The sequence below is a fragment of the Gymnoscopelus braueri genome (assembly GCF_963280865.1).
Source record: "Gymnoscopelus braueri genome assembly, chromosome: 5".
Lineage (NCBI taxonomy): Eukaryota > Metazoa > Chordata > Actinopteri > Myctophiformes > Myctophidae > Gymnoscopelus > Gymnoscopelus braueri.
This window is the reverse complement of record NC_137606.1, coordinates 30,926,699-31,055,552: the sequence shown is the minus strand read 5'-3', so window position 1 is coordinate 31,055,552 and position 128,854 is coordinate 30,926,699. Positions and strand designations below refer to the sequence as shown.

The 128,854-nt window shown below is 40.8% G+C and overlaps 6 protein-coding genes and 1 long non-coding RNA gene across 16 annotated transcripts; 1 reads left to right on the top strand and 6 right to left on the bottom strand.

The window, feature by feature from the left end:
- Nucleotides 1-9,744: 9,744 nt before the first annotated feature.
- LOC308084933 (uncharacterized protein) lies at nucleotides 9,745-13,353 on the bottom strand. Its single transcript, XM_080427922.1, has 7 exons — nucleotides 13,310-13,353; nucleotides 13,131-13,214; nucleotides 11,803-12,136; nucleotides 11,366-11,661; nucleotides 11,096-11,186; nucleotides 10,143-10,406; nucleotides 9,745-10,024 (listed from the first exon to the last, which is right to left on the bottom strand). The coding sequence occupies exons 4-7, from the start codon at nucleotides 11,514-11,516 to the stop codon at nucleotides 10,000-10,002; spliced, it is 531 nt and encodes a 176-aa protein (XP_080284048.1). The 5' UTR covers nucleotides 11,517-11,661; nucleotides 11,803-12,136; nucleotides 13,131-13,214; nucleotides 13,310-13,353; the 3' UTR covers nucleotides 9,745-9,999.
- Nucleotides 13,354-16,833: 3,480 nt separating this feature from the next.
- hdac12 (histone deacetylase 12) lies at nucleotides 16,834-19,944 on the top strand. 3 transcript variants are annotated; one of them, XM_080428051.1, is made up of 8 exons: nucleotides 16,834-17,077; nucleotides 17,735-17,878; nucleotides 17,970-18,129; nucleotides 18,237-18,433; nucleotides 18,742-18,892; nucleotides 19,080-19,196; nucleotides 19,303-19,445; nucleotides 19,565-19,944. In XM_080428051.1, exons 1-8 carry the CDS (start codon nucleotides 16,979-16,981, stop codon nucleotides 19,586-19,588), a joined length of 1,035 nt encoding a protein of 344 aa, XP_080284177.1. In that variant the 5' UTR covers nucleotides 16,834-16,978; the 3' UTR covers nucleotides 19,589-19,944. The 3 variants fall into 3 exon arrangements, with proteins under 3 accessions (XP_080284177.1, XP_080284178.1, XP_080284179.1); XM_080428052.1 differs by lacking the exon at nucleotides 18,742-18,892 and having other exon boundaries at nucleotides 19,052-19,196; XM_080428053.1 differs by lacking the exon at nucleotides 19,565-19,944 and having other exon boundaries at nucleotides 19,080-19,210; nucleotides 19,303-19,427.
- A 1,219-nt stretch (nucleotides 19,945-21,163) lies between these two features.
- Nucleotides 21,164-26,903, bottom strand: trmt9b (tRNA methyltransferase 9B). Of its 2 annotated transcripts, none has more exons than XM_080428049.1 (4): nucleotides 26,687-26,903; nucleotides 23,389-23,595; nucleotides 23,014-23,187; nucleotides 21,164-22,479 (listed from the first exon to the last, which is right to left on the bottom strand). In XM_080428049.1, the coding sequence occupies exons 2-4, from the start codon at nucleotides 23,549-23,551 to the stop codon at nucleotides 21,515-21,517; spliced, it is 1,302 nt and encodes a 433-aa protein (XP_080284175.1). In that variant the 5' UTR covers nucleotides 23,552-23,595; nucleotides 26,687-26,903; the 3' UTR covers nucleotides 21,164-21,514. The 2 variants fall into 2 exon arrangements, with proteins under 2 accessions (XP_080284175.1, XP_080284176.1); XM_080428050.1 differs by lacking the exon at nucleotides 26,687-26,903 and adding an exon at nucleotides 25,487-25,519.
- A 4,387-nt stretch (nucleotides 26,904-31,290) lies between these two features.
- n4bp2l2 (NEDD4 binding protein 2-like 2) lies at nucleotides 31,291-38,077 on the bottom strand. Of its 5 annotated transcripts, none has more exons than XM_080428508.1 (7): nucleotides 37,974-38,077; nucleotides 34,757-35,994; nucleotides 33,868-34,702; nucleotides 33,325-33,449; nucleotides 31,969-32,057; nucleotides 31,779-31,855; nucleotides 31,291-31,648 (listed from the first exon to the last, which is right to left on the bottom strand). In XM_080428508.1, exons 1-7 carry the CDS (start codon nucleotides 38,051-38,053, stop codon nucleotides 31,456-31,458), a joined length of 2,637 nt encoding a protein of 878 aa, XP_080284634.1. In that variant the 5' UTR covers nucleotides 38,054-38,077; the 3' UTR covers nucleotides 31,291-31,455. The 5 variants fall into 5 exon arrangements, with proteins under 5 accessions (XP_080284634.1, XP_080284635.1, XP_080284636.1 ...); XM_080428509.1 differs by having other exon boundaries at nucleotides 33,868-35,737; nucleotides 35,792-35,994; XM_080428510.1 differs by having other exon boundaries at nucleotides 33,868-35,737; nucleotides 35,846-35,994.
- A 478-nt stretch (nucleotides 38,078-38,555) lies between these two features.
- Nucleotides 38,556-52,350, bottom strand: brca2 (BRCA2 DNA repair associated). The gene is made up of 23 exons (XM_080428865.1): nucleotides 52,293-52,350; nucleotides 52,168-52,196; nucleotides 51,931-52,042; nucleotides 51,764-51,813; nucleotides 51,350-51,440; nucleotides 49,874-50,503; nucleotides 45,069-49,703; nucleotides 44,827-44,931; nucleotides 44,664-44,733; nucleotides 44,019-44,563; nucleotides 43,740-43,930; nucleotides 43,182-43,369; nucleotides 42,838-43,008; nucleotides 42,189-42,561; nucleotides 41,943-42,098; nucleotides 41,703-41,850; nucleotides 41,508-41,626; nucleotides 41,223-41,424; nucleotides 40,724-40,890; nucleotides 40,496-40,634; nucleotides 40,140-40,396; nucleotides 39,349-39,468; nucleotides 38,556-39,111 (listed from the first exon to the last, which is right to left on the bottom strand). Exons 3-23 carry the CDS (start codon nucleotides 51,950-51,952, stop codon nucleotides 38,743-38,745), a joined length of 8,748 nt encoding a protein of 2,915 aa, XP_080284991.1. The 5' UTR covers nucleotides 51,953-52,042; nucleotides 52,168-52,196; nucleotides 52,293-52,350; the 3' UTR covers nucleotides 38,556-38,742.
- A 1,129-nt stretch (nucleotides 52,351-53,479) lies between these two features.
- On the bottom strand, nucleotides 53,480-55,650 carry LOC308085637. Its single transcript, XR_013933199.1, has 3 exons — nucleotides 55,532-55,650; nucleotides 53,757-53,876; nucleotides 53,480-53,610 (listed from the first exon to the last, which is right to left on the bottom strand). It is a non-coding gene; the product is annotated as an uncharacterized lncRNA (long non-coding RNA).
- A 1,171-nt stretch (nucleotides 55,651-56,821) lies between these two features.
- frya (furry homolog a) lies at nucleotides 56,822-127,331 on the bottom strand. 3 transcript variants are annotated; one of them, XM_080429637.1, is made up of 61 exons: nucleotides 126,993-127,331; nucleotides 112,459-112,658; nucleotides 101,456-101,509; nucleotides 99,714-99,853; nucleotides 99,388-99,478; nucleotides 99,135-99,214; nucleotides 98,958-99,038; nucleotides 97,614-97,782; nucleotides 97,084-97,176; nucleotides 96,850-96,948; nucleotides 96,149-96,250; nucleotides 95,098-95,201; nucleotides 94,209-94,317; nucleotides 93,955-94,041; nucleotides 93,630-93,801; nucleotides 93,263-93,395; nucleotides 92,983-93,090; nucleotides 91,088-91,343; nucleotides 90,789-90,971; nucleotides 90,571-90,657; nucleotides 90,082-90,341; nucleotides 89,644-89,833; nucleotides 89,233-89,357; nucleotides 88,304-88,361; nucleotides 88,037-88,128; nucleotides 87,569-87,741; nucleotides 85,309-85,469; nucleotides 84,569-84,679; nucleotides 83,782-83,936; nucleotides 83,283-83,382; nucleotides 82,878-83,049; nucleotides 82,081-82,337; nucleotides 81,798-81,944; nucleotides 81,505-81,676; nucleotides 80,912-81,002; nucleotides 80,742-80,824; nucleotides 78,357-78,507; nucleotides 77,298-77,401; nucleotides 76,777-76,962; nucleotides 75,511-75,715; nucleotides 74,744-74,865; nucleotides 74,062-74,249; nucleotides 73,554-73,648; nucleotides 72,861-73,453; nucleotides 72,641-72,738; nucleotides 72,384-72,554; nucleotides 72,109-72,249; nucleotides 71,255-71,434; nucleotides 70,188-70,352; nucleotides 69,792-69,866; nucleotides 69,513-69,683; nucleotides 67,304-67,504; nucleotides 66,524-66,667; nucleotides 65,553-65,716; nucleotides 64,890-65,097; nucleotides 63,268-63,417; nucleotides 63,072-63,170; nucleotides 62,827-62,910; nucleotides 60,746-60,856; nucleotides 59,437-59,642; nucleotides 56,822-59,115 (listed from the first exon to the last, which is right to left on the bottom strand). In XM_080429637.1, the coding sequence occupies exons 1-61, from the start codon at nucleotides 127,207-127,209 to the stop codon at nucleotides 58,857-58,859; spliced, it is 9,183 nt and encodes a 3,060-aa protein (XP_080285763.1). In that variant the 5' UTR covers nucleotides 127,210-127,331; the 3' UTR covers nucleotides 56,822-58,856. The 3 variants fall into 3 exon arrangements, with proteins under 3 accessions (XP_080285763.1, XP_080285764.1, XP_080285765.1); XM_080429638.1 differs by lacking the exon at nucleotides 126,993-127,331 and adding an exon at nucleotides 120,532-120,753; XM_080429639.1 differs by lacking the exon at nucleotides 126,993-127,331 and adding an exon at nucleotides 115,073-115,317.
- Nucleotides 127,332-128,854: the final 1,523 nt, after the last annotated feature.

Sequence of the window (128,854 nt, the reverse complement as noted above, 5' to 3'; positions counted from 1 at the left end):
AAATCAAGAAATGACATGACATTCCTGAAATGCTGAAGCAGTTGTTATGACAAAGCACAAACCTCACTTTTGATGTTTCAACAACATCTGACGAAAGCCTAAATAAAGAGATAAGTACTAAGGTTATCCAGGCAATAGACCAAAAAACCTGAATACATTTTACATAAGCTCTAAGTGGCAGTATATAGGGGAAAGTATAGGATGGAAAATAATCTCATTGTTTATCACACTTTATTTGTGTAAATAAATGTAATCTGGTTTGTCCTCCAAATATTGTGGCATTATTTCTATGTGGTTGTCAGAAGGAAACCCAGACTCCTTTAACTAAGAAACCAGGTTGACAGCAGATCTTTCATTGCTCTGCATGACATAAATTGCATTGCAGTAGATGGGAGTGAAAGTGAATGCTGAGCATGAACAGTAAACACACTCATGCATGAGAGGGGCATGTCGGAGTTGTTGCATGCTCATTGGCTGAAGTCTTGTTGTTTACGTTTGGTAGCAGGTTCTCCGATAGGATTGTTGCACAAGGAACACTTTAAGTTCACACTCTGTAAATTGTCCTTGAGTTCACACCACAGAAGGATACGTTCAGTCATTTGTTCATCCATCCATTCATAAAGCCTAAACACCCCTCCTCACTGCCATGGAAGCCATTGCTACAAATCAAACACTTGGACTTTGTTTGACCTTTAGCCAGGGGGGTGGAAATGAACAGGTTACCCTAATTCACAAAGTACTTTGAAATCTGCCCATGGCCATCTATCTGTCAACAGTGGGTAAAGGACACTTCTTTTTACAACATTTCTTTATCCACCACCCTTCCATTTCAAATATATATAAAGATTTTGCCAGCTGTTGTCCTATGGTGGGACCTATTTTATAATGCCCATTTATTAGACAGTTACGCACACCCAAAAAGCAACCAGATTGATATAATAACAGTGCTAGAGCATATAAATCAATGTCAAATTTTTCCGAAAACATGTAGAAAATAAAATGCCATTTTTACAACCATGCCCAGCATATGAACTTGAGAATAATTCTGTGCTTGACACAGTAGCTATAATAAACAGCAAGAATGCCACTGTTTGAAATAGATAAGGTGAATGTGTACATTAGGTTGCATGGTTTTAATGCTTCCTCAACCTTTTGTTCAAAACGAATGACCTTCCTGATGACCTTGATATCTGTGTTTGTGCTGCCCTTGTTGTCTGTAAGAGGGTTTACACAAAGCAGACAGACTTTTCAAATGTCACATCCCAATGAGCCAAGCATGACTACTTGATAAAAATATTATTGAAAACAACTCATAAAGTAATATGGCTAAGGAAATGTTATTAACATGCAACACTGGCTACTTCTGTTGACAGAACAGACACATGATGAAATACAAAGCCATGGTTCTATTGACACTGTCTGGGAGAGTGTAGTATGCAGGAAATTGAGAGGGAGGTGTGTGTGTGTGTGTGTGTGTGTGTGTGTGTGTGTGTGTGTGTGTGTGTGTGTGTGTGTGTGTGTGTGTGTGTGTGTGTGTGTGTGTGTGTGTGTGTGTGTGTGTGTGTGTGGTGGGGGTGGGGGGGTGGGGGTAACGCACATGGGCTACAAACAAACAAGGACACTCCTCACTACCACCAGGGTTAAAAGAGAAAGGTCCATCGGGGCATGTTCAACAAAAGTTATGGCAATCAAAATCTATGTCATTGTCTTCATGAAATTGGCCAAAAACAACAACACGTCTTATCATAATTGCCAGTGAACATCAGTTTACATAATAACAGCGAGATAGAGCTGTTTTGAGTTAGACTGGGACTGCTGGGGATTTCTGAGCAATGTGGAGCAACTTCCCACAAGCAGTGCCTGCTATGACAGCTATGTCAAGACTGGGCTGGGGGTACTTGGAGCGAATGCCAAAGCAAACTGCCAGAGATGGCAAGCATACCAACTCCTGGATGGAGAACATCAGCAGAAAGAGTTATTTAATGTTGATCATGTTACAGAATAGCAAACATAAACCTACTGGTTCTGGCTGATTTACTGAACGATAGGACGGACAAACCCTTTTGTTGGAGCAAGTTTAGGCTCTCTAATTCTATAATGTTTAAAGAATTTTATTTGAACTGTACTCAGTGTATCAACAATATCATCTCATCAATATCAGGTGGAACCTTGTATGACCAAAACTGTTACTTCAAAAGCTCTTTAAAATACTATTCATTGGTTACATATTACATAGACAGACTAAACTACTTTCAACGCGGTGTCCCTATTCTGGGCATGTCATTATAGGTGAAAATGTTTCATAATTCTAATATTTAAAAAAATAAATAGCTAAAATAGCAGATCTACAAGCTCAAAACGCTTTGCATTACCATCCGCTGTGAGCTTGCAAATTTGCTATTTATGCTACTTTTGCACGAAAGAAAATGGGGGAAAAGGAAATTTCAGCCCGACAGTGTCAATATAGTGCATGAGGAAAACACCCAGACTGCACTGTCATTTCCCCACCTCCTTTCCCTCCTTTTCCTTGTCTTATCAGTGGTATCTGCATAGCTGTCAGGACAGGAGAGAGGTTTTAAGTGCCTGTGGTCTATGGCACAGTGAGATTAAAGTGAGGGGAAGAGAAAGAAGCCAGCTGTGTTGCTGAAACATGTGGCTGTATGGTTGAGGGCTTGCCTGTCAGCAGCAAAACATGTTATTGCTTCACACAGCGTTGAGTCTGTTGAGCGAGGCAAGACTGACAATGTTAAACCTTATCTGGGCACTGGTGAAGAGATAAGAGATTACCTCTCACATATAGTATTGAAAATGCTCAAATCTCATCTGTGTCTGTGACATAGTGCTATATATACTTTCTATAATATGTACGATTTAATTATATGGCCATAGTGTGAAAACAACATTCTGCAAATGATAGTTATGTCCAAATATGACACTTATGTAACACGAATAGTGTTTACCCAACCAGCGAACACAGATACTAAGTACAATACAAAACCTAAAGATCGTTAGTAAACATTCCAGCAATACCTCCGTCTGACTCAATATCCCCAATGCTCTTCAACTCTCCTGCAGATTCCCAACATTCCACAGACCATGGGCAGATGTTCTGCATTATCTCTTCTGTCTGGTCTTTTTTATGTCTGTACCCTGTAACCTGACGAATCACTCACTGTAGAAATATCACGTATAGGGATAAAGTCCCATATACTAGTAGTTCAACTTCAGTTACATGCATATTTTATCAACACAATGGTATAACATGAACTTACTATGAAATATCTTAGTAAAAGGTTGTACTAATAGTATAAGGGTGGTCATAGTACAACCACATAGGCCATTTGACCTAAACTGTACTCATTTAAAGTAATTACACATTACCAAATATAAATAATTACTTGGTAGTTGGTACAGTCTCCAAATAATTAATATGCCACTTCTTTCCAGAAGAAAATATAGTGCAGAATGCCGTTATCTCCATTAACTACTTAAATGCATCTGTATTGTAAATTTGTGAACCAAGGACCTCTAACAACAAATTTGAAGGCTGTGCATAAATAACCTGACAAAAATTGGATTTGGAATACAGTGCCATTAGACGTGCATTCTTAAGTCCAATTATCACAATTACTTGGTCCTGTTCTCTTTTTTTATATTGGTACAGCAATCCAACATATAACAAATTATTGGATCCCTGTTCCTAAAATTGAGGAACAAACAAGCAGGCTGTCAAAATAGAAATGTAACTTGTGTCAAAATGTCTTGAGGGTTACGCAATATTTGAAAGAGGTATCGTTTTTCCTCATTCCTATTTATCAAGTGTATATCAGTGGCTCGTGACACTTTCGCCACGAGAATGTTCTTTGAACCAACCAACCGACCAACCAACTAACCAACCGACCAACCAAAAGAAAACAAAAGCAAATGCTAAAACCTGATATTTGTCCCACACCAGCAGCCTCACGTGAAGTCACAGCACATTAGGTAATAGCTTCCGAGGCATAGCTTCCCAAAAATGTGTGACGCCTAAGAGAGGAAATGTGTCCATTCCACTGAACACAGGAGAAGAGATGTAAACATTGACTAAAATGATAGGAAATTATACTACTGGCCTGTCATTCCAGGGCCCCTCTCCCCTGCTTACCTGTGATTACAGTGAGATGGTAACAGGCGTGTGGCTGAGCAGCTGGGCTTTTCATGCAACCCAGAGACTGCCTCGAAGGGATAAAGAGAGCTAGTGGGCCATGAGACATTACATCCAGTGCAACTGCAAATTAATTCACCCCAACAACAAGCCCTATCCTCACCTGCTGCGACACGCTCTGCCAGCACTTGGAATAAGACAGAAAATTCCTTCCGCTCTTTAGTTTTGAGGTGGAGGGTGAGAGGGAGTCAGTCGTTGGGTGCTTCTGGGTGTTGTGATTGTGGTGTAATTGACAGGTAAGTTTGAATGTGATGTCAAACATAACCCCACACTCCTCTTCACAGGTCGGACAACAAACACGTTCACTTCCAGGAATGTGGAGCAATACACGCCAAGATGACTCAGAGATGACAGGCTATTCATTTGGTTAAATACTGTACACAGTGTTTTGCTGTTAACATAAAATTGATTCCATTGATTTTTGAACCGGAAGTGTGCCACATGTATGGCCCAACATGCACCGAAGCTCTTGGTGGCTTCCCCCCCCCCCTTTTTTTACTTATTAGCCTAAAATGAGACTGCAGCTCTGTCCTCAGTCACAAACGTTTGTTTGAAGCCATGAAATCAGAAATAAAAAATCGGCCTGCTGGTGGCGCTATAACAGGCCGATGTGATTTTTTTTGCCAACTGGTTCTGCTCTGGCCTCCAGGGAGTATGCATGCAGTTTTACGGCGATCGGTCCAAAGGTTCCGGAGATTAGATGTCCACAGACGGACGGACGAACTCACGCACACACACGGACGAACAGGGGTGAATACATGGTCTCTGCCATGCCTTCGGCCTGGAGGAGAAAATTTATTGGGCCGGTACTCATCAGCATAAAGTACCCAGTTCTGTTTTGCCCACCTGAGCACCTTTATTACTTATAACTTTGCCACTTACTGGTAAATTATTTTGATACGATTTGTCATCATATTTCCACGAACATAGTGACATTCATCATTTATTTTATCATCTGATTAATATGGTTGCATGGGAAAGGTGGGAATGTATTACACTCACGTGACTTGTTGCGGCTTGCCCTTCGTCACAAACTTTGACTTTGATTTCAACCTTGATTAGCTTAATTCAAATTTGAACTATTTCTATTGCTTGATGGACATTAACCACTTACCCCTGGCGTCCCTATTTTGGGGATTGTGTCATTATTGGCAAAATGTAAAATAATGTTTTAAATAGCGAAAAAAGCAGATTTACAAGCTAAAAACGTGTCCCATTGCGAGGCCTATAGATCAGCTACTTTCATATTCAACGTACAACGATGTCTTGCAATAATAACAACAATAATAACTAGAAAGTACTGTTCCTGAAGAAACAGTGTGGGATCGCTAAGAATGTTGATGGTATTGAGTATTGATAGTTTTATAAGTGTTAAAGTAGTGTTAAGATGAAATGAAATTTGTCCCTGAGCAAGACTCTTAACCTCTAATTGCTCACAGGCCCTCATTGGAAACAAGCCCGCAAGGACTTTCATGAACGTCCTGTTAAAAAAAAAAAAAATGAGAAAAAAAGAGAAAGGTTTTTAAGGTTTAAGGTTCTAAAGGTTTTCAAAGGTTTGAAAGGTTTGAAAGGTTTAAGGTTCTAAAGGTTTGAAATGTTTGAAAGGTTTGAAAGGTTTAAGGTTTGAAAGGTTTGAAAGGTTCTAAAGGTTTGAAAGGTTCTAAAGGTTTTAAAGGTTTTAAAGGTTCTAAAGGTTCTAAAGGTTTGAAAGGTTTAAGGTTCTAATTAGGTTTTAAACATTCTAGTTTGTTAAGTACTCTTAAGCTAAATAAAAAAAGATATATGAGCAAAATACTTTAAAAAATAAATCAATTGAAAGGTATTTTCCCTGTAGAATTTCTTTTTATAAAAGGCATACATAAATAAACTTATTTTTAAATGACATTTTGCTCTTTTTCCATTTAGAAAAGGGAGGCCCTCCTCCTACTGTGAAATTCTCATTAGGATCAATGAATTCCGTAATTGATTTTCTTTCTCTAATCTCCACTCTGTTATTAAACAATTGCTCTGCTGCACCTGGGACCATGCTTTTGCCCGTTTTCTTATCTTCTCCCAAACCTGCCCCCCCATCGGACACACACACACACACACACACACACACGCGCACACACACGCGCACACACACACACACACACACACACACACACACACACACACACACCTACCTCATGGGAGAACCTCACGGGCCACACACAGTAAACCAGACTGTGACCTTGACCTGCCTGCCAGCAATGCAAAGAAGAGGAGGCAGATGGGAAGGCAGTATCACAAATAGAAAAATACCGTAGGTAAACAATGGCCACATGGGTTCAATTAATGGTATTCAAATGCAAATAAACATTTTGAGATCGCCCTGTCTGTTATGAAGGCAGTAAAAATGTAAATAAAAACTAATAAAATTAACACAACCACAGTACAACGCGAACAGTGCTCAAATATTTCTAGAATAGCATCAGTGGCTATCTCTCTCACACACACACACACACACACACACACAACTTACCCTTTGATAGTATCCCTTGTCAGTTTAACATTGACGTCTGTGGAGGTAGTAAATCTTTCAGCCTCTTAGTTAGATGTGATTTAAGTGTGACATCAGAATGAAGCTCTGCCACTGTCCCGTCAACAGTGAACTGGGACCACCTCTTTCAATCAGCAACCAAACCCGTCTGCTTAATAGACGGGGTGTTGACTGGAACGGCTGGAGAGGACTGGGGAGGAGTAAATGGAGATGGTGAGAGAGTAGACAAATGGCACTGGAAACCTTCCAAAGACGACTGAGATAAGGAAGTGGTCTATTTGTTTTTCAAACAATATCCAATGTTAACGCATTGGAAAGGTCACTCCTACTGCTATAAATGCGTTGCACAGCAACCGTCTGTGCAGTTGCTTAAATTACAAAATATAACATGGTGGCCTCTCTGGGTCAAAATTAAATTTGAAATTTGCTAATCATGGGGCAAGGAATTGGAGGGGGGAGAGAAAAATAAATAAATAAAAGAGGTTTTAGTGTTCCAGGACAGACAGCTTTATTTCATTCTCATGAGGCCCCACTATCCCTTCTTTGTTCTTGAACAGCAAGGACACGGCTAAATGCATCATTATTCTTATGCCTAATTAATACCCCATTGTGCCACGAAGTACATATCAAGCAATAGTGATTGTGGGCACCACCAGTATGATAAGACACTTATATTAGATGATTTAATAAATACTGATATAAAAATGATACGTTTGACCTCAGTCTAACCAAGCTAGTAAGGGAAATACCTACCTACCTAAGTTGTGAAGGACGCACAATTTATTCATACTTATGGACTGAAAAGGGGTAGGCTCCTACTATTTAAAAAGGTCTATTCCAAAACTCTATACAGTAGGCTACATTGATTTTGTGGGAATGTTTATCATGGAATCAAAGGAATTAATTGAGCAAACAACACCAGCGTATTTGTCAAAAACATCTGTTAAAATGAACATGACATCTGCTCTCATGTTATCAACTATTTGTTTAGACTAGCCAGTCTGAAAAATGACCCATATACGGTACTTCTCTTGGTTGGTCCAGTTAGCTTGTAGATTTGTTCCTTTTGACAAGCGACATGCGGAGTAAGCATACATTCTTACAATCTTACCAGTGCAAAATAAAGGACATTAGACACATTTGAATTGGCTACAATACATTGATTCACTCATATTAGGCCTAACCGTATTCCATGTTTCGATGGCATAGCCTAATTCAGTGGTTCTCAACCTGTGATGATTTTGGGGGGTCCCAAGATGACAGTGAAGTGACAATTTAAGACATTTTTAATAGCAGAAAAAAAGAGAGAAAGACCAGTATCAAGAGTAATCAACAAACACCATAAAAACTGGTCAAACATTGGCCAAGTTGTCAGATAATATAAGAGGCAATTTTTTTTTTGAGCAGATCTACAAGCTCACAACGCCTCGCAACATGAGGCGTTTATCTGTGTAACAGAGTCAAACAAAATGTAATGCCTCAACTCCTACAATTCCAAGTGCTTATCAGGGTGGGGGGGTCCCCAGTTCCCAGGTCGCGGCCTGAAAAGGTTGAGAACCACTGGCCTAATTGATTCCCTTTCTGAACTACAATGAAATGGTCAGAAGATAAGTTCACAAAACACCAACAGTTTGATTTTCCGGGGACAGAACTATTTCACGTGGTTGAGTTGAAGGGTGTATCCTACCCATTTAAATGGACCTTTCTCTCAGAGTTATGGGGGTCCATAATGGATACCAAACTGGAGGGTCATTGAAATTAAAGTGACAACATTTATCAGTTCAGTCAGACAACTCTTAGATTGGATTAGAATATATATTTATTAGCAAGCTTGAGCATGGAATAGAAAGCATGAGGAAGCATGGTTTGGCGTCAGGCCTCTGAATCCATTCATCCCCTGTAAGGATAACATTTTAATGAATGTTACATGCCAAATAGCATTTACAGGGAATGAATTAAACCCCCATGGGGATCTAGAAACAGAGCCTACAGGTGGATGCCGGGGAGGCGGGTGGGATGACTTTCATGGGCAGCAGCAGTAAGCAGCGAGCAGCAGCAGGTAAGCAGCGAGCAGCGGTAGCAGATCTCAGCAAGCAGCAGCAGTAACGACACACGTCGGCTCAGCAAGACAGGGCAGCCAGAGTGAGCAGGTAACAGCACAGTACCTATAACCACCCGATCAGGAGGAAAGAGCATGTGACCTAGTCACCTGATCGGTTGCCCCAATCCCTTGAGTTGCCTGGCCTGAACTAGCTCCATAAACTGCGCCTCATTCAGAGAAATGTCGCTGGTGCACAGTTGACAATCAGGCGACTGTGACGTGTGGAAAGTAAAGAATGAAAACCTTGACCGAGGGTTTTTATTATACTTGTTATTCTTTGTTAGTAATAGCCTACTGTTTTGAAGTTTTTATTTATTTTGATTGCAGTGGTAATTTCCACAATGCTTAAACATAACTAAATATAGCTAAATAAATAAATACCTTATAACCCTCAAATAAGCATCTTTATTCAGACAAATACAGAACAGTTTTTCTCACAAAACTGTATTCAATGATGTTTATTTTCACATTTATCATGTAACACGTTGAGCACTACATTCAGAGATAACAGTATGTGCAGAAATAGAATGTGTACAGATCCAATGTAAAATAACCAAGTCTATGAACCCAATCCTGTGGCACTGGCTGATGGAAAGATGAATTCACCAACATGGGAGTCTCACCTCATGTCATTCATTTATTTGTAATTACACATTTGTTTTGTATAAGAGGTCCACAATTGAAATAAGCCCTGGACTTTATTGTGTTATTATAAACTAGATGTCTATGATTTAGATGTCTAAGATTTAAGTAAGTAGGTTGGAGAGGCTTATTGTCGGTATCAGCCAAGAACGCAGGAGTCTATCCCTGTTTCCTCCTCTATCCATCTCCTCTATCCCTGAGGAGATGGATTGCTGAGGTGGAGCACAACACCTACCATCAGCTCCCAGTACTTACCGCACGTTTTGCAGCCCCAAAGCCGTGCTAGCTACTCATGCGCTGAGTTGGCGGTGGCCGGGAATCCAGAAGCTTGTGGTCCAAAGGAGAGTGCTCTACCAACTGAGCTACCCAGACACACATACACACAAAAAAAATCTGAATGCAAACATTTAAATAAATTAAAAAGGGGGACCAGAGCTGTTGTTCATGTTGGTCTGAACTTAAGGATAGCTTTCTCCTTCAGAACTGTCCAGCGACTGTAGTGCATGGAAACCCCTACCCACTCCATGCTGTTTAACAACAGTCTTCATTCGATAACCTACAAAAGGAATTATACTGTAGTCATTCGCTCATTCTAATTACAGCATAGGTGCATAGTCATAGATGGATACGTGAACATAACAATGATGAAAATATTTCATGTATATGTAAAGTACCTGTCCTCTCCGTCCTCGCCATCTGTGGAGGAACTCTCCTGTATCTGGACATGTTCCTGAGATGGTGGTGAAATGGGAGGTAAGAGTCCAAGCATTGTTGGATCGTGAGACCTGATTGGTCTTCTTCGTGATAGTCCTTTTCCAGACTGCAGCCGCCGCGTAACGATGGCTTTTTGAAGGCAAGGGATGTAAGCATAGTCCTTTTTTGTCTTCGCGGAGGAACGGCTCCACTGCTGTGCCTTCTTGTTCCACTTCTTGCAGTGGCTAACAGATGTTGCAATACAGTACATTGTTTTTATTCACATGAAGCTTCCAAGCTAATAACACAATAGAGCCCGACCGATGACAGATTTTTGGGTCCGATGTTAACTTTCTTTTGTGTATTTTTTTTAAGTTTCTATTCAAACAAGTAAATACAAAAATTAAGTATATGCCGTATATAAGACTTCAATAAATGAAATAAAATGTAACTTCAATTATACGATGAACCAGAAAACAAGTACATATAAAACATATATATATATATACAACATAATATTGTTTTTAAAATTGCAGATCTACAAGCTCACAATGCGTCACACCCCAACACATTGAGAAGATTGTAATCTCTGCTACTTTTTAACATTTTTGCCTATGCCCGAAGTAGGGACACCAGGTTGAAAGCAGTAAAAAATAGAAAAAAAATAAAAGCAATGATCATGAGCTTGTAGATCAGCTATTTAGAATTTTCTTTTTTGGGACAATTTTTGCCTATAATTACATGTCCAAAATAGGGAGGTCAGGTTGAAATTGGTTTAAAAAAAAACGGGACTCATCGGCTGCATAATTATCAACGGCGATTATGTCAAATAATGGCCCAAATATGGGCCAAATAGATATATTGGTCGGGCTCTAAAATACAGAAAATGTGTATGATACACAAGATCGTCTGGTAATGAATATGGTTTACTTGCATCATCTTCCCCTTCTTGTTGAGCCTGAGAGGTCTGTTGTCGTGGTAGATATTGTCGAGGGCAGCCAACAAAGTCCTTACTTCATCATGCCCTACAAAGAGTACAGTTTAGTTTAGTTTATTTGAAAAGTAAGTCATAACACAAGTTAAAACAATTCGAGAATATAACACAATAAAGTCCAGGGCTTATTTCCACTGTGGACCTCTTACACAATACAAATGTGTAATTACAAATAAATGAATAACACGAGGTGAGACTCCCATCCCCTACCTGGTGAATCCATCTTTCCATCAGCCAGTGCCACAGGATGGCTTTCAGTGATTTTTCTCCTCTCCTCATGCCAGAAAGATTTGATCGTGTCAACACAGTACTCATCCTGTATGCGGTAGAACGTGCTCTCGTCCACAATCTGCATGTTCATGAACTTGAACAGGAGTGCAATCTGGGGTGTAATTGTTACCAGACAGTAGTATATTTGTGGCCATCAGGAAATCTCCAGCCTGCATACCAAATTTGAATGTAGGCTGCGAGTTCCACTTCCACAGTAGGTGTCCATGGGAACAATTCTATAGCGAACAGAAGGGAATGGGGTTAGTCTGTTGATTATACTGAAAGAGTGGCAAGCATAGACATTTGTGAACAACGAATAGGGAAAAGAAACATCTGTAGTAATGGGATGTCACAAGGACACAGTATAATAGTCTTACCCATTCCAAAACATGTCCTGTGCCCCTTTTCTTTATGCTGACCTCTAGTGGTACACCATCACATTGCACACCCAACCTAGCGTCGCTCCAAGTGCACCTGGTAACGGGAAGTTGTATGGTCCTTACAAGCTGCATCAAGCTTACTTCAAACACAATGAATGCACTCTGACCGACAATATCATCTTCGCTCTGGACCTGGAGGTGTTCAGGGAAGGGCATCTCATCTCTGCCATCAGGTTCAAAGATGTCAGGTGGAGCACCATGCACAGTGTCCTCAGGTGCAGTGACAGGGAGGCTCTCAATGTCAACTTCTGTCTTCAGTGACGCATTGTTCCTGTGTTGTACAATAGTTTGGCGTGAAAGGCAGTATGAACTTATCTTTTAGAAGAAGCAAGTAGGTACAGTCCACTGAAATGGTAAATAACTACCTCTGTGTTTTCCCCATCAACTGTATTTGTACTCCTGGTCAAACTAACTAAGGAAGTGTTTGCCACAATATAGTTGCTGTGTTTTAGTATTCAAAACGCACAATATGGACAAGGTCAGTGTAAAATAAATGTTAAACAAAAAAATTAATACATGTAAATGAATTCACGTACAGTATACTACTGTACATGCACTCTGCAAGTTTGGGTTGGAAGGAGCTTGGATATGTGCAAAGGTGACGAGCATTGGAGTGTGGGTGCTCATTAATCAGATAGCACCATATGCAGCATTTGCTTGTGAGTCTTATGAAACAGAACACTGTATAGGATAAACAAAAGCCGACTACATACTTCCAACCGAAGTTCGGAAGTTTGTTCGGACAGGGTAGGCAAGAACTACAAAAGGTCAGTCAAGCCATTCAGAACTTCAACAGTGCCTCTCAGAACTTTGTGCAGCTGTTTTTGAACCTCTGAGATGTTCTGAAAGTTCAGACAGTGTGAATGATCAGAAGTTCGTCAGACATTCAAGGTGGCCGTGATATAATTAGTTTTGTTTCCACATTCTGCCCAAGGCTTCATTCTGCCAGCAGTGAAAGCAGCGATAGTTTTGATGAGGCAACCTCCAGGAGGGACTAACACCTCTGTAATCCCTCTCTGTGACCATGCATAAACACAACCTGTTCTTGACAAAAATCTTGACAAAACCTCTATATCAAATTTCCCACAGAGATTCCAGTGCCGGGCCGGCTATACACTGCTTCAGTGGCTTGAGCGGACAAACCTAGCGAGCCACAGTGTTGCTGGACAGATTCATTGAGCCATATGAGCATATTACCAGAACTGTTCAGAACTCAAAGTATGTAGCTGACTTAACAGGCTGACTAATTACATAGGAAATCATACCGTATGCAAACACTGGAGACATAATCATCTTCTGAGCTATCATCAGCAGTAAACCGGTACTCAAGATCTTGGATGTCATCAGTTCTGTTAAACCAGAAATAGTAGTCATTTCAGTATATCATGTTGGCAACTAGTTGGCACATGAAAATACCCCCTTGAAAAGTCAAGTTTCCACACACTTGTCCATAAGATCATTCGCTTCATCCTCACTGTCTTTGTCCCTAAATGAGAATAATCAAACATTATTTACAAAATGTGACTGTTTAACACAATAAAACAATGTTCTGATAAATACAGCAACTATTCTATACAAGTCAAATCTTTACCTTTTCTCCATGACATCCACATCTTCCAGTTCCACTTCCACTTCATCGTTTCCTTCCTGTAGACACAAAAGAGCTGTTTTTGCAGACTTGCAATACAAAGTTCAATATTAGTAGTTCAATATTTCAAAGCTGTACAGGCTAGATTGACACATTATACCCAATTGTGCGCACACACACACACACACACACACACACACACACACACACACACACACACACACACACACACACACACACACACACACACACACACACACACACACACACACACACACACACACACACACACAATAACAGTGTAAACGATGTAAACAATGTAAAGAAGACCGCAAGGTCCGTCCAAAGGTGCGTCCAAAAAAGACCGCAAGGACTTTTTGGGATGGACCTTTTAGACAAAGTATTATAAATGTAATTGTGATGTTTAAATTTTGTGCCTAATAAAATATTCAATCAATCAATCAAGTGCCCTTGTGTTTGAGACATACAGTTCTATTATGTTTCCCAACTAGTACCTTTCAGATTTGACAAGCACCCGTTCCCCCTTGGCTGGGGGTGAAGAAGCAGGACCGTTGTACAGGGATAAACGGTCGTAGCTGGAAAAAAATAGAAATTAGAATAGAAATAACAGTTTAGGCATTTAGCACACTCCTATCCAGAGCGACTTCCAAGTGTGAAATTTGGAAATAAGCAGAGTAAGCATGGGCTTGCTCTACTCGATAAACAAGGTAAATATTTACATCAATAGATTGCAGCAGCAGAGAGATCAATGTAGTGCCTTGAAGAAACTTGGATACCAGGTAAGCAATGAACCTAGTATCTGTCTGAACAACATGCCATCTGTCTAAACAACATGCTATCTAAACATGTGATTTACTATCATGCTATCTAGTAGTACATCACATTGATTCTTAACATTTTGTGATCAAGCAAAAATAAATCTAAGAAACAAAAACATGAGAACAAGTAACCAAGATATCTGCATTCTGCACAGTAACGTAGCATCAATAAGGGATACAAGGAGAGTGAAGTGCAAAGAAGGGGGTGAGGTGGAGTCTGAAGAGGTGAATCTTCAGACTATGGCGGAAAATTGGGGGTGAGTGTACAGTTCTGACTGCAATGTGCAATGGGGGGGATTTGTAAATTTGTAAATCATAAGAATCAATCTAATCTGTTGTGTGGGAAGCCGGGCAGGGAGGGTGATATTTGTTATTGCACGTACTCCTACGGGCTGAGGCAGCACCTGTCAGTGGGGAGTATTGGGGAGGGAGGAGTAGGACGAAGGCTCTACGTCCTCCTGGTGGGGGCTCCTCACTGGCAGGTGAGTCAGTAGGATACGACAGCAGTGACTTCACAGAATGTGTGTGTGGAGGAATCAATTGGCATAGTGACTAAATTGGGGAGAAAAAGGGTATTGGCTACTCTAAATTTCAGGGGGAAAAAATAAGTGGTCCTCTTCTAGTGAGCATGTCGGGAGGCCACTAGCCGCAAGCAACTCTAGATCCTATTTTTAATATCTGGAATCTAGAGTTGCGACAGCAACCCTTGACAGCCCATTTATCCAAACAGAAAGGTCCTATGATCTGATTGTATGAAACGACGTTAAACTCACCAACATTGCAGCTGTACGGAAAGCTTGAATTATCCTCTATCTGCAAATATATATATAAAAATCCACCGTAGACAAGTTATGAGTGACTTTCTGTCAAGACATTTCATGCAGGTGATTGTGTTGGAGTTTGGAAGCACTTTTTTTCAATAACACAACTTCCTGCTGCCTCCTGCATTATGTGCTATTTTGAAACAGGTGGTATTGAGTGATTGAGTGATTGCACAGAATTTCTTGACAGAAAGAAGCTCATAACATGTCTACGGTGGATTTTTATGTAACAGAAACTTGACAGATACAAAGAGGGTAATCCAAGCTTTCCATACAGCTGCACTCTGGGTGAGTTTAACTTGGTTTAATACAATCAGATAGGACTTTTCTGTTTGGATGAATGGGCTGTCAAGGGTTGGTATTGCAACTCTAGATTATATTACAGATTTTAAGAGTTGCTTGCGGCTAGGATGCCACCACATATCTCTAGATTATTGTCGTCATGATTGCATAGATGCACGTTTGTAATGGGGTTACAGCTGCATATTATAATTTAGAGATCAATGTTTCAAACTAGCCCCTTTCGGAACTCTTTTTTTGTATTTGGGAATCGGGATGACAGTATCCAAATACAAAAAAAGTTTACAGAGATCCGAAAGGGCCTGTGTTTCTAACGAGCCACACACTAAACAACCTTGTGAAAAGGTATGATGATGCAAAGTTACGTTTCATCCAACACGTTTAAACCCAGTGGACCAGTGTTGCCATGTCCGCTTAATATAAGCGACTTATTTGGGCTTGTTTTTATAGTCGCCTGTAAATATTGGTAGTTGCGTTTTTTTGGGCTTGTTTCTTCAGCATAGTTGATTATTTGGGCTTTTTTCCTAATGTTGATTAAACCAGTGGTTGTCAAACATGTTCATGTCATGGACCCCCAAATTAATATGTATTTGTCCACAGAGTCAGACCCCCCCATCTGAAAATATTTTGTGCCAAAATAAAATATTGAAAAAATGTTCCAAAATTACCGCTTTTTCTCTTCAAGATAATGTGTTGTCTTTTTTTTTTAAATAGCAGATCTACAAGACATTTTCAAATGGCCGTAGCCTATAGTCGCTTCTTTTGGGCTTGTTTTCATATACCTGGTTGCTTATTTCTCTCGCAGAATTGGGCAACACTGGTCTGGACTGTGTGCAGATCAATGATGGAAAAAGTACTCAAATGTTTTACTTAAGTAAATATAGAAATACTCTGTTACAAGTAAAAGTCCAGAATTCCAAATTTACTTGAGTAAAAGTACAAAAGTATTGGCATCAACAAATACTTAAAGTACCAAAAGTAAAAGTAGCCTACTAAAATATTTGAAAATAGTAGATCGGTTGCGATGCGAGCCGTTGTGAGCTTGTAGATCTGCTATTTTCAAATAGCCCTTGTATAAAATAGGGCTAAAGTGGTTAATAATGTATGTTTTATAATATAAAAATGTATATCTGAAAAGTAACTAGTAACTAAAGTTTTCAAATAATTGTAGTGGAGTAAAAGTACAATATTTGCCTCTGAGATGTAGTGGAGTAGAAGTAAAAGTATTGGAAATACTCATGCAAGTAAGTACAAATACCTCAACATTTGACTTAAGTAAATGTACTTAGTTACTTCCATAGAGTTAAAAATAAGGAATACTTCTCACCACTGTGTGGTTATTCACACTCCATGACAGGTGGTGGCAGTATAGTTCTTCAGAGAAGACAGAAGATAGAACACACAACACACCAGGAGCAGACTCGTCGGCAGACGTGTGTTATGCGTACTCCATAACTACCTTGAATAATAACTATAATTATATAACTTATGATCTTATGATGGACATGACAGCCAATCTCCTCTCATGTTAGACTGTCTACACCAGCGACTAGCCTATCTGAAAGATGGCCCATTTTAACCATCTATTGTCTCGACCTCTGGTGAATGTAGGGGTCTTGGCTGGTCCACCTCTAACATTCTACAGATGTTTCCGCGCTGGAAAAGTAAGATCAGTGGAAATTGTCTTAATTGTCTTAGAACAGAATATATTTTGCAGCAGAAGACAGGCTTTGCTGCTACTGTAAGTAGCATTGTTGTGCTTTGCATTGTTCCGACTGATAACAGCCTCACAGCCTATAGGCTACGTCACTGTTTCATAACGTGGGGTCCGGGGACCCCCAGCCCAGCCAGCAGGGATCATTAGGGGATTCTACTGCATTGGTTCTCGAACTTTTACAGCTGAGACCCGACATTTGGCGTCTCCCCGGCTGGGACCCAGATTTATTATTAATTTACCATAATTGAAAATGTCCATCTAAGTTTTGAGCTTGTCTGAAATTGTTGGATAAAAAAAAACAAAACAATACAACATATATTTTTGAAAATCTTTTGAAATAATATAAAAAAGAAAAAGGAGGAAATGCAAAAAAGGGAATATTTACTAGTGACCCATAAAAATGGGTCACTTGAAACACTGTTCTAGTGGGTCCCCAACCAAATTATTGATAGACCCAAATGGACCACATGTTTGTGATTCTCAGGGACACTGAGTACTTTACAGTCCCAGAGATAACAATCAAATGCAGCTTATGCAGGTCTGTGGCTTAATGCCTAATATGAAACTGGGGATCCTTGAAATGACTGGTCTACATGTTTCACAGATATGTGAAGAATCCACAGCAGTTCCAATAGTTCACCATAGCAAGTATGTGTGTGACCTCCCAGCCAACCACCGGTTTCCTATGGGCAAGTTTCCCCGTGTGCTAGATATTCTACTCAAGGATCAAGTTATTACTGATAAACAGGTGTGTTATTCATAACTATAATAAACAATCCGTATTATTATTATTATTAAAGTCACTTGCACATTTTCCTGAGTGTGTCTTTTTGTCCTAGGTGTGGGTCCCTGAAATTGCCTCTCAAAAATTACTGAGCTGTGTGCACACCCATGAATACTTGAACAACTTCATAAATGGAAAAGTCAATGAAAAAGAACAAAGGAGAACAGGTTTCCAATGGAGTGAAGGCATAGTGAGACGCTGTCGATATGAAACGGGTGAAAACTATTTCCGCCGTCTGCATAATGTAGGCCTACATGTATTGACGTCTGGATGTTCTGAGACACAGCTCTACATAAACTGATCATTGCCTTGTTGTGCACAGGTGGGACAGTCCTGGCTGCAGAAATTGCCATACAGAGGGGACTCGCTTGTAGTACTGCTGGGGGAACCCATCATGCTTTTCCAAGCTATGGTTCAGGGTTTTGTCTTCTCAATGACCTAGCAGTTGCAGCCAAATACCTGATGGATAGCTCTGTGTCCAGGAGAAAGGTTCTCATTGTGGATCTAGATGTGCATCAGGTATGTTTACACTGCCTTTTGTTTTGCTGTATTAAGTAGAGGCTTTTGTGTTGTGTGGAACATTGCATTGATGCAAATGCTACATCTTGCAGGGTCATAATCAGAGAATACCTTTTGGTCATAGGTGCAAGGAAACGCAAGTGGACAACATAATGTATTGTCATATAGGCATTAGGCAAGTCAGAGAGCTACAGTAGTATGAGCATACAATATGTACAAGATCGATGGCTGATTAATGGTAATAGAGTTGTAATAATATACACAATATTGTATTGTGGCCTAAATTTGTACTTGTGTGGGTCTAACAGGGGGATGGCACTGCTTTCATTTTTGAAGAGGAACCGAATGTTTTCACGTTCTCCTTGCATTGCGGGAAAAACTTCCCCCTCCGTAAACAACAGAGTGACTTAGATGTCAGTGTTGAGGATGGAATGGAAGATAAAGACTACCTTTCAACAGGTAAGTCCTCAATCCCACAAAGAAACTTGTGGTGTAAAAACCTGAAATGCATCCAATGAAATGGTAGAAATAACAATGTTCATAGAAGTATGCTAATGTTAAATAACGTGCCATTTTATGAAATCTTGTTTTTTACCATGCATGCATGATTATAAAAAGGCGACTGGTTTTATGGATGTTGGAACAGTTGAGGCCCACCTTCCTTGGCTGTTGGATACCTTTCGGCCAGATCTGGTGCTGTATGATGCTGGCGTAGACCCTCACTGGGAGGATGAACTGGGGAGACTCCGTCTCACTGACCAGGGTGAGTAACGAGATGTGAGCTCAACAATCAGAATGTGTAGTTGATTAGTGATTTTTGAAATGGAATGTGAACATTAAAATGCAAGAATGACTCTTATGTTCCCCAGGGCTGTATCAGAGAGATTTGTATGTGATGAAGACCGTGGTGGCCAGAGGCATTCCTCTAGCCTCAGTAATAGGAGGAGGCTATTCCAGAGACATCGATAAGCTGGCCCTCAGGCATTCCATTGTCCACAGAGCAGCAACACAGGTACATGGATTTAATAGGATTAGATTCTGATTCCTGAATGTTTTGTTTTTATTTGTTCAATGCAACATTATATGCTAGATAGATCTTGCAAATGACAATAATCAGCTGATATGTTCCAGGTATGGAATGAATGCAGAACGTAGCTCTCCATCCTGGCTCAAGACAATCCCGAGGAACATAACACATTACTTGGGAGAAAAAAAACACTGTTTTGTTCGTCTGAGAGTAAGATGTTGTGGGTACATCAGGCACTTTGACCAATTACCTCAATCAATCAATACTGCAGACACATTCATAAGCTAACCATGGTACTACAGGTATGAACAATAAATACCTAACTATTTAACTATTGGTTTGTCATTGATTATTCATCTAATTACTAGACCAACAGAGTTCATATCACTATGAATTAAACAAACAACCAACTTAGTAAAAATATTTAATAAGGAAAACCAAATGCAACAAACTCCAAATAGTTACATAGATTCACATGAAACATTAAGCCTATTTTACACTTTGCACTGTCACTTCACTTGTCAAAGCATAAATTAGTCTTTGAGGTACAACTTTCACTGAAGAACAACAAACACAATTGGTCCAAACATGCTGTACTGATAGTGTGGGCGTATGCACCTTCCTTGGCACAATGTGTACAGATAAATGGTACATTTCAAGTTTTGTGTATTTAATGTCATTCACTGACATCAAGTAGCAAGCAGCAACATAGCTGCGGTACAGTGCAACATTTATTCACAGTTTGAGGCAGTCGATTAGCTAAAACATACTACTGGTTCAGCTAAATATTTTTTAAAACACAAACAAAGCACAACAATCACAAATATCAACATCAAGCAGAATATTAGCAACACCTTCTTTGAAACACCTGGGTAGAATGTAGCACAGCAACCAAGTTGTACAAATGTATTGCAAGATGAAAAGGGAACAGTGTCTACCTCCCCTTTTCCATAAATTCAGCACAGGTGGTTCATAGCAAGTCCTACCAAGAATTACATAACTGATAATTGCTGCAATGTTGGATCCTTATGTTTAGTGTTGTGGAATATGTGCAATCTTAAGCCTGAGTTATAATTGATTGTGCATCGTGTCGTACACAAAAAATAGCTCATCTACAAATTCCCAATGCATCACGCGTTGTGAGCTTGTACATAGCTAGTAGTTTCTGTGCACTACAACAGCGCACAACTAAGTATAAATCAGGCTTTATAACAGGCAGACACCAATAATAAGACAATTTTCCACCACGATCAGAGCTTCGACAATGAATGTTACATAGAATTGTAATTTTATCCTCTGATAAATGTTTGTGTGAGAATTAACATTAAAATAATAAAAACTGATGAATAATAAAATAAAAAAAAATGCATCACTCCTTGGCTTTCATTGTTTATAAATAGTTAAAAGTCATTAGTAGCAGCAGTGTAACTCCACATGTAACCTAGAGGGGAACACTCACAGTATGGATACTGCTTGTTAATTGCTTTAAATAGTATCAATAAAAACATCACAGCATACAGTTATAGCCATAAGGGCTTATCACGCGTAACCGCTTGGATCCACAGGGTCGCACTGCACTCCTCATGAATAGATGCATTTCTATTCAGCGCATAGAAAAAAGATGAATCACAATTCACTCTTGACATGAGCAGGCGTGTGCGTTAGACGAACATTAACGCAACAATTTCACGGATTCGGGCCCCCTAACTAAACGCTCTCATTGAAAAAAAGAATTACTAGGCGTGTCCGTTGCACCCGTCCTCATACTGTACTAATGCAGTGGCTACTGTGATGGTTCTTTCTAAAATAATATTGAGTAGACATTGATGGGCATATTTTAACACAAACTTTCTGTGTCTCCCATAACTGGTTATGAAGCCATTTTAGTATCTTGCGACTGCTGACTCCAATTTATTACTTTTGGAGTATTTCACAAAAATTGGTGGATGTTTTAAATGGTTTGTGTACTGTAGAGTTAAAAACAAAATAGTGTTGTTCAAAGTTAAAACTTGAGGAGGAAACGGTAAAACCAAAACGTGTTAAGATAATTTACGTCATATTTTCCAAACCTGAATTTTCTCTGCCACCACACACCAGTTGGCGTGGTCAAAGTAAGTGTGTGTGACATGAAGCTCCTCAACATGATTCTCTATCAGCTCTGCCAGTTCTCCTTCCCTAAAGACATGATAATACCTCAGGCAGGAACCTGCCACCTGTTCCTCATTCTCCTGGGGACTCTTTGTGCTTTCCTGTTGCTCTTGCCATTTCCCCAGGGGGCTTCTGTCATCCTTCTGGTCTCCAGACTGTTTGAGAAGTTCCCTCTGGTATGGGACGAGATCTGGAAGGGCTAGAGAACCACATCCTTGGACAACGGCTGCAGTAGTGCTCTGATTTTCCCCGGGGTTGGCGGCTTTGTTGTCTAAGGAGCCCTTCTGTCCCGTGTGCAAGTCCAGGACTGAGTCAAATATATCCTCCTCTGAACTGATCGTGGATGAAGGGGAAAAGAAGCTGTAAACCTGCTTGATCAGGCCCTGTCCTCTCCAACGGTGGCGGTCCTTGTTCCCCTCATCTTGCCCTGTGGGCGAGGATAAAGTGCTCAGGTCTCGGGAGGATGATCTGGAGACGGCTAGACTTCCAAAGTCGAATACAGAGTCCAGGGACCTAGAGAAGATCCACAACCTCTGGGTTCTCCGTGGTGTGGTGCAGGCGATGTCTTCTTTGTCGTCCATGGAGGATGTGCTTTTCACCTTCCTGTGCTTGTCTGTGTTACCTGTATCTGTGGCTTCGCTCACACTTTGTGCTACGGCCCTTCTCCTAGGCCTGACATGATCCTCGTTGAAGCTGGAGGGTGAGTGAGGGTTAGGGTTCCAGGGGACGAAGATGTCCTGCTTCTCAAATTTGCGGCGCTTCTGTTCCATGGCCCACACGTAGATCATGATGCGTCCCCCTACACGCAGAGTTCGTGCCATCTCCTTTATTGCTCGAATACGCCTCTCTTTGGTGGACAAATGATGGATGACTACGAGAAAACATACATTGGTTACGTATTAAATAAACGTATTAACTTGGTATTATCTTCAAGTTGATGTAGCACTTTCCAAGACAACTGTCACAAAGTGCTTCACAAGAAAACAAAAATTAAGGAAATAAAAACAGAAACATGCAAAATCACAGCAGGAATGGTGGGTCACTACAGACTCACAACATTCAATATTACAAATGGCACAGAAGAGTAAATAACTACAATGGGTGATTACTTTGGGCACAAAATTAAACACTGTTTGGATTGAACCACAAATGACATCCCAAATGCATAACCACTTTTACCTAGCTACCATGACGATCAATGGAGCTTTTTTTAGGGCCCATCTATTATTACTTGGTTAATTGATCTTTATCGTCACCTTTCATCATTAATCAACAATTTTCTCATTTTCTCCAACAGTTTGCTAATTTTGAATTAAGTGACAGACTTGGAATTGAGATGTATGTATATACACACAGAGGGAGGCAGTTCAAATGTGACAGTGAGAGAGATGCATGTATCTGTTACCTGCAATAGAGAGCACAGCATCAAAGCAGCCATCTCTGTAAGGCAGTTGCAGCCCATCGCACACCTGGACCTCATGTCCTTGGCTCCAGGCAAATTCCACCAGGGGGCGACAAACATCACACCCCAGCTTGAACACCTCCTTGTTGATGTGAAGGTACTTGCCATTACCACAGCCTGCAACAGAAGTGATAGTAACACATGATACAATATTAGCAGTTTATTCTTCTTTCAGGGGGTCCATATATAAGAATCTACAATAAACAACACATTGCAGATTATGTGTGTATTTTTTACAGCAAACAAACGGTTAATATAGGTTAGATGGGTTATATCAAACAGGGTAGGTAGGTAAGCAGGACAAAGAATGCTTCCTACCAATGTCAGCAATGATGCTTCCTGGCTGTTGTTCCAGTAGAAACTGCCGTACATTGGGCCAGGCTTTGTAACGGCTATCGTTGAAATATGGAGCAATCTTCTCATAGACATTATGCACATGGTCTCTCTCCAGCTGGCAGGCAGCCTCCTCCATCACGGTCATCCAGGGAAGGCTGCCTCATAAAGCAGGGCCACACATCACCAGGCCTGCAGAGATAAACAAGATAGTCCATCACTGACACCATTAACAACTGAGGAAAATATCAATAAGGTCTTGAAACTGAGAAGGACAGAGAAACGGCATCACTGTCAACATGCCACTGAAGGTCAAACAAGGTCAATGGAAAATCCTCTCATGATCAACCAACACGCTGATTGCTCTCTCTCAAACAGATGGTGATTCAACACCTAGTGCCTACGCAATCCAATCATGATAAATCAAGCTTAATTTTTACTCCATATCATGACGTGTCACTTGCTGACAAGAACTGATTTGCGACGCATCAGTAGCTTGCAACACTGTCATACTACAAATTAGGCTTCAGCCTCACCTGTTCCAGTCTCATCTAGTCTGCAGTCCTTTCACAAGGACAGAGCATGTCAGGAATTACTATCACCTACTCGAGCTGTGCATGTTTAATATGCTTTATGTTGTAGCTGTGGCATAAAACAATGATATATTTTTTTGAAACTTAAGTCCAATTGGACAATCGTCTTTGTTGGAAAAACAAACCTAAATCCAGTGATGTAGCTAATTAAATGCTAGCTGTTAGACCCTGTAGTGGTAAACAGATTGATATCCATGTTGAGTTGCAAATAAGAATGAAATTGAAAAAGGTTGACCAAAGAAAAAGTTAATAACTGGAATACATCTAAAGCACAACACCACAGTCACTGCAATTGTTAGTTTAACAAGACACGTTCTAATAACGGCGTAGCTTGATATCTGACATGATACTAATATGTCAGTCTTGACCAAATATGGACAAGTACTAGCACAGGATTTAGAGGTACTTGAGAAGTACTGTACAAATACAATTACTGTTTTTTATGGATGGCTCGATCTGCAAGAGGCTAGCCATCTTTGAGAGGGTCAATCTATGTTTATGTCTGTCTGGAACTAATCTCGCAAACAACTGGACCAAAATCAATCTCAACCTGGGCGGTTACATAATGGTGGTTTTCACATTCTGTGCCCTCAGCCTACACTCTCCATCCATCCCTTACTGCAGCCAGAGGCACCGTTTATTAGAATGCATGCCACTACCTTTCACAGTGTAGTGCAGCAGCTCCCCAACAGCCCCATTTTGTAACCTTGTTCTGATCTGCCCAATGATACAATAGGCTAGTTTAATATCATACATTAGGTGAAATTATATGCAAAGCCATTAAAGGACGACTTTGCACATTTTCAACCCATCTTCATATACCGTAATTGGTCCTTACTAATGCGCATGATAAAATGGTAATTTTTTTGATGAGCATTAGTGAGGGCAAAATATATGGTTTAAAATGGGTGAAGTCGCCCTTTAAGCTACGAGCAAATCAGTTTTACCTTGGTGTTATCTTTCATTGCAGACAATATTAAGGACTAATGCATTTGACTCCCAAAAACATATTGTGTCTGAACAATTTCTTTGCAGGACACGTTGCCCTCAAGGACAACGTATTATTATGCAAAGAGAGCACAAATTGCACATGATCACAAAAGTGGGGAGTGGAAAATGTAATGTACTACTTTTAATACAGCTCTAGCAGCTACTGTGCAAACAAACTTATGTTGCACATTAATAAATCAATATCCTCAGTCTTGTGTAGCTGTATTGTGATATACGTTTCAAAAATAAATATGAATTAACTGTGTCCATATACAGCATTTGTGGATGGGTAGGTTGGGTGATACGTTTGATGTAATGGTCAGGAGCGAAAGCCACATTTTCACCTCACATTCTAAAGTAAACACTTGAATTCTATTACCCAGTGACTGTTTCCATACCATATAAAAACAACTGTTTATGGATTTGGAATTAATGTAAGTTACAAAATGGCATTAACTAATGAATGAGGATAACCAGAAGGCATATACAGGCATACATACTGTCTGCCATTCTCTCTAGTCTCTAGCCTTCACTGTCCTTGAGTAGAACTGCCGCGTTATGTCAGCTGGCTGCACCAGTATCCATAGTGAACATTACACCTGGGGAAAAAACAAATACCATAGGTTCTTGTTAAAGGGCAATCTGGGAACCCAGCGCCAAATGAAAAGGAAAAACAGAGCAGAATCTGTTCTTGAGAGATTAGTTAAAGGGTGACAACAGCAAGCCAAGATGAGATATCTATCTATCTATCTATCTATCTATCTATCTATAGTAACAACACAGGCCCATGTTGTCTGGTTTTCTATTGAGGATTGTGTATAACTGAATACTGATTGAGAACTATTGTTTAACACCTCCCCAGCAAAGAGGAAAACATTGCTTATGTAACAACACAACACCTATATTTAGCTTGATGCAGTGGGACTATTGTCTGTGGTCAATTTCCAGTTTCCCCACATTCACTTAACTGTAACACTCAACACCATTATGTAACCACTAGCTGTCACAGAGAGGGCACAGCAAGCTCCTGGCTGAGAATGGGGACTCAAATTGAATCACAGATGTTGCGACTGACAAACTGGGATTTCTGTGTTCTGTCAAATAGGATAGGAATGTCCCCCTCAGAGAATGACATAGACACCATCTGTGGCTAGATCTATATTTTTTTTATACATTGTCTCAATATCAGTGTACTTGGGAGCTACAACAAAATGTGTAGGCATGTATAATAAAGAAGACTATTGATTCAAGAAGAAGTCTAAATGCGATATTATGATGAACACTAAATTAGACCACAAGTTCTACTACCTCATCATTATAAAGATATAGCATAACTATCAATAACATGTTTGTTGTAGCCTATATACACACCATTATAAGTATCGAGGCAGCCACAGCACAGAGAACATGTTTATCTATCATGCATGCCAATTTAACATCAAGTGTGGTTTAAAGGTGATCCACTGCCACCTGACCTGTCTGACTGTTTGGGAGCTCCACCACCTGGGTTAGTTATCCCACAAACGATCAATGGGGTTTGTCTCTTTCAACTTTAACGTTAGACTGAAAGAAACCAAGATCAGGTGGGACAACGCCGCCCCTTTTAAGTGAATTGGCAACAGATTGGCAAGCGTTTTACAGGTCTATCTTATAACCAATGAATGAATAAACTTCCATTAATGTAAACTAAACCCTCTTACCATGTCTTGTGTAAAACGCCATCCGTCTCCTCTCGGGTCGTTTGGGAAAGTTCCCACTCTATACATTCTATAGAACAACCGAGCCATTCGTTCTGCCATCACGTAGTCGACCCATCTGCACAGACCATGTGATCAGCGACATTGTAGCGATTGATACCACAGCCGAGAGTATCAATAGCAAGTGTCCAAATACAATTAAATCTGTAACATAAACATGATAAACGTTGGCCGTCGGTGAGTGAGACACGCTGTGCAGCTCCAGTCCACGGCTTTGATTGGCTGAACATGTCACGTGGCCACGACAAAAAAACATCGTGATTCTACATGAGAAAGCACAAATACCAAAACGCTCGCCCCAAAACACAGTCGCCCCGGGGCAAATCCGGCGAGCTCGGAACGGTCGCCACCTGGTATTCCGAACCCTAAACGTAACTAACCTCAGTAAACTATTCCTAAACGCCGCAGTCGCTAAACCTAACCTTATTCCTAAACGTAACCACAGTAAAACTATGCCTAACCTAACCTTATCCCTAAACGTAACCTCAGTAAAACTATGCCTAACCGACCCTAAACTTATTTCTATCCTAATCCTTGTCCTCAGTGAAACAAATACAAGAACCGGGCGAGAGGTCCGCGAAAGAAATGGGGGTGAGCGTGTTTTGGGGCGAGTCTTCCGGTAACCGAAAGGACGGGATGCAAGAAGAGACAGATGGAGCATCATATTATAGGCTGTTTTTATTTACAACATTAATTATGTGTCTACTTCCTGAATGTCTTATATAAAATTCAATTCAATTCAAAGGAGCTTTATTGGCATCATAAAATATACTTTTACATTGCCAAAGCAAGTGTCAAATGTCAATGTTCTTGGACCTTTATACAAAGCAAGCTAGAAGGGGACATTATAGGCATGTCTTTGTTGGTATCCTTGAGATCCAGATATTATCAGCATGGAAAGGGAAAGAGCATGTCCAAGAAATACACTTGTTTTAATAATTAATGCAATGGGTAAATGAATGACACCAATATTTAGCCTATATTTAGAAAAAAAAGCTCCATGATGTGGAAAAGCTGAGCTTCAGACATCGATCAAGTCTTGTTGATTTTGTCCACAGCTGAATTGGAGTGGGGGAAAATAAAATATCTCTCTATCTCTAAGTATAAATCATAGCAGCCTACATTGTATCCTTCTGGTTTTGTTTTTTTTGTCCTCATAATTTGGACGTGGCTATAGTATAGGACCATTTCCTATGAGGGCAATCTTTGGTGACCAAGTTGTTTACCTTGTCCTGCCTCAAATAATGCTCAGAGTCCATAGTCTAGTTTTGACTAAGCTCTTGGTGTCATGGGAGCATTGTTTGCGTGGCCTATCACTGGCACTGCCATCCATATAGTCTGAGCTAGGGCCCATCAGCACTTCTACAGGGCTATATAACTAGGCTTTAATATGGTACGCTTTATTTGTTTTACCCATTAAACCATGAATGCAGGCTTACCAACTCTTACCAGATTCCCAAGGAGATGAAAGTGTGATCCCATCAAGGTGAAATACACAGTACTGGCTCACAACAGCTCTCAGCTTGGTTAGAAAATCTCAGTTGCTTATGTATGCAGAATCCCTGTTATAAACAGGTATCAGGAAATCCTGACACGTTAACTAAAGTATTGGAACGTATCTATTTCACAATTATTATGATGCACATACTAAATATGTAATTAGGAATTCGTTTTTCCTTGGCTGTACTTTGTATACCCGTGATGACCAGACTATGGATTCTGAGCATTGTTTTTTTTTTTTTACATGAAGCACATCGACTTTAACTAGTATGAAATGTGTTAAAATAAAACTGACTTGACTTTGTCTTCCTTGAGGCATACTTTCACTAAAAGAGACAAAGCATGTGGTCCAATATTTGTATGGGGTCACTGGGGTAGACAGGGGTTAATTACGATATTGATCAGGCACTTCAACAGAGATAAAGTGTATTGCATGTTCAGTGGTGGACCGTGGACAGTAACTAAGTACATTTACTCAATTTTGAGGTAAATTGACTCTAGTATTTCAATTTGTTGATACTTTATACTTCTACTAGTTTGCAGATTTAGATTATTATTACAAAATATACATTACTGCTTCCTATTTTATACTTCAGCTATTTGAAAATATACAGGCTCATCATATCGAGTCGCAATGAGCCTGTAGAAGGGTGACATATTTGTGCATCCTACTTCCCTGTCTTTGACCACTATTCCTGAAACCAGTACTGTACAAATATAATTACTGTATTTTGATTATATTTGTATAGAGTCATTGAGGCCTTTGTAGGACACTGCAAAGAAGGTCAAAGTTATGCAACTAAATGTCTGTCTAAAAAACTAAACGCATTGGAAACATTACTACTACTACAACATACTATATTACTACTAATAATAATTATAAATATCATTATTTTTTGGTAGACCCTAAAAGGCCCTACAACTATCAACATAAACATCAATGAGCAACATGATGAGATACATGACACCAGCTCCAACTCAAATTGAATGTTTTTGTCAAAGAATTCCAATAATGTAAAATGTATTTTAGAACATTACTGACATCACTTTTCAATAGAAAAGTGAAATGTCAACATTGAACATTTACGTTGCTTGTTGATATTGTTAAGAGCATATCAAAAACATCATGTTCTATTGACCTCAATGCACCAGCACTAACATGCTCACAAAATCAAATAAAAAAGTAGTGGATATCAAAACATGTCACCTTTTCCACAAAATTATTTCCAAGAATATTTATTTTATTTTAAAATTACATTTAATCCAATTACAATGCGTTTGTGATATTCCTGATTCACAAATGATTATATATTAAACACAATTCAAGTCAAGACTGTTGATTAATGTCTTGGAATTATGCTATCGTATTCTCATGTAATGTTAAAGCACATTAACTCTTCAGTCCCTAATATCACAACGCCACGCTATGTGAATAATTATGAGCTTGTAGATAGGCTATTTTAAATATTAATTGTATTTTGAAGTATATAGGGCTTAAGTGATTGATACACTTTTGTATTACTTTATGAAAAGTTTATCCAGTGCTCATTGAATTTAACTGTAAGGGTAATACAGGTTTAGGAACATGTTTTCCAAAGAATCTTTTTTTTCCCTCCGGAGTCTTTGTACAATCAGTTTAGGACAGTCATCAATACACAGGTTTGGCATATGGAGAAATGGGGTGTCAGAGAGCAGGAGTGGGAATTCAGATTTTTTTTATACGATCGTATCAAGATTGTAAACGTATAATACGATCATAAAATCTTTTGTTGAATGTAGTCTTGGCAACGTACTATCCCTGAATCGCTCGTTATCTCCTCCACAACAAATGGATACACCTTTAGGGTGCACAATTAGCATATGGTCAAAATAAAAAAGAATCCCAAGAAACCTTCTAACTCCAAACAAATACATGAATGTATCTTTGATAAAGTCAGTATGTAGTGCAGTTGATAAACAACACCCCTTTTCACTCTGGTTTAATGAGTACTACAGGGATATGCTTGCACACAATGCATTTTCCTGTGGGATACAATAATGAATGTGCTCAGGCAAGGCCCCAACGAGTACTCAACATTATTCTATTTCAGAGTTTTGTACTTAAATATCTATAACTTCTTCCAGTCTCTCTCTGCAGGGCTTCAAGACAAACCCTGCTTAACCTCAGTTATATCATTATATCTTTATTATTCTATTTACCAAGACTAGACATGATTTATGTCCATATTGTAGTTTCTGCAGCTTTTATTACATGAGGGTGTCCCTTTGGGGATTTGGGATGTTAGATAACTGCAGGCGGTGGGGAGAATTAACCAAAGCAAATTTAGCAACCGGGAAAGCATCATTTTAGATTTTAGCGTTGGCTAAATACTAACAGGCGATATACAAGCTCACAGTGCGTCACTTAGTGCCGCACTGCGAGCTTGTACATATGCTATTTTTGAAAGATCTTTAAAGTGTGAGAACTACTGATTTAGAAGGCATTTGTAGAATTGGCCTCAGGTCTTAATGGGTTAAAATAAAATTGGAAATGGAAAAATGAGTGTTAGTTGTCACTCACTGTGGTAAGGGAATACCAACCAACTGTTCCAGTCACTCACAAAAGCCTCTATTGTGTGGAGAAAAAAATTGCAGGAATATGTAATGTTGCAACCAGGACAGATTGTGCCTCAGACATAAACCTCAGTTTGCATGTCTGAGAATCCAAGCAAAGTTGATAGGAGTAAAGTACAATTTATACTTCATGCAATGCTGTCATGTGCCAAAAATGGCAGATCTACAAGCTCACAATGGGATGCATTAGAAACTTGTAGATCTGAAATGTATGTATTATTTTTTTATAACAAATGGGGCTGACCAGTAGTAATACTGTAGTCTGCTGAGCTGAGAAATCACGTGTCGTGTACAAAAAAGCAAACAAATTTTTTTTTTGTTTTCTTCGTTTGTAGTCAATACTGTTCAATGCTCACAAAATCTGCCTTAATTCTTACATTAAGGCCAATATTCATGTTAATTCATTACACAAAGAATACTAGATGACAAAATCGTCTTGTACGTGAAATTTTAATATATTATTCAAAATATAAAAAACATGTTTTGCTTTTTACATAGATTTAGAAAAAAATAATCATTAGAAAATGTATTTTAAAAGTAAGGTAGAAACTGCTGATGACTTCTTTTCCTTTATTCCTTATCCTTTAAATGCTCTTCTGTTATTTGTTCGGGTGGATCTGTTGGTTGTAATTTGGACTGTTGAATCTCTCCTCTTTCTGTGGCTCTGGTCGATGTCTCATGCTTACATGAGGGGGATCTTGTGAATTCATAACAATGTCTACTGATATGGGAAATGAAAAACGATCCAACATCTGAGCAATTTTCTGCTGAGGTACACCATGCTTGTTCCTCCTGGTAAGCACACGTTTGGGTTAGTGTTAGAATGCAGTGTTCTTATATGAAGACTGATATTCAAAGAACTATCATCATCACAGTCTATACAATTTGAATATGCATGAAATAATTATCAGTAAAAACGTACTTCTCTAACTCAAAGGGATCAAATTTCCAGCGGGTGTCAGGTTCAAGAAAATCAATTCTGTATCCTTTCTCCAAGGCCTGTAACAGTTTGAAAAAATAAAAATAAAAAAGCTTTATATTCTATGCAAGTAGTGTAATCTTTATTTGGGGTAATACTGTGGCCAAATACTGTTTAATGGAGCAACACCCACCATTTTGACATATGGCTTCATCTCCCAAGCCTCGATATTTGTATTATCAATAATTATAGGGGAGCGTCCATCAAGCATAGCTTCTTTAGCTAAAATTGTAAAAGGAAAAGCATGATTAATGTAATACTGACCAACATTCTGGAAGGACACTAAAGCCAAATTCATAATTGGGCAGGCAACGTGGTCATATGGCAAATTAAGTATAAATTAGCCTTAAAGCTATTTTCTTACAGGACAGTGGATATTTGTGCAATGCTCCACCGGGTAGGGCTATTCTGATCTACAGTAAACAGTAAGTAAACATGACATTGCTGTGTACACACCACCACAATCTTCAAAAGATTAAAAATTCTAATTACAGATCCCAGTATAGACGAATCCACAGAGCTGCAATCATAACTCTGCACCGCAGCTACAGGCAGCGCTCTGTGGATTTGTCTATACATAAGCAGATGGTGACCAAACATAACATTATTAGTTTAGCTAAGATGATTATACTTTGTTTCATCAAATAGCAAATGGCAATCTACAAGTGCCCTACACATGAAGCACTGTGGCACATTGTGGGCTTGTAGATCTGCTATTTTCACTGAACGTTTTCCTATCATGACATGCCCAGAATAAGGACACTAGGGTTCATGTTGTTAAAAATACATTTATTTGCATAGCCAGGTAATATATTTTGGCTGAGCATAGCCTTTTTGAGGTTACTCTCCTTGATAATCAAACACACTCATCTTCACCAGGTAGCTTCCATAAACAAGCACTGTCTTCTACTAAGGGCCACAGCAGTTCCACTGAGCAGTTGAGTGGTAGCTTTCTTGATCAAGGACAAATTGCCAGGTATTTTCACCACACCAGGAGAGACTGGCATACCTTTCAGCAATAGAGTGATGCGTAGGTTAGGTACATTTAGTCAAAGAATTTTACTACGTCAATATGGGTATGTGTCAAAATACTTTTGGGGAAGCATATGTAAAGGACCGTTTTAGTTCTTCTATAATGATGACTGCTGAGCAAATCTGACTGTGATCTATATGTTTTGATTTCACTCAACTATTAAGTGATATTGGATATTGGTTCAAAACTAAAACAAAACACATTGTGAATATTCAAACCCATTAGGGTAAGGAATCAGATAATATACGAGTTAACACCAATGACATTCTGAGCAAAGCCTTGCTGTGGAACAATTACCTACATTAATTTAAATCTAGAAGTGATATACAGGAAACGAGTAACAATGTCATCATAGAATTTTCTTTCAGCTTGCAAATAATGTATAATGATATCAGAAACAATTATTCAAATACACTACGGTAACATGTGGCTCAAATGAAATATAGAAACTAATACCTCTGCTCTGGTTCCATTCATGAGCTACTCCAAGTTTGCTTCGATCATAGATATAGCCATCTTCATTAAAGAAGTAGTCATCTGTGCTCAGTGCAACCCCACTGGGTCCAGTGGACAGTAATTCCCTAAAAGAAAAAATACAATCCACAAAATGGGGTAATTTGTTAAAAGAAAAAAATACGATGTATTCACAATACAGTAGGTGGTTAACCATAAAACATATTCACATACTGACAATAGTTCCTGTTGAACATGCTGGTGCATTGTTACACAAACTGCAGCAGCTGGTGAAATTCATATTCTGACATAAGTGTTGCAAAGAAAACGGGGACAAGAAACATTTATGTCAACTCATCATTACATGACATTGTGGTAGCATTCACCATGTAATAGCCAACCAAAACTCCAGAGGAAAAGGATGTGATGTGAGATGACATATTTCAGGAATCACCTTCACATGCTGATGACAAAATGGGGTGGTGGTCATGTGAGAGACAACCACAAACAAAATAATGGCAACAGTGAGACAGTAATCAATCTTACGTTGCCAGTGTTGATTTCCCAGACCCTGGTCCACCCCTCAGCAGAATCAGAATCAAAGTTTGATCAGATGGTTGGCGTGGGTCTTCTTGCTCATGAAGTTCTTTATCTGCCCCAGACTTCCGATGATTGTCAAAATCTTCACGAAGGTGTGACACGCTATACAATGAATCACTATCATCAGAGTGACCCCATTCGTTCCTGTCAAAGTGGTGTGGAAAATCTTCATTGGAGTCCTGAGGAAGGCGATTACATTCATCATGTGGCGGTAACCAACACATGTCCTGTTGATATTGGTTTGCTTTGTCAGAGCAGTTCCAGTTATCATTCATGTGTGGTGGTGGAGGCATGCCTGGCGGTGGCGGACCAGGGAATGGTGGTGAGAAGTGAGGTGGTGGTGGACCACAGAAGGGAGGGTTGTGAAATCTAGGGAAAGGCAATCTGTTTTGTGGTGGAGGGTGCCAGTGGTTCTGAGCATAAGACAAGTGAGCAGGTCCACCTGACATCTGATCAACGCTTGACCTCTGATCTCTAAGAGGGTAAGGCTCATTTTGGTACCAGTGAGGACGTACAGGGCGTCTCATGCTGTTCTGGCAAAAGTCTGTGTCCAAAGACTTGGTCAAGGCAGAAACTTGATATTTTCCTGCAGAGGTTTCTAAAGGTTTGCATGATTTAGAATCTGCAACTGTTTGGTTGCCAACGTCGGTATTATCAGTGGAGTCAATCTTCTCCAGTTCTTTGTAGAACTCACTCAGTGTGTCTTCGATGTTGGGTGTATCTGGTTGGGTCTCTTGTCTATGCTTAGGACGACCTGTAGGACCAATGGTCTTTGGACGACCTGTAGGACCAATGGTCTTAGGACAGCCTATAGGACCAGTGGTCTTTGGACGACCTGTAGGACCAATGGTCTTAGGACAGCCTGTAGGACCAGTGGTCTTTGGACGACCTGCAGGACCAATGAAGGTGGTGCTGGTGCATCCTATCTCCTGTAATACACGATCTCTCACATCTTTGGGGTCAGTGTGTTCTTCACCTGGTCGTTTTCCACATTCTTTCCCAGACCCTGGTCCACCCCTCAGCAGAATCAGAATCAAAGTTTGATCAGATGGTTGGCGTGGGTCTTCTTGCTCATGAAGTTCTTTATCTGCCCCAGACTTCCGATGATTGTCAAAATCTTCACGAAGGTGTGACACGCTATACAATGAATCACTATCATCAGAGTGACCCCATTCGTTCCTGTCAAAGTGGTGTGGAAAATCTTCATTGGAGTCCTGAGGAAGGCGATTACATTCATCATGTGGCGGTAACCAACACATGTCCTGTTGATATTGGTTTGCTTTGTCAGAGCAGTTCCAGTTATCATTCATGTGTGGTGGTGGAGGCATGCCTGGCGGTGGCGGACCAGGGAATGGTGGTGAGAAGTGAGGTGGTGGTGGACCACAGAAGGGAGGGTTGTGAAATCTAGGGAAAGGCAATCTGTTTTGTGGTGGAGGGTGCCAGTGGTTCTGAGCATAAGACAAGTGAGCAGGTCCACCTGACATCTGATCAACGCTTGACCTCTGATCTCTAAGAGGGTAAGGCTCATTTTGGTACCAGTGAGGACGTACAGGGCGTCTCATGCTGTTCTGGCAAAAGTCTGTGTCCAAAGACTTGGTCAAGGCAGAAACTTGATATTTTCCTGCAGAGGTTTCTAAAGGTTTGCATGATTTAGAATCTGCAACTGTTTGGTTGCCAACGTCGGTATTATCAGTGGAGTCAATCTTCTCCAGTTCTTTGTAGAACTCACTCAGTGTGTCTTCGATGTTGGGTGTATCTGGTTGGGTCTCTTGTCTATGCTTAGGACGACCTGTAGGACCAATGGTCTTTGGACGACCTGTAGGACCAATGGTCTTAGGACAGCCTATAGGACCAGTGGTCTTTGGACGACCTGTAGGACCAATGGTCTTAGGACAGCCTGTAGGACCAGTGGTCTTTGGACGACCTGCAGGACCAATGAAGGTGGTGCTGGTGCATCCTATCTCCTGTAATACACGATCTCTCACATCTTTGGGGTCAGTGTGTTCTTCACCTGGTCGTTTTCCACATTCTTCAGGATTAGCGTTAGTCTTGTGATGAGCCATGAGACATGATCTATAAGTAGTGGTGGAAAAAGTACAAAAATGTTTTAATTAAGTAAAAGTATCAATATTGCAATGTAGAAATACTGTGTTACAGGTAAAAGTCTGGAATTAAAAATTTACTTGAGTAAAAGTATAAAAGTATCAAAATGTACTTAAGGTAGGGTAAGTGATTATCTTTGGTTAAAATAAGTGTTAAATAGCTTTATATTCTGATAGTACTCATTACTATACTATAGAGTGTTTGCTCAGTAACAGGAGTCTCCATGTCTCTCCACCTCTTTATTAACAGAAAATACATTTTCAGGTCGAAATACCAATTTTATCCAATGAGGATAGAGAACTCAAGTCAGGATACAGATTAAGTTGGAAGTGATGACACTAAGAAATGAGCAGACAAAATTGGAACTGGAACGCTGATAAATGGACCTCTCTCCTGAAATGTTGTCACCTACCTGAAGTATTTTCTATTTATTAAAGAGCTGGAGACACAGGGAGACTCCTGTTACTGAACAAAGCAATGATTACTATCAAAATATAGTGCTTTAACCTTTTAACAAAAAACTTTTTGTTTTAACCAAAAAATATCACTTACTCTACCTTTAAAGTGCCAAAAGTAGAAAGTACTCATTATGCAGAGTATCCCATTTCACAACTTTTCAAATGTATAAAATATATAAAAGATATTTTATAAAAATAGCAGATCTACAAGCTTGTAGATCGGCTATTTTCAAATGGCCGAAATGTATATAGGGCTGAAGTGGTTAATGTATGTTTTGAAATAATAATCAAAATCTACTAAGTAACTAGTAATTCAAGTTTTCATATCATTGCAGTGGAGTAAAAGTACAATATTTGCCTCTGAGATGTAAGATGTTTGATTGAATACTTTATTTAGAAGTTTGCAGTGGTGGAGTGTAGCCCCTTTCGGGACCCTGTTTACCTTTTTTATATTTGGGAAGGCGGTATCCAGGGTCCCTTGTCGCTCAAACCACTCTCTCTCTCGTAGTCGCAGCTACCACTGTCTGGTCTCGGGCTAATAGCTCGTCGCTTAGAAGTTGCAGAGATTTCTCAAAGGTACCCACAAGAGCAATAGTAGCGCGCCAGAAAGCTGCATTAATCCGCACGGATCGGCGATGCCGTTTAACATTTTTTAATAATTTAGTAAAACTTAAGCTCCTCTGTCACAATCTGCTCCACTGCCCATGTCCCGCCTCCCCGCGGTGACTGACAAGCTGCGCGTCCTACGCATAACTCTATGGTCCTACGTTACTGCCTCTGATTGGCAAGCTCCTACATGCTTGCATGACAATCACAACACGGGGAGGCGGGACATGGGCAGTGGAGCAGAGTGTGAGAGAGGAGCTTAAGTTTTACTAAATGATTAAAAATGTTAAACGGCATCGCCGATCCGTGCGGATTAATGCCGCTTTCTGGCGCGCTACTATTGCTCTTGTGGGTACCTTTGAGAAATCTCTGCAACTTCTAAGCGACGAGCTATTAGCCCGAGACTAGCGCCATAAAGAACCTCTCACTAGTCTCCGCTATACAGCTCCGAGATGAGCTGTATAGCGGAGTGAGAGGTTCTTTATATGGAGCTAGCGACTACGAGAGAGAGGGGTTTGAGCGACAAGGGACCTGCAAGGGACCCTGGATACCGCCTTCCCAAATATAAAAAAGGTAAACAGGGTCCCGAAAGGGGCTATGGTGGAGTGGAGTAGAAGTAAAGGTATAGAAAATTGGAAATACTCCGGTAAAGAAAAAGTACCTCAAAAATTGTACAGTACAGTACTTGAGTAAACTGACTTAGTTATTTTACACCACTGAGTGAAACCCAGACTGCATTTCAAAAGCACGTTATCAGCATTGAGCTTCAGCACGATAACTTAAGGTTATCATGATGATTGTAGACAGACAGTAAAGTACAATTCCTGACAGCTAATTCAAAATAAAATATAATATACTTAAATTGCGCAATTAACGTAGTCTTACCGTATCAATTTCAGATTTGAACTGCAATTATTATGGTGTAAAATTAAACAAGTAAACAAAACAAAACCCGAGTGTCTCATTTATTTCCTGGTAGTGAGATGACGGAAATGACGTTGTCAGTAGTAGCTACAGATGGGGCTGAACTTGTGGTTGACAAGTAGTTAAAAGTCCCAGTCGCCCCCTACCGACCAGATACGAGTATAGAAACTGCTTTAATTTTGAGCAAGGCTTTCATCTAACCAATTTTAAAATGACAAAATGTTATGAAAAGTAAATTCAGTACTTCTAACTACACAAATTCACTATTAAAAAAAAAACATACAAATACTAACTAACCAGCAAAATGTATAACTATATATATCATTTGTTAATGTTCTATATCGTTGATTTGAACCAACACACACACACACACACACACACATACACACACACATTTTCCCACAATATATCAAGAAAACAATGTTTTTTTTGTTTTGTTGTCAAAACCACACTCTGGGACAGTTCTGAACAATTAGATATTCAGCTAGACTGACAAGTCCCCTCCAATATACAGTAGAGATGACACAAAACAAGACAAGACAATGATTCAGCATAAAAGTCCATCTGGACCTCACCTCTTTAATTCCAGAAAAAACAACCACAGAACCTGGACACAAGAGGGCCTTCACACTCACTCGTCATTTGACCAGATCTTTTGTTTGTTTGTGTACAACACACATATATAGATATACTGTACATATACCGTGAATTGCCTCCATCAGGTACTTAATTAACTAGGTCCACTGTGCAATGCCTGAGTATCAATCATAGCCAGCTCTTCATCCTTCACCCACTCATTCTCAGCTGGTGGGATGACAGATTTCCGGGTCTTAACAGTTTTTAAAGTGCTGGGTGTCTCAGACCTCCGAGGGGGGTTGAATGTCTTATTGACACAAGGAGAAGTCATTGTGCCCACAGGGCAGAGAAGCGGTGGGGAGGGTATATGAGACAGGTAGTCCAGAGCCCTCTTTCTCTTCAAACTTTTTGGGTCTTTGTCTGCTGAAGATTTCGCCAGAGTGGGGGTCCTGCCCAAAGGTGTGGGGGTCCTGCCCAAAGGCGGGAAGGATCCAAAGCTTCTGCTTGGCTGCTGAGATCTCACCTGCACGAAACACAATAACAGTTTCAGCAACATGAACTGGCAATATACAGCAGAGGGTTTTTTTTTTTTTCATTGATTGTCATCTTTATTGACAATGCTCATGTATTAAAAACCTCAAGTTGCACACACAAGAAAGCTTAACATCTTATTTCCATTCCGGTGTAACGCTTCAGAACGCCACGGTAATATGAGTGAATAAATAAAAAAACTGACACAGGTCCTTGTCTTTGGTCTTACATCTATTTTATAACCTGGAGTTCTTGGCTGCAAAGCTGGAGATGAGATGGAGCTCAGACCATCAAACTGGATGAAGTGTGAAAGCTTCTCCTCTGCATTCTTGAAGAAGTCCTCCTGACCCTGGAAAATAAATGTCCAGTTTTCATTATCTAATCGTACACTGTGTCTAATAATAAAAAACAACAAAAAAACATATTACGGGTACGTACAGTAACTTGTCTCAGGCTATGGTTACAAATGTCACCTTTGGTTTAACATCAGATCCAATTTATTAGTACATTTTATTTCAATATAACGTTTGACATCTGTGACATAATATCCTATCCTCCTGTGGCTAGACAAAAGTTTGAAACAAACGTGTGTGCATTTAACGCATGTGTTGTTTATTTAGAGTAGGCCTATTCATTTAGGGCAGCTATTGATTAAGTGGGGCACTAGTACTCCTGGAGGTATGTGGATGAATTTAGGGAGTATGTGAAATTCAGGCAAATTAGGTTAAGGTGGAATCATGCTCATCTGTTTGGGTGATCAGAAATACATTGGTAAAGAGAAGCAGGGAGCAGCTCAGGGCAGAAAGGTGCACAGACCTTAACATCACACCCGTCATGCTGGCTATGCCTTTTACGCAGACGTCTTTTCGGCTCTGTGACAAACTCCCCGTATTACGATGAAGTGAAATAGTACGTGGAAGCATTCAAGCATGCCAGTAAATTAATTCTGATATGGTCAGGTGATAGAAACTGCACTAATATAAGTGATTAGTGTTTTTAAAGTGTTGCACTGCAGCGCACCTGGACCAGGTTTCTGAGCTGGGAGAGGGCTTCCTGTAGATGGGATTCCCTGGGATTTGTAGAAAACAGGGCCTGATCTCCAGCATACAGGACCGGAATGGGAGCGGAAGGCTGAGGTTTCAGTTGTAGATTGCTCAGAGCCAAAAGGGCAAGTGGCTTCACCAGGTCTTCCAAGCCGGACTGAATCAAACTGCTGGAGCAGCGCACTTTCATAATGTTCAGCTGCCCATCAACCATATATATGACAGGAGAGAAACCTGGATTGAAAAGAGGCGTGTCAATCACAGCCTTTTTATAAATAATACAGTGATGACAGAAACTTGGGGGGACAATAAAACATAATAAAAAACACCTACTCTGTCCATCTGTGATACAGATGACATATCCTATGAGGTCAACTTCTCCACAGAGTGGATAGAATTCTGTCTTTTGGAGGTCAAGGCAGTTGACTGATGTTCTTGATTGGAAATGTGCAGACAACCATTCCTGGGAGACCTAAAAAATAAAGAAAAATATTCATGAAAATGTGTCTATACTTCTAGGCTGAATGTGTTGGGGCCAGAATATGCAGTAGTTTACAGAACCTGCATGTCTTGGAACTGAGTTTTCTTAGTTGCAGTGAGCTGAACAGCTGCACAGCCAGGTCGTTTCTTGCCATCAGAAGTGGTGAGGTTAAAAACCCTGTATCGGCCACCCTCTTTCAGCAAAGACTGAAGGTCCAATGAAGGCCGCCAAATGTTCAATAGGTAAACTAAAAACAGGAAAAAAAATACATTTTAAATTGGGTTCACCAGTATTGCAAGATGTTTAACATTTTAGGTACCATCAATCTGAAACAAGAACTAAAGAAACTACACTTCAGTTGTTTTTAAACAATAAGTATGTATTAAATGGTAAATGGTGCATTTATAAAGAGCCTTATCCAAAGCCTTTATACAATGCACATTACATTTTCAAAGCGACTGCTCTACTTCCTGAGCCACTGCCACCCATATTGCATAACCAAGGGCCACACAGACATAAAAAGAACTATAGATGCACAAAAAGAACTATAGATGCACAGATATACGTATTAAGACACACCATTGCTGCCTAATTGGTCCCTGGAGTCCGCAATGCATAGCTTCCATACAGGGGTAACATCTCGTTTGGGACAGCTGCCCTGGCCCTCTTGTGCATCTTCTAGGGCACGGCGGTACCGCTCCTGCAGTTCAGTCTGCTTCTTCTCTGCTAGAGTGCGCCTGTAGGCATTTAGAGCCTCTAGCTGTTGTTCACTCAAATGGCCCTGGTAAAGACAAGAGAACAACCTCAGTAACTGAATGCATCTACAACAGTTTTAACACGAGAGAGAAAGGAGTGTCATATCACCTCCAAGTAAACGGGGTTATTCTCCACTGCTTCATGTAGTTCCTCTCCATCCTGCAAACTCTTAATATCCTGGTGGCTGAGTGTCTTCCTCCGTCTTCTGCCACAAGATCTGCCATTACCTGGAAGATCACAACTTCTAAACAACCATTTCATTTGACCTGTATTTTGCTCATTAAATGAAAAGACAAGGCATACCATTCTCCTCCGATTCAAATTCAGCCTGAATCTTGGCACAGAGGATCTCCATGGCTTTGTGATGGCTGCTGTCAAATCGTCTGGCCTCTTTCTCCTCAGCACGGTCAGAGCGGAAGACAAACCCTCCATCAGGCTTCTTTTCCATCCACTGTAAAAACAAAAAGGACGATATATACAGTATATATATTTTCTGAAAAGATAAAAAACCAAAAAAGCATCATGTGTAAGTAAACTACACACCAGGGTGGGGTAGCTTCTCAACACGACAATGTCCACACTTCCAACAGGTCCTCCATTGCTGTACAAAGAGGAAATAGGAAGCAGGAATGGCCGAGGATCACGGTGGAATCCTAGCTTGGTATCCCATCGTGCTCGTCTGCAACTATTGGCACAAATCTGAAAACATGAATGAATAACAAATCATTTCTTGCGGGAGAATGTGTTGGTACATTAAACTTATGGTTTGCTTTCGACTGTTTACATTACCTTCATCATGAGAGAGTCAGGTGCCTCAAGAGGCGAGCAGGCATCTTGGGATCCTACCAACTCGGCTCCATGGATGATCAGCTTCCCACCAATGACCAGCTGATCCTTGTGGAGCATGACAGTCAGTGGAACATCCATCTGCGCTTTAATAGCATACCAGCCGTCTGTGAGCCAAACTATTGCAACTGGTGGTTCGACCTTGGATTCAGCCCCTTGTGGGACATTGACGTCATTCCGACTCTGTCTGGTTGGGTCCTGACCCCTGGAGACCACACCACAGACACAGAGAACCAAGGTTTTGGCTGACGCGTCATCCCTTTCCATAATTTTCCTCAGAGCTGGCCTTCGGCTATGGTCCACTTCCACATCATACCTGAGTCAACAGACAAGAATATCCAAGAACAACCAGGGTTTACACATTGCTTGTCTTGTACAGTGTCATTGTTCTATGTCTTGTAATTTGGTATTCCTACGTGGGTTTCATGTGGCAGTGTGGCACCCTTAACCAGAACCAATTCCAAGCACAGAAGTGATTCTGTGCTTGTGCAACACAAATTACTTTCCTTGCTTTTTAAACGCCTTTTAGTGCAAAAGATTCATTATATCAGATTATAAAATTCAACTGGATTTTTCAATCAATCTTATGTACCTGTATTTGATTTGGAGGAGAACCTGCTCTGGGGTGAGACAGATGCTACCCATTGTTCTTGGAAAAGACCTCTCCATCGAGGCCTGCTTCCACACTATCCACCGGTAGTGATTGTACACCCACTCCTCACTGATCAGCTTGGGATCCACACCTGGGGTGTCACACAATGCTCTGGAAAATGGAAGATACATAACAAAGGTTAGGTGGAAACTGTAACTTCTAATAGTTGCATTCACATTCATCAGACTATATCTGATTTATCAAACATTTTTCTCAAACCTTTATCAAATGCTGCAAAATGTTATTAATTTGAAATACTAAATAGTGATCAATAGATTCAATACTTGTAGAACTCTTCTTTCCCCGCAGTTCCATCGCTCCTGGGGATCAGCCATCCTCCATCCGCAAGTTGGACACCACCTCCATCTATGAATACCTGCTGTTGAAAGAACTGCAGGCAACGAAAGCGAAAAGACTCTGCGTTCTCACTGGTAATCTCAGACACATGCCGATGCACTCCACAGACATACAGCTGAAAAAATTAAAACCCACACATTCGTAAATTGTTTAGATAAAATGCAATCCCAAGTTTAACCCATTTAGACCTGAGGCCGATTCTAAAAACGCCTTCTAAATCCTGACCTAAGCTTTCTGAAAAACTTCCAAATATTTATTCAAAAATTACAACAAATGTATGTTGCTATATACTGTACACACATAGCAACAGGTTCCCGTCCTGAAAGGTATAGTTACAAATAGGGGTTCCCGCCCAAAATGGGTTAATCAAGTTTTTACAAAAAGCAGTAGAATAAAACAATGTGTCAATATCAGACTTTGAACTTTAAGTATAGCTAGTACGACTGGGAAAGCCCAAGTGTGTTAACATTTTACCCATACCATACCTGTTGTGTTGTGTGTTTGGCAGGAGCCCATCCATTTACTGCATCTCTCAAACGAATCCGGTCCACTCCTGAGGTCTTAGCCAAGAATAAACTCCCTGGTATTGGTCGAATGTTCTGGCGCTTTTTCTTCCTGATTCTCATATCCTGCATATCCCGCGCAAGCTCTAAGCTCTGGAGACTCTGAGCTATGTCTGTAAATAGAGTGCCAAGCATAATATTATTATTATTAAATATAAAACGATGTGTGGTAATGTATTACATTAACATTTAAAAAGTTACCTTGGTTTCCAGATACGATGTCCTTGGAAACTGACTCCTCTGCAGCAACCTCTTTTATCCCATGGTTAAAAGGAAGGCTTTGAGCACTCCTAAGACCATCTGCAGTTTCAACCTCCTCTGAGACCACTGTCGGGATGGCTTCTTTGCTCTCATTTTCAACCTCCTCTAGGACCACTGTCCGAATGGCTTCTTCGCTCTCATTTTCAGTCACTTTTGTAGGACTGTGTGATTTTTTTGCAGGTGGAACAAACATATTAGTCTTAGTAGGTGTTCCACAAAGGTTATGTTTGCTTTCCTCATTGTTTAGCTTAGGTGAGCCGTCCTGGACACTAGCCCTTTGTTTTTTGAATGGAGGGACAAACACTGCAGATGTTTTTGTCTTGCCCTGTGACACCTGTGACCCTGTCCTCACATTCTTCTGGAACGGGGGAACAAACAAGGCCATTTTGAAATTTGAAGGTTTGATGTCTCCAGGGACTGAAGATGGTTTTGTTGGCTGAGGTTCTGCCTTATGCAACCTGGAATCCGCACTGCTCTTGCTATCTCTGTGAGATAAAGATATACAGTACATGCAAATAGTATCCATTTATAGTTTTTTGTAAATTGTTCAACACAAACTTGTTCTCCATTTCACAGTGGGCTTACCTGTATGGCGTAGTGATTCTTGGATGAAGAGGGGTGGTATACTTGAAAACCCGTCTGTCCTTTGTTTCACCTTAATGCGCATAAACAAAAAACAAAAAAAAAAAAATTTCAATGATAAGAAAACAAGTGTTACCGCATTCAAACAATGTTGACAGCAATTTACCATCAGGGCCACTTTTTGCTGGATAGAGGGCTGACACTTTTGGGCCATCTACTGTTCTGTCAAATTCTGCCAACAACCGTCTTTTCAATGGAGGATGGCCTAGCCCTAGAAGAATACAGTGGAATAATAACATTTGTGGTTAGTGGCCGTGCCTGCATACTGTACACCTGTAAAATAATTAGATTTCCAATGTAGTTATTCAGTTTTATTCAACATTACCTAATTGAAGTATTCCCACTTACCATTTATATCTTCTGCCGATCTTTTCGCTTTGCCACTTTGTCTCTCTAGTGCAGGTGCTTTACTGCATTCTTGCCCTGGAATCTTCTTCTCCTGGTCAGCTTCTTCCTCGTCTTCTAATAAAGCCTTAGCGCAATCTATGGCTTCCTGCGCAAAATATCTCTGCTGGGTGATAGTGCAGCCGCTGAGGCCAAGTGAACCAAAGTTAAGCACTGGAGACCCCCTTGCACTTGGGGACGGATGTGTAACCTTTTCACAGTTCCGAGTCATTTCACAGTCCTCCACTCTTCCATTTTTCACTTTCATGTGTCGTTCATGTGTAAGAGATGCACAAGAGGTATGAGGCTTTATCTCTTCCCGGCCATCATGACTACCATCGTGAAGATAGTCCCCTGAAGGGGTGACTGGGACCTTGACTGGGACCTTGTTACACGTGGATGGTTCTTTGAATGCCACAGAGCCTTTGCTACAAGTGACACTACTCATTCCTGGATCTCTGCAAGCTTTTTTCACATGGTCAGTCTTGTTGTTTTGAGTGACACATTTGACTTCTTCAAAGGTAGTTTGTTGAAAATGCAACTCTTTCTCACTGGTAGTGGAAAGAGCCGAGGTGGAGACTGCTTCCAATACATCCACGTTTGCTGGATCATTTAGAAGGTTCCTTGCCTTCAACAGATCTTTTTCTGAGACATGGACTTTTATACCCCTTGCAGTTGTGAAACCACAGTTGATTTGCTCTCTATTGTTTTGCACATCATCCAGGTTCACACCAGTCTTCTTTGTTTGTGAAATGGCTGGGATCTTTGAACTGCCATCATCGAAAAAACTAGCCTCAGCTGAATTTCGTTGCTTACCACAAGCTATAAAAGAGCCATCGTTTTTTGGTGACAGATTGTGTGATTGAATCTTAGGATTGATTGTTACAATTCCTTTTTCATGCTGAATTTCCTCAAGTTCATTGAACAGGGTTTTTGCTCTCTGAAGGGCTATGGATGAAATCACTACTCCTTTGCCACTGGCTGTCTGAAAGCCATCATTGTGTGGTTTTGGGTGATCCATTGAAACAGCTTGTACAGTCTTGATCCCAGTTTCTGTATTTTCCTTCCTATCCTCCAACTTGTCACTCTCACTCAACAGGGCTTTTGCTTTCTGAAGGGCCCTAGATGAAATCGCAACTCTTTTGCCACTAGCTGTTTGAAAGCCACCATTTCCTAGTGGTGGTGCCTGAATTGGCCTGTTTCTCAGAGCATCAGATTTTTGGTTTTGGTCCTCAAATTGATCGCATTCATGTAAACAGGACTTTTGTTTTGTCAGTGCATTACTGGACACATATCCTTTCTTTCCACTAACTGTACTTACGCCGCCATTACTGGCCAATACACTTGTGATCATATTTTCTTCTGTATTTTTCTTAATATTCTCAACTTCTGCACATTCACTCAGCAGGGCTTTTGCTTTGTGAAGGGCATTAATTGAAATCGCTATACCTCTTCCACTGGCTGTGTGAAAGCCACAATTCCTTGGTGGTGGTTCGTCGGTTGGATTGTTAGATGGCCTTATTTTCAAATCTTGATCTTCATCACACTCACTCAGCAGGGCTTTTGCTTTCTGAAGAGCTGGAGTTGAAATGATTACACCCTTGCCACTCGCTGTTTGAAAGCCACCATTTCTTGGCAATGGATCAACTGCAATGTTTACAGGCACATGCTTGATGCCAGTCTTCACCTTTGGATTTTCCTTTTTTTCCTCTTCCATCTGGTTGTACTCACTCAACATGGCTTTTGCTTTCTGAAGGGCCGTAGTTGAAACCGTAACTCCCTTTCCACTGGCTGTCTGAAAGCCACAATTTCTTGATGGCGGTGCCTGAATTGTCGTGGTGAAATTACTCGTTCTCATAGCGTCTGATTTTAGGGTTTGGTCCTCAAATGAATCAGCTTCCTGTAAAAGACACTTTGCTTTTGTCACTGCACTGTTGGACCTTCCATTGGCTGTATTTACACAACCATGATCGGTCAATTCACCGGTGATAATCCTATCTTCGGTATTTTTCTTAATATTCTCAAATTCTTCACATTCACTAAACATGGCTTTCGCTTTATGAATGGCAGCAGTTGAAATTGCTAAACCCTTGCCACTGGCTGTGTGAGAGCCACAATTTCTCAGTGGTGGCTCATCAGCTGGAATGTTGTTTGGTTTTATTGTCTTTTTATCTTGATCTTCATCACATTCATTCAACATGGCTTTTGCTTTCTGAAGGGCTCTAGTTGAAATCGTTACTCCTTTGCCACTGGCGGTCTGAAAGCCACAATTTCTTGGTGGTAGTGGCCTGGTGAAGTGGCTCGTTCCGTTAGCCTCTGTATGATGCTTCTGTTCCTCAAATTGATCACATTCTTGGAAAAGAGAATTTTCCTTTAATAATGAGCCATCACACACCGATACTTTCTTCCCACTGGCTGTACTAAATCCACTATCAAGAGTCAATTCACCGCTTGCATTACCAGCTTTCTTTGATGTGGTACACATGAGGGCAGAGAGTGGCTTTGCTATCAAAGATAGATTTCCAGGGCTAGAACCAGCACTGACAACATCCACAGGATTCTTAGGACGAGCATTCTTTAACAGTTCTTCCTCATGACGCAGTATTGTATCATTTGCCACTGGACCAATATCCACAGTTTTAATTTCAAAGCATCCATCGTTTGGCTTTTCTAAAATGTCTCTCGTCACTTGAGCCGATTTAAAACTACCGTTACCATTATCGACACCACTTCCAGTCACAGATTTTGTTAGTTTCATGTGTTTTGCTGAGCCACAATCTTCACTTTCCATGACATCGCAGTCTTTGAAGAAAACATTTGCATCCTGTATTGCTTTTGCCGATATTGTAATATCCTTCCCACTGGCCATCTGGAAACCACTTTTCTGTCCATCGAATGCAGCTGTGCTGATTTTGACATCTACAACTTTTTTATTTCTTTCAGTACGTTTATCCAGTTGAATGCTTGCCATTTGTCGAGAACTTGTCTGAAATTGTGATTCTGTCACATTTGAAAAGGTGACTTTTCTTTCTCCAGTACAAATATCTGATGTTGAGACAATATCTTCTTCAATGTAATAAAGGTCACCGTTTTGAGAGGTGTCTTGATGCTTGGTGTCGACTACAAAATCCTCCTTGAGCTTGTCAGGTGACGGCTGAGGGTGTTCACAGTTTGCAGACACAATATCAGAACAGACACCGGGGTCTGGAATGATCACAGGATTCTCCTCTAAATTAGCAAATAAGGCTTTTGCTTTCTGCAGACAATTCTTTGAAACCCGCAGAGCATTTCCTCCAGCAGTTTCAAAGGATAAACCATTTCCATCCATGTCAAAATCATCTGTTGTGATATAAGCCGACACAATACCAGCTTTTCCTTCTGAGGCATGTTTAGAAATAGAAACTTCATCTCCAGTCGAGACATTTTTCTGTTTCACTGCACTGTTGAATTTAGTTGTGGTGCTGGGTGCTTTAAATTTGTTCTTGTCAACAGGATTAGAGGGCATTTTATCAGGGGTCATCAAGTGCTTTTCAACATCAGAGTTCAAACTCTCATCAAAATCTATGCCGAGGAGAAAATCAGGATCCAATTCTTTGTCAGCTTGCTGGGGAGGAGGGGCATTGTCTTCAGAATGTAGGCTTATCTTAACAGGCCTGAGCTGGGTAAATTCAAACTGGCTCTCGGCTTCTTCCAAAAAACAGCATAGCTCTGTGACATCAGCTTTCTGTGAAACTGTCAAAGAACATTGGGCACCCCCAAACTTTGCATTTGAAGAGGGTGGATAGTTTGACTTAGAGATATTGTCCACTGATTCACCAGTCTTGCCAATGTTGCTTCCAGTATTAAAGCTACACTTGTTTGGTTCATTATCCTCAATGTCTTTAAATAGGCTCATGGCTCTGTCGAGATTGACAGTAGAAATGTGTATTCCTCTATTTGAAGCTGTTTGAAATCCAGGTACATTTATAGGACAAACTGTTAATCGCTGTGGGTTACTTGTGTGAACTGTACCATTTAGTTCAGAAAAGTTGCTTTTATCAATTACTGTTTTTGCATTATAGGTTAGCTGTACGGATTTATTCTTTGAGTGCCGTTTTTTCTCTGTGCCAGCACCCGATTGTTGACTTTCAGCATTTTTCTCTGAGCTGGGAAGAACATATAATGATCCAGTAACTTGAGTGACAACAGCAACAGTAGACTGAATCCCACTGTCACTAGCCATATCCCATTCATTACGGATGTGATTAGATCCAAGACAATGGGAAGTTCCCCTTTGACTAGATTCTTGTCTACTCAACAGGCTATTTTTCCTGTGTTTCAGTGCTGACAAACAAGCTGATGCAGAGAAGCCATTTTTATATCCATTTTCTATGCTGCCCACGTTACCAGAATCTGACATTTGACTGAAGTCTTGTGCAAAAGCTCTGCAAAGCTGTGACTCATCAATATCCTGTCCTTTCACCGGTATTTGAAGATTATCTTCAGCCTTATTTGTTAGGTTTTGACCTGGATTCCTTCCATCATAGATTTTGTTGCTGATGACACAACATTGTGCTTCATCAGGGACGTTTTCCATTTCCGTTTCTTTGAACTCTTGTCCTAAAATTAATGGCACAGGTTATATAAGAAAGGCCTCCTATCTGTTAAAATAGCAAGTGACTATATCAAAGCATAGCATATCATATACGAAAAAAATATCTTTCCAGGCATGCATTACACAATCTGTATGATTTAGCTGTGTAGTAGATAATAGGAACATGCAAACATACCAGATGATCCCAGTTTCTGTGCTGCACTCTCTTTCCCTAGTTCTCTGGAACTAGACCTTGGAACAGTATAAACAAAGCTTCTCTTCTTATTGGAGTGGGACTTTATAAACGATGGTGTGACTAGTCGGCCAGGACCTGAGTCACTTCCAGGTTGTTCCGTTACAATTCTGGATTCCAGCTGTTTAGAAGAATCACTAACACGGCAAGATGTATCCATTGCACACAGTGAACTATCAGACAAGCTCAATGGAGTCCACTGAATATTCCCAGTTTTCACATCAGGTTCTTCATTTGATCTTTGCTCAGCAATGTTTTCACTAGTCTCCAAATGTTTTGTTGTCAATATATTTGTTGAGGTGCAGCCATTTTTATTTGTTGAGATGTTTTGTTTCCGCTTTATTCTGTCCTTGGTTCTCACTCTTCGCAAAGCTGAACTACTGTTCGAGAAGAACATGGAGAGGACATTTTCAGCTCCGTCAAGAACACTCTCCACAGTGCGACGAATTTCTCCATCTTCAATAGCATCTGGTACTGTCAGCTTCCAGTCACTGCCACTCTTGTCTGGTGAAGACTCAGGCGGAGAATCAGTCGACTTTCTTCCCCGATCAGCTTCATGGCAATCATCAGCTGCTGATAACAAGAATTATAAAGCATTGGAGCATCGCAGACAATTTGAATGCCTTTTTAAAGTACAAATTGACTAACGTCATCAGCTGCTGGTATCAGAATCAATCAAAAGTTTCACACTATGTGTCACGGGGCAACCCGTGCCCTATATATGTACATGTACACATACACACATCTGACTGCATTCCAAGTTGTGCAAGGACTAATAGTTTTAAACTGGAGTATTGAAATAGTATATTCACTGGGTCACTGAAGGTGCCAAGTGCTGTGGAGGAGAGGGGTGTTCCTATGTTTTAGGAGTAATGTGTTTATTTAAACTGTCATTAAGTCGTCACCCCAGTTATATTTGTTTAATTGTAACGCATCTTTAAGAATGTTTAGGTTACTTTTATGCTGTGGGGAATCTATGAGAGTATTTATGGATGTATTTGGAATTGTTGCTAATTGGTTCTGTGTCCTGTGGTAGGATCCACTCCCTATTTAACGGAGGCTGCAAAGTGTTGGCAGGAACACGGGTAACATCCCTGAGGGAGAGCTACAGGGCCTTGTGTGATCAAGGTTATAGCCTGAAGAGAGTTCTGATCCAGTTGGGTCTTGTTTATTAGTGTTTGCCTGAATTGCTTATTTATTTATTTCATCTCTATTTTGGATTTTTGCTCAATATTATTGTTGCTATTTTGTAAATAATTTTGCATTGGAGTTCGATGGAGGAGTTGGGCAAAAAAAACAAAAAACGAAATGCATCTCTGACTGTCTTTGGAGCCTTGGCCGTTCAAGCCTTTTCACACTATGTATTTTAATAAAGTAACTCATACATAATCAACAATCAACAGAAAAAACACCCCTTACCTTGTGTAACAGTGGGATGATCACTCTTTTTAGGTGGCTGCATTAGATAGCTGGACCCATTTGAGAGAGAGGGGAAAAGATTCCGCACCAACTAAGGAAGGATATAAATAAAAATAAATAAGTACAGTATCACTTCTTTTCACACTTATCAAAGTAGAAAGAAGAAAAAGCTACACAGAAAACATCTTACTTCAAGCATTGCTATAAGCTCTATTTCAGTATACAAAATATTAACATTTGTAGTAGTTTCGAACTGGGAGTACTGGAATATTTATGCATTCAAAACACATAATTGACAGACTGGTCAATTGGAATTTATTATCATACATACATTTTTACAACACATTCAGCAGCATTCTGAAAACCGTAGGAATAAATACAGAGTGTTCATTAAAGAAAAGAGTAATAACTTACAACAACGTTCTTTTCTGCAGACAGACTCACTGGATGATCTTCTGGTTTAGCTGTGAAAATGAAAACAATTATACTTTAATAGAATACATACTGTAAACATACCATATAAATGACTAAAACTGACAATAATGTCTGATAAGGTAGTATTGTATACAGTATGTACTTACATAAAATAAGGGTGGATGGCATGGCTGTTGGGGTATTCAATGAACTTGTCCATGATATGTCCGGATTGAGCTGTGCACCAAGACTTTCAGATATGTGTTGGGCATAGGCAACCTTCATAATTCCAACAAAATAAAACTTTATTGTCGCTGCATACTCCACATTCAAGCACTACTACATTTCATGCTTACTGTACATAAATATAATCAACATCAGAAGAAAAAATAAAATACACTTACTGCAGATTTGTTGGGTGTATCAATCAATTCTGTACAAATGATAAAGCCAAAAATAAAATACATAAATACAAATACTTAACAATGTATTGTAATATTGACAGAAGAAATAGGTTAATAAAGCTTACCACTACTGTCCAGAAGTTGCAGGTCTTCATCTGACTTGGTGACAAGTCAGATGAAAACAAAAGCATAGTGTGGTGCCACAGAGCACACATTATGTGCCTACATATACATAAGCACTGTTTATCACCATGTTCATTGAACAGTAATCAATACACTAACAGGACTGAGAGTTAAGGCCCTGCTAGCAGCCCCTGTTGCTCCTTACATCCAGAGGAAAGTTTGGCAATGAGGTCACCAAAATCAATAGGGTTTATCCTTACTGAGTGCAAGTTTCATGCCAATCTGGCCATTAGGTTTTGAAATATCATGTGCGAAACTGGACGTTTTGTCCTAAGAGTGCCACTAGAGGAAAGGCCATCATCTGGGTAGCAAGAAAGTGCACAGATGATTCCAATGCAATACAGCTAGTAGTTTTGTGGAATTTCTGGCCTAAATGGTGGCACCAGAGGAAAGGTCATTCTCTCCATGGCAATCCAGCCAGTAGTTCTCGAGATATGCTGTTTGGGAGCTAAGTGTTTTGGATGGATGGAAGGACTGACATAGCAATTGTTAGAGCCGCGCCACTAGTGCGGCTAAAAACAACACTTCAAATACATAATACAACTAGTGAAATAGAAGCTGAAAACAGAAACTAAAATACATTTTTGTAATGTAGGAAACATAGTTCTCTATGAATGCTGTTCTAGGTTCACTCTCCATGTAACTCTGAGACCTGTACTTACCCGTCTTTTGACGGCTCGAACAAACATGGGCTGGTCCATGGCAGAGTTTCTTTCTCTAAGAAACATCAAAGGCACAGAACAGGATTCTTAATAGGACTAGTTGTTAAAGATCCCTAAATATTCAGCAAAACAATTGAATGAGGTTGGAGATGTCCTCTTGGGTGGACAAATTATTATATTATATTATATTACAGGACAGATTATTCTGAGGTACAATTAACTTTAACGTTCTTCAAAGGAGACAACTATACAATGTGATTAAGCAACAGAGGGCCAATTCAAAAGGTCCTATCCAGGAAGCCATTTAACTCTAAAGTTGTTACAAAGTGAATCTGAAATTAGAGCATGAATTGCTATCAACGGTTACCTTGCTCAGAATAAATAAGCTTCTCATCCTCTCTTTCAGGCCAGAGTGGTCTACAGTGCCTAAAAATCTTGGGGGTAGAAAACAGCTGGCTGTCCATTGCACTTTTCTCAAATGGTGTTTTGAACGTTCCATCATGGTTGGCAGCACACGGTGCTTTCTCACAAATATTTCCATCTTTCCAAGCTTGAAGTGTCAGTTCATCAAACCAATTTGGATCCAGTGGTCCTAATTCTGCATTGAAATAGAATTGAATATGGCATGTAAACATAAACAGAACCAGACTTTGGTCACCTTTATGATGTGTTGCAATATATGACTTGTTGGTAATGCAGCTACATGGTTCAGTTATATCACTGTGTGAGAAATAATTTACCTACCTTCCCATATTTCATGTTTGAATGTGCAACATGTCAACATGTTTTTTGAAGGGGACTCCATGCCCTCTAACATTAATGAAATAACTCTTTTAGAGTCTAAAATGTAGAGAGAGATTGTACCTGCAATGACAAAGTTAACATAAATACACATGCAATAATGTATCTAGCATACTACCTATCTGATCGATTTTGACATTTTTACCTACGAGTCTTGCGACCACACCCCCCAGTTAGCCCTGGAATGTCACCAGTAAAGCCCGTATTTCTCCGAACATGTACAAATGCAAAATATAAGGTGCTTACCTGCTTGCCCCAAATGTTAACTAGGTGTCCGGAGTATGTGTGCGATGTATTAGTCCATATCTTTCAATAAAGAAGTGTTTTAATCCCGTCTGTGGCTGAATGCCATTTCCCCCCCTCGTTTACTTCCACTTCAAATTGAGTGTAATTCCGGCTTTCACCGGATGCGCCCCGTCACTACCGCCCATGGGAACTTCAGACAGAATCGGCCACAGACGGGATTAAAACACTTATTTATTGAAAGATATGGACTAATACATTGCACGAATACTCCGGACACTTAGTTAACATTTGGTGCAAGCACCTTATATTTTGCATTCGTACATGTTCGGAGAAATACGGGGCTTTCATGGTGACATTCCAGGATAAACTGGTGGTGGTCGCTAAAACTCAGACTCGATAAAAAAAATACATGATCTACGATAGTCTTGATCTAAGGCTAGCATGACGTATCCAACTTCTGTTTAACTTCTGCTAACATTCTTACTGGTTTGGTGTTTGTTAGTGGTTAAGTCGGGCTGACGTTGTAACATTTACGTGCCTCCTCCTAACTTTAATGTGTGTTTTCGCGATGTTTCTTAACATGACAAATGAAAAAAGTAACAATACAAGTAGATCTGGTTCCTCAGAGTCACAACACACATCTCTGCTACATTCCACTGACTGGACAGTATATATCTAGACCCGTTTATAACCTCACTCTATGGTGGAGAGTGAGGTTTCAAACGGGGCTAGAGTAGCCATGGTTCACATGACGCTCGTCTGTAGCTGTAGTATACAACCCTCGTAGACGTATTTATGATTCTGACGTTTTCAATCTACGAGAGTTGTAGGGTGCACTTCCCATAGTGACCTGGACTTTCTGCACTATGCCCCGTAGACACTCCAAACATTGTACAAAATGAAAATAAAGGCGCTTACCGCCGAGCCCCAAATGTTAACTGGGTCTACGGGGTAGTAGTGTAATGTAATAATCCATATCTTTCAATAAAGAAGTGTTTTAATGCCGTCTGTGGCCGAACGCCATTTTTTCACCCTCGTTTACTTCCTGTTTACATTTAGTGTAATTCCGGGTTTCACCGGATGCGCCCCCTCACTTCCCGTCACTACCGCCCATTGGGAACTTCCGACAGAATCGGCCACAGACGGCATTAAAACACTTCTTTATTGAAAGATATGGATTATTACATTACACTACTACCCCGTAGACCCAGTTAACATTTGGGGCTCGGCGGTAAGCGCCTTTATTTTCATTTTGTACAATGTTTGGAGTGTCTACGGGGCATAGTGCAGAAAGTCCAGGTCACTATGGGAAGTGCACCCTACAACTCTCGTAGATTGAAAACGTCAGAATCATAAATACGTCTACGAGGGTTGTATACTACAGCTAGCTCGTCTGCATGTTTCAGGGCTAGAGTAGACATTATTAAGAGTGACAGTCAAAAATAGATCGTTATGAAACAGCTTTCACATACCGCGGTGGCATAATTGTCCCGTGTCGTGCCGGGCATTGAATGACAGAAAGGATCCTCAGAGTAGAATGTGTTGTTCTCTCTGTTTACCTGTTACAACAGCCTGTTAGCTTCCAGCGCTATCAAACCAAAACAAATCCTCGCGCTTTCTTCTTTCTTCTTCCGCCAGACCAGACTAGAGGCCCGTCGGCCTATTGCTGCCCCCCACTGTTGGTGTTAGGTACTGCCCATTTCATATCATAGGGTTATGATTTCTATGCTGTGGCCACAGTCCACTTACTTACACCTTAATGTTAATTATTAATTAAGGGTAAGGCGCGTGCTCATAATATTTAAAAAATCTATAGATTAACAATTTCCCAACAAGCCATCTGATGTTTGAAATTCTTTGAAGTTCTTGGCACTAACCTCCAAAATTTTAATCAGCAGCCCCGGTTGCAATAAAGGTCAGCACACTTACTCAAGTTGTTGAGCAATTAGGGAGTTGTTTGGATGCAATACTCATAGGTACGGACTCGGAGGGGTAAGTGATATTTTTTCATTAAAACAAAAGGTTGTAGTCATTGCTATAGACCCCCTGTCTCTCTAGATCTTTAATAAAATCTTGCCAATTTCATCCAATCAGGGGAGAGAACCCATTTATCAGCTTAAATTGTATAGTGTTCCATTTTCTTCATTATCCTGTATGAGTTCTCTCTCCTGATTGGATAAAATTGCTATCCTGACCTGAAAATGCATTTTCTGTTTACAAAAGAGCTGGAGAGACAGGGAGGCCCCTGTTACTGAACAAACACTCTATAGCAATTATTACTTTTAGAATATAGTTATTTAACACTTATAAAAAAACACACATATCCTATCTTTACACAGTAATACAAAGGTCCATAACGTTGTTGAAAACAGCTATAATGTATATATGCTAGGGTGATGCAGAAAAAAGTGACAGGATTTGCAGATAGACTTCTGCATTAAAAATGAGGGTTCTGGGCTGGCAATGGAGGCTCTCTCTCACTATCTCTCTCTTCGATACAACTTAAATGACTTTAATTGGCATGGAAAACTCTCTCTCTACTTCAAATGTAATGTTGGGCAGTAGCTTCACCACAGTACATCTCCCAGTGGCTTGTGGGTAACTTCACTACTTTCAGAATATATTTTTCAACTAAGATGGGATGGAAAATATTCATTGTGTGAACGAGATAGGGATATCATGCTTGCAAGATTATAAATAATAAGATCCATTATAAATAAAATAAACACATTTATTATAATTAAACATGTCAAGCTCAGGAATGTCATGTCAAAACTGTAGTTAACAAATGTAGTATTTATTCTTTATTGTTACAGAAGTGTACAGAACACTAAAGTACAGCACATTGCAAAGGCAGTAGTATTTACAAGGTGAAAGGCTATGTCAACTGTTTCTAAGGAAGCTTTACACATATGTATTTCCTTCATTCTACAAGCAGATGAAGTTGTACACATCATACAAATCATAAAAATAAACAAGCAAAGCCCCCACTGCACTATATACAAACTTCCATTATAATAGTTTATTATATTATATATTCATAAATATTACTTTTACACTTTATAATACATAAAATATTCATGCGTGGCAGTTTTAACAGATGGAAAAAAAACATTTGTTTTCAGTCTATAAAACTAGTCAGTTAAAGCATGTTTATCTTATGCAAATAATATAAATAATTATATTTTCTAATTGCTACACAGTAGAAAGGTACAGTAAGATTATTTTCAGTAACAGATAACCCACACAGCGGCATTTAAGTTGATGAGATATTACAGTAGATTTGCAGCATGTCAAAGTAGATGAATGTGTGAGGATCACTATCCATAATTTAATTCTTCCATTATGGTTGTCACATTTACATACACACAGAAACACGCACGCAGGCGTACACACGCACACGCACACGCACACACACACACACACACACACACACACACACACACACACACACACACACACACACACACACACACACACACACACACGCGCACGCTAGCAATGAAGCCTCCCTTTTCCCCTACTAACAATTTCCACTTAGCCAAAAGCCCATGACATTCTTCTGTGATGTGATGTAGTAAAAAGCATTGCACATTTTCCCTAAACAATCAAAACAATCAAATTATCAACAGTCAGGAGCGCGGCAAAAAATCATGGGCCCCCTGACACCTGGGCTCCCGGCCCCTTATTAATATTTGTTAAACTGACATAAAAGATTAGGGCTGCATTGATACCACTTTTTCATGACAGAGAAAGAGTGCTTTATTTTTGAGTACTCGCAAATGCAGAGTATGAGTATTTTTTAATAATATTGCTATGCTTTCTTAGCATTGTTTAAAATGCAACAATTGCAACATTCTTTTGCATTTTAGTTTACATGTATACTGAGCAGGACTTGCCGCCTTAAAGTAGCAGAAACATTTATACTCTTCAATTATTACTTAAGGCCTAGCAGTTGTTTAACAACCAAATAGCCAATTACTATGTGTTCGTCCCTCCTGGTTAGGGGATCGATGTCACAGAAACGCGCAGCTATCCCTTCGGGTAATGGGAACAATATCACTTGTAAACACAACACTTTTTTTTTAACCTGTGATAAGCGGCAAAATGTGACACAGTGCATCTTCAAAATACTCCAAATAGCCAACATTTTGGACACAAGAAACAGGATGGAAGCGCACTTTAAAGGAAAAAAAAGTGGGTTCTTGCCATCGACGAGCTTCACTGATAAGCATTTTAACCTGGTTACTCTCGTATGTTCCAACAGATGGAGACAGATGATCCGTTGTGGCAAGCCCTGGTGGGAATTAGCCGAAACAAGAAGAGGAAGAAGAAGAAGAAGAATCTTTCACATGTTCCAGGACCCCTGTCTAAGTCTCTGCACTTTGATTAATTCAGCCCCCCCCCCTCCCCACACAGACACACACACCTTATCACAGCAAAATAACTTAACTTAGGTATGTAATTTGTTAAAGGTGAAAGTTATTGACCTCAGTAGCAAGTTGCCGCTTTGTGAGATTATCTATTATTAGTGCAATAAAATCCCCCATTTCTTTGCAATAGCAAAGTCTCACATGTTGCTCACTCCAACAGTATTCCTGCACATATGACATTGTTAAACGTATTTACTCTGAGTAAAGACAGAAGAAGGAGTTTGTTTCCCAGGTCCCAGAGGAGAGAGCAGAGTGCTTGGTAAACACCATGATGACAGCAGTAACCCACAAACAGGATGCAAGGCTAACCCTGGGACAGGATGATACTATGGAGGGACTGGAGTTGCAACCTGCAAGCCTTCCGTCAAAGACTTATTCCGGACACACTGGAGTCTGGGAGGAAAGTTGTGATGGCCCGGTAGCCCTGGGCCCGTCTGATCATATCCCGAATCTCTCCATTGAGTTCCATTAATTTGATACCGATTTCTGTAAGATCCTGCTGCGAGCCCACCAGAGCAAAGGTTCCCGTCTGACCCAAGGTTTGATGTCTGAAGTAGATGTTTAGTAACGTCTGGATCTCATCCTCGGAAGGAGTGCCGAAGATGTCATTGGGCCATATTGTTCTGCACAGAAAAGGGTCAAGTTTACTTATTCATTCAGGCAGAACAGTGGTTCTCAACCTGTGGGCAGAGGCCGTGAGGATATTGCAAGTGGGGCCCCAAATAATTGGCAAAACACCAATATTTAAATGATAATATAAAATTAATAATTAAAAGATGTATGCAAAAAATATATATATATTATTTCTTTAAGTGGTCAGATGGGTTGGCAGCAAACTCTTTTAAGATTTTCAAGTGGGCCCTGATCCAAAAAAGGTTGGGAACCGCTGAGAGTGAAAAACGGACACCAAACCTTTGAAATGTAGAGAAAATTAAGAGTTTTACCTGCATTCACGAATGTTGCGGATGGCCGTGAAGCACTTATTGTTTTTCAGATCGTCCAAGACGGCCTGCACAGCAGCCTCGGAAGAGCTGAAGGTGGGCTCAGAGTAGGAACTCTCCTGGGCAGCGAGGTCGTCACTATTTACAGAGGTGGCAGCAACCCGTAGACCTTCCTTCAGGTCATTTAGCTCTCTGGACATATTCATCAGCTAAAGTACAAGAGAGAGATCATCCCTTAGACATCCACATAATCCTTAAAGGACCATACTGGCAGTCTGGCATCTTTAGCCCATTGGCACTGACTCATGGTATACTTGACTTTATTGCTGACCATTTAGAAAATGATCACCATTATTATTATTATTTATTTTTATTTTATTTTACTTCGGAGGAAGTCATTGGATTACATACATTTCAAAAGGACTTGAAACTTGCTTGAGATAGTTAATCCAAAACACAAAATGTCACTGCAATGTTATTTTTTGTAGAAGTTACATTATTATTATGAAAGCACAGATAGATTTGAAAAAATCTGGCTGAAAATAGTCCCAGGAGAAAAGATTTATATTTACCTAAAATCTTTTTACCTAAAAGAGTTCTTAATTACATAAGTTTATACAACGACTCAAATATTCAGGAAAGTTCGGAAACGGTTAAATGACTATTGACTATGGAGAAAATTAATACATGCGTGAAACCTAAAAATAACACACAAAAAGGGTCTATATTCTTGTACTATAGGTTTATATATGAAGCTGTGAAGACAATTACATTTACTGACAGCAGTATGTTCTTTTAAGGTAAAATAATGACATACATAATTTACTAGATGCCATAACTGGAAACACCCAGAGCCCCATCCCCCAAAATGCATGCACACGTGCACGCGCCTGCGCGCGCACACACACACACACACACACACACACACACACACACACACACACACACACACACACACACACACACACACACACACACACACACACACACACACACACACACACACACACGGCCACGGAGGAAAAAATAAACATCAATAGTTACACACATCCAGTTCCAATTGAAACAGTTGTTTATAAAATGAGTCGTCAATGTCTATCACAATCACACACCCATGTTCATTAGCCACATCAACCCTGGCTTTCCTTTGGGCATGTCATTGTAGGCGAAAAGTCTGAAAATCTTTGTACGGTGGTGTCGCTCGGTGAAAATTGTACATTTACAAGAATTGTAGATCTGCAATTTTCACTACATGACAGCCATGCGACAGGTTGTTAAAAATAATTAAAGGTCACATGGAAAATGCACCTACCTCAGGGATAGAGCTTATAGCATGGACTTGTCCAATCAGCTTACAATAGGATTGAAAAAGCAGCAATAGCTGAAAGTGGAGTTTGTAGAGTCGTTGACAGAGTTCCAGTTGCTGAAAATGCAGAGCAAAAGGGGTTAGATTTCACCATTCAAACACTACTCTCTAAGTACAGTTCACAAAAACACATAGGTTTGGAACTGACATCCTGCAGCAACTCTGCACAAGAGGCAAGATTTTAAACAAAATATATTATCAAATAGACTAAAGAGGAATAAACCATTTTAACTTACTGTCAGAGATTCCATTTGCTACAAAGCAAGCATGTTATAAGATAGAAAACAGGTGAGAGGGAAACAGGGAATCAAAGATTGGGCATGCAATGCATCCCTTAGCAGCAATGCATCCCTTAGCAGTTAGATCTTAGAGGGTAACTGGAAGAGTAGGCACCAAAAATTGTGGGCACCTCAATATTGAATTGGCATTTTTCCACCAAAGTATAAAATTGGTCTGAAGTACTGTAACGTATACAGGATTTGAACACGCGTGAACATTTTACATTCAAGGCCTAATATTTCTACAATTGCTAGAAATTGCTACGAAACCTGTGGCTAGCCAGTCATTATGGGTATAAACAAGACATTGAAGGGTAAAGTTAGGTCTGATAATGATGTACCGTGTATGTTCAAATCATGTGTACTTTTTCTTTTACATTTTGGGAAAAAAAAGTACAATTTAACATTGAGGTGCCCACAATGTTTACGTGCCCCCTGTTCCTGTATCCGATCTAGAGTGGGTGAGCAATATTTATATCGGACGTATAACACATGCAGAGAGAGAGAGAAAAGACTGTTCAAGAAGGTGTAAATAACTGAAAGGAAGGCTGCGTGTCCCAATGGCGAACAGCCCTTTTGCATGCGGTTGGGGGGGGCGAGGCTTCCCCTATTGGGCGGGCGCGCGGGCGGGGACTTCTTTCCTCTACATTAGAAGAGTTAGGACGTCACATTCTAATACAGACCGAATACCCAATTTCAGCACTGGCCTCAGTGGCGCACCTCACTAATCATTAGACTTTAAATCCATTAGTGAGTCTGGGTTCGACTCCTGCTTGGGACAATACTTTTTCAAACAACCGCAGACTACTTTTTTTCGTCGATAAAGTATAGTTTTGGACCATGACGGAGGCGTGCCGACTCAGCAGACCTTGAGGCCGAGGAGTCGCGCCCGAGCGCCTCCAGGCGCGAGTGCCCGCGACGACTGGCCGATGGTCTGCTAGTCGACTAAGCGCCGTCCGAGTTATGTACCGATAGGCACAGAATCGTAAATGATGTTGTGGGGACTGCGTTTGCCCCAACTGCCACTCAGTGCACTAACATAGCTCGCGTCGCCAGGCTCTCTCCCAACCCGGCCCCCGCCCTCTTGCCTTCAACCACACGCAAAAAGGCCGTTCGCGTCCCAATGAGTCATTAAAAAGCCAAGCAAATAAACTTTGCCTTTTTATCAGCACAAATGCACTCACTTTGGTTTGAGTCTATTGACCTGCAATGTTACTTGTTTGATATTAACTTTATGGCCAGGTTTTTAGTTCATAATGCTTACATTGTTGAGAATGTTTTTGTTGTTACCCTTTGTTTTAAGTCCCTCTAATAGCAAGTGAGTGTACTTGTTTACTGCTAGAATTAATGCAACTTAAGACAACCCATGTCCCATGCCCAGCAGAATGACAACAATGCTCACTGGAATGAGAGAATCAATGTGAGGTGTTGCAACCAAGGGTTGCCCAGAAACTTGAGTTTCAAATATTGAAAGAAAATAAAGAGGTATCACTCACAGAACTACAGTGTATCACAGAGTATTCGAAAGGCAGAAAGTACAGTATGAAAGGTCAGTTGAAACGGAATATTGAGTCTGCAACCTTTTTCTGAAAATCACATATCTTTATACAGCTTATTGTATGTTAGCAGAGTCATTAATTGCATCTGACATGTTAAGGCTGCATTTTAAATAAATATTCCCTTGATTTAACAAGAAACAAATATTATAATTCAATTCCTTTGAGTGTTATAGCATAGAAAAAGCTTTACCTTTTCCTCATGCTCTGCTGGTTGGCATGTTATCACCGTACCCTCAGTGCTCCTGGGAAAGGTTGCCTTGCAGTTGTTCAACCACTGTATGTAAGAGAGGCAGCAGCATGTTCATTACAAGAGCAAATAGACTGGAAAATCTTGAGTTTGGACCCGTAAAGGGTACAGGTTTATTTAGTCACATAGTTCAAGCAAATTATAAGGGTGACATTTTGACTCGATAGCAAAGTATTATCATTCCTTACAGAGATAGCGGCCTCCTTTCTGTTGTTGTAAGTATCAAGGTACTCCTGAAGTTCCAATACGCTGAATTTCATTTTTTCAAGAAGCCCATAGGTCATGATCTGTGAAAAGCAAGAGGTTTTCCTTTTATACTTGCTACACAGTTAATGATGTTCTGTACTTTCACTGACACATTAGAGGGGGTCAGAAATGACTTACAGTGTCTGCGTCAATGAAGAGAGTGGGACACTCTGAGCACGACGTCAACATCTGAGACGACCTCAAAAACTTTGATCCTATTCCTCTGAGTCCATCTCCAAGGTAACTCACAGCATCACAGGTCAACGAGCAAAACTTGTTCTGAATACTCTGCAAAGCAAAATGACATTCTACCTGTGATGTTGTCCTGGTTAATCACAGACCATCCCAGATACTTAGGCTATGTTCTAGCATTATTTCAGGTTAATTGTGAAGCATTCCCCTCAGCTTTGGTCAGTGAATATGTAGTTAATGGATGTCTGAGTAAGTACGACTTAACTAGAGAACACCATCTACCTACTTAAATTGACCTCTTCTGAAAGGCTAATACCCTTATTTCTAAAGACTAAGAAAAAATACTAACAACTAATGTTCTTAAAGGTAGGGTAAGTAATATGTTGTTGTTAAAATAATAAGTTAAATCGCTTGATATTCTGATGGTAGTCATGGCTACAGAGTGTTCAGTAACAGGGGGTCTCCCCATCCCCATCTCTCCAGCTCTTTGGTAAGAAGAAAAATCCTTTTCAGGTTGGGATACCAATTATATCCAATCAGGAAAGAGAACTTACACAGGATACAGGATAAACAAGTGAAATTGAAAGTAATGACACAAAGAAATGAGCAGACAACACTTTAACTGGAGCACTCTCACATTGAAGCTGATGAATGGGTACTCTCCTGATTGAATGAAATTTGCAACCTGAACCCACCTAAAACTTATTTTCTATTCATTAAAGAGCTGAAGAGAGAGGGAGACCCCTGTTACTAAACAAACACTCTATAGCAATGATGACGATTAGAATATATAGCTTGGACCTTTTCACAAAACCTTTTAGTTTTAACCATAAAATATGACCCTGTTTCATGGACAATTACATTTATTTTCACTAGACCCACTGTCAAATAAATGCCAGTGCTGTATACACAAAATATATTAAAGGATCATGAGGTTACGCAGTAAAATCCCAAGTGTTAATTTATTCATTTTATTACACAGCATGGTTGAATGCTTGATTCTGATTGGTCAATCCCTGAATTCAGTGCGTGTTATTTTGGAATAATGAGCGCTGTCTAATCAAAGCCTCAGAGCACCTGCTCAAATCAATCTGCCTACACACAAAGTCTCACAAACATTGCTCTCAAGAATGTTTTTGAAAACATTTGAGGTGAGAAATGCAGTAACCGAATATTGATTCTATTTTATCAACACTTCCCGTTGTTTTCAGAGCCGACTACGTTGCACTGGACGCACCTGGCATAAATTTATGGAATACTTTCATTACCGTAAGCAATGACATCCTTCGTTTTGTTACTTTTGGGTAAATGCATTAATTTCTGTAATAAGCGTGTAATAAGCAAGATAATCAATGGGGAGCGGGCCATTATTGAGAAATAAACCCCTTCAGGGTGATTTTAGACCCCTCCTCTATCGCGTCTGGGTCTAATCACTCTGTCTGTTTTTATTTCTCAATAATGACCAGCTCCCCATTGATTATCCCAGGCGTAACAGTGTACAAATATAACTAAATGGACACATTTGTACACTCTGATTTAAATGAGCACTGAACAGTCATGCTGTGTACCTGGAACAGCGAGGAGAACACATGGAATGTGTAGACCGCACAGGATCCATCTGAGTCTAACACTAGCTGGTTGATGTGACTCCGCCACGCTTCTTCGGCATCGTCACACACGGCCGGCTGGAAAGCTGCGAGGATGGCAGAGAAGAACGGTGACGGTGGAGGGGAAGAACGGCACTCCATCATATCATCTCTCTCGTCCTCGGCCAGGCTGAGAGCAACATGGAGACATGGATCCATGACATTAGGAAAAACAGCTAATGCATTGACATGGCACAGTGCTTTCCAATTCACTTCATGTAACTAGAGGCGTGCATAGTTGAGCCATGTGGCTCGTCGCCTTTCGTTTTGGGTGTCTGGTAGCGTTACACACCCAATGTTGTTCGACTACATCAGCTATTCTTTGTGCAACACTGTAGTACAACAATGTATGAAATAAGGCTTCAGTGTTTAATCAGACTAATGGATTTAATCGATTATAGAAAATCTATTAGAATACATACCTACATACCTGTAGCATGTGAGTAAGTATAGCATGTCACTGTGACTGTCTGCAAATTGTAATAAGGCTGTCTGTTTGTATTACAGACAAACAGACAGCCTCATTACCTTTAGCTTCACACTTGCTTTGCACAGCTCAACTAATAACATTATGACTGCACACACCTGGGTAAACAGCCATCAAAGTCCAGTTCTCCTCTGTCGTCACCATGAGCCGTGTCCAGAGTGAAACTGAAACTGTCATGACAATGAAATTCAGGGGGAAGTTCACTAATGGAGAGGTCATCCTCATTGCCATTGGTGTCCTCATCCTCTGTTGACACATCAGCCTGAGATGGAGGAACAAGGACAGATATGCTTCGTCAGTGTGCAGGAAAGAAAAAAAAACAATGCAGAGGCAGTATGCAACTCAAATATGTACCTTCTCATGTATTACAGTACATTATTGGGGTAAAATGTATACACTAACCTTTCCACGGGACACTATGGACACTCCTTGTGGTACTTCGTTTAATTTGGTCAATTTAGTGTGCAGAAACCGTGTCAATTGAATGCTGTACGAGTTTGTTGCAGAGGACCAGTACCATGGTCCCTGCACACTCATGTTTTGGGACAGGCAATGTGTAAACCTTTCTCAGCCTCCCACATGCCAAGTTCTTTTAGTTGTTGTTTACAGCCCCCAACACATAAGCAATAGGTATACACATTGCCTTAAACAGACAGAGAGTGAGACTATTGCTGTCAAAAAGAGCCCTACAGATGCCAATAGAAAACACGTGTGCCACCATTAAAGTATTGCAGAAACCACCCCAGAGCCCTAAGCATTATGCAATGCCCATTTCCAGGTTTTAGTTCAGTTTTCTTATGACATGCAACTAGTAAAAGATCTAGCAAACACTGGGCCATGCGCTTTTCTGAAGAGGTGAAACAGAGAAAAGTCATAGAGCTACAAAATAAGATATATAACCAAGAGAGACCACAACATGTATCACATACAACATCTAAATAACTTCCAGAAAGGTTACGGCAGAATAGTTCTATTTGGCAGCATTAGTAAAGAACTCTAGTATAGAACTGCGATAGGAATAGGAGTGAGTAGGCCCCAATATCTCAGACACTCTGAATCCCTTATTCACCCGGTGCTTCGAGTCCTCTGGCACTTGGACCTCGAATCTAGGATTTCTGGTATTCAGAGCAGGTGGGTCAGCTGAAGATGTATCAAAGGAGGCAGACAGAGAGTCCATGACATTGATCTCTGCCGTTGGAGAAATGCTGATAGTCTGAAAAGACACAATGTCAAACGCGCTGTCATCGACTGAAAGCAAAAGAAAGCAATAGAGGGCGAACAAGAAAGGTGAGAAATGACAGACATGCAATTTCTATCTGTTAGTACATTTCCACCACCACACATTTACTGATATATGTTACACCCTCCAGAAAAATGCGATTATGCGATCGCAGAATTTACCGCATAATCATCAAAATGGCGCAGAATTATGCGGGGGTAACGTTTTTTCCAAAAGGCCGCATCGCATCGCATAATATGCGCATCGCATCGCATAATATGCGCATCGCATCGCATAATATGCACATCGCATCGCATAACATGCACTTCGCATCGCATATTTAGGCATATTTCGCATAACTTCCCGCAATTTCACCGCATAAAATTACAAAAAAAATCGCATATTTCATCGCATAATCAAGAGTTTTAGCCCGCTTAATCAAGGATTTTTGCCCGCGTTTTTCTGGAGGGTCTAATATGTGGAACATCGGTCCTGTAATGATACAAAGACTAAATCAAACATAATAGTTTCACTAAAGAACAGTTAATTTCATCAAGTTTTTTTAAATCAATATTAAGTTGAGAAGTATATTAAATACCATTATGATATTTTCCCCAAAGGTGAACTTACGAGCTGTGAGTGTGAGAGGATCTGGCTAGCGGTGAGAGAATCCTCCTCAGATGACTCATCAGAGTCTTCGAGGGTGATCTTGTTGAGGCTGGGCATGCTGATGCACAGCTGGCTCTCCTCCAGGGGCAGGGGGTCACTCTGGTCCAGACTGTCCATGGAGCGTCTCCGCACACCCCAGTTGAAGTTGTCCATAGTCTCTCCCTAAAACAGAACATATAGCCTTGAGTGACCAGGTGCTAGGCCACATGTAATAATTCTCCAACACACATGCGCACACAATTGCACACACAGTCATGCTGTATACATGTCAAGGGAGGGGACAATCCTTGGGTGAGTTATTACCCTCTCCAACCAAGCATGGAGGGCTTTGTGGACCTTGACTTTTCATCAGGACACAATTCTGTAGATGTTAGCTAAGTTCCACATTCCACAAAGCTTTTAATGCTACAAATCAAACAACAGCTACTTCCTGTGTGAAATTGTGAAGGAGGATTGTATTTTTTTTGTTTAAATACTGCCCAAAAAGGACGGATATAACTATATTACTTTCTTCAAGCAAACTCTAAGGAAAAACATACATAGATTTGTGGCCAGTTTAGTTTAAGTACTGCATAAAAAGGGTTTAACTACTTTATTTTCTTCAAGCTAAATTTAAGGAAAAGCATACTAGATTTGAGGCCAAACGTTTACTTTCTCTGTAGCCTAATTGAAAACAGTTTCTTTTCTGACAGGTTATCATACCGTTAAAGCTTGGTGTGACTAAAGTCTAAAGATGAATGTATTGCATTCTTGCTGATTCTAGCAATTTTATAGTTTCCAGATAATCTGACATTTTTTTGCTGGCTCTAAAAGAGAAGAGCTGACACCATGTTCCAGGATCCAAGGGTTGTCTTTGTGTTAGAAAGATGGGAACAGCACTCAGCCTGTCCCAGTTTATGTAGTAGTATACACTCTGTAAGCATTTTTCAATATACTGAGATTGAAAAAATAGCTTGGTAAGCAATTATTCTCTTTTGACATCTGTATACATAAAATCAATGTTATACTGTGGCCATGTGTGAGTCAATGTTGAGTAAAAAATAAAACAAAGTGTTATTACCATGTACCCACTGTGATATTTGCTATAACTTCATAGCTTATTAAGAGTAGTAATGATGAATGATAGTTGAATGGTGCATACAGTACAATATGACAATATGGGCTATTTACACATTCAATTAAATGTTAAAGATTTGCGTCATGGACATTGTAATAACTGCAACAGAACTTATTCTGTTGTGCCACTGGGTGGAGCTCATCACACATCTGAGATGTTTAATCCACAACTACAGTCGGAAATGTATGGTTCTCTGTTGTCTCTATATTATTTCCAAATGATCAATTTGCTTTCTTTGGATTGGTGAAATAGTAATTATTTTATTTACTAGATGTGAACAAAATATATATTTTAATAGGTTTCTTTTTTTTATATATTACGCAGATAAAAATCAAGCCAATTTGAACTAGGAAATATAAAATTGTAATTGCAATTAAAGGCAATAAGTAAGCATCCCCCAGTCAAGGAAAAATCCATCAAGATAGATCATTAAATGATGCTTAAATAAAAAATCTGAGTGAACTAAACAAGATGACAAGGAATCTCAATCTTAGTTAATACGTTACTATGCTACCTTTTGGCTGTGGCTGGAATACCATGAATATACAGCATATTTAAGACATAACATTAAGTGAATATCTCTACCATCTTATGACACTCATAAACACATCCAAACATGCACATTACTGTATACCGTATGACATGCACAGTGTCATACTCCGTCCTCAGGACAGCAATCCACTGTGTAATCGTGGTAACCCCACATTCATCTAAGAGAACACTACAACAGGACTGAACTTACCTGTAGCTCCTAGGTGGCAAAGAAAAAAAAGCAGAAAAAAGAATACCCATTACACAAATAAGGCAGAGATTATTTCATTAAATTGCTGAGGAATGCATTTTTGAACAGGCAAGCTCAATCTGTGATATCAATATGACTCTTAGATATTTATTATCCTGTATCCTTGTTGTCCCTTTTTGTGTTAGAATTCTGACCATTTCATTCTCCAAAATACATCTCTGTTCAATGTGAGATAAGAAACAATGAGGAGGATTAATGGTATGCATTTTCAATGCCTTTGAAACCCCAAAGGTTTGTGCACTGGATCTCACCTCTCCATCTTCCAGCTCCACATCAAGGAAGTCAAAGTCCCTGAAGACTCTGAATTGCTGCTCCGAGGTCGTGTCATCCATGTTGTCCAGGTCACGGGTGCCCTCATCAGAGGACACCAGGCTAGGCTGGTGCTCCATTAGATCCAGCTCCCCACAACTGGAGAAGATCACCTACGAGGAGAGAAAGTACATTTTCAGACTTCAATAACAGAATACCAAAAACACAGAACCTCTTATTCTTTAATGTTTAGTACTAAGTACATCATGCATGCATCTTACGGAGGGATTCTTCGTCAGCCCAACTTCTTGTCCACACAAAGATAATACGTTCACCAACTTCTCCCTGGTTCTTTTCTGTAGAAGTGAAGAGGAAATTAGACTCATTTGGAGGAAATGTCACTATGGGCCAAAATGAGATCATAGCCAAATGTGAAGAATGTGCTCTTACATGAACCATGTCGCAGTTAAACGTTTAACAGTTAAACTTTAACATTCTACAGTTCACTATGGGAAATATCTACTGTATTACTTATCTGAAACATGACGGCTCCATTATAACTCCCTATAAATGTTACAGTAAACTGAGATTTTGCTTTTCAAACCAGTGTACCAGTGACTGCCATTTGTCCTTCACCCAATATGAGCGCCATTCTACTGGAGTAAATGGTTGCTCACCTGTGACGACTGGGGCCTCTTCCAGCTGACCGGAACCAGCACGTTGTTGGTGGTGGATCCAGAGGAGGTAGAGGAGGTGCTGCGGGTCACCGCTATGGCTCCGTTCTTCCCATCCGTCCCCGGAGAGCCCTGCAGCTCATCACACCGCCGGCCAATCACAGGTGTCTATAGAGCACAGACACAGACAGACAGGTGGAGAAGGGGAGCCACAGTAAGTCAGACGAGAAGTGGAAGTTTGAAGAAGCGTAAAGTCATCTCTGTGGCTCAGGCTCCATGGCACTGTGGCGCCTGCCTCTTCTGCGAGGTCAGATCATATATACAGTATAGCTCCAGTACGATTGGTAAGTAGCTTATCAATTTATAAACAACAGCCAGAATTGGTTCAAAGTATCTCTGTGGGCACAGTTCGTAATCCTTTTCTTTTTCTTTCTTTCAAAAACAATAAAGTGAAGGATGAATAATAAAAATATGCTTTACTTTCAGAAGCAAGCTGTTTGTAGTTAACTCTAAAAATACCCAAAACAAACATTGGTGGATGCATCTCAAGCTTCAATGCACTTCTTGTTAGCTCTCCAGCAGTTTTGACTCTTACTGGTTCACATACAAAGGACGGCAGCGAGAACTGACATCATTTCCTGCCATTCATACGCCACACAAATAGCTCCCTGTTCAGTTCCCACACATACACTACACCACCCCATATCTTTGCCATCACTTTCCAGCTCTGCACAACTTGGTTAATTGTGTTTACCTTTCAAGCTTTCAAGCTAATCTCATGGGGTTTGGTCAAAAAAGAAATATCAGCTGTACAGAAGGGGAAGAATTGCTTCCTTGCCTAAAACACTGAAAAAGGATTCATTGACCAATGACCACCTTATCTCATCGTGCACCACACCCTGGAAACTACAGGGGGGAAAACTAAACAGGAGCCCAAAAACTATTATAGAAAGAAGTGTAAGAAGAAGGTTGCTATGTCATTGTTTCTGAGAGAGAAATCACCTCAGCTCCTGCTACAGTACAGTACAAGTTAATTGTGTCATACAAAGGACTCATCTGGTGTCTCTAACCTCAGATATGTCAAAGTGGAAGTCCAGTGTTTTCCCAGGCAAGGCCTTGGACGACCTATCCCAGACCCGACTGACGTCCTCGTAGGAGACGTCACTTTGTGGCGATGACGGCTGGACCAGACTTGCAGAGCGAGAGACCACCAGCTTCAGAATATTAAGGGCTTCCCTCCAATGGACAGTCTATGGTCAATTTATAAATACCAACAAAATATTAAATCATTATTATTATTATCAGTATAGGCACACCAACAATTAACACAAGCACCACAAATATCTGTATAGATATAGAGTATACTGTAGTGTATACAATATGTCTCAAAGCAAAATAACCTGCTATCAAGGACACAAATGGCTGCATGATAAGTAGACTTAATTAGCAGCTGGGTAGAATGTTTATAGAAAGAAACTGTTTGTTTAGAGGGTGTGCCTTCAAATGAACTCAGACGTAAGCCCCTTGCACCGCAACAGACACGCACACGCACACACACACACACACACACACACACACACACACACACACACACACACACACACACACACACACACACACACACACACATGCCCCCCACCCAATAGCTACAGACCTAACAGGAAATACAACAGACCCTAGTTACACTAATGACATCACATGTCTAAGTGTTGGCACAATTATTCCGTTACATGGTGCAGTTATACAAAGTTTATGCAATGCATGTATTTCTTAAGGACATTATACATCAAATCAAATAAAAGTGTTTATTTCTTATCAATGAGCCAATAATGTGAGATGTTTACAGTCAATACAGGTTCAAATATAGTATGTGTGATTATGGAATAATCCCCATTTACATCTCAAATGCTTTAATCAAACTCACCTGAACAAATTTCTCAATGGTCTGGAGTACCTCCACATTGAAGGGTTTGGCCTGAATTCCACTGAGTTCCATGTGACTCAGGAGGCTATAGATGATCTGTAACAAGGTCTGCTGCATGCTGGGGAGACCTTTCTCTAGCAGCTGTTGAGACAGAAGGAAATAGCAGCTCATTTGATACGTTCAAACTAACTACAGTCACAATATCTGTGTTAATCATTGCCAACACTTCAGAATTTCAGAATAAATTCTATAAGAGTTACAACGGCTGTGCCAACCTCTGCCATGTATGTAACCATGCTGAGGGTGATATCAGAGAAGGCTTCGTGAAGATATCGACACACAACGTTGACCCAGGAGAAGCAGCCTCGTGTGTAGGAGTGTGTTTTATACAGGGTCATGACATGAGCTAGGTTGGAGAGTTTGGCATTCTTCTCCTCAAGGCATACCTATGGAGGAAATAACATTGTAAAAATAAAAATAAATTCGGAGAACTTGGTTGTAATATTGAATATTGCGTGGGACGGAGACTAACCTGAGCTATCCTCTCTGCAACATCTTTACAGAACTGCGTGGGGCAATCGAAGTTCTGCACAAGATGAGGGAGCAGGCAGAGAACATTCAAGGGGAAACCTGTGAGGGGGGAACATAGACTCATTTCCTTCACATTCACATTGAAAATATTGACGTTCAAATCCACCAGTGGGCAATTTATTTATTGATTGAAAACTGCAGTTATTTTGAACATGGTGTACCTATGGCTTGTGAAGTGTCTACCACAGGCACTCGTGAGACAGGTGTGAGCTGACTGAAGAGCTGCAGGGTGAGGTCAGTGGTGGACACAGAGGTGAAGCCCTTTAGCAGCAGCTGTTGGAGCCCAGAGAAGCTGCTCCATTTGAGCTGGCTCTGCAGCTTCTCCAGCTTCTCCCTGTTCTCCTGCTTGTCTAATGACACATGGCCCAGCAGCTTATTCAACAGCTTCAGAGACATCTGATACTCAAACTCAAAGTCTGACTCCATCAAAGACACGGCCACCCAGAAGATGGTGGCCAGCAGGTTACTAGGGTGGTTGACATTATTTGGGTCCGTGACGTTGTCTTTTGAAGATGATTGGCTGTGGGCTCTTGCCAAAACACCCTGCTGAACGCAGGCTTGGATACGGTCCATTGTTGCGCTGCGAGGGGGGTCAGAGCACCTGTCGGTCTGGTCAAATTTCTTTGGTACAGAGGAGCTCCGCTGATGTCGGCTCCGGTCGGCTCTTCTCATACCGTGGGTAAGGTTGAGCTGCCCTGTGCTCTTCCTGTTAGTCATCAACTTCCCATTGGTGAGGAAATCTGGCGACGATGCCCTGGAATGCACACAAACAACACATGAGGCACACTGCCTCTCTCAGTGACATGGCCACCCATGCTTTCATGAAGGAGATACAGTATGGAAGAGGTACAGACCTTGTCAAGATAGCCATCAGATCATTGTTCTTTAGACATTCAGCCAAGTTATCCGCCACAGATTCTAGCGTAAGCAACACCTCCATTACATAGCCCTGAGAAAGAGAGTAAAGCAATTGCCATTAATGATGCCATCTGCATGGTGTTCTCATTATTTCTGTGAAATTAGATAGTTAATTGGCAATGTTAGTAAATGCTAGCAAAAATAAATGTTGCCATTACAAGCTATAGCCCCAGCAAACTGCTTACGGTATATTCATTTGTTCAAATTCAGGAGTTCTCAAGCTCCATTTGTTTACAAAGCCTAATGTAATCTGTTGCTACAGTAGATGGTCGTAGCAATTATAGTGATTTCAGTGCCAAAGATCAGCATCACAGTTTGTTAGAAATAACACACTGCACAGGAACAGTAGAAATCTCATGTTGGTTGAATGCACAGGAATGCAGAATAATAATGCTGCATCGTACACAGAGTTCTGTGCCTGTGTTACAGACACAGAATACTAACCTGCACTTCTTCTCCATGTTCTCCCACTACTTCCACCAGCCTAGAGAGCAGGTCAGACACAGCGTGGGCAGAGAGGGGCTGCCGCAAGGCTCGGAACACCTGGAAGGAACGGCCAGCGTAATGCCGCGAGGAACTACACAAGGCTGTCTGTAGGGCCACGTCACTAAGCTGCTGCTCCAGGTGGAAGTCTGGTGATGGATAGACATGTTTTAATGGCCTGCCAGTATAGGGATTGATTTGTGAGGAAAAAAAACAAAAAACAAAACAAAGGGGGTACATTTTCTTAACCACTTTATAACCAGCCTTATATACTTCTTTGTACGACAAATAGCAAAAAATAGCCAATCCACAAGCTCACAACGTGTCACATCGCAATGCATTGTGAGATTATAGATCTGTGGATTTGCTATTTTGGAATAAAATGTTTTGGTGCACAAACTTTTGCTAATTTTCACAAATATCTCAAAAATAGGGACAAATGTAAACCACACTTTAATGTGGTTTATACGTTTTTAATACAATTCTTTAACTGTGATATTATCTAACATACTGTACAGTAGCCTACATATCAAACATATCAGACCAGAAGCAGGGATAAAACATCCCCACTGGTGATGGGGGGAAGGGGCAAGCAAAATAATAATTGAGTGATTATCATGGTATTGTGCAGTGTTAATAATACCTGACTTAGACTCTTTGAACACAGAAACCACATGTCGCAGAAAGTTGGTTAACTGCTCAGTGCTTTTTGAATACTGGTTCTTTGGAGAGATGTCTTCATGGCACCACAGGGGTCCATAGGCTCTGAAAAACAACCGCACACCACCCACTATCAACTGACATGAAGAATTTAATCTATCACAATCAAAACCTGCCTAGCCTTTGATTCATTGACCATTCCAAACCACTAGGTGGCACTTCAAATCAAGCAATATGAGGGTGGGACCATGTGGTAAAAAGTGTTTTAGCAGTACATTTACCATGTAATGGAGTTCTGTAAAATCATCCCATTCCCAAATACCTGCATCATTATAATGTGCATACTAGGTAAAACTACTATGTGCTGAGACACCAGTAGATGAGCAGTTTGAGTGATATTAGAGCAGTGCTGTTAGCAACAGCAGTTGTTCTCAAGGTGGTCCTTGAGGGGGTTCCAGGGGGTCACCAACAGAATTAGTTAATAAAGCATCAAATCTAACTCAATTTCACCATTTTAACCCCACATCAGATATTTTCAAATAGTAGAGCTCACAGCTTGTATGTGCTATTTAAAAAAAAAAAAAATCTTGAAAATATTTGACAAATTTGGAATAACATAACATTTTAACAACTCAAATCTTGTATGGGGTCCGTGGCACAGAATATTTTCAGATGGGGTCCGAGGCCAAATGCTAATTAATCTTGGCATCCTTGACATGAAAAAGTTTGAGAACCACTGAGCTACAGTACCTGGTGGTCAAGAATTCGATCAGTTTGTGTGTCTTTTCATCCAATTCATTGGAGGTGACCAGCTGCTCTTCCACTTCCTGGGAGATCTCCGGCAGGTTGTTGCTGCTGCCTCCTAGGCTTAGGCTGGATGACGTGGAGGATGAACTCAGACCTGAATCTGGCACAGGAGACGCCTGGTACTCCCGCAGGAAGTCAAATCCTCCTCCTAGACACAACAGGGGGGACAAGGGAGTGTCCTCAAAGATTACAGGGGTTTCATTTGGATTCCACCATCCTCGCTACCATGTTGTGAATTATCCACAGCAGCAATGGCAGACGTTATACAGAGAGAACATAATGAGCGGCATGAGCTGTGTTTTGGCATCTCTGGAATTTGAATGCAATTAGTCTCGTCTACCCATGGCACTACATGTTTAAGATAAGACTGTGATGTACGACAGATTTAATTGTGTCTAGCCCTGCTGGGACACATAATATTCCCACTGTTTATTCCCATTATTCTTGCAGGGACAGCAAGAACATTTCACGTCAATACAATATTGAAATATATTTTAAGTGTTCTCTTTCTAGGTTGGTACTTTCAATAACTAAGCGACCTGCCTTACCAACTTGCCTACCTCCAGCTCATCTGAATAAGATAAGAAGGATGATTTGTTTGTGCAACAACTAATGTGAGGAAATATGTGAAGAAATGACAATGTTATCACTGTAGTAATATAATTAAAGTTACTATTACTGGCACACATATTACATTCAAATACATTTCATATGGCTAGACAGTTGCAAAAACAAGCCAAAGAGAGGACAACAACAAACCCAGTCTATCCCAGTACTTGTATATGGTCCGTCCCATTTAAGACAGCGGAATATAAATAGCCTGAAATGAGTGCAGTGGAATGCTTTAATCAAGACCTTTGATGTCCCCCGTACATACATAATATTGTTTTTGGCATGACGTCCAAATATTTTCTCCACAGATAAGAGACTTACCTCTTCTGTAAAAGGAATGCAAGTCATTCCCTCCTGCTACTCCAGTTTAGATTAGCAACAGAGAGGAGCAATGTGCTGAATGTCAAGCTGCCATGTGAACCCAACCCTGGCTGCAGTATCTACTTCAACATTTCAGGCACAAAATAATTTTCATACAGTACAATGTACTATACTGCTCCACATGAGAGGTGGACGAATTACTATAAACAAGCTTTTAGGTGAGAAATAAACTTGCCCAAAGGCAACAATAAAACACTGTTTCAGGATTTTTTGTACCTGCAGTAAAAGAATCTGGTTGAAAGCTTGGCTTGATGGTCTGTGTTTTGCTGCAGTTGATGTCGCGCGTCTGCAGCAGAACAGAGGCGATGACCTGGAAGTTGTTGTTACACGATAACGTGATGAGTAGATGGAGAAGAAGACGTTTACTGTGCTCAAACACCTCTGGGCGGTAGTGATCCATGCCTACAGAAGAGAAACACAAACTTTAACTGCATTTAAAAAAAAATCCTGTATTATTGTTTGTAAAGCACATTTATATTTATATCAGTTTGGAAGAGAGATTCAAGAGTGTTTGTTTGTCAGTCACACATACAGGTAAAGACATATATAAACATAGGTTTTGTTATTCAATTTGGCACATTCTGCCAGCTATGTTGTTATGGAAACATATTTTAACAAAGTGCTATATCGCATTACGGCCAGTCAGAAGGTCAAGAGATTTGACGTGCAATGTGAGATGGGTGCTTCATAAATATAGGATTTACTATAGGGAATGACTGATAGTGATCTGGACTCACCCAAAAACATGGCATGTAGCAGTAAAGGCAGATGTAGAGCCCAGTCCTCCCTTACACTGTGGTCCACAACCATCTCTGTCATGAAGATGACTGCAACGTTGCATCTGACAAAAACAGAACCAATTACTTATTGCATGGAAAGCATCTTAGCTTAAAGGTAATGTGTTGGAACGAAAGTAGTTGAAAAGCTTATTGGATTTTCACGATTATAACTCGCTGCTTGGTCAATTTTCTAAAATCTTACTTGCTGCTCTATCAATCTGCAATATATAAGTGGTAATTAATGATGATTTATAAACGGTTATGAAAGAATGTGCAACAGGCTAACACAGGTATAGATCTGACAGCTGGCCTGAGTTGTTGCTATACAGTATATATTTTATACATAGTATTATAGATTTATTGTTTACTATTATTTTATTATTACTTCCTTGGCCTAGTGGGAATGTGCATGCAAAGTGTCACGTAAATCAAACGTTGCGTTCATGATTTGAGGCATTTTGTTCAAAACGGGCGCCTTTGGAAGCTAATCTTAGCCAAACAGGATGGAATATGAAAAATCGGACAGATCCGTCTTGATCACATGATTATAGAGATAATGTGTACCGATTTGCGTGATGTTTGGACAAAATTTGTAGGAGTAATAGCGAACACACGCATACACACACACAGACAAACGTCTCGGCCCCGCGATGCCGACGGGCGACCGTTTCTGGCACAAGATCACTTAGCTGATCCCAGGCTGACGTGATCACCCAGTGCCTGACTGTGAAAGCCACCATTTACTTTACGTCTTATTATAGGCAGTTAATTAGAATAATACAAGCATCGAATAAGTCAATAATTTCAAAATATCCAATGATTGGACATGAATAATAAAGGTAATTCTGTAATGGTTAATAACAGTTGTTTTTGATCAGCTCTATTGATCACCTCAATAGCCCAATCTGATCACCTGGTAGATCAAAAAGAGGTGGTTGCCCACCCCTGAATTAGAAGAATAGAATACATCCAGATGTTTCCATCTATCAGTATTGAATACATGTTCAACAGGCTAACCTATGAAGTGGCCCTCTTGGGGTGATGGTCTCTGGCAAGAAGTCTACCAGTGGAGCCCAACATCCTCCATTCAAGGGCATGGGCAGAGGATGAGGCTGGTTGGTCTCCACAACAGTGATCAGCCAGCCAGCATACGGTGGCAGAGGTTCACCTAAAGCCCAGAGACATTATACTGTTGATAACTTTCACATCAATACAAAAACCAACGTGTTCCGGAAAGACTTTCTGGTACATACATTTCAGTGACATAGCTTAGGAACCATCCCATGTCCATGCACAGTATACAATTCAAACACCTCATTTTCGCTTTTAAGTCGTGTCACACAATAATATAAAGGAACTAGAAAAAGTGCTCCTCTGAGCACAAGTCTCCGCCAGGTCAGGTAGGTTATTGTGGCCTCCTGGTGGCGCTATAATAGGCCAATGTGAAAAGGGTGCCATTTCGTGCCTTGCACGACAATAGGACACTGCATTCATGATTTGAGGCATTTTGTTCCAAAAATGTGGTTATGCTAAATTAGACCTGCTGGTGGCGCTATAACAGGCCAATGTGAAAAGGGTGGCATTTCTTCCTGGGCCAAGTGGGAATCTCTGTGGAAAATTTCACGGAAATCGCATGCTGCGTTCATGATTTGAGGCATTTTGTTCAAAATGAACCAATCCTGCAAACTTTGGAAGCCAATTTTAGCCAATCATGATGCAATATGGAAAATCAGACAGATCCGCGTTGATCACATGGCTATAGAGATACTGTGTACAGATTTGTGTGTTTTTTGGACAAAATCTGTAGGAGTAATAGCAAAAAATGTGTTTTGCAAAAGTCGGCCTCATGGTGGCGCTATGACAGGCTGATCTGAAAAATGTGGGGCAGAGGTTCTGCTGTGGCATCCAGGGAGTGTGTGTGCGCAGTTTCACAGCGACCGGACCAACGGTGGCGGAGATTAGCTGGTCACAGACAGAAGGACGGACACACACACACACACACGGACGGACGGACGGACGGACGGACAGGGGGCAAAACATACTCTCTCGCCATGCCTTTCGGCCTGGCGGAGACAATAACGTAAAGCAGTGGTTTTAAAACGTTTTGTGGCCAATGCACAAAGAAAGAAAAACAAAGTCACAATCTCAAGGCGCGCCGGTATTCATAGCAAAAATAGGTGATCTACAAGCTCACAATGCGTTGCAATGCGACGCTTTGAGGTTGTAGATTGGCCTTTTTCGCTATTTTTGTAAAAAACTAAAATATTTTTGAAAAACTGAAACTGAAACTGAAATTGAACATTTTAAATGTTGCCAATAAAGACATGCTCAAAATAAAGACACCAGGTAGAAAGTGGTAGAACACACCTCTGCATTGGGGGGAAAAGTACTGGTATAATAAATAAATGTATACTGCGGTTGCATTCTGTACAGTATATATTGCAATCATAATGTGTGATTGTCACAAAATACCAAAGCACAATTGGACTTTGACCTATTACAAATTGAGACTCCTTAAGAGCATGTTTCAGTTTGTCACTCACCTTGGACTGCTGTACTGATTCAAACCCAATAGAGTGAAACAGGCCTGCTTTCAGGTCACTGGCAGCAGCTGAGAGCCTTCGCCTATTTGCCTGCTTCAGTTTTCAGAGTGGCACTGTTTCAGTGCCAGTTCTCACAGAATGCTCAGAGAGCTCCGGGGGCCCCTCTGTGCTGCTCATGCATTATAAATGGCACCACCCTTACCCTCATTTTAAGTGTCCCACATTAATGAGGCCATAACAGTCACATTTAGGGTGATTTTTTGGATTGAGACAGAGGTTCTCAAACTTTTTCACGCCAAGGACCCCGAAATAGCCATAGCCTTATAGCTTGTAGAAATGTATTTATTTATGCAATTATTGAACATTTTTGAAAATGCTGACATGCCTAAATTAAGCACACCATGTTTAAAGTGGCAAAATAATCTTATGAACTGAATTTGAAATTAAAATGGCAATATATATTATTTTGTATGTTAATTATTATATACTGTATATTTATTTAGTTCTTTTCATTTTCTTCTCCTTTCTTATTTGGCCCACTGGCGGCCCCCACTTTGAAAACCTGTGGTTTCAATTCATACTGTGTAACATCCATGTTAGTAGTCTTTTTGGCAACACCTCTGGTAGCTCCTTTGTCTGTTAAAACTGCGATTCCCAGAATTCAGTTCGAAACAAAACCATCTTAGTACCTTTCCAAAAAGAATGCTGCAGCGTCCTATCGCCAAGATTACAAGATACACACACAATATTTCGATGTGTAGTCTTCAGCAAGGTTTTTGAAGAATATACAAGTGAAAGATTATATCAAAAATAACTTTAATTGAAAAGGTTACACAGTTTGACTTTAAGAGATACTCACTCTTCTCCTCGTCAAAGGATCCTCCTGAGCTGTTGCTGTAGCGAGACTCCAGGCGGTTGTGGGCTCGCATTATGTGGCTGAGCCTGAGGTCAAAATGACAAGAGACCATCATAATGCTGCCTCATAGGAAATGGAATGAGATTTGTCAATGTGGAGGCCTCATAGCCTACCTCTCCTCATTGTCCTTCATAGCTTTGCTGTCATCCGTATCAGGAAAACTCTCCTGCCCAGCGACAACAGTATTGCTGCTGGATGTGGTACCTGCAAAAAGCAAGGAAAAATTAAGTACTGATTTTTAACCAGGGTCTCCCGAATGGGAAACCAAACATTGACTGCTCAGCCAAAGGGGAACCCCCCACTTGGCCGAAGGAGATACTGTATAATATATATAATAATAAAATTCAGAGTGTTCATTACTTACAATACGCACCCCTGCGCACTCATTTGCACTTTATCACTCACAACTTAAAGCTTCACTATGTAATTTTTCTCTTCTACCTTGGATTTGAACCCGGCTTCCTGCCCAAGTGCTCCAACGGCGTTTAAAAATGTATATCATAAAATCATAACATATCAAAAGCAACCCCCCCCCCAGGAAATCGAACCCTAACTACATAAAGATATTGTTTAAAAAATCATTTTAACTCAAGTGAATGGCAAAGATCACACTACAACTATAAAGATGACAGTGGTGAGCCATATAGTTAGTCCTTGGTGTGGATGGTCCTTAAGTAAACCATGTAGTATGTAGAGAGAGCTGTACCGGAAGCTGCTGTAGAGGCCTTGAAGCTGGTGGCAGTCAAGCGATAGAATGGGGGGCTGTCACAGTGCTGCACCACGGGATTGACTGGGTCAGTCTGCTGCAGCTCAAATATCAGCTCCTCCATGGTTTGGGTGGTGTTGTTCCGACACAGGTATATCACCACCCTCTTGATCTAGTAAAAAATAATATCGGTGGAACACCAGAGGGGAAACATTGTCAAGATAATTAGCTGAAAGCAGCCCTCCCTGACAAAACAAATCCTCCTCCTCCTCCCTTAGGGCATTTCAACTTACGTAGGGCAACAGTGTTGTGTCGCTGCTGACACCACACAAGCTCATGAGAAACTGAAGGGTGATTCTCAGGTTGTTGATCCACTTTTCATTGCTGACCAATGCATTCCAGGCATTTTCCATCTCTGGTCCAGGTACATCATCCCCATACTGACATGGTGGTAGTGGTGTTGGGGGGGGGGCAAAGAGCATAGCAAAAGCAGATATCATTACATTATCTGTAAGACAAAGGTACCAGACCAGATTCTGCAATTGGCTGATTTAGTGTCCTCTCAACACGACGTACCTTGGCGGTCATGAACATCAGGTTGTTGAGCACCATAGACGTGGCTTGCAGGGAGCCCCAGCCAGTGCCCTTGAGTGGGTGGGACTGTCCCATGCTGTCAGTCTGACCAGCCGCCTCACATTCTGGGGTGCTAAGACCGGAGATCGGGGGCGGGAGGCTGACATCCACCAGTTCCATGTTACTGAGCCAGGGGAGGAGGTAGGTGAGCATGACCTGCCTCCCATTGGGATGGCTGGTGGGGAATCTCTGGCTAACCTCTGAGAGAGACAAGAGATTAGAGCGTCATGACTCATCAGTGGGCACGGCAGTCTGTTTACGCCACATGAAAATCTGTTTCACACTGACGGTGTTTCCGACTCAATCCTGTCCTTTTGTACGAGTTCAACTGAAAATGGGGGGGAGTGCTTTGGACAGCTCATATTTCACTACTGCTGTGGTTAGCGAGAGACACAGTTAGTGATTAATTTCAGAGTGGAACAAGATCTAGTGGGATGGGATGAAAATAACTCTACTCATGACTTGTAAACACAGTCTTATACACACCCACATACAAATACATGCACCAATGCTTACAAACACATAAACACAAATAAATATGTATGCACACGCACGCACACGCACGCACGCACACGCACGCACACACACGCAGGCACGCAGGCACGCACGCACGCACGCACGCACGCACGCACGCACACGCACACACACACACACACACACACACACACACACACACACACACACACACACACACACACACACACACACACACACACACACACACACACACACACACGAACCTGAGAACAGAGGCAGAGTGAGCTCAGGGTACATCCTAGCCAGCTGGCTGGAGAGCTGGGGCAGAGAGCTACTATAAAGTGGTGGCAGTGGACCATGGGTGCCATAGAGGATATTGCCTGGCTTCTGTTCCGCAATCCTCTTAGAGTACACAAAGAGCTTAGCTTCAAGAATCTGTTCAAACCAGAGAAAAGACATGTCATTTGCATTGTCAATTAAGAGAAAAAGAATAGAACCTGCACATTCATATACTCCAATACAATTTATTCAATTGCGTTTCGAGCCCAGGTTCTAGTATTGTTCTCTATGATCATTTCTAATCCACCAGCACACAAAAAAGTGATGTGCGTATTTCATTATCTTTTGCATTTTCAATTAAGAAGAAGAAAGATATAGCTGTTTCTCACCTGCATCAGCTGCATAGAAATCTCATAGATTTCTCTGTTGGTGTCTGATGCCTTGAAGAGCACCAGATTGAGGAGTGTTACAATGTCACATGGGTAGTTTCTGCAAAAAAATAAGAAATTAGCATGACGTAATGATTCAGAATTAAAATCCTTGTAAAGGCGGCATATTATACAGTATGTGCTCTAGGGGACACTAATTGTAAAAACAAGAAACAAAGCACAATCTCAGATGAGTAGTGAGCTCTTTAATAGGATTGGCTGTTGTGATGCTTTGAAGTCTAAGTTAATTTGCTTGGAGGAGAGATCTATGAAGATCTGGAGAATTTCCTAATTTAATTAGCCACAACATTATTTTGCTGCATCTCACACATGGTGACCCACAAACAAAACCAGTGTGACAAAGAAAATAATTATTTCACTGTGAAGCACGTGAATGTAATTCGACATAATGCCAAATATATTACAAAGGCAGATGATGAAATGAGATTTCTGGGCCTACCTGCTGCCACAGACAGTAGCAATAGCTTTGAAGCAGCCAGAGGCGAGCTGGTAGGAGCCTGTGTAGCAGCGGTCTACAGCCCAGTTGAATAGGTTGACCTGGTCAGCATTGAGTTCAAGGAGGAGGATGACAACTTCACAGCCAAGCTGGTGGACCTGAGCCACAGGAAGAGAAAACACACAGACTAAACAAGTCTCTCCTGGGGCTGCCTCAGATAGAACGGTCCCCATTACCCAGTAATTCAAGCTAAAGATTTTCTGAGGCTATATCCATTTAGAAAGATAAATGTCTCTGAGACTTAATTGTGTCCTGCTTTCTAAAAGGCTTGAGGAAGGATAGCTTGGATGGATTGCAGAGATTTTAGCCTTGACATAGCAAGAAGATGATAAATTACATTTTATGGGCAGCCTTCCCAGTCAATATTACTCATTCTGTGGCTATTAAAATGTAAACGAATGAGTGCAAGTGCAAAGTCAACTTGGCAACTGGGTAAAGAATAAGTAAAATAAACATGCATGTGCAAAGACAAGGTGATTCATCTTGACATTGTATTATAGCAGTAATTTGAAAATAATATTCAGCTAATTTATTCTGAAACTAATTCCACGCTTCTCTGTTTGCCAACACCCCAGAAAGACAAAAGCAGGCATTTGGCAGGAACATCATTTATGTTTTTATTTTATTATTTTTTGTTTTAATAAAGGAAGTCAAAGCAAAGTATCAGACAGGCTTTTGAGGTCAGGTCTTTGTTTAAATATACTACTGTAATAAACTGTTATCCACATACCCGCTGATCCTGGCAAGCTAGTATATTATCCAGCCACTTATAGAGGTATCCATCCGGAGAGAGGCCAACATTATCAAACACAGGCCCACAGCACAGCACCGCAGACATAGCCTGGAAGAACAAACAACATGACAGACACACACACGCACGCGCACGCACGCACGCACGCACGCACGCACGCACGCGCACACGCACACGCACACGCACACACACACACACACACACACACACGCACACACACACACACACACACACACACACACACACACACACACACACTCATTTAACCACTTTAAATTTTAACCAGCTTGTAGATGTGTAGATGTGCTATTTTTGCTGTTTTTGAAATAAGGTTTAAGTGATTCAGACATGATTTCCATCATGGACATGGAGTTGTTGGGGCCATGTTTGATGTTGCTGACTGAGTCAGTGATTTTGGTATCACAAACCATGCATTATGATGAATGCATTACGATTATTTACATTTTCACTTTTAATTCAAGATTTCCCCTTTTGAACATTTGTGTGTCCATCTATTTGGAATAAAAAAATTAACTCAACGCATTTACCCCAACTTATGAAAAACACAATTTAGAGGGTCATGGAAGAAAAACCTTACATAACATTCATAACTGTCATACATTTTTTTTGGATACAGCAGTTGAACTATGCTGTTGTATGTGTTTTTAATTTACACTAACGTAAATTGAACGTGAACTTGAGAACTATGCTTACTGTACCTTGAGGGCCCAATATTGATATCTAGTGATCTGGTGATTTCTATCACTGTAGCGGTCCAAAGGGGTGAACATAATGCTGAATGGGCCGGCCCATTGGCTGAACAGGATAAAGAGGTGATGACGAAGGCTCTGCTGAGGGAACAGGAAGCGTCTGTGGTGCACTGTGGAAGGGACATAAAGATCTCTTTATCGGGAGGAGGTGGAGGAAGAGGCAGCACAATCACTCAGGAAAATCAATACCAAGCAAATTAGTAAAAGCACTTTTTTTTAGATAGAGAGAGAGAGAGAGCTAATAAGGGCTTGTTCCTCCTTGACAGGTCATCTGCCATTCATCAGGGACTACAGAAACCCTGGCGCCTGGCAACCCATGAGTCATCACCTGTCCTTGACTTCTCCCTACCTAAGCTGCTCTATTTTTGGAGCAACATCCCTTGAGAATGTGTTCAAATCAAGATCAATGTCAAGTGGACCGTGCTTCTTGTGCTCTGCCAACCCTGGTTAAATTGAATCCTGATTTATAAATCACAAGTCCCAGCTGCATAAAATGGGACATTCTGATGGATTACACTTGACAGCTACAGAAAAGTAATACAGGACCCAATCTTTGTAGAGATCCACAGCCTTTTTGTGTTTTCTTTTGTTGTTCAGTGACAGGCCAGTAAGATTGTTATACTACACTACAGTAGGTGCCAGGGGCAGCCGTATCTGAGTGGGTAGAGAGGCCGCCTGGGCTTGCCCAGTCTACCTGTCAAAGTTGTCCCTGAGCAAGATACGTAGCCCCTAACAGCTCCCCCCGTGCACTCATCTGAGCCACCTGAGCAGCCATCTGCTGGGTGAAGCAGTAAAATGTATTCCCCCTCTCCTGGGAACCACAATCCCCATTTCCCTATAGGTTTTGTCTTAATTTATAATTCCTCGCACGACTGTGATCTTCAGTTGACTGTATATTTGAATTAAAAATACATCATCTTCTGTCATATGGCACAGTCATGCGTATAACTAAACCTTTACTGTCCACATATCCAGTTGGTTCGCAAATTATCTGTGTGGCAGACGTCAATGTGTGAAGTTGGGAGGTGGGCAGTCTGATTTCCTGCCGGTTAAATCCGGCGTACCACAGGGATCCATTCTAGGCCCTGTCCTGTTCACTATATATATTAATGATATTGTTTCCTCACTATGTGGCTGTCAAATCCATCTCTATGCTGACGACACAATTTTATACTGTACCGCTGACTCCCCTGTATTGGCCATAGAACAATTACAACTCTCCTTTAACTCCCTACAACACTCCTTTACCAGTCTTAAACTAACACTTAACGACAATAAAACCAAATTCATGATCTTCTCCAAATCCAAACACATAGACCACTCCAATCTCCTTATCACCACCACCAATGGATCATCAATAGAAAAAGTCACAGAATACAAATACCTTGGTATATGGCTGGACGACAAGCTTAATTTCAAACATCACATAAATAACCTCGTTGTAAAACTCCGTCAAAAGATTGGCTGCCTATATAGGAATAAAGCCAGCTTCCCCATACTCTGTAGGAAAAGGATTATTGAAGCCACATTTCTATCAGTACTAGACTACGGAGATATAATCTACCGTCATGCAGCCGCCTCCACACTCAAGCCTCTGGACACAGTTTACCACTCAGCTCTGAGATTTATTACTGGTGATAGCTACAACACCCATCATTGTGCCTTGTATGATAAAGTGGGCTGGTCTTCTCTGACTGAGAGACGCAATAGTCATTGGCATCTTTTTATTTATAAAGCCCTGGTTGGTAAATTACCACCTTATATCTCATCCATGCTACGTCTGAAACCTAATCACATTCTAACCCGCTCCAGCGATTGGCTAATCCTGTTGGCTCCTTTTGCCAATTCAGAACAGGGAAAGGCTGCTTTCAGCTTTGGTGCACCTGAGTCTTGGAACCTCTTGCAACAAGAGCTTAAATTGAATACCCTAGTATCTATTGGCCATTTTAGGAATCTATATAATAACCGTGTCTTACCCATATGCAACTGTTTTAACTAATTGATGTTAACATGCAATTGTTTTAACGGTTTGTGTCAACTTTATTGTTTTCTTGTTACTCCTATGTTATTTATATGTGTGTAATCTCGGCATCATTGTAAATGAGGGTCTCCCTCAATTGATCTCTCCGAGAATCTTAAATAAAGGTTGAATGAATATCACAATTTGGGTCTTCTGGTATGAAGAGGATCTGAATCTGGTCTGGGTTACCTGGGACACACTGGATGAGGTTGGCCACCATGGCGCTGAAGTGAGCTCGGATGTCCTTGAGGATCTCTGCATCTTTGTCATTCTCAGCTTCCAGAAGCATCCGGGTAAGATCCACATACTCCAGGAACAGAGCGCCCAGAGCCAGGGTGTCGCGTTCCAGAGCTCCATTTGTACTGTGGAAAATGACAGGAGTCCAGGAACACAGAGACATGACGATGACAGGAATACACACAACGGAACAAGAAAGCTAACATTTTCATATTTCACTCTCAACATTTGTCAACTCAAACAGCAAAACTATGTAAAATGTAAATATAACCATAAAGTAGTGAACCACTATGTTACAACATGTCACTCCAGTTTTGTCTCTCGGGTTATTGTGAATCCTAAAAGGCGTGCATGACAGACAAGCACTTCACCGTATGGGGTTACAGTGTGTAATGTAAGGTGGTGTGACACCTCACTGACCTGTCACTGATGACACCTGAATCAGCCAGTAGCTCAAAGATCCGCAGCAGCTGCAGTCTCAGAAGATCTCTCCGCTCACGTCGCTTCTTGTTCTGTGACAATGAAAAAAAGGAAAGCCCAGTCACATCACGACTGCTGCTCCATGCAAGCTCCCTATAGCAGCATTATAACCCCTATTATGTTTATCTGAGATAAAGAGAGAGATCAATCTGCGTCTAGTGTACTTTCTGTATTTAATGCATTGTGTTGTAAAGATAAAGAACCCACCTCAGGTCTTCTTTCTAAAGCTTCTTTCATGAGTGGATGTAGCTCCTCCACAAGTTCCCTGTGCAAGTACAGTTAAAATATGACTTGGCAATCATGATGCGCAAACCAAAATGGCCTTTTGAAGTCACTGAAGGAAAGATAGTTGCCGTGCAAATCCACACTAAATCTAGCATTCCCTTTTGACAATGAAAAGGTGTTTGGGCTCAAATCTAATTTCCAGGATAAAATGAGATGGGATGTGTTCAAACTATAAATGGCCTGAATGCACAAAGCAAATCTAATCCCGCACTCATCTCTCCTTTAAATCCACACAAATACACACCAAAATAGACTTTAATCACCAAAATAATGCTTTGGGTAATAACTTTCATTTCATTTATTGTGTCCATAAGCGGAGTGTCAGTTTTGTCTCTGACTAAATTTGGATGATGGATTGTGGACCCCCCAGCTACGGGTTGAGAGTTTACATGGGAAATTGCTGCATTATTTCTTATTATAGTTGTTGTTATTATAGTTGTTGTTGTTGCTGTCATTACACTGTGGTTGTTATTATCGTTGTGTCTCCCCTCACTCCCTCACACACGAATGTAGTCGAGGCAGATGACTCCCCCCCAGAACCTGGTTCTGCTTGAGATTTCTTCCTGTTAAAGGGGAGTTTTCCCTTGCCATTGTCGCCAAATGCTTGACCAGGGAGAAACGTATGGTCTCTGCTTTATCTATAGTGTCTTGAGACAACTTGTTGTGCTTTGGTTGGTGCTATCATCTTGCTTTGAGGTTACAGAAGGGAGGTGTATAGTATATCACATACTGTAAACAGTGAGAAAGTGAAAATTCTGTTCTCCTACACTGATAAAGTGCAGTTTGCTCAATGTATTTGGCAACCACAATTCCATTTGGTGAAAACTCTATGATGGTGCTTTCAGATATACCTGAATACAAGGGAGTTAGTGCGACCAAAGCCCAGTACGAGAGATTCTGTGAGCTCAATGCTCTCCGCTCTCATTAATGGGACTAACTGCTTCAGGAGCCACGCCACAGATGGACTCCCGATCACCTGTAAAAACATATAAACATTACACAAGACTACCAATGCGCTTCAAACGTGCATCAAATCCTTTAAAAACACCAAAGATGTGTATGTGAAATGTGAATACGTATACAGTATATCCATACATTTGAATATATACAAGTTTCATATTCTGTTCCTTTCATATAATGAAGCTGTTGTTGTAATTTGACACTTTGAGCTTAAATGTCAACAAGTTGTGTATGAACACCTGATCCTGGGGAGACAAAGCACCTGGGAAATTAATAAGACCGGAGGGCAGGGAGGCAGCTACCTTGTTATCGTAGCTGACACCACTGTCAGGTGTGGTGGCCATGATCTCAGGTGTCGACACTCTCAGATGGCCAGGGCTCATGATACTGGGCTTGGCCACCCCAAAGCAGAGGATCAAATAGTTCCTCCACAGGGTAACATAATTGTCCCCACTACCAGAGGTGCTGGTCTTCTTAGCGTACACTGGATTACTGGTGAGGAAGGAATTTGTTTTTAATTAAATGAAATGAAGAAAATCTAAAGTTGATTAAGCTCTATGTAAAGCTAGCTATATCGCCGCAATATCGTGATAAGTATCGCAATATTTCATATTATCGAATACTGGCCCAAGCCTAAATAGGGAATGCACAGTCAAATCTAGAACGTTACTTCAACTCTTAAAGTGTAAGATTAGCATGTCCAGTCTTGAACTTGGTGTGGGGCAGAATGAATAACTTACTTTGGGTCGACTAGGGGCATGAGGAGCTGCATGCGAGTGAAGGCGTAGGGCCAGGCGTAGCTGAGTGCTGTAGGGCAGTGCTTGGGCAGGTTGTCCTGCCGGAGGAGGCTGTAAACACACAGCACCCAGGGGTCCTTCACAGACTGGGCAAAGATCCACACATGGGAGGGGCTCCTAATGTCATAGTGACTGTTTACCAACACTGCATTCCATTCTACCAGCCACTGAAGGTCCACGTTGTGGCCCAGCGGCATGGTCGCCTGGGAAGAACATAATGAACAAAAGAACACAAGGGTCAGGGGACATGTCTGCATTCTTCAGCCAATGTATTCTTAGCAAAGTATTATGTGTATGTGTGAGAATGTATGAAAATGTGTTTATAAAGGAAACATGGCTCTGGTCTACAGTAAAATACACATACATTTACAGTACACAAATACAGTTTATCTCCTTTTGACTAGCATTCAGGTAAAACTGAGGACATCTTACTGTGTCAGATATAGCCACATTGACAAAACTTTCCAGGACTGCAGGGCTGAGCTGGTCCATAATCTCAATCATGGGTTTATCATCGTCCTGCAGAATGCAGATGATAAAATACATGGTCATTATAAACTGTACACTGTACAGTGTGGGACGTTAATTGTCAAATTCTCGTCTTAATATGGTTTATTGTTCTTGTAAAGTCTGCCGTCATAATTTTTTACCTCAGACTGTCCAATGGCCATGAATAGACAGCGTATCTCCTTAAGGATGGAGATGGCAAGTTTGCGAGTGCTAAGCTGACAGGAACAGAGCAATACGAGTGCCAGTCCCTCTACAGCATGCAACACAGCCGAGTGTGGCCCTCGCTCTGCAGGGATCCTGGGACTTGAACTTGTCTGCAGCAACTGTAATATAGGTATAACACTGTCGATCAAACACTTCAATTCAAACAATCAAGGCATAGTTTTAGTGGGACTAGTTCAAGAGTATATTTAGATTCAACACTGATTTAAGGCTGTACCTCTGCAATGTGTATTTTAGCCATGTCATGGCTCTTCCCTGGAATGACTAGGGCCAGTTTCCACTGGGTGAGAAGCTGTAGCAGTAGTTTGAGGGAGGTATCCAGCATGCCTTGGTGAGTATCCTGAACCTCACGCAACAGGAAGTTAGTGTAGCCAAACAGCACATCATCGCGCCAATCAGAGAAGTCCACCAATAGGCTTTGCAAGGAATTCTGGGCTATAAGTCGCAGCTCATCATCCATGTGGATCGTCAAGCTGCAAAGAGCACAGATGAAAGGAAAACTGATGATGCAGTTCATGATAAAGATAAGCCTACAGATATATTATCCAACCACTTTAACCCTGGGGTCCCTATTTTGGGCAAATTATTATAGGCAAACTTTCTCAACATTCTTTTTAAAATTCACACAAAAAACAACAACATAATTTGCAGATCTAAAAGCTCACAAGGTGTCACACCACGACACATTGTGAGCTTGTAGATTGTAGATCTCTATTTTTTTAAGTATAAAATAGGGAAGATAAACATGGTATTATCCATGCAATGAGTTTCAGAGTGTGAAACAGAGTAATGTAATTTCTGCTACAAGTATAGGATATTTAACAAGTCATTTGTAAATGGATTTAATGTTAGATAAATTGACCTGAAGTTCACTTGATATCCACAGTTGAAAAACAATACTTGTCACAGCTGTGGCACAGATGTGAGAACCACACGAAGATCCACGCCTGGCTTGAGTGATTTTTTTTGCTTTCTTCTCTACCCCAAAGTGGCATGTTGATCATTCTGACTGAATGTCATAAAAGTGACATTGGGTCTTGTATAACACACTCTCTGCAATCCGGAAAAATACTTTCACATTTGAAAGAGATAAGAGAGAACACTAGACACTCTTTCAGAATGCCAAAAAAGCCAAACAATCCATGTAACATATTCCCACATTACTAAAGTGCTGGTAAATAGTGACTAGAAATCGTCCACACAACACGTACTCTTCATGCAAACTCTATACACAGCTAAAAAGGATGTGTGGAAACACTCTTTCGGGTGTGGTGACTTTTGGTGACTAAATCCACAAAACGTGTCCCTCTAATTATGTTCACTTATTAAAGGGACACTTTGATAAGTGAGTTAGGAATCCCTAGCCAACCCTGAAGGCAACGTACTGTACTGGATGTTTCCTCACAATACATTGACAATATATTGAATATGACATATTATGTCTATTTTCTGGTTCTGAATAAAAATGTCAAGATCTCAATATAGTATATAAGATATTCAGGAAATTGTTGTTATTGTGAAATAAAAAGTGGCAGCCATTATGAACCAAGGTCAGGGATAGCAGGAGGTTAGTGTAAACAACATAATTAAAAGTTCCATAATAAAGAACATTCGGCTAGCTCATCTTACTGACAGTAGGGTGACCAGGTGTCCCGCTTTGTGCTGGACTGCACAGCATTTTTATCTCTTGTCCTGTGTCCCACATATTGACACAATGTTACGCATTTTGATTGGCTCTAGTTTCAAAAGTGAAACCACTGCAGGACAGACACTTTACTAAAATCTGTCTCTTATCCGGTGGCTGTGCAGAAGGCAGGGGAGGCTGTCATCACAGGGCTGCGTTTGAAGTCAGTCAAACTGTGCACATGTGGGTCAACAATCTGTCCCTGTATTTGCTGCTTACACCACGCCCAACGGGGGAAATTATTGCAGAATGAAAACAAACAGAGTGGATGCAGATTGCAGATTTACTGTAGCACAGATTGCAATTGAACTGTTTTGACCGGGTCGCCCTAACTGTCAGTGATTGTGTGGCCAGCTCTTAAAGTTAAGGCCATTCATGAAGTCAGAGTTTTTGGCAAACTTAGCAGTGGTCTAGATTTGGATTCTCACCGTGAAAGCAGGTCTATGAGCTCTGGCTTGGACATGCCATCTGGAAGCACACGAGGGATGGCAGCAACACAGGTCCTAAACAAGTCAATCTTTGGCTTCCTTTCACCTCTGAAAGTCAAACCCATGGTAAAATGATACATCATCAACTGCAAATGTTTCCGTTCATTTAGTTATTACACAGGTTGTGAAATTAGAAACACGGTATTTAATCTACTATTACTATGGTCCTGTGAGTCAATGAGGAGCCAGCAGAGATGGCTGTGATGAGTACCACACTTACGTGATCATGTCCTCAGGCTCCTTGTTCAACATCTGAACGTTAGTCATCATCATGCAACGCCCCACCTCCTTATCCAGGTGTCTCAGGATGTTGTCAATAGCTTTGCGGACTGGAACGTGATACATGGACATTCCTGGACCAGAGGTGATGACAGATGAAAACATGGAACACTTATTCATTTGGATCCATCTAATCTATAAATACTCATTTTCAAAAATACGGACAATAGCTGATCTACAAGCACGTTGTACTGCGACACATTGTGAGCTTGTCGATTTTTTAAAATCCCAAGGCACAACTGAACAAGTTTCAATGCACACCAGTGTGCCTCGGCACACCGTTTGGAAACTACTGTGACAATACTCACCAATGACTTTGGCATCATCATCAGTCAGCGTTTTGCTGAGGTAGGTCTTCTTCACTCTGAGTGTGTTCCCAGAGGGCGGGTTGCAGCCAGTGTTAGGCATTGGGGGCTCACCGTCCTTCTGCTGCAGTTTATCCGCTATGACCAGGAATGCCCTCAGACCGATATTCATTCTCTGAAGTACATCCAACAAAGTTTTCAAACACATTCCTATACATTTATAAACAGTATGTGAAGTTTGACCAGCAAAATATTCCACTACAGCCTGTGTGTGGTCTGTACAATAGTTTAATGAAAATTTAATGACTGATGAATGTAAACACTGTACCTCTGGATTAAGACTAAAGGCTTTTGCTGGTTTCCCAACACAAAGTAGATCAAAGATGATTTCTTTCATGGCAAAATCAAGTCTTTCCTGTTGAGAGAAGAGAGAGACAGAGGTTAGATCAGCATGTGTATTGTGGCAGTATGGTTGTTTTATGATCATCTCCTGTACATGACAGTGTAGTTATACATGTTGAAAGAGAACTTTGAATGTTTGAATTATGACCTTTGTTGACAAAAACTCATCTTCCTGATTACCTGCGCAATAAATTGGATGATTTTGACAAAGATATTGAGGGGCATATCTCTTGGTACCACACTGCGTGATCCTTTGGGGAACAAGTTTGTAACAATGGTATTGAGGCGCCTGCAGATAAAGAGAAAATTACAAATTGAGAAGCATGCTTTGTATCATCCACGTCCCATGTAAACAGCTGAGATTGTGTTTGGATTTATAACTGACACAGAACACGAATTTGGCCTGTTTTATGCAGACAACCTTGATGTGGTTTATTTCTAAGAATTGTTTATTTCAGGCCTAATATACGTGTGAAAAGTCTGATTTGACCTGTTTGCATCTCCCCGTGTGGGCTCAAGGCTGGTAATCATGTCTGTGACCCGCTGGTAAACCTCTAAGGCCACCAGCACACTTAATCTGGTGTGCACTAACCCCATGCTTGTTGAGTGTTTGTACACTAACCCCATGCCTGTTGAGTGTTTGTACACTAACCCCATGCCTGTACAACAACACAATGGTCTCCTTACTCTTCATCCACGATTTCCATTTTGGACGTACTTACTATGATACGTATGTGTGTGTGTATGGTCAATGACGTACAGTACTTAAGAACAGCTTTTGATCTACTCTGATTGTGTAGTTTGTTTGTTTGCAGCATGCAGCATGCTGTAAACAACAAACGGGAACCAAACCAATATTCCTGTTAGGAATTAAGTCAAATGGGGACAAAATGTTCACACACACAATGTTTTAGCTCTCCCAAACACTCAAGATTACTTTCTATACTTGGCCTTGCTTATGCCTTTCCCTGGGTTTTGGTTCTATTGTGGTTTGGCTTCAAATATTTTAGGAATTATCTGGAAAATGGACACATAGCAACTAAGTGATGGTAAGAGTACAGCTATTTACCCCTGTGTTGCGGTGTTGCTCTCACACTTGATTCGGATCATGTACACCCACAACAGGCGATACAGGGACTCCAGTGCAACACGAGCCATTTTGGGGTCTTTACTCTGTAACAAATTCAGTTAGCCAAATCAATGATCAACAGTCAACAAAAAGGCTTTGGCAGTAAAGGTCCAAACACAAAAAATTAGAAAAAAATAAACTTATTTATAACATAATGCATGAATACTGACACGGGCAGCTATGATAAATGGTCTAAAGACCTGAACAGACCAAGCTGCCTTGCCCTGTATAACTGTGACTACGTCGGGAGATCAGATTGGTTAACATTGAGTGACGTTTCATGAGTAAACGTTGCGCCAAACTTTGCACAGACTACAGCTGACGGTCACGGCTGGCTCTGTTCTGCACCTGCGTGAGAGGACATAACCCTTGGAGAATATAGGAGAGTGACTCCTTTCCCACTGACAGTCGACAAGTATGTCTTTCTGTTTTTGTTAATGGGGCATCACCTTTGACCCAGACCTCAGGTCTCAATGAGATTATCTGAATAAAAAGGTCAAACATTGCACAAAACGCACTACAGAGCTATATCAACCATTACAAATAAAAGGATGTCTGTCATCTTATCAATCGTGACGTTCTTTAGCCATAAAATATGTTTGTGTAATCCCTGCAATTCCCTCTCTTTCTCTCCCTCTCCCTCTCCCTCTCCCTCTCCCTCTCTCTCTCTCTCTCTCTCTCTCTCTCTCTCTCTCTCTCTCTCTCTCTACCTGCAGGACCACATTGGAAACTTAAATATATATTGGAAAGAAATACAACAGATGCTTCTCAGCAGCCAGATTACCCGACAACACCTTGGCGTGTTCAGGTCTTAAAGTCCTCACAGTACTCTTGTTATAAGAATCGTTAAAGTAGCCATGCAAACAACACAGCAGGTTACTGTACAGAAGCATGTATGTAATAATTACATAGGACAGTTGCTATGCTGTACATGCACAACTTACACAGTGTTACATCACTAATACAGCGGTCAATTTACAACTTATCTTACCTTGAGGTTAGAGAGGCAGTTGTTGAGGAAAACATGCCATCTGTTGAGAAAGAAATCTTTATGGCTAACACACAGCAGACACGTCACCAGTGGGTATAGAGCCTGTGAAAAGGATAGTGAATGTCAATGATACAAATTATGCTTCATCACACAACTGTGTCACCTGAGTAAACTAGCCCATATCGTACACTTATTACACCATACGTAGGTGCATACAGGCAAATTACTTATGTTTAATGTTTTCTTTTGAATAGCTAATTATGGAATGATACCGTACATTATTATAGGAGCAAATTATACATTATACAAGTGAGTGCACATGGCTAATAAACCTGATATTTGATACTGTCTAAGAAACCAAGATCACTGTTAGAGGAGTGCTAAGAAATATCCATGCGTTAGTTACTTTATTTATGCATTTTATGCATTAACCAATGTCTAAAATACACAATTTTTTATGTATAGCTAGTTTCTCTGCCTTATAGACTTAGTCTGTCTTCTCTTGTAAACGGCTAGTGCTGTTGGATGTTGATATTACATAAGTGACCTTGAAATTCTTGAGGATTCACAGGGACCAAAGGCATGACAGCAATGTACAATACTTTTGTATTGGAGACTGTCACAGTGACTGCAGGGGTGTAGGAAAACAAACAGCCCGAACATTCCGTGTCATTTCCATCCTTCGGGGCAGGGTGACTAACCAGTGAGTGCTTCTTTCTGGATGACAGCTCCAGGGTTGTGACATACAAGCTCTCTACAAAGTTCCTCAGACAGGGCACGTTCACCTCATTTTTCACAGCCTACAGTGGAGCACAACATCACATTATAATGACAAGACAAGGCTGTACCACGTCCTCACAGTGTTAATCATTTCCCATCAAAAACAACTGTGATTAATGTACTGTAGCATTTATCTGTATCAGAGGGAGACTTACTGCAGCAACAGGAACTAAAATTTCGACAAAAAGTCCAGCCAAGGCATGCTTAATATCTTTGTCCTTGACTTCCAAGAAATACTGGGCACATTCCTGCAAAAGAGAGATGTAGAAAATGTAAAGAAAACTTATTTTTAAGGGTGACCTCATTGACCCAGTGTTTAATAATGAAAATACTGTAGGTCATATGGTCATTTAGAATCCTTAACACTTGTAAAAGTCAATCCAAAATTAAGCCAACAAATGCTATAAGACAGGAAGACCTGTAATTGCGCATTGTATGAAGAACTGCAGCAATTGTATGCACTCAAATTGCATGGCACATACTGTATATGATAAGAAATGTCATTCAGTTATTAAGTACTTAAGCCTTTATTTACACTTCATGTAAACATAGAACATAACCAATGTGAGCTTGTAGGTCTGCTATTTTCAAAAGGATTTGGACAAATAGAACATTTATAAAAAAGATGTTTGCCTACGATGACCCAAAATAGGAACGCCAGGTTGAAATTTAAAGTGCATTGTACCTGCATGAACTGAAAGGAGGCTTCAAAGTCTTCCACTGGATACATTTTAATACGGAAGAACTTCACACCCATGATGAGACTGATGGTACTCTGGACTACATAAGGACTCTGCTCTTTCTGTCGGAGCTCCTTTAGCTCAGTCATGAACTTCTTTTTCACAGCAGGAAACCTTAGGAGAAATGTTTAAAGAAACGTTAAATAATGAGGTGCCTGCACAACCCTTGTCAAACTGCACTTCAAGACTGCCTCCATTCATCCATTACAAATCTGAAGTACAGATGTCTCAGAAGGCTGCGATGCGGGGTGGATAAAGCAGCACCAGATCCCAAAAATATCCTCATCTGACCCTCTCTGTCTGTAGACCACAAGTCTCTGCGCCCAAAGATAAACTCCTCGTCTAGCACCTGATCCTCTTGCCAAATTGAATCAGAGATGGGATTCTTCTGTTAGTCTAAATTTAGAGGGTTATTCATCACGGGAGCTCATGTGGGCATCCACTAATCTCTTCCATAGTGGCTCATACTCTACCTGTAAGAAACTGAACACAGCTGCTACTGTATACTGAGATGAGGACGAGTTGCTCTTAGTCATGTGAAAAAACGCTAGTTGAGATAACTTATTTCCTTGAATTTGCTTGACTTAATGGAAATAGCACCCATTTCTCTGAAGGCATTTCAAATAGTATACAGTAATTTTTATCCAAATCATTTTGGATTAGGGCACCACACTTAAAGCCTCATTTATATTCCATTGCAGGAAGGCGTAGCTTGTTGAAATAACTGATTTTCAAACCAGCAATGCATTGCATTGTTAGCTTAAAAATGGAAGCTTGAAAATGGAGGCCTCCCAAATCTAAGCAATGTCCCAAGTCCTCTGGAAAAAGCCTTTCAGTGAAGCATCTCCCATATGAAATTAAACAGAGAGAAATTTGAAGAGGTCTTATGCAGTCTGCTCACCAGCTCATATCTCTATTTTGAGAGTTTGCTTCTTACCGCAGTGGTTTGAAAACTTCAAATAAATAGACACCAATTTCCAGTCCTAGTTTGGTGTGAGGGGTACTTGTCCAAAAATTCTGTCCCTACATCATGTGCTGGTCTCTTGAAACAGGCAATGTCTTACACAGAGGCACGTGGAATTCAGCCATGCTATCATCAAGTGGCATGACACCAGACCACAACAGACAAGTGCATAAAGCTCACTGATAGCTAGATATTTAACCACTTAAACCCTGTATACTTACCAGTATCCCCCAGGGGTCTATTTTCCCCCTGCTTTTTCCCCTCTACACCAAATCCCTTTGTCAAAAACTTACATGCTTTATTTATTTGTATTTTGACTACTTACTTGGACTGGGCTAATACTCCTATGACTTCTGCATAGAGGTCTGCTACAGTGTGCATGTTGCCAGTGTTAGGACCATGGTACCTGTGAGATACATCATTTAAGTTAAAGAATAAAAACCCAACAGAGCAGAAAACCAAACCTAGAAAACAAAATGGTTGTAAAGAAACAAAAGCTTACCCCTCTTTATATCTAAAGTGCTTGAAGGCTAAGTTAATGACATCATTAACCAAACTGTCGAGGACAGGGTGGAGCGGCATCTAGTTATGGAGAGAGAGAGAACTGTTATCTATTCCATCTATGTTCTGTTTATATGTTAAATGGTAAACCTCCTGTATTTCTACATGTGAAAAATGTGTCCATGTTTTGTTCACAGCCACAACTTGCCCTGTGTAAAGAATTTGTGAGGTATACATGGAGTGCAATCTGTCACCTGTTTTAAAACTTCTATGAGGACAAGCGAGAAGATAAAGTCAATAGCCAAATCCCTCCTTTCAAGTAGATAATCTCTCTGCTGCTCATCGCTGTTGAGAGGGGGGAAAAAATAGATATACTGTATGGGGATTTGAAACATTCATAAATAGCAGTTAAAACAATATTTCATATATATATATATATATATATATATATATATATATATATATATATATATATATATAAAATAGACATACAACGGTACTTGTTGGTTTTACTCAAATTTTACTGTCTTTCAACCATATCATGACACACTATGATATACTCGTAGTTAATGTATCTCACTTTTTGGATTTGGTATTGGCTCTTGGTCTGTACTCGTGTAGCTCTTCTTCTAGTCCGTTCTGTCTCCTGTACCAGTCGAACAGGGTGCGTAGGATGGAGGGGAGGCAGTACTCAGCCAAAGAACTCATGGAGCTTATCAACTGAAAGAACATTAAGCAAATGTGTTCATGCTTGTCAGCTACTGTACAGTAGCAGACCATATCATATACCCCCCAATCTCCAATCGAAGGGTCCGATACAGCACTTTTGAGGGATTCATTTGCTTAATAAACACACAAAGGCCATATCAGTGAGCTAGCTAGAGCATCCCAGACCAGTTGAAAGAGTGAGTTACGAGCACGACAATCTTTGACGTTGCCACGACGCGATCACGTGATTCATGTAGGGAGCATGTTTCATAAACTTTAAATATGAATGGGGTTCAACGCTGGACCTACAGTACACAGTTGTTTGGAACAACTGGTTGCCCCATGGCAAGCGTTACTTGTTGTTCTTATTGTTATCTCTGAGCACACCGGAACAAATCACAAATCGGCTGCAAGTTGGTTTTAGCAATAAATGATGGAATATTAAATATTCTATGAATATTCTTTGGTAACAACCTAAGTCTTTGGAGCAGCCAATAGGTCTAAAAGGAAACAAAAGTGAAGGACAGACGGTCATCTCTGATGGCAGTGGTTCTCAAAGTTGGGTCCAGGGACCCTCAGGGTTCCTTGACAGGGTTCCAAATGGAGCCTTACAGGTATGTAACTGTGACAGTGTACCGGGTCCATTTGGTTCCATTTGTATAGTCTCAGAGCTATGGGGGTCCTTGAAATAAAAAAAATTGAGAACCACAGGCCTGTGGGACCGTGCAAAGGGACAAGGTGCCCACGAGGTGGCCTCTCACCCTTCGGGGAGGGGAGAGGGAAGGAAGGAAAGGCGGGACAGGTCGGGTCCAACTCCGAGCACACAGGAAGGGAGGAGAGTCTGGTCAGCCCGGGGAACACTGCGCCCTTCATTCAGCGCAGAGCGGGAGAAGAATCCTGGCTCTGTGCGGCTGTTGAATGGCCCCAAGCAGCAGCACAAACACACCCCTGTGGCTGTGAAAGGGCCCTCTCTGCACAGCCACACAGAGACCTATGGGACACACCTATCGCACAACCAGTGCCAGCACTCTAGGTAAACACTCCCTGCCCTTGACTGGCTCTGAAAGACCTTTTGGCGATGTTAGCGGGGCTTTCAGCCATCCACGCTTTTCATGTCACGGTGCATCGCACTAGAGCAGAATGTAAGACTGATTTGTGTATTTTTTAAATGTACGTATAGGTAATGCACATGCAGACTTCATCTGTAGCTCCATCAAATGTTACCTCATGTATTTACTGCATCTCATGATAAAATAAACAGTGAACAATAAAACATGCTGATAATCCAGTGGTCCTCAAAATTGTTCATGTCAAGGACCCCCAACATTTTTTCACGATTAAAAAAAAAAAAAAAAGATACAGTAGAAGCTCACTGTGAGCTTGCACATCAGCAATTTTTTTAACAGCCAAAGGACAGCATAACATAGGGTTAAAGTGGTTCAAATGATTGTGATGCTATTAACTAATATTCTGGGGACCCCCTGGAAGGACCCCCTCAAGGACCCTCGGGGGTCCCCGGACCTCACTTTGAGAACCACTGTGATAATCAACTCAATATGTCAGTATTTGCTGAAAACCGTTATCTATTGCATTTAGATCTCACACAGTACTTACTTGGTCAAACTGAGGATCTTCCCCCCTCTGAAGAGATTTGGTTAATGGTTTTTCCTGAAAACACAAAAAAAGGTCAATTATTATTGATCCAGTGGTGGCCCTCTAAGTTTAGCTTATAGCTATATATCCATCTGCTAGGGACTGTCTGATGAGGATTTCAGAAAAGTAGCATATAGCCCCTCTTTAACCCTTTCAATCCGGGGAAGCATCTGTGTCATGTTTGGATTTCTTTGGGCTATTAAAAAATAGCAGATATACAAGCTCATAGAGTGCCGCGCTATGAGCTTGTATATCTGCTATTTTTGAAAAATCGTGAAAGTTGAGCAAATCTTTGAATATATAAAAATTTCAAAGCAAACATTTGTTATTCAAATCTTTGCTTCTGGGGGGATTCTACAAATGTCTTCTAATTCCTAACAGTTAAAAAAAAAAACGTATGTTGCTATAATCAGTGGTTCTCAAACTTTTTCATGTCAAGGACCCCCAAGATTATTTTGGCCACGGACCCCCATCTCAAAAATATTTTGTTCCAGGGACCCCCCAGAAGTTGCAATAGAGTTAAAAATGTTCGCTATGGAAAAATTTATATTCAAAGATTTGCACACATTTTCACTCGGTGCCGCGCTACGAGCTTGTATATCTGCTATTTTTGAATAGCCAAAGACATCTTAAAATGACACAGATGCGTTCCCTTCCCGGTCTTAAAGGGTTAATGAGCCTGTCATCCATCTGAATCCAGGCTGGAGCTAATGTCACACATTAGAGATGGAACATGAGTGATGGGTTCCAATTACTGTAGTCTTCACTCATCAGAGATGATGCCCTTTATATAGGGTCTCTGGACTCAACACACTCTTCTCCTGCACTATAGGGAATGTCTCCTTGATGCGTTTTGCATCGTACTTGTGCCCTTTCAGTTCATAGTGGAGCATCCTATTTCCAAGTACAGTACATGAAGGCTGCTTGTGAAGAGCTAGGCTGCATTAAACACATTGTGCCTTGCAGGGTATTTATGTACCCTGCAAGGCAGGGGCACAACACAGCTTTTGTGACACTCATATTCAGGAACGGCTTTAACCACTATATATACGTACGTAGTTGACCGGGGGCCTCCAGAGCTCTATACTCTGGACCCCTCTGATTTAATATTTAGTTCCACATTGGTCTTAAACAAAATGACACCGTCAGTCTTCCATGGAGAGCAAAAACAAACATCCAAACCTCTGTAGAGGAGCACACTGCAGTGAGGGGACAGACACACTCCCTGTGGTAATTAACACTTCCCTGTGGAACGAGAGCCATGACTAACAGCTTCCTAAGAATCACATTCCCTAGAATTGGGGACTACATGGCGTTGGCCACAGGATCCAAACTAATGCTGTGGTAGCGTGATATCTTCTTCTTCCTCTATTTATATTAAAATTGGTTTATGCGGCGTATGTATGTATGTATGTATGTATGTATGTATGTATGTATGTATGTATGTATGTATGTATGTATGTATGTATGTATGTATGTATGTATGTATGTATGTATGTATGTATGTATGTATGTATGTATGAATGTATGTATGTATGTATGTATGTATGTATGTATGTATGTATGTATGTATGTATGTATGTATGTATGTATGTATGTATGTACAGTATGTATGTATGTATGTACAGTATGTATACACATACATACAACATAGATACATACATATATAAATAAATATATGTAGATGCATGCACACATACAGTACACACCCCCCACACCCCCCCTCCCCCGCCCCCCCCCACACACACACACACACACACACACACACACACACACACACACACACACACACACACACACACACACACACACACACACACAAACACACACACACACACACACACACACACACACACACACACACACACACACACACACACACACACACACACACACACACACACACACACACACACTACAGATCAAACCCTGACGTAGGATTGATTTCCTTATATAAAATATCAGCCAAATGGGTACAACCTTGGAATTCAGCATTATGGAATACAGTATGTGCAGCTCGAAAAGCACTGTCAAGATGTGAAAAGTTGCCCCGTAAAAGACATACAAATCAAGCACCCAGGATGGGAGGGCTGGTAGAAGCAAAAGTAAAAGAAAAAACTGGTCAACTCTGGTACAGAAAGCTTTGCTACTGGAACTTGTACAAGCATGGCAATGTAGGACGCATAAAGGACACTAATGTCCCTGCTCTATGGCTGTCAAACTTATACTGGGTCAGGGGCGAGAAATTTGACTTCATGAGAGCAGAACCAGTTGTGCATGCGCTTGGTGAGCAACTTTTGAGTGTGTGGGGATTTTCTGTGCCCTCTCCGGTTCTTTGCTCAATGGTACAAAATGCTAGTTTGCTATAGGCCTCCTTGTCGTACAACAGCAATTAACGAGAATAGCCAATTTACAAGCTCACAACTCATCACATCATGATGTGTTGTGAGCTTGTCGATATGCTATTTTCTTTGTTTTTGATTTGATGTTAGAAAACGTTTTGTAAGTTGCATTTGGATCTCCAGCATCAGAACATAATGAGAGACATTGGACTGATGTCAATGTTGTCAGTCCTGGAGGTGGTTAAAGATTTATCCTGATTACATAATCAAGAAAGACTTGGCTGTCTGGTTTCAATATTTGGAATACATAGTCAGTGTTCATAAATCTAGATAGAACGGTCCTATGAATAACATGAAAATAAAAACAGTAGCCTATATTCATTATAAGATGACACCATTTCTGTCTACTGACTCTGCGTTTCAGAGGAGGGCTGTGGACAGTTCAGAAACCTGCCTGCTAGTGACATCATCAGTAGGCAGGTTTGGGAATTTCAAATGACTTTTTTAGGTCATACTGTTTAACGTTTTCAATTAAACTAAAGTTATTTTTTATATCATCTTTCACTGGTATATTATTCACAATAACACATGTGTTTTTGACATAATTTTTATTCAAGAGTGTCTGCCAGACTCTCGCACCAAAATGACGTAGGCACTGGAAATGTACCGGAAATTGGGTGTACGGAATGTATTATGTCTTCTACTGTGTGTGAGAAATACACAGAAGCTGCACTATATTATTGATCTTCTCACATCAGAATGGTATGTATGTATGTATGTATGTATGTATGTATGTATGTATGTATGTATGTATGTATGTATGTATGAATGTATGTATGTATGTATGTACAGTATGTATGTATGTATGTACAGTATGTATACACATACATACAACATAGATACATACATACATGGCTACATGGCGTTGGCCACAGGATCCAAACTAATGCTGTGGTAGCGTGATATCTTCTTCTTCCACTATTTATATTAAAATTGGTTTATGCGGCGTATGTATGTATGTATGTATGTATGTATGTATGTATGTATGTATGTATGTATGTATGTATGTATGTATGTATGTATGTATGTATGTATGTATGTACAGTATGTATGTATGTATGTACAGTATGTATACACATACATACAACATAGATACATACATATATAAATAAATATATGTAGATGCATGCACACATACAGTACACACCCCCCACACCCCCCCCCCCCCCCGCCCCCCCCCCCACACACACACACACACACACACACACACACACACACACACACACACACACACACACACACACACACACACACACACACACACACACACACACACACACACACACACACACACACACACACACACACACACACACACACACACACACACACACACACACACACACACACACACACACACACTACAGATCAAACCCTGACGTAGGATTGATTTCCTTATATAAAATATCAGCCAAATGGGTACAACCTTGGAATTCAGCATTATGGAATACAGTATGTGCAGCTCGAAAAGCACTGTCAAGATGTGAAAAGTTGCCCCGTAAAAGACATACAAATCAAGCACCCAGGATGGGAGGGCTGGTAGAAGCAAAAGTAAAAGAAAAAACTGGTCAACTCTGGTACAGAAAGCTTTGCTACTGGAACTTGTACAAGCATGGCAATGTAGGACGCATAAAGGACACTAATGTGCCTGCTCTATGGCTGTCAAACTTATACTGGGTCAGGGGCGAGAAATTTGACTTCATGAGAGCAGAACCAGTTGTGCATGCGCTTGGTGAGCAACTTTTGAGTGTGTGGGGATTTTCTGTGCCCTCTCCGGTTCTTTGCTCAATGGTACAAAATGCTAGTTTGCTATAGGCCTCCTTGTCGTACAACAGCAATTAACGAGAATAGCCAATTTACAAGCTCACAACTCATCACATCATGATGTGTTGTGAGCTTGTCGATATGCTATTTTCTTTGTTTTTGATTTGATGTTAGAAAACGTTTTGTAAGTTGCATTTGGATCTCCAGCATCAGAACATAATGAGAGACATTGGACTGATGTCAATGTTGTCAGTCCTGGAGGTGGTTAAAGATTTATCCTGATTACATAATCAAGAAAGACTTGGCTGTCTGGTTTCAATATTTGGAATACATAGTCAGTGTTCATAAATCTAGATAGAACGGTCCTATGAATAACATGAAAATAAAAACAGTAGCCTATATTCATTATAAGATGACACCATTTCTGTCTACTGACTCTGCGTTTCAGAGGAGGGCTGTGGACAGTTCAGAAACCTGCCTGCTAGTGACATCATCAGTAGGCAGGTTTGGGAATTTCAAATGACTTTTTTAGGTCATACTGTTTAACGTTTTCAATTAAACTAAAGTTATTTTTTATATCATCTTTCACTGGTATATTATTCACAATAACACATGTGTTTTTGACATAATTTTTATTCAAGAGTGTCTGCCAGACTCTCGCACCAAAATGACGTAGGCACTGGAAATGTACCGGAAATTGGGTGTACGGAATGTATTATGTCTTCTACTGTGTGTGAGAAATACACAGAAGCTGCACTATATTATTGATCTTCTCACATCAGAATGGGATTTAGGTTGATATTCTGTAAAGTTTCCATTTAAGATTATAACACAGCAGAAGCCTACAATTCTGAAGGATGAGTTTGACATTAAATAAAAGATCACACCCAGTGTGAAGTGAGCGGTGTTATTTAGCAACAACAGTGGTCATCACAGTGATGGAAGCTCACTTCACTTATATATTTTTTTTTTTGAAGTGCGTGGTGCTATTTATAGGTTATTAATTTCATCATGTGTCTCGCTAGCCAATCACAGTACTGAGCAAAGGGTGTGAATAGAGTCAGCCAATCACAGTACAGCGAAAGACAAATTTTCACGGCGGTCTTTTCACGACGGTCCCAAACCCACTTATAGGAGCGGCTACACCGCTCAAAAATTCCACAATGAGTCCCTCCCAACTGTTTCTATGTTGATGCTTTAATATGACTTCTATTCCTGACAAAACTACAAAGCCCTTCATCTTACAACAATTGAACATGACATGGTAGGCCATTCAATACTTCCTTTTATTGTTCCTGAGACTCATGTGTATGCCTGAAGCCCTGACAGTCATATATCATTGTAGAGTTTCAGCTGTAAGGGGCGTCGTTAGAAAGACGTAGCAGGCTGCTGCCTGCTTCTTCTCACAGTTGGCACAGAGGGGAAATATTCCCATCCATCTTGTGCAATCTGAGTGGGGTAAAGTAAGTTCTATGAAAAATGTTAAATTGCATCTGTCTATGTTTTGTAGAAATCAACACTCTCTGGGACCTCTCTAAAATGTTTTGCCAATCCACTGGCCTATAACTCTTGAACCTTGGATCATGACGCAATTTATAGGCCATGTTTGCACCAGATTACATTTTCTGCCATTTTTCTTCCAAACACACCGTTTGCTACTACTCCTACAGATTTTGTCCAAAACACACAAATCGACACACATGATCTCTGGGGTCATGTGATCAAGATGTATATTTTAGATTTTTCAGATCCTATTCCAAGTGGCTATGACCAAAGTTTGCGGCCCCTGGGTAGGCAACCCGGCCTGGCGGAGACCTGTGCTCTGAGGAGCACATTTTTCTAGTTCTCTGTGCTGCCAAAGATGTAAAGTATCAGAAGGTAATCTGGTTCATATGTTATGGAGCTGCCCATACTTAGATGATTATTGGAAGTTCATCTTGTCCAGTGTCTCGGAGATCGTAGAATTTGACATTCCACATGACCCAATAATATGGTTACTGGGGGACGTCAATCCGCTCAATATAAACTTTAATACAAAATATTTTGTGTCGCTCGGCAGTACAGCCGCGAAGAAAGTTATTCTAGTTAATTGGAAATCCGAAAATTCGCCTTCACAGAGACACTGGTTAAATGAACTTTCATCTTATTGCACACCAGAAAAGATATTGTATAATGTAAGAAGAAAACCTGCAATATATCAGAAAATCTGGGGTAATTTCTTTGAAGTATCACTATCTCCTAATAGTTGATTTTTTCATCTCCTCTGTTTTTTTTTTTTATGTTTGCTTTATTATATTTGATACTGTCTGAAAGGTGTTGTGAAAAAAAAAGGAAAATAAGAGAATGTTGAGGGTTGAGTAGTGTACCATTCTGGGAAAGGGGTGGGGGGAGGGCATGGGAGGACTGTTTTTGTATTTTTGTCTTCTTTCTGTTGTGTTTTTTTGATTTGTGTCTTTTCCTTTATTGTCTCCGCCAGGCCGAAGGCATGGCGAGAGAGTATGTTTTGCACCCCGTCCGTCCGTCCGTGTGTCCGTGTGTCCATCTGTCTGCGAGCGACTAATCTCCAGCACCGTTGGCCCGGTCGCTGCGAAACTGTGCACACACACTCCCTGGATGCCAATTCAGAACCTCTGGCCCAAGTTTTTGACATGGGCCTGTTATAGCGCCACCAGGAGGCCGATTTGTGCAAAACCCATTTTTTTAAATTACTCCTACATATTTTATCCAAACATCACGCAAATCAGTACACAGTATCTCTATAGTCATGTGATCAACACGGATCTGTCTGATTTTCCATATTCCATCCTGATTGGCTAAGGTTGGCTTCCAAAGTTTGCAGGATTGGTCCATTATTAACTAAATGCCTCAAATCATGAACGCAGCTTGCGCTTTCTGTGAAATTTCACACACACATTCCCACTAGGCCGAGGAAGAAATGGCACTTGAACATTTTCAAATCAGCCTCATGGTGGCGCTATAAAAGGCCAATTTGCATTTTTAACTGTAACTGTACCAATCTGCATTAAACTTTGCACGCAGACTCTCTAGAGGCCAAGAAAAAACATCTGCCCTGTATTTTCCACATTTGCCTTTTATAGCGCCACCAGGAGGCCGACTTATGTAAAACACATATTCTGAGATTAAGCCTTCAGATTTTATCCAAATTTCACTCAAATCGGTACACATGATCTCTATAGTCATGTGATCAAGGTGGATCTGTTTGATTTTTCATATTCCATCTTGATTGGCTAACATTGACATCTAAAGTTTGCAGGAGTGGCCCGTTTTGAACAAAATGCCGCAAATCATGAACGCAGCGTCCGATTGCGGTGGAACTTTGCACGCACATTCGCACTACGTTGAAGAACAAATGCTACCCTTTTAACATTGCCCTATTATAGCGCCACCAGGAGGCCGATTTTTCTTTTTTATATTACTCCTACAAATTTTGTCCAAACATCATGCAAATCAGTACACATTATCTCTATAGTCAAATGATCAAGATGGTTCCGTCCGATTTTTTATATTCCAGCCTGATTGGCAAATTCTGAACATTGCTGGCCCACAATAACCTACCTGACCTGGCGGAGACCTGTGCTCCGAGGAGCACTTTTTCTAGTTCTTTGTCTTTTTTATTATGTCTTGTTTACAAAAAAAAAGAAGAAATGTGATAATGATATGTGTACATTGTGCATTGTCAATAAATAAATCATCATAAAAAAAAGAGTTATAGGCCAGACCGTGAAGTGGGCTGTTGTAGCACCACCATGAGGAGATTACAAAATTTGTGATGGAGGTTCTTCCTTGGCTTAGTTGGAATTTGCCTGCAAAGCTCCCAGCAATCGCTCGGCCACGCGTTCGGCCTGGCGGACACAATAAATATTGTGATTCAGGTCACATACTAGCTGTTGAAAGCCTCTGAGAGGGTCTAGGACAGACAATTCTACAACAGAGACTAACAATTTCCATTCAGATCCTTAATCATGTAGGCAAAAGCCTACATGATTAAGGATGAGTGGTTATATTTACTTAAGCACCTTGGGGGTGTGCTTTGATGATGCACATCATAACTGTTAAACCAGCTAATGGAACAGACAACCAAAGCAGCTGTCTTTAAGGATCCAGGGCTGGACTTCTGAAGTACGAATGTCATGACCTAGTATCTTTCAGCTCTCTTGTATCAAGCTGGGTTGCCATTCTTTCCAACAAATACATTTCCAGGACATTTTAAGTGACCCACATGATGTTTATATTTGATCATAACTCATTGTAACATACGGTACTTAAATAATATGTTTTGGATGAAAACTAAACTAAACTAGAAAAAGTGCTCCTCGGAGCACAGGTTTCCACCAGGTCAGGTGTGGGGCAGCAATGTTCGGAATTTGCCAATCAGGATGGAATATGAAAAGTAGGACGGATCAGTCTTGATCACTTGACTAATAGATCATGTGTACCAATTTGCGTGATGTTTGGAATTTTGTTGTTGTTGCAAAAGTCGGCCTCCTGGTGGGGCTATAACAGGGCAATGTTAAAAGGGTGGCACTTGTTCCGCAACATAGTGCGAATGTGCGTGCAAAATATCACCACAATCAGACGCTGCGTTTTGACGATTTGCGGCATTTTGTTCAAAACGGGCCACTCCTGCAAACTTTAGATGTCAATCTTAGCCAATCAGGATGGAATATGAAAAATCAAACAGATCCATCTTGATCACATGACTATAGAGATCATGTGTACCGATTTGCGTGAAATTTGGATAGAATCTGAAGGAGTAATATCCCAAAATGTGTTTTACATAAGTCGGCCTCCTGGTGGCACTATAAAAGACAGATGTGAAAAATACAGGGCAAATGTTGTTCCTTGGCCTCTAGGGAGTGCACATACAACGTTTTACACAGATCAGTGCAGTTATAAACAAAATTCATGTAAAAACATGAATTGGCCTGTTATAGCACGCTGTCTTCTTGATTTAAGGCATTTTGTTCAAAACCGAGCAGTCCTGCAAACTTTCTTAGCCAATCAGGATGAAATATGAGAAATCTGAAAGACCCCTTTCGTTTAATGACTATAGAGATACTGTATACCGATTTGCGTGATGTTTGGACTAAATCTGTAGGAGTACGGTCCAAAAATTTGATTTGCAAAAAGCGGCCTCCTGGTGGCGCTATAACAGCCCCATGTGAAAAAGTTGGGACAGAGGTTCTGCTCTGGCATCCAGGGAGTGTGTGTGCACAGTTTCGCTGCGATCATGCCAACGGTGCCGGAGATTAGCTGTTCACAGACGGAGGGGGCGACGGACACACGGATGGATGGACGGACGGACGGACAGACAGACAGGGTGCAAAACATACTCTCTCGCCATGCCTTTCTGCCTGGCGGAGACCAAAATAAGACTTGAAAGCAGATTATTGTTTCTGCCAAGTAAAAGGAAGACCCTTTCTACTGTTCCTGATTTCACTCTGTTATCCATCAAAAGAATGTCACCACAACAGTTCGCCTCCCAGCCCACCAAGTAATACGTGTCGAAGTGTCTCTGAGCAAGACCCCTAACTGCTTCCCCCTGAGCGCTCATCATGACCATCTGAGCAGCCATCAGCCGGATTAAGCTGAAACTGAATTTCCCCCGTGGGATTAACAAGGTCTACCAATCATTTTGTAATAATTGATGCTAATAACCTCTAACTGAATGCACCATTTTGATGCATGCTAAATGACATATTTTGACAAAGTAAAGTAATATCTCTGCTGCACATCCAATAGTGCTAATTGTATACACGGTAGTTTGATTTACATTAAAATGGGCCTATTTTCAAGTTCTGCAAAGTCAAGTCATGTTAGCAGTATGTATTATCTCAAAATGGAAATTTGGGTAGCAGAAGCATCAAATAAAATTAAAGTGGGCCTTTAGTTTGAGGGTGTTAAGTGGCACACTCGGCCAATAACAACCAAGAAGTCCTTGTGTGTTTTCTCCCTCCTGATTTATACTTGCTTGTGCACTGAATTTCAATGCACAACACCAGTGTGCACCAAAATGTAAATCAAGCCTCACAGCTCCATGCACTTTGCACGCACAACAACATATCCCAATCACTTCCAAGATTCCCAGGTATTGTGAACTGTTGCCGTGGGTGTGGCGCTCTGTTCCTGATGTGTGGATGTGTCTGTCAGCAAAATTCTACCAGACTGCATAGAGCACAAAGACTGACTGAGTTGGCTAAATAAAAAGCCAAAAAAAGCCAGTGTTCCGAATATATTTTGCACTGAACTCATATGGATGGGTGTAAATTCCTCTCAAAATCAGATTCCTCTCTCACAGCCCAGCACCCCTCATCTGTTCATACAATTATACACTACAATACATTGGCAGCTCCTGACAAATCTTTCAGGGGGGGTTGCGAATATAAATATATATAAGTGTAATGACATCTTAACATCATGTTTGCATTACCTCGACAAACATGACTGGAAATCGGAATAAAAACATTCCAGGCTTTACAGGACGAGTGGGAACCCTCAACCATACATCTCTCAACAACCCAACTCTAGAGATCAGCATACCGCCATATAAAAGACAAACGGTGGTACAATGCAGACAACACGAGACCAGCAGACAACATAAAGAGCCCATCATTCCCAAGAGACGGGAGCCTCATTTCTATTTAGTCGTACGGCCACACAGCTCACCAAAAATAAAAGATTTTCAACTCGCTCACCAAATTGTCAGTTGAATATCAGTTATTTTCGGCAAGTGGCGGTGTCTTACGCTATTAAGCTTCACACCCACAACTGACTCACCAGTGGCTCGGCCATGATGATGCGGATCTTGCGCTCGGACAGTGTGGTGAAGTTGGCGAACATGCTCTTGAGGACATATTCGCCCGGCTTGCTCTCTGGATCAATGCTTATGGGCATCATGGCTGGGGGGCCACTCTCTCCTTGAGGAAAGCAGACAGGAGGGATGGGTGGTTTGCTGTATCCGTTCCCGACAGGCGAGGCTGTGGAAACAACAATGGCAAATAGTCAGGTTTGTTAAGATAATTTCATTAAGTAGACACTTAAGCACAATTCTGGCGGGAGGGACTCAGTCACAGATCGAGGCTTACAAACATGGACATTATAAAGTTCCCAACATGTTGAACATTCCTGAAGGAGATTGTCCAAAGGGCACCAGCTTGCCCCAAGCCCGTTCTTTATTTCTAATGCGACAGCACTTAGAGCTTAAAACACCATAGCTGTGCCTGGCAGCTGCTGTTTTCATTTTGCACTGAAGATGTCATTGCCTTCTGAGGGATAAAAAAAAGACATCCTTCAGCTACAGTAATTCTCTGATGTGGCCCATTGTTTAATTGCATACAGCTTTAGGCCACAGAGTCCACAAGCTAAGCAACTACTTACAATTGAACCCAGTGTTACAGTCCTATGCCTCAATACTAAAAGCAAAAAAAGAAATAGCAGCGAGTAGTGTACAAAACACCCAATTAGATGTGTAAAACTTTCACTCAGCCAAATCACTGTGACACATAACTGCACCTCTAACTCATGAACAACAATACAACAGTGGCATAAACCTCAGAATGACAAACTAATTTCATTCAGCCGACAGTACTCTCTGTACTGGATATGCGTAGTAAGAAATGAGACAGCGAGGAGGTTATCAGAGACGAAGCATTAGTACAGTACATTGGATAGATACTGCAGTGTGCATTTAATAAACATTACAGCATTTAAAAGTCAAATGCAAAACATCAGAGGTGGGCTTTTTCACAAACTCTCTCTGTGGACTTGTCAAGATCATAGGGGGGATCCAAAACATAATGTACAAATGTAGAAGAAAAGGAACTCTATACTGCATAATGATATGATATAATAATGCAAAAATATATCATGTCATAGAATGTAATACATGGTTTTATTCATGAACCACAGTATGTGGTTGCTGTGCTACGTGAATAAAAATGGGCAACTGAACATTACTTAATAATGTGGTTTAAGAAATAGATGTTCTGTGGAGGTACAGTAGGAGGTAGAGTGTAGCAAAATGAAACGTTTGCATACCTGTCCAGATCAGTGATATGACTGCACTCATATAAAGAGAGTTGTCTTTCTCTCCTACATGTTGAATAACTGAAGCAGAGTACCACTAGTCCAAGACAACAATCAGTTTTCTTGTAGATCTGATTCTAAAACAGACGTTGTTCCTAGTCTTTGATATAATATAAAACAATAAATCTTTATCACTGGCTCTCTGCCTACAGTATATGCTGGCTGGTCTGCTAGCTTTTTCCCAAGCTATGAAATTCTTCATGCAGTTATATAGTGCTGGTTATTTACTTTGTTGATCATCTTTTAGTGATGTTTTGCAGACAGAAACAATTATTATAGTTATAATGAATTAATAAGGCCTCTAGTGATAAAAATGTATGTACTGTATCTGTAAAGTATCACAGTTAAAGTTTTAATGTCTATTTCATGATGTAGGGCAGTGGTTCTCAACCTGTGGGTCGGGACCCCCCTGAGGGGGGTCCCTAGATGACAGTGAAGTGACAATTAAAGGACTTTTGAATACCTAAAAAAATTAAAGAAATAAAAGAAAAAAGACCATTACCGCACCAAAGTAATCAACAAACTATACTATAAAAACTGGTCAAACATTGCCCAAATTGTCAAATAATCTAAGAAAGAGGCACAATATTTATCTGTGGAGCCGAGTCAAACAAAATGTAATGCCTCAACTCCTACAATTATAAGTGCTTGTCAGGGTGGGGGGTCCCCTGTTCAAATATTATTATTTTGAGGGGTCGCGGCCTAAAAAGGTTGAGAACCACTGATGCAGGACAGGGGATAGTCAGCTGCCATATAACATACACTGCATATTATCAGGAAGTGCAGACAAAGCTGTGCTGTCACGGTACAACGACATATTGAACTGCATGTATTGAACAGAATAATTGGAGGAGTGCTATTTCAATTTAATGACCAATAGCAGCTAAATCAATTGCCCTCAGGTCAAAGGTACATACAACTATTACATTAGTGAATTGCTTAAGCAGCTATTCTCAGGTTGTTTACTTTTAACCGTTGAAGGCTTTGCATAACAGTACAAATAGAATCCAGCTGTAGATATAGTACAGACCACTAAAGGCTCAAGCTAAGCTATCAGATAAAAACAAACAAATAAATATATATATAAATGAATAAAGGTCAAGATATTTAGTGAACAAAGCCTTCAAAGTATGTACTTTAGTCCTCTCTAAGTTGCAGGGGGGTGAGGGGTGCACTGGCATGGGTAGAGGGTTCTTTGACGGTCCTCGTGGAGCTTTTTGATATGTCCTGTGACGAATGCCCAGCATGCATGTGTATCTGGCATGGCTTCCAGAACATATCTCACTCCTGGCAGCTCAGCACCTACCCAGACCCTTGATGAAGTTGATGACGCTGGCTTTACACCAGCATACAGCCGTCCCGTCCATAGTGGGTAAGGAAGATACGGTATCCAGTGTTGTGCCAAGGCAAGGCGAATGCACCCTAGTGTACTCCACCAAAGCCCATGTCTTGCGTGTCCGATGGCTCTGTTCCCCTGGGCATGGCCTCCATGTTGAACATGGGTTAGGTTTGATTTAAAAAGTGAGAGTAAAGGTTGCTACTTTAGACCACACGATTTCTATATCTCAATATCTCTCTCTCTCTCTCTCTCTCTCTCTCTCTCTACGCTGCCTTCTGCTATGGCTCACTCTCCCCTTGTGACCAAGCAATGCCTTCCAAGAGTGAAGGTCAGGCAGGAATTTTTAGCTGAGGCACAGCACAGTGATGAGGTCTAACATGCTATGGTGGCATAGTTGTGTGACTATATTTAGCCTGGGGTACACACTATACTGACAGATCAGCCCGCCCCTCCCTATTCCCCCACCATGCAACACATGCTGCACAGACCACCAGTGTAAACACCACTCTCTGCAACACTGTAGGTCTCTTACAGTAAAGTGAGGCAGAATAAGTACTTTTCAAAAAAAGATTTAGGAGAAACTTAAAACATTTGAAAATCAGCAATAATAATAGGCAATAGAATCTGAATCAGAGGACTTTTGTTGGCAGGTATCTTTGCACATACTGTAAGAGGAATTATATTAACAGTATTAAGGAATATTTACACAAGTTCTCAAAAATACAAAATGTAAAAGTAGAACATTATACCGTAGCACAATATTACGGTAAGTCATGACGGCCCTGCAACCCGATACTCTTGATCTAATAGTGCTCATAGCAACAATAGTGCTCAGAGTCGAACGGAGCCCTATTCGAAAACACGAATCACGTTAAATGGAACATGAGGAAGTTGTCATTGTCTTCGCATTTATCTCCTTTGAATGAAGCAGTCTCATGTTGCATGACTTCAGCTGGAGATGGGAGGTAAAGAAAGCAACCAGTGTGGCACCAGTCTGGGAATAGGGAGCTGTATTAAGACTGCAACACTACATGTGACTCGGCAAACAAGGAGCTTGGGCAGAGGGTATTACATCATCGCCATGCTGAAAACTCCCTGAGCATGGTGGTGCTCCCTAGAGGACAATACAAACATACAAAACCTCTCTTTTTTTACAACACACACTCACACACACACACACACACACACACACACACACACACACACACACGTTTTTATGCCATCCTAGTGGGGACGACAAAAGCATTTTTATGGCATGGCTCTGCAAGAGGATAACCTTCCGCCTTCTGCCTTCTGTGTGTGTGTGTGTGTGTGTGTGTGTGTGTGTGTGTGTGTGTGTGTGTGTGTGTGTGTGTGTGTGTGTGTGTGTGTGTGTGTGTGTGTGTGTGTGTGTATGTGTGTGTCTAATTTCACAAATGGTTGGACCAATCAGCGCCAAACTTTGTATGCACACAGAAGCGCCTCCACTATTATTATTATTAGTGAATTACATTTTGTGATTTTTTAAATTACATTTTGTAATAGAAGTCAATGGGGCTCTGAACGGGCTGAAACTTTACCCAAATTTGGAGTCATATGTCATAGATATGTCATAGATGATTGGCATCTAGATGACCGCTGTCGCAGGCTGGCTACATGAATTCCAAGATCCACATTGGAGCCATGCCGTTCCCATGTGGATCCCAAGGTCCACTTTAAACTTTTTCCATTAAACATAACTATTTTAAGTAACTTGCTGATCAACCTAACCAAAAAAAATATTTTAAAAAATCCAACCATAAAGGAGTAGTGCAGAAATTGTTTTGCTCTTGTCGCATTCCTACGCCAATAATTTGATGATCCATTAATGGAGCCTCTTTGAGCCGATCGTCACTGCGACAAAAACTAATATCCATGAATTCAAGACTTCATGGGGTGTGTAATTGATAGTCTTTTTGGGGGTGAACTACTCCTTTAATCCCTCACCCTAACCCCTAAACGCTTCTTCCTAACCCCTACCTTAATCTTGACTAATTGTAACACTAAACTATGTTTCTTAACCATAATAATTACCCTTTCCCTCATGGGACTAGAAACATGTCCCCAAAAGGTCAATTCTGACTGGTATCACTATCCCCGTGAGAATTGTGGACCCCATACTGACAGCAATACATGGTACACACATAACTGTGTATACACAACACATCATGCATGTACGCCTGCACACGCCCCCGCACACACACACACACACACACACACACACACACACACACACACACACACACACACACACACACACACACACACACACACACACACACACACACACACACACACACATATACACTCATATAGAGACTCCATATCCCATTGGGAAAACAATCAATTTAGAAATCTTTTGTGAACAGAGTGGGTGGATAGTTACATGCCATTGACCTCCTTAACTGGACCCAGCGTTCCAGTATCAACAGAGACTTTTGAGAGCACCAAAAGTCTCTAAGCTGTTGTTGCTGTTGCATTTCTATGAATGGGTAGAGGGCATAGCCAGTTCTGTCAAGGAATAACATTAACATGCAATTATTGTATTAACCTTCCTCTTGAGCTGGGAATAAAAGGACATTGTGCTTAGGTTCTGTATTGATGGCTGTTTATAAAAAGGTGTTGTGTGATTTTATCAGGGGGAGATTTACAGAAAAAACATTTAAGTGAATAAATCACTGAATAAATTGTATTCCAACTTCAGTACTGCACAGCAAAATACTCACAAATAGGTTTAGGCCTAGTCAAAATTAGTTTAACTTGACTTTATAAGTTAAATGTTTTTCTCTAAACTTGGCCTCTATTTCAGCAGGGAGTCATTCACCAAATGTGGTCTACGACACAATGACCTTGCTGAGATGTCAGTGGAGGAAGCAAATATTTGGAGCCAATGAATCCAACAACATCCTCATACAAATAAAGTCTCTTATTCAGAGTTGATGTGCCACAAAACATTTGGACGAAAAAGGGTAACAAAATAAAGCCCAGACTGCTTACAGGCCCCTTTGAGAAGCAGATTAATCACCAGACTCAAACTACTGACCATCGGCTCTGTTTTAGCAAGCTGACATCATGCTGGAAACTACTGCATGTTGTGAGGGTGCATTTGAGGCCATTTATATAAGAACCTGCTGAAATGTAAGTGTGTCTCTCACAGTGGATGGGAACATTCATTCATCTCTGCTACCTTCCACAATGCAAGGCAGTGTTGAAATCCTATTTTCAACCCTTCAAGGAGATAGTAGGCATAACACAATGAAACCATGATGCTTATTGTTTCAGCTCGTCTCCTCACACAGAAGCTTTGTTTAGCCAATCATCAGACTGTGCCTTTTTCACCGCACCTCCCCTCCTGCTCTGATTGGCTGACAATGGACCATGCTTAGGGCAAGAGTTGTGGAGAGAGGCGTTAGAGGAGGAGAGAACAAAAACAAAAAAAATCAAAACAAGACCTGATGCATCTGCCATACAATGCTAGCTCTGTGCTGTTAGCCTGCAGTTCTTGCATAAGGACTGGTACACTGGCAAAAAAAGACGTGACCCCTTAAGGTTATTACTTACTTATTCCTACTTTGCTTACGTTGCAGTCACAACAAAAACAACTAATGAACAATGACAGATACAAGTGCTCTCCTATAATTCACAATACACCTGTCCATGCACAATCCATCAATAGCATCCTTGACACCGTCAACACTAGATGAGACACTGTGTGCTACCCTTGACAACTAATTCAGCAACTACTGTAGGCATTCTGCCAATCCACAGAAAAAAAGCACTTTAAGCACAGCCGTGGTAAGAAAACCGTCTTCATTACCATCTTGTGATTCATTGCATAATGGCCAGTGTAAATGGATGTGGTGTTTTGTGGAGAGATGAGATTAAGAGATCACATAATTAATGATAAAGTTAAAAGCACAGCTGCAGGCCTCTGGTGATACAATGCCTGACTGTGTCTTTATCAGCAAAATGACCTACTCTGAGGATTATGCAACATCATCAGGAGATGGCACAACATTTCTCAGTGTAGAGAGGGACGGTCTGTCCTTTGGTATCCACTTACATTCAGATTCAACAGACTATGCAGGTGGTGCAGGATGCTTCTTTTAAGCAACATTACCATTCTGTCTTAGTGCCAGATGGCATTTTGCAGTTTGTTGACAGTGGAAACATGCAGCCACATGTGTAAACATTAACACAGTGATCACCTAGCAAACACACTAAATAAAGTGTACATTTGCTTACAGTTAGCTAAGTTTTAGTTTTCTTGTTTTGTTTTCCACTGTCTTCATGCATATCAGCACTTCAAAGGATAATCATGACATCATCAGGAGCATCATGATTAGAGCCTGACCGATATACCCGTGTGGACAATAAAATCGGTCATTATTTGAATTTTTGGGTGTCACCGCGATCAACAATTATGCAGCCAATGTGTCTCCATTTTTAACCTCTTTCAACCTGGTGTCCCAATATTTTGGGCATGTCATTAAAGGTGAAAATTGAATATCTACAAGCTCACAACGGATCACGATGAGATGCACTGTGAACTTGTATATCGGATATTTTAGAAAATTAGGGAATACAGTGGTTAAGTGGTTAAATGAAATAAATCGGTAGCCCAGAACTCTCCAAAATTGTTATCAACTTCGGACCCAAAAATCTGTCATCTAATCATGATGAGTCCCATCTCGTCCATGTGGACATGGACCACAGTGGAGTTGTGAGCTCTGTTCAGGACATGCAACCATGCAACCAAGCTGAACCTCCACTAATCCTATTAGAGTGGCCCAGCACATAATAGGAGCTATTTAGACTCTGTGGCAGACCCATCTAAGGGAAAGGAAAGCTGGAGGCTGAGACAAGACAACAGAAGTGAGATATGGAACCACTAGATATTTGGCAGTGCACAGGGGACTGATACTTCTCCATGGTAACACCTCCATAAAAGTGACTGAGGAAGGATCCTATGTTTGTTTGTTTTATAGCTAGCAGCAGCACACAGTGATTTGGTGGTAAAACTCTAGTTATGGGCCCTCCTGCCATTACAGAAGGTGACTAGGCTACTTTTGTCTTTTAAGTGAGGTGGTCTTTAGCTGGAAGTGAAACCTTTCTAACTTTCGGCACTTCATGCACTGAGCAATAAAAACACGCTGAGCATCTTCCAGCATGTTCCCTCTACCGACTGATCACAACAGACGGCAGAAAAGCAACCTTATTTAACCCCCGGCGAGACAACAGCAGATAACCACAACGAAAGAGACATTGCTGCCACGTCTGCCACAAACGACAACGACAACGACGACAACAACAACAACAACAACAACAACAACAACAACAACAACAACAACAACAGCATCAACAACAACAACAACATCAACATCAACAAAGTAGACTACACTACTCACTGCCACTCCAGGATTTCAGCAGAGATTTGATGCTGATCTCAAAGAAGCCAGAGTCCTGCTGGCTGGCCATGGCCGCAGCTCAGTGTGAGAGTACTTCCCCTCTGGTTGTGTTGTTTCCCCAGTAGTAGTAGCAGCAACAGCAGCAGTCACAGACTGGGAAGCAGCAGGTACAAGCCTGCTGTCACCTCTCTATGATGCACACAGAGCTGTGGCTCTGACGAGAGTGAGAGGGAGCATGCTACCACTGCTCCACCCCTCCTCCTCGTATGTCCTTGGCTGTCAGTCCTCTCTCACTATCTCTCCGACTCTCTCTCTCTACCCCAACCACCCTCTCTCTCTCTCTCTCTCTCCCCCAACCACTCTCTCTCTCTCTCTCTCTCTCTCTCTCTCTATGTATCTATCTCACACTCTGTCTCTCTAAATCTCTGGCAGGCAGTGGGCGGTAGTGCAAGCTCCCTTTAAATAACTGCGCGGAGGCTGGGAGCGCAGGAAGCAATCCTCTTAGCAAAGCGCAGTTAATAATAACTACTGTTTGTCTTGTGCGCAGCAGGGCTGACAGTAATGATAATAAGTGCAGAGGCTCGTGCATCTTTCAGCATGCCTGGAAGCATCTGAGCGGTGGCCGTCACTGAGACTGGAGAGGGGGGTGACACAGGAAGCCGTCCGTACATGACACCGCACATGTCACAGGCACATCTGGGAGACCAGAGGATAGACGAGGAAACTGGAAGGATGAGCACGCCACCGGGATTAAAGAGCTTTCCATGACACAGACAGACACAAGGGATCTGGGAGGCATGGCTGACTGAGTGTTTAACCCCCTCTCTTCTTTGCACACTTGTAAATAGACGCAGACGCAGGCCAATTCCATGCGTTATTCAAAGTGCCTGTGGTATTACACGATGTAGCCAAACATGACTCGAGCACCGCTGTTCACTTTACGAGAAAGCAATAGATCAATTAAGAAGTGGGTCACAAGAGGCAGAGAGAAGGAAGAGTGTTGTTAATCTGATGTCATAACATTCTATTGTACATATTTGGTCTATAAGTATGCAATAGTAGCATTAAAGATATTCCTATATGTTCCCATATTGAATAATGTTCAGTGGTCCTATGTAATATTGGCTAAGCAAACTAGAAAGGTCCCTAGCAGTCGTCATGGAATAACATTATTGCTATATTCCATTTCCAAATAGGATCAAACTTTTCTACAATGTTGCCTATAAATTGTTTAATATCTATGCTGATTAAATGGTGGCAGTTGAACATCAACCATGTGGAATATGAAATACATCTTGCACAGGCTTTTTCACCCTGTCCCTCACTGCTATCACCCTAATCCTATAAGAACTCTGTCTGTCCATCAACGGACGGTCCCTTGACCTTCATTGCATAATGCACTCACACGTTTATCAGGCCATAGCAGATTTGTACACTGGAGAAATATAGCCATTAGCCGGGCAGCTTTTATATTCAAGTGCATGCTAAACAGGGTGGCTGCTTGTAGTCTCACAAGTTATGCTACTAATATGGATACACAATGTGTATAAATGTCATAATAATGGCAAAAGAAATGATTTTTTTTCATAATGACCCCTAAAGTACAAGACAGCTTATAGATTCAAACCTGTCGATGTCTAGATGGAAAATTGGACTCAAATGCACATATAGGCCCTGTTAAATGCACATATATGGAGTCAAATACAAATACTGTATATGGAGATCAACATGCACTAATGTCAGACACAACATAAACCAAATGCACATATACTGTATCGAGATTTGATTTTCAACATGCACTGATGTCAGACACAACCACAACTATTCAACATGAACTGATGTCAGACAAAACCGAAACCATGGAGATTTTCAACATGCTCTGATATCAGACACAACAGAAGGGGCCCCAGGGGCCGCGTGAAATGCACATAATGGAGATGCACATATCGTATATGGAGTCAAATGCGATTGGCGGATTGGCGGTGCGACATAGGTGTGAACTCTAGATGGGAGGGCTGTGTATCGACCCCGACCCGAACCACTATAGTATACACTTTCATTGTTTGTCGTTTCATTTTTATTGATTGTTACAAAAACGTCCAATGCGTTTAAATCTGCCTTATTCCTGTCTATAACTGCTTAATGAAATTAAGGGCACGCTGCATTCCCTTGATTCTTTTGAGCAGTGTATGAAAGCAGTTACTTTGACTCATTTCAAGCAAATTCCCTTAAATTCCTGAAGAGCTATGTGTGAATGAAGGAGCTGTGGACCCATTTACAGTATATGATCTGGACACATTCTTAAATCAGGTCATGAAATCAATCATGTGGGACTCTACATGGAAAGCTTCAAACACACACATTAAGTATGTGTGTTTTGCCTAACAGACGTTTTGGTTTGTTATGGCTCATAACTATGACTCCATTTGAGCTACAGAGAAAAATACTAAAAGCAATATTGTCCCTAAACAAAACATTTAACATCATTAAGAGGGGCAAAGTTAATTTCCCTGCCTTTGACATTAGTTCTAATCTGGTTGGTTTGAAATGGCCGGTAACAGACATTCATGGGGTCAAACTGTTATGTAATTCCCTTGCTGAATCATTTCTGAGTTTCTGAGAAAGGCTGGAAAACGTTTAAACAGGAAAACGTTTTAAGTGGGGAGGACGGATGGAGACACCCCAGACTTCCTCAAATCTTGACTTGAAAAGGTGAGAGGGATTCTGAGACAAAACTATCAATCATTCATTTCTATAAAACTAATAAGCCGAACAGTGGGACCAAGACAATCTACAATAAGAAGATCAAGTTAAATAATTAATAAATAATAAATACATGAATTAGTTAATAATCATTATAATTGTATAGCTCTGCAATTATGTGATTTGAGATAAACCATGATACTATACTAACCAATACACGAATGAGAGTCTAAAATCCCATAGTCCATGCTGCTCCTTACATCTAAACGGAAATTACCTGAAGGGTGGCACTACAGGAAAATCCACCGGGTTACCAAAATCAGTAGGGTTCATAATCTGTCCATTAGAGAGATATCTTTAGCGAAAAGTTTATATTTTACCCTGAAGGTTGCACTAGATGGTCATGGGTTCATTCAATTTAATAGTGTTCATCTTCCAGGGAGCATGAATGCGCTCAGCAAGTTTCATGGCAATTGGGCTCTCAGCTTGGGATCATGAAGGTGTACAGAGCATTACATGGCAATGGAGTGGAGTGGACATTTTACTCCTAAACCAGTGGTTCTCCACCTGTGGGTCGGCCCCCAGGAGGGTCCCCACATGACTTTGGGGGGTCCCCAGATGACAGTGAAGTGACAATTTAAGGACTTTTTAATACCTAAAAAAATGTGAAAGAAAAGAAAAAGACCATTACTGCATCAAAAGTATCAACAAACTATACTATACTATATAAACTGGTCAAAATTGGACAAATTGTCAAATAGCTTAGGTTATAATAATATAAGAAAGAGGCAGTAAATATATATCCGATCTACAAGCTCACAACGCGAGGCGTTGTGAGCTTGCGGATCTGCTATTTTCACAATATTTATCTGTGGAACCGAGTCAAACTAAATTGAATGCCTCAACTCCTACATTCCAAATGCTTATCAGGGGGTCCTCAGTTCAAATATGATTATTTTGGGGGTCACAGCCTGAAAAGGTTGAGAACCACTGTCCTAAACAATATATGGGGTTGCCAAAATAAGTAAAGGGAGCATCCTCTGCGTTCATGAAGGTGCACACAAATCCATGATAATACAGCCAGTCGTTTTCATGTTGTTTTGGACCAAAGTGGTGACCAGACGGACAGCCTGATATAGCCATGCTTAGAGCCCCGCCGCTAGCAGGGCCAAAAAAACAAGAGAGAAATTCACAAGCAAATGCTATTCATAAATACCATAAATAATCCAAGCATCCTTGTAGCATCCATTTATCACTGACATTAGGGAGGTTAAAAGCAGGGAGGATAAAAGTACCCATGCCTACATTTCTAACTAACTTAATTTCTTAAAGGGGTATTTCACTTTCAAAAAAACTTTTGGTAATTTTATCGTCTACTCAGGCCTTTGTGAACCCCCCAGACAGTTTTTAAGTTGCTTGATTCATTATTTAGATATTAGATATTCATTTTATCAGACACGCCCCCTTCCTATACAAACCCATTGCAACTTCAAACTTCATTTTAACCATGTTAGATTCATCAAAAACACCCGTCCTTGGTTCTGGTGACTCATCCTGCCCTCCTAGTGCGTGAGGGGGCAGTGTTTTTTCAATTACTTACTTTTCATTTATTTTTAATATTTTTTTTGGAAAATGAAAAAAAATTAATACAATAAAAAATGTAAATAAAATAAATGAAAAAAGTAATCAAAAAAACACGGCCCCCTCACGCATTAGGAGGGCAGGGTGAGTCACCAGAACCAAGGACGGGTGTTTTTGATGAATCTAACATGGTTAAAATGGAGTTTGAAGTTATAATGGGTTTGTATAGGAAGGGGGCGTGTCTGATAAAATGAATATCAAATATCTAAATAATGAATCAAGCAACTTAAAAACGGTCGGGGGGGTTCACAAAGGCCTGAGTAGATGATAAAATTACCAAAAGTTTTTTTGAAAGTGAAATATCCCTTTAAATCATGACAATATTTCATTGCATTGAAACCACTGACATCATCATAGCTGGCTGTTCCAGGCGTGTAAAAACAGTAGCAAAAATGCTCTCATCAGAGAATATAAGTTTACAAGAATGCATGTCCTGTTCGGAGAGGCTGTGCTGCATCTTTATACTCTGCAAAAGTGTAACACCTTGTTTAACGAACCTGTCCTTCAGAATGACAAGAACCCACTGAAATTAGACTTCATATGAGGAGTCCGGCTGTCCTAGCTTATCAGAGGTCTAAATACTGAAACTGCAGCTTTGGCATGACATGCCAGAGAGAACGCCTGTCGCCTGATCACATACAGCACCACTTCATTAGCCTGGTCTCTGGATAGCTTGAATATACCACCTCTACTGTCAGCCTAAGCAAACTCTGATACATATTAACACCTGTTGATATCACTGGATGTCTTACTATATACCATGTGGTGTGTTTACTTTCCGACTAATAAAGTATTTCATCGCTTTAGGACAGGGGTCTTTAACAGGGGGTCTGGGACTCCTAGGGGGTTCTCAGTGTTACTACAGGGGGGCCAGCCAAATATTTCTGTGATAGGATTTCTTTAGGATTTCTTTTTTTTACATTAACCCTTGAACTCTAGCATCCCTGTTCTGAAGGTAACATTATCCAAAAATAGCAGATCTACAAGCTCACAACACCTCACAGCGCGAGGTGTTGTGAGCTTGTACAATGTTGTTGTCAAACAAGTCTATGAAGCTATTTATGAAATCTATGAACAAGTTTAATCTGCAACACAATTTAATACAATATGTAGTGGGGGGTCCCTGCTTCATCTCTCGCTCAGCTAAGGGGTCCTTGGGCTGAAAAACGCTGAAGACCCCTGCCTTAGGAAATGCGAACATTTAAGATATTTCACTGCCTTATCATAAATACCACATATCCTGCAGGTTAATATATGATTACGAAATAGTCATGCTACAACCGTAGCATCATGTATTATATAAGCTATTATCAATCAGGCAAGCATTGCTAATTACAAGCAAGGTTGTAAACATTTCCTCTGATCACGCTTTAGGTGGGTGCGGGGCTGCGGGCCCGTTCACATTAAGCACTTATTAAAAGCATTTTCAAGCTCAGATGAAGGTGAGGAATGCGAGGCATGTCTGGTCAGTTCAGCCATCCTTATGGTATCAACTTCAACCCTTAACTCCCCCTTAGCCTCCCTGCTCCTGGCGCCTCTCATTTCTGGCTCACACATTCTGTGCTTAATCATAACAAATCACTTGTTTATGCTTATTATCCAGTTCCTGCTTATCTCACAGTATAAAACATACCCCCTCGCCCCCAGCACACAAGAAGGAAAGTGTGAAGTCAATAACTCAAGCCAATGAGCCAGACCAACATAATGCCAATAAAATTACAAAAGCCACTTTGGATACCAAATGAATAATGAATGAATAAAATATGATTTCAGATGTTTGCTCTCTTACGCGGGAGACCAAGGTTTGAATCTCGGTTAGGACATACTGTAAACGTACAGATTGCAGCTTTAACATTCACAAACTTATTGAGAGTCCATTATTAACAAGCTAAAGGATTCCTCTGTAACTATGTCAAATACAACCAGGAGGTGAAGTATTTCACAAAGGAATGTCAGTAGTAGTTGAAATGTGTCCAATAATAAACCGCTGGTAATAGCTCTACACAGGCTCCAATAATAAACATCTTCCCAAGACGCATTACTCGCAAAATAAATAAACAAACAAACTTTTAAGTGACCATTGCAGTTCCACAAAGTTGTCAGTTCCTATTACCTACTTTCAAGAATGGTTGGCCTCTTCTTAGCGCGCATCTTTTTAAACTTCCCTCTGAAATCCCTGGTTGGGAACACATCCAGAGGTAAGCTGGCAATGCGCCCCAGGACAACCTCATCAAGTCCCTCAGAGCAATCCGTCTCACTCTCTACCGCGTCTCTCACGGCACTCTCATCCAAAGACATGTCGGATGGCAGGGAGCCCACGGCAAGTTCAACCATTCGTCCAATGGGGACACATTTAAAGTGGTGTCGAGTGTTTCAGCATGTCATTTAATTTCTCTCTTCCTTTTCCGTCTCCCAAGACCCAAGTCTTTATCTCCGTCAGGGAATGAACGTGTGTGTGTGTGTGTGTGTGTGTGTGTGTGTGTGTGTGTGTGTGTGTGTGTGTGTGTGTGTGTGTGTGTGTGTGTGTGTGTGTGTGTGTGTGTGTGTGTGTGTGTGTGTGTGTGTGTGTGTGTGTGTTTTGTGTGATGTGTGATGCATGCAGGACTGCCAGCTTCAGTCTGTCTCCACTGTGTGTTTTAACACCCTGCACTTGTCAGAGCAGTTTAGCAAGTTACAGTAACATTGGTGAATTGGGCAGGTGTAGAGTTACTAAGGCAGCCCCTCCTCATTTCTGCAAAAAAGAGGAGAGGGGCAAAGCGAGAGAGAGAGAGAGAGAGAGAGAGAGAGAGAGAGAGAGGGCAGAGGCAGCAGGAGCGACTGGAGCTGTGCTTCTGCTTCCTATAACATAAATGCCTTCTGTATGTCCACAAGGGATTCCTAAAGACATATCCTCTGTTTATCTAATAGGCTATGTCTAAGACTAACAGACATCCTGAGCCCCTGGCAGCTCTTATTTCCTGATAAGATCCATTAATGATAATGAGTCAATATCCAGCAGTCATATTCAACATAATTCAGAAAAATACATCTCCAGGAAGCACGAAACTAAACAAAATAAGTGACCTTAATGTTTTGTTTGACAAAATGATGCCTGCTCCATGAACTTTTCTGCTTGCATGGATTCTTCTGCGCACAACCTGTACATTCCAAACACCTCCAGTCCTCTGTGTTGAAGTCTGCTAAAGTTCTCCCTCTGCTTTTCTGTTTCCTGACCATTATGGTTGTTGTCACCCAAGAAATGACCACAAAGCCATAAAGAATCAACAGCAGACGGGGGAGGAGGCAAAACATTCACAATGCTCGTAGTCTACCCTGTACCGATTCATTCTTTTTCATCCCGGCAAATGAACATACTGAACTGGACACACCTACTACGTGAACCAGTTTTTCCAAGGCTGACCTACACCAGCAGTACAAACACCCAGTGTGTATGTACTAGAAGGCATGATGTGTTTTAGGAAGAAACAAGAACCAGTCAATATACTCTCTTGTCCTCAGGCTGTCAATAAAAAGTTTTTCCCAGGATTAGTTACTACAACATGGGAAAATGTGACAATCAACGAACTATTGCTGCTTTTAAAGCTGCCTAAATATGCATAAAATACTTTATCAAATAGGACACAAAACATTTATAATGGTAGCCTCTGGCAACAACCTGTCATCCACTATATTCACAGTAGTAATTTGACTTGTCAAGCACCTGTCAAAGAAAGAAAAGAAAACAGTAGCCTCAAGAGAAATATTTTAGTGGAATTCCTATAGAGCACACCTTAAAGAAAAGAGGTCCAACTAGTCTCTATCCATTCTACAGTATGTGTCTCTTGCTCCTACCAATAATGTCTGAATAGCAAACACCTTTTAGGCTCCTTCTGACCTATAGTTAAGGTCTGCCTTCAGGACAGGGATTCTCATTATGATCACACTGAATGAAGAGAGCGATGACAGACAAAGCACCCTTTACAACAGCACCCTTTAGAGA

What these genes read in the sequence shown, in the direction of transcription:
- brca2 (XM_080428865.1), bottom strand. Translation starts at nt 51,952, where the DNA reads ATGCCATCCACCCTTATTTTAT. An exon ending in CTCAGTTCCAAGACATGCAG is followed by an intron (nt 40,635 to 40,723) that starts GTTCTGTAAACT and finishes TTTATTTTTTAG; the next exon opens with GTCTCCCAGGAATGGTTGTC. An exon ending in CTGTATCACAGATGGACAGA is followed by an intron (nt 40,397 to 40,495) that starts GTAGGTGTTTTT and finishes TTTTCAATCCAG; the next exon opens with GTTTCTCTCCTGTCATATAT.
- hdac12 (XM_080428051.1), top strand. Translation starts at nt 16,979, where the DNA reads ATGGCCCATTTTAACCATCTATTGTCTCGACCTCTGGTGAATGTAGGG. An exon ending in AAGTTATTACTGATAAACAG is followed by an intron (nt 17,879 to 17,969) that starts GTGTGTTATTCA and finishes TTTTTGTCCTAG; the next exon opens with GTGTGGGTCCCTGAAATTGC. An exon ending in TAAAGACTACCTTTCAACAG is followed by an intron (nt 18,893 to 19,079) that starts GTAAGTCCTCAA and finishes ATGTTGGAACAG; the next exon opens with TTGAGGCCCACCTTCCTTGG.
- LOC308084933 (XM_080427922.1), bottom strand. Translation starts at nt 11,516, where the DNA reads ATGAACATGCAGATTGTGGACGAGAGCACGTTCTACCGCATACAGGAT. An exon ending in TGGAAAGATGGATTCACCAG is followed by an intron (nt 11,187 to 11,365) that starts GTAGGGGATGGG and finishes TACTCTTTGTAG; the next exon opens with GGCATGATGAAGTAAGGACT. An exon ending in AACAAGAAGGGGAAGATGAT is followed by an intron (nt 10,407 to 11,095) that starts GCAAGTAAACCA and finishes AACATCTGTTAG; the next exon opens with CCACTGCAAGAAGTGGAACA.
- n4bp2l2 (XM_080428507.1), bottom strand. Translation starts at nt 38,053, where the DNA reads ATGAGACACTCGGGTTTTGTTTTGTTTACTTGTTTAATTTTACACCAT. An exon ending in TCAAATCTGAAATTGATACG is followed by an intron (nt 35,995 to 37,973) that starts GTAAGACTACGT and finishes CACTACTTATAG; the next exon opens with ATCATGTCTCATGGCTCATC. An exon ending in GGGAAATCAACACTGGCAAC is followed by an intron (nt 33,450 to 33,867) that starts GTAAGATTGATT and finishes TTTTTCTTTTAG; the next exon opens with GGAATTACTGTCCACTGGAC.
- frya (XM_080429637.1), bottom strand. Translation starts at nt 127,209, where the DNA reads ATGGTTGAACTTGCCGTGGGCTCCCTGCCATCCGACATGTCTTTGGAT. An exon ending in GGAGTATTAGCCCAGTCCAA is followed by an intron (nt 97,783 to 98,957) that starts GTAAGTAGTCAA and finishes ATTTCTCCTAAG; the next exon opens with GTTTCCTGCTGTGAAAAAGA. An exon ending in ACTAACTCCCTTGTATTCAG is followed by an intron (nt 88,362 to 89,232) that starts GTATATCTGAAA and finishes GTACTTGCACAG; the next exon opens with GGAACTTGTGGAGGAGCTAC.
- trmt9b (XM_080428049.1), bottom strand. Translation starts at nt 23,551, where the DNA reads ATGACCGTGATGGAGGAGGCTGCCTGCCAGCTGGAGAGAGACCATGTG. An exon ending in AAGCATCATTGCTGACATTG is followed by an intron (nt 23,188 to 23,388) that starts GTAGGAAGCATT and finishes CTTCTGTTGCAG; the next exon opens with GCTGTGGTAATGGCAAGTAC. An exon ending in TGCTGTGCTCTCTATTGCAG is followed by an intron (nt 22,480 to 23,013) that starts GTAACAGATACA and finishes GTTTTCTCGTAG; the next exon opens with TCATCCATCATTTGTCCACC.